At 38.7% G+C, this 143,651-nt stretch overlaps 8 protein-coding genes, 1 non-coding gene and 1 pseudogene across 35 annotated transcripts; 3 read left to right on the forward strand and 7 right to left on the reverse strand.

Annotated features, from left to right (window-relative positions):
* Positions 1-2,158: 2,158 nt before the first annotated feature.
* LOC103720790 (uncharacterized) lies at positions 2,159-8,019 on the reverse strand. 3 transcript variants are annotated; one of them, XM_008810682.6, is made up of 12 exons: positions 7,836-8,019; positions 7,661-7,707; positions 7,366-7,435; positions 6,910-6,993; positions 5,934-6,050; positions 5,030-5,473; positions 4,509-4,915; positions 4,068-4,167; positions 3,903-3,962; positions 3,699-3,785; positions 3,058-3,186; positions 2,159-2,710 (listed from the first exon to the last, which is right to left on the reverse strand). In XM_008810682.6, the coding sequence occupies exons 2-12, from the start codon at positions 7,702-7,704 to the stop codon at positions 2,396-2,398; spliced, it is 1,857 nt and encodes a 618-aa protein (XP_008808904.2). In that variant the 5' UTR covers positions 7,705-7,707; positions 7,836-8,019; the 3' UTR covers positions 2,159-2,395. The 3 variants fall into 3 exon arrangements, with proteins under 3 accessions (XP_008808904.2, XP_038970264.1, XP_088575599.1); XM_039114336.2 differs by having other exon boundaries at positions 2,299-2,710; positions 3,903-3,980; positions 7,836-7,975; XM_088719473.1 differs by lacking the exon at positions 7,836-8,019 and having other exon boundaries at positions 2,299-2,710; positions 3,903-3,980; positions 7,661-7,822.
* A 4,398-nt stretch (positions 8,020-12,417) lies between these two features.
* On the reverse strand, positions 12,418-17,597 carry LOC103720789 (putative hexosyltransferase MUCI70). Its single transcript, XM_008810680.4, has 6 exons — positions 17,013-17,597; positions 15,633-15,850; positions 15,215-15,391; positions 14,984-15,139; positions 13,168-13,444; positions 12,418-12,736 (listed from the first exon to the last, which is right to left on the reverse strand). Exons 1-6 carry the CDS (start codon positions 17,341-17,343, stop codon positions 12,501-12,503), a joined length of 1,395 nt encoding a protein of 464 aa, XP_008808902.1. The 5' UTR covers positions 17,344-17,597; the 3' UTR covers positions 12,418-12,500.
* Positions 17,598-20,787: 3,190 nt separating this feature from the next.
* LOC103720788 (putative E3 ubiquitin-protein ligase ARI1) lies at positions 20,788-41,097 on the reverse strand. Of its 2 annotated transcripts, none has more exons than XM_008810679.5 (7): positions 40,720-41,097; positions 39,982-40,014; positions 29,863-30,142; positions 27,772-28,252; positions 21,790-22,338; positions 21,521-21,714; positions 20,788-21,304 (listed from the first exon to the last, which is right to left on the reverse strand). In XM_008810679.5, exons 1-7 carry the CDS (start codon positions 40,840-40,842, stop codon positions 21,159-21,161), a joined length of 1,806 nt encoding a protein of 601 aa, XP_008808901.1. In that variant the 5' UTR covers positions 40,843-41,097; the 3' UTR covers positions 20,788-21,158. The 2 variants fall into 2 exon arrangements, with proteins under 2 accessions (XP_008808901.1, XP_026665674.1); XM_026809873.3 differs by having other exon boundaries at positions 39,951-40,014; positions 40,720-41,016.
* A 6,118-nt stretch (positions 41,098-47,215) lies between these two features.
* LOC103720794 (putative E3 ubiquitin-protein ligase ARI2) lies at positions 47,216-54,816 on the reverse strand. Of its 2 annotated transcripts, XM_039114335.3 has the most exons (8): positions 54,407-54,816; positions 52,260-54,184; positions 51,951-51,983; positions 51,550-51,829; positions 50,361-50,841; positions 48,410-48,497; positions 47,955-48,328; positions 47,216-47,881 (listed from the first exon to the last, which is right to left on the reverse strand). In XM_039114335.3, the coding sequence occupies exons 2-8, from the start codon at positions 52,395-52,397 to the stop codon at positions 47,713-47,715; spliced, it is 1,563 nt and encodes a 520-aa protein (XP_038970263.1). In that variant the 5' UTR covers positions 52,398-54,184; positions 54,407-54,816; the 3' UTR covers positions 47,216-47,712. The 2 variants fall into 2 exon arrangements, with proteins under 2 accessions (XP_038970263.1, XP_038970262.1); XM_039114334.3 differs by having other exon boundaries at positions 47,955-48,497; positions 54,407-54,809.
* Positions 54,817-55,536: 720 nt separating this feature from the next.
* LOC103720786 (uncharacterized) lies at positions 55,537-63,371 on the forward strand. Of its 3 annotated transcripts, none has more exons than XR_016400076.1 (3): positions 55,537-55,969; positions 57,270-57,339; positions 62,334-63,371. XR_016400076.1 is itself a non-coding variant. In XM_088719517.1 (2 exons), the coding sequence occupies exons 1-2, from the start codon at positions 55,818-55,820 to the stop codon at positions 62,398-62,400; spliced, it is 219 nt and encodes a 72-aa protein (XP_088575643.1). In that variant the 5' UTR covers positions 55,543-55,817; the 3' UTR covers positions 62,401-63,371. The 3 variants fall into 3 exon arrangements, 1 of the variants encoding a protein (XP_088575643.1); XR_016400075.1 differs by having other exon boundaries at positions 55,539-55,969; positions 57,270-57,404; XM_088719517.1 differs by lacking the exon at positions 57,270-57,339 and having other exon boundaries at positions 55,543-55,969.
* Positions 63,317-63,390, reverse strand: TRNAE-UUC (transfer RNA glutamic acid (anticodon UUC)). Its single transcript has one exon. It is a non-coding gene; the product is annotated as a tRNA-Glu (tRNA).
* Positions 63,391-75,439: 12,049 nt separating this feature from the next.
* On the forward strand, positions 75,440-80,701 carry LOC103720785 (BTB/POZ domain-containing protein At3g50780-like). Of its 3 annotated transcripts, none has more exons than XM_008810677.4 (3): positions 75,440-75,917; positions 76,932-77,713; positions 79,370-80,701. In XM_008810677.4, the coding sequence occupies exons 2-3, from the start codon at positions 77,078-77,080 to the stop codon at positions 80,318-80,320; spliced, it is 1,587 nt and encodes a 528-aa protein (XP_008808899.1). In that variant the 5' UTR covers positions 75,440-75,917; positions 76,932-77,077; the 3' UTR covers positions 80,321-80,701. The 3 variants fall into 3 exon arrangements, with proteins under 3 accessions (XP_008808899.1, XP_008808898.1, XP_008808900.1); XM_008810676.5 differs by having other exon boundaries at positions 75,744-76,153; XM_008810678.5 differs by lacking the exon at positions 75,440-75,917 and adding an exon at positions 76,135-76,285.
* Positions 80,702-91,408: 10,707 nt separating this feature from the next.
* Positions 91,409-96,410, reverse strand: LOC103720784 (uncharacterized). The gene is made up of 4 exons (XM_008810675.5): positions 94,942-96,410; positions 93,696-94,081; positions 93,056-93,116; positions 91,409-92,047 (listed from the first exon to the last, which is right to left on the reverse strand). Exons 1-4 carry the CDS (start codon positions 95,758-95,760, stop codon positions 91,613-91,615), a joined length of 1,701 nt encoding a protein of 566 aa, XP_008808897.1. The 5' UTR covers positions 95,761-96,410; the 3' UTR covers positions 91,409-91,612.
* An 8,127-nt stretch (positions 96,411-104,537) lies between these two features.
* Positions 104,538-138,800, forward strand: LOC103720783 (protein DA1-related 1-like). 18 transcript variants are annotated; one of them, XM_088719539.1, is made up of 13 exons: positions 104,538-104,917; positions 107,108-107,309; positions 108,765-108,917; positions 110,296-110,386; positions 116,027-116,159; positions 117,954-118,074; positions 118,148-118,231; positions 119,354-119,473; positions 135,614-135,826; positions 135,936-135,998; positions 136,114-136,232; positions 136,528-136,586; positions 138,389-138,800. In XM_088719539.1, the coding sequence occupies exons 3-13, from the start codon at positions 108,807-108,809 to the stop codon at positions 138,706-138,708; spliced, it is 1,434 nt and encodes a 477-aa protein (XP_088575665.1). In that variant the 5' UTR covers positions 104,538-104,917; positions 107,108-107,309; positions 108,765-108,806; the 3' UTR covers positions 138,709-138,800. The 18 variants fall into 18 exon arrangements, with proteins under 18 accessions (XP_088575665.1, XP_008808889.2, XP_008808894.2 ...); XM_008810667.4 differs by having other exon boundaries at positions 104,623-104,917; positions 108,760-108,917; XM_008810672.4 differs by having other exon boundaries at positions 104,623-104,917; positions 107,108-107,215; positions 108,760-108,917.
* A 2,927-nt stretch (positions 138,801-141,727) lies between these two features.
* Positions 141,728-142,687, reverse strand: LOC103720782 (putative calcium-binding protein CML41 pseudogene; annotated as a pseudogene). The gene has a single exon (XR_015976970.2). The product of XR_015976970.2 is annotated as a putative calcium-binding protein CML41 pseudogene (transcript).
* Between the last annotated feature and the right edge of the window lie 964 nt (positions 142,688-143,651).

A 143,651-nucleotide genomic window follows, 5' to 3' on the forward strand; every position in this document is an offset into this window, starting at 1 on the left:
AAAAAAAATCAAGCGCATATAAGAAAAGTTTCAAAATATTATTTCTAAAAAAATAACTGCTAATTGTTCTTGGGCCTATGCAAATTTTTATAGACTTGTTTGGTTCGTGGAAGGAATTTTTTTTAAATATTTTTTCTGAAAAGTTGATGCCTCGAATATGATACATAAAAAAGTAGTTTTTGCATATTTGATCGACCATAAAAAAGCAGCATATTTCAATATAGCTTAAGTTTGGTTGGGCATATACTTTTCTGAAAAGGTTGGCTAAAATATCTGTTATATCCATAATGAACGGAAAAATCTTACCCTATTCAATTTAAAAGCTTAAGAGCATTTGGATAAAAAAATTATTCCAATTTCCAACCAATAAAAAAATAATACTTGGATCTGAGCAAATCGGTTTGGATTTAGCCCCTAAACTGGTTGGCCACATGAGATGAATCAAATGGGTCAAAAGCCAATATATTTGATAGTTCTCTGAGTTTTCTATTTCATTCGGTTCAGTCTACTTTGTTAACCCAAAATCAACTTAATTATAAGTGGTAGGCTTAGAACTAGCCCCTAAATCTAGTTGGTCAACATGAATGATCTTATCAGAATATAGGTAGACTAGGATTTGGTGTATTGGTTCGCCGCATAGATTCAGTTAGGAACTAGATTGGACAAGAGACGTCCTACATCGATAATTCGAACTATTAGATGTGAGTTACTACCTCTAAACTATTTGCACGCCAAAAATTATATGATATGTAGATCCATAGTCCATGCATTAAGTAGTAAAGAATTGAACAATTACATAACATGAAACAATGCATGCTACTACTTGATGCACAGGTTAGGAGTCTGTAAATCATATAACTTTTGATATATAAATAGTTTAGAGATAATAGATTGTATATAACGACTTGGATCATTAATATGAGATTTTCATCTTCTAATCAAGACTTAACTGGATCCAAGTGGAGATCTCCTTGATCAGATCCTAAGTATATCCCTTTTCTCTCTCTCTCTCTCTCTCTCTATATATATATATATATATATAAAGAGAGAGAGAGAGAGAGAGAGAGAGAGAGAGAGAGAGAGAGAGAGAGAGAGAGAGAGATAGATAGATAGATATATTCATGTGTGTGTGTGTGTATATATACTGGGACAGAACGTGATGGATATGATGGATCACAGGATTTCAAGATGTACGGTTGCATTTTAACTAGTTTTATTTTTAATTAATTGATGAGTATTATGTATCCTACACTATTGAGTTTATTGTGATTATGATGCTAAATTTCAAGTTAAATTTGACTTTATTCTTTGCCTATTGACCTATTGAAAATGAGGAAGTGAGACACTTCAATTTTCAATTATTTATATGTGAGGTAAACTTTGCTCTACTTGAGTGGCTCTTCACCCAGTTCGATTAGATCAAGATTGAATGATGGAGGCTCCATGTTGATGTTCGAGCCATTAGATATGATCTACTATCTTTAAACTATTTTTACATAAAAAATTATATGATTTAGAAACTCCTAACCTATGCATCAAGTAATCAAAACATGAACAATTTAAGTAAAATGAAACAAATACAAGTTTCTTTAACTTCTTGATGCATAGACTAGAGATCATATCATAAAATTATATTAATTTTGATGTATACGCAATTTATAAGTAGTAGATCACGATTAACTGTTTGGATTATCTATGTGCAATCTCCGTTGTTCAATCTAAACCTGATGAGATCGGAGCGGAGATCTATCCGGGTGTTGGCAAGTTTACCACTCTCTCTATATATATATACTTAATTAATGAGTGAAAATTTAAATATTTTGGTAGGTAAATATGAGTTTATATAAAATAAATTGGCAGGATATAGGGTTTATATTTTCCAACCCCTTTATACATGAAGTATGTATGGGCTGAGAGTTTTGTTTTAATGTAAACCCAGCTTGGCCAAACCCTTTGCCACCCCTACTTGTGCAATTGTTTTTTCTAGATATATTCTAAATATGCATACTAAAATTTCATATATGTGCTCCCAATCTGGCGTCGCAATTCCTATTGCAATAATTGGTTGCAGCCTTCATGGAATTTAAGATATAGATGATTCCATCAGCTAAAATAATATGGACAAGCTATCCATTTTAGCACAAGAAAACCAATAATATCCTACCTTAGCATCATCGCTTGCATCAAAGTTTCATGAAGTTTAATTGATTTACAAATAATACAGTTTAGTGAGGCTTTATGTACACATGTATCGACCCTAGTTGTACCCCCCCCCCCCCCCCCCCCCCCCACCAAAACAAAAAAAAAGAGAAGAAAATAAACAATCAACTCATACCATTCTAATACACAAACTCCCAGCCCTTTTGTTTTCTCCCTCTCTTAATGATGTATTTGGTCAGTTAATCTGAGGAAAAGCTAACTCTCTTGATAGCAGATACCGAAATGTGAAATTGTAGGGTATCCACTCGATGACCTTGTTTGCTCTTCCTTGTAGGCATCTCTGCATGGCCATCCTAAGAGTCTCAGGAAGATAGCATTGAATCATGTCTACCAAACCCTGTGAACTTAATCTTGTGTCTTTTGCATATGCATCAATAACCTTTGGCAGAAGGATCTTCTGCTCCTTCCAAATAGCAACAGATGCACGAATGAATTCTTCTTTTGCAGCTTCTAGCTGTTGGAACAATCTCTTGGATGTATATATCCGGACCTGAAGATGCAACACCAGTTTCAGAAGAGACTAATTCTAGCACCAGTATTACAAGTTTGTAACTTTAATCAATACTGGCTTATTGTAGTAATTCTAATGATATCAGGTGGCCTATTCAAAATATAACTAGAATGTCGAGTGAATCCAGAAGTAAATAAAATACATGGAAAGGTTTATACGATATAATAAGAGATGGCAAGAGGAATTGCAATCCACATCGAGACCATTCTGGCTCAGGCTATGAAAAAAGAACATGCAACGATACAAAACCTTTTAGCTTAATCCTTTGCCAGCCATTTCATCCAGTGTAAATTTAAAATATAGCGAGATTACATGAAAAAGCTTACCGCAGGATCAGAATGACTTCCTGAACAAAGTGCAAAGCGTAGGAGAGGTTCTGGTTGCTCGATTGCATAGGCTCGCCACTCATCTCCAACTTTATACTTCATCCTTGGATTAAAAAATGTCCAAAGCCACTACAAATGAAAAATAGCCATTAGGTTTGTTTGGAATTGTTTGCCGAAGTATGGGTAAGCAGTTCAGTTGGTGTTATGGAAAATGAGAGAGCTTTAACTTCGCGAAAGCTGATTTTCCAGTGGATAATAACCAAATGGTTATCTTCTGCTGTGGTAGTACTATTAGATAATCATCATGTCTCTTAGAATCCGGGAGTCCTGAATTGTTTTTTGATGTCAAACCTTTTTTTTTGAAATGATTTAGATTTTTTTTTTTTCTTTTGATAAGAAAGGGAGGGAAGTCCTATCCAACTAAAATGGTTAAGAATTTTCACTTACTTTTAGTTACGATAGGAATAGCATGTCAGTATGCAAACTTCTCTTAAGATGCTAGATGCATAATTAGGGAAACTGAAACAATTACCATTGCTGAAGTTTGATATTCCAGAAAGCATGAAAATGAGCATCATTTGTGCTAAAAGGTACAAATTCTCAAAAATATAAGTAGATATTGAAAAGGATATGAGACAAACCTGTCCGGGACAATTTGTACGGCATCCTAGAATTGAACCCTGTATTGTTGCTGCACTTACAGAGCGACCACCTACTACGCACGTAGCCTGCAGTAAAGAGAATCAAGAGATCATGTCGAGGAGATTTGTCACTCCCTAATCACTCAACCAAACACACTTCTGTTTTCGGAGGTTAAGACCTGTGCAAATTGCCATTGTGATTACCTTGATGAGCAGTGATGCCTTTTTTGCATTATTTTGTGGAATGCCATATTCTAAATACACCTGCAGAGGCAGCACAAACTAGTACTAATTACGTCACACAAAAAATATTGGACATCAAATAGAGAACAGCATGATGAAGGTTTTACAATGATGGAGAATCATTACATGCATCATTAAGGCATTATGTATGTTGATCCAGAAGGCAAGCTTTTCTTCATTCTTCATCTTCCTTGGATCAACTGTTTCCAACTGGCGAATGATAGACCTGAATAAGTGATAAACATATGGTCAGAAATTAGAATAACCAACATGTCATGAATAGTCTGATTAGGTGCTAGAGTTAATTACCGAATCAATTAAATAATGGTAATAATGGGATTATTCAAAGAAACTAGTTGCAACAACAATTTCAAGATCAATTCTGTTTTTTTTTTGGCAAACATGCTTGGCAAAGCTTAGCAGGCAATAACAATTCTAGAAGGTACAGAGAATGAATCAAACAGGATTAAATATAATAAATAGATCAACCAAACTACTAATTTATACAGTAGCTAATAATTTCATACACATGATACAAACTGATAATACCAAAGTCAGGAGACTCACTTATAATTTTGTAGCAAGTCTTCAATGTCTTTCAACCTCCGACGATCCCTACATATCAAGGGCACCTCCACCATTGCATTGTATGGTCCACTAAACTCTTTTAATCCTTCAACTCGGAAAGGATTTATTAAACGAGCATCAAGAGTAGATTCTCTTTGATAGCCAGGACTCCACATTTCCCCCAAATACTGAGGAGATAATGCACTCATCGATGAAAAGGATGAAGTAGGAGAAGATGGGAGTCCATGATGAACTAAAGGAGGGTCAGCGAGTTTGCAGTATATAGCACTCATGCATCTAACCATATCCTCAGAAAGTTTATTAGGAGTCTCGGGAACATGATCCGCGATATTGGTACCAAGATATTCTGCTAAGCTTATCACCCCTGAAGTAGCATTCTGTTCTTCCTGTGCAGTAACAATCAAAAACCTCAATCAGAAGAAATTTCAGATAGGCATTCAGTTGGTTGTAGGAAAAGTGATAGACCATCTAGTGATAAGCAAAGCTGGAAGTCTATCCACCTCTAGAAAAGATAAAGGTTGAGAGTGGCATGAGCGAAGAGCTCTAGCTAGACTTTCTTCTGAAGGTGATATCCTAGCTGAACAAACTGCACGTTGTGAAAGCGAGGAATGACTCCGGTGAACACCAGGACCAGCTAGTTTTTCGTGGCATTTGACTTCATAAGCTTCATTCTCTGCGTTGGTAGCCCATTTCCGAGGGAGCTGTATCCGACTAGATTGAACTGCTGGAATTCTTCTACCATATGACATGTCATGCTTTGCAGCTTCTTGAGATGGACCTGGTTGGGTGCTCGATAGCTTTTCTGCTCTCTCTCCAACAGCAGGGGGAGATACCATGGATATTTGTTGATCAAAAGCTTTTCGATAGAGTGATAGCAGATACTGCTCTAAATGTGTAACTTCCAACTCTAACACGGCAATCTCCCTTATCAGTTCCTTGGCAGACTGAAGCAGATAAAAGTAGTATTAAATAACTTACCAAGAATAAGATAAATTAGTTAAGAAAGATATTAAATGAAGTCAGAATACACAAAATTCAAGTTCATAAATGAAAATCCTAATACAGCAATAGAATCGTTAACCCATAATTTTTAGGTATAAGGCTTAGTGAGAGCTTACCTGGATGTTATGTCACATATGAAAAAAACCCAAAGAAAGGAAAAATAGAAATGATCTCACATTGTTGTTTTATTCCATCAAATAATATAGAGAGTCAAGTGGGCCGACATAAGCACTCGGGCATATTCTTATGAAAATAATAAAAAGCAATTAATAGTTATAACAGCATCTACAACCCTAAACTCAAGATATTTTTGTGCAAATGAAACCTTCATGACATTGGTTCCTGAAGGGAAGTTATAAAAGAAAACTAAGCATCTACAGATAGCAAACAGAAAGGTGCTACCTTTGGCATCAAACTATCATTCGAAGAATCAAGAGCTGAACACCTAAATCCCAATGCTTTTTCTAGAGCACCATGCACCATCAACTGATCCTGCAGCCGTTTTTCAAGTAGCAGAATCTGCAGAGTAGGGACGGAATACGGCAAAATAATCAGTATGCAATGATAACATGAATTACCTTCTCTGAATCAACCGTGATTATCAAGAAATTTTCATTATCGGAAGAAATTTCGAGTTCCTCTCTAGTGCTCAAAGTGTGTGACGCTCTCTATCAAAGATTCTCCTCATTTACACGACAACCAAACGAGAAGCTGCAGTTTCTCATATGAGCTCAAACAGTTCAATTTAAAGAACCTGCTCCCAAGAAGAATGGCTAAGAGCATCACACGGTTTTCAGCCAAAACTAGGTCATGACCATTGCAGCATAAGGGTAATTGCAATAAATCATTCTTCACATACTGATAGACTTCTTTGCACTTAAAATACAGAGAATGGTTCCTGAGAGGAGAAAGGTCCAGTCACTTCTTGATATTTTGTATCAAAATAAGAAAACTCTCAGATCAAGGAACATTGCTTAATGTAGGCTTTGTCCATATATGTTTAAATATTGTTTAAATCAAGTAGAGATTTTACGATACTGATAAAATGCTATCAAATTCACTAAGAAATAGAAAAGGAACCTAAAATTTAAAGCCATCCACACCGAAGGATCATTGTGTTTGGTAAATGACAAAGTTGTCCAATGGCTTTGTCTTTTGAACATCCAGTGCTTGATGTTCAAAGGATCACAGGCTCGTTAGAGTCATAATTGGAGAGAAAAAGATAAAATGACTGAGTCAGCAATCAGCCAATCGAAGCTGATATTTGAGAGGAATTAACAACAAACCAAAAACTGACAGATGAAGATGTTGATAACTTGGTGAGCAAGACAAATTCCCATTATTCTTATTTCAGAGAGGTACAGGTTCCATTGCATACCTCTTGTTTCAAAGAGTGCTGGATCTCAGCATCAGGCAGTGGTTTCTTTTTCATGTTGAAATCTCCCTTGCCATTTCCCTTCTCCTAAAAACCAAATCAAATAAATAAATGTCTAGTATTACTTCTACGGGACAAAACTGGATTGACCATGGAGAAACAAATTCACTCCTGATCTAATCAAATAAAATCTTGCTGCTGCTAAGGCACCATCTTCAGAACATCATCTTTTCCCCTTAAGATGACTTAAAGGTTCCTTAGAAACCAAAAGCCACAAACATGGAAAAAAATAAGCTAAATTTTAATCTAAAGGCTAAGATCACCAAAGCTTAACACCATTACAATCAGAGTCATTGACCATAAGTTTTATTTTCCTCAGCATAAACAAACTTTGAAAACTTAGGATTCTAGATACAGGAGATGCTAAAATTGAGGGAAAGAAAATAAGATTTTTTTTACCTGCTTAACCTTTTGGAAGGCCTTAGGTGAAGAATCCAATTTATCTTCCCTAGCTCTCCTTTCAGAATCACTGTCATTGCAAAGCAACAGTTATCAACAAGGATGCATTTATTCAGAAATTAATGCCAAATCTTTCATAAACACACTAGATGCGCATCTATAAAATACCATATATTTTACAGCTAAAGTAACCTAACTTCAACTTTCCCAAAAATCTTTGGAGTACTCTAAGAACCAGTAACAGAGAAAAGAGAGAAAAATAAGTATAAACATATCTCCCTAAGAGATCAGCTACCTCTTGGAGCGCTTATGCCTTGAAGACATTTTGCTGGAGTTCATTGCCTGCAAAAAAAAGGCTTGCCTTAACGACACAGGTATACTTTATCAAAAGTAAATAAGTAATAGCATTGAAACAGTATGAAGACATCTAAGTCTTGAGAGAGAGAGAGAGAGAGAAGGAAGGTACTCACCAAAATGGGTTGGTCAGCACTAAGCAGCCAGAGAACCAAAGCCAGCGATCCAGGGGCCAGATTCGTTTTTAGATATCCCTACTTCCCATCAAAATCCAACATTCTTTCCTATGTGCAAAGCCACCACCCAAAGCATTCCCACCAATCAAACAATGACTCGGAAAAGGTCCGAGCTTAGCACGGTAAAGAGAACAACAGCTCCCCTCGCGAGTTTTTATAGCCCATAAATACTCCTGAAAGAAGCTATTTTGACCTTGACGTATTCTAAAATACGTTAACTTTTAATTTCCTTTCGGAGATATAAAAAAATAAAGGTGTCCCTTTTGTTGAAAGACGCATAGCATCGTAGTTGCAACAAATATCAACCATTCAGCCCTCCTTTGTCGACAAAAGTTTCAAGGGGTTTGAGAACATAAACAAAGTCTGGCTATCTGTGGGAACTGACGTTTGTCTAACTAGAATTTTAAATAAAACTATCAGCCAAAATCCAGTTACTGCTAAGTAAATGAAATGGTGGTACTGAATTCTAATGTCTGAAGTAATAAAGAAAAAAATCCAATTTTGGACCGCAATCCCAGTTTCAGTGCCATAAAAATCACTAAAATTTACTTTGTTTATCCACGTTTCAAGGTCCAGACCCTTAAGCTAGATTACTCCACATTAAAGACAAAAAGGGTTTTGTCCAGAGAATGTTAAAAAGCTTTTTAAAGGTGAAAAGTAAAGATAAACAGACCTCAAAAGGGACGAAAGTGAGGGATAAAGAGGCATTGGGTACTTCGAGTGGAACCGTCTCTGTTGGGTTTTTCCTTTTGTTTTGGACTAATAATCTTGAAAGAAAGCTCAAGATACCTAAGTTGTCTTCTGCTACAGAGAGCTTATTGTTTGTCAAAAGAATCAGTTTCTTAAATGATTTTGGTAGGCTTGGCCTTTTGCAATACCAAGGCAAGAGACAATTGGGGCAAGGTGGTCAGCACCACACATCCTTTTCCCCTCCAGTGACAGGAAAAAAGCTCAGCTTTTCAAAGTCCCACTGGAGTGCACAGAAGAAAATAACCCAAAGTCTCCCTGTCACCACTTGGCTTCGTAGCTTTGCATGTTGAGAGTATTCTATGCGAGCTTGGGTAGACCATGAGAATAGAATAAGAACTGACATGATGCACCTTGGAAAATTGGGTTTCTTTACTGCTTATTTTTTCTTATGGATCTTGACTGCTGCTGCTTCTAATACTACTCGGTCCTGCCGTCCTTGTTGAAGAAAATGCTATTCAATAAAATGTTTAATTATCTTCTCTTGTCTTTCGCCAGTCATCACATTAGTATTCTTATGAGGCTTAGCACTATAGTTTCACTTGTATCGGTTTCTTTTGGTACATTATTGAGATTCTAAACAATTTCTTGCCATGTTATCAGATTGCAATGTAGTCCTACTGTTGGTTCTTGAGAGGGCAAGTGTACTCCTTCTTCAGGACATAGTATATTATAGACTTATAGACGCTATCAAGCATTACATACATATAGACATGTCATATTATAGATTCACCTTTTGCTTTCTCACTTCTTTCTACTGTTGCAATTGCTACTTCTTTTGTGGGATGAAGTCTCCTGCATCTTTTTCATCGTGCTAATTACGATGCATGCAAGAGCTAGATGAGAATACCATCTTAACAATGCTACAGTTTAGTCAACTTGTACTTCAGAATTCCATTAAATATTATTACAAATCTAAGACCAATAAACATATTTAATCTTTTGCATCTAGATTTTGAAGCTGGGTACCCAAGTCATAGAAATTAATTGCCTTCTCAATAAATTATATTTTCACAGCCCAACAACTACATGATAGAGGATGATTAGAATACAAAAGAGTGACAGACATACTCGTAGTTTCATGTAATAATGGAGCTGTTAATGCAAAGTTTTTAATTCAGATGTCACATGGATAACAAAACCCTTTTAAGCTTTATAGATTGAGATCCAGAAAGATGCTCTTGTGCGATGTAGTCATGCACTAGAATAAATTCCATCCAAGGTCTGCCTAGGCAGGCTTTGTAGCTCTGCTGTTCTTTACTTGAAGGTCAAAGGCAACAGAATCTCAACTCCACTCTCTCCAAAATCTGACATAAGCCTAGTTTTGTTGTTACCGATCTTCTGATTGATATTGTCATTTGTCATACAAATAGTACTCTTTGGAAGGAGAAACGATTCCCTTGCTTTTACTGTATGTCTGTATCACCTCTTCAATCCTTCTGTCACGATTCCAAGATTAAGTTCTTCAAGAGAGAAATAATGGCAATTTAGATTGCTCAAAACGAGAGTTTTACCAAAACAATTAAATGATAGAAGCTATAAGAATCTATTTGAAAAGGCGTCTAGTTAAGAGAGGAAACATATAAAGTAATTCATGCAAATTACTAAAGTTTAAAAGGTCATTCGTCACTGCTACCAATAAAACTAAAGGGAGATAAAAGAAAAAAGAGAAGGCCATGGAGAAAGAGCCAGATACGCTGCTGTTGTAGAGAGAAAAACAACATCAGCGGGAATCAGGGTCGCTTCTCCCGGGGTGTCATAAAGCTCGCAGGGGGATGTGTGCTTGATTGATAAGCAGCGAGAGAAGAGAAGTGAAAGCGAGAGCGTTTAGATTCGAGGCCAAAACAGCCGGCAAAAGCATGTATTTTCGCCACTTTTTAATCCAAAGTTGAAATATTTTACAAGGCCACCAGTTGGATTTTCGTTGGGCGTAGACGACAAGAGAACTTTCCGAAAGGAATTAGACAAGGAGTCAAATGGTGGGCAGCTTTTAGTTGCAGAGCCGGTGGACAGGTGATGGCCAAAGAGAGGCCAATACCAGCTCTTACCACTAAACCATCTACCACTTTCTTGGATCCTCTTCACCCTATTGAGCAACAGCCTAAGGTCCTAGTGTGAAAGCGGCCATGCATAAAGATAGTCTTGGTGCATGATAAATTATAAGAAATGCTAAAAAGTGCTGCTTTACAGTATTGAACTGAGGATCTAGTCTGAATTAGTATCTTGCTACATAGTTTTTTTTTAACTTGATTAAGTTGCAGGAAATATTTCTATTGCTGTATATGGACCAAAGAATGCCGCCCAAAGACCAGGAAACCGTGCATGTAATGCAAGATGATGACTGCAATCACAATGGATGAAATTTTGTAAAAAACTATGTGGAATTAATTATCGTAGTTCTCTTGGTTATAAGAAAGAGGTGGTGAGGACTGAAGGAGGAGGACTGTATTAATCAGAGAACAAAAGAAGTGCAATTTTAGAGGGAAGAGAAGTATGAAGGTGGAGCAAGGTCGCACGAGCGACGAACTAAGATTTTGCATTGAAATAATAATAAAGATTATAATTGCTGTAATGCTCGTATCAGAAGTATGCTAATGATAAGAATAAAAGATCTAGCTGCTGGAAATCAACCTACATGGTTTGTTCGTTCATTATTTCATGGCAGAGATGAGACTCCACCGTACATGTCATGATCATTCACAAACAAGCTCACACTATGGACAAAGCCAAAGAATGTTAGCAAACTCTGCTCCAATGAGATTGCCATAATGATAGAACAACAAAGTGGTTGCCCGACATCCACTGAAAATTGCACCTCACCCTACCATTCAGATCTACACAAATTCAGGCAGTTTTTTTGTTAAAAAAAATAATAAAACAGCTCAGGAACCCGGAAAACCTGGTTTAATCACCTGGCCTGGTTTGGTTTAAAAATTGAATTGTCCACTCTGCAAATGTAGTAGCTAGCCAGTCACCTATTATAATAAAGCATCATGAATCATTGTAGTAACCCACATGCTTCCTTGCAAGAATGCTCAGCGAAGTCTTGTAAACACATGCCTATGGGTGAAAATCTCATTTCAAGACACTGGAAGGAAAGAGAACACCTGATGATATCAGAATTGACACCTTATCATATCAGAATTGGTGTTAGCCAAGAACCCTAGACCACCGTAGGCTAGGGTCCAACCGATAAACATATCATGCTTCAGAAGATTCAGGTTAACTCTTCTTAAGATATACCCCAAATTACATCAAGCAGATCCTAAGCCAGAAACAAGGTTCAGAAGCCACCATCTGCTGGTTTGGTTAGGCCATGAAAAACAAAATGAATGAACAGTATCAAGCACTCAAACAATCATACAAGTCATTTAATTAAAAATAGGTACTATGCACTGTACCAGCTGAATTGCTCTCAATTTGCCCCAAAAACAAACGGAATTGTACAGGCTCAAGTCCTGAGACAGCCACTTTGTACGACAAAATACCAAATTTTAGATCTGTCCCAAATTTGCCCCTCCCAGACCATGGATTGCTGGGATTCTAACTGCGTATGGCCCTTTTAAGCTGAGAGCAATTTAGTCTACAAAGACAATTTGGTCTAAAACAAGTATGAGGTGGTATTCTTTTACATGGAAAGGAGGTTTAAAAACCACTCCTTGTTTCTGCATTGGGTAAGAAAGGCAAGAATTCTTCTGGATGGTAGGTCATTCTGAAGATGGGCTACATAAATAACTTAAACCTTACACCAAGCAACCATGCACCAAATAAAGGATGAAAAAGAAGACATTATTAATTAATGCAGCTACCTGCAAATGAATAAGATACATGCATTGCAGAACAGTCTCGAATCCTCAGCTAGTTAGTCCTTACAAGAGGCTTCACCTTGCGCTTGTGGCCCATACTGTTCACAAGATCTTTGCGGGCGCATACAGGAAACATATAAAGGCCTGGCACCTTTAATCTTCTGAGAACATAGGGAAAACTTAGCTGATCACGTGATGTAAACCGGACCACCTCATTGAACCAAAGACACATGAAGAGATTCGTCATTGGTGTGTGCTCCCTCACAATCACAGAAGCTTCAGCTAAAGCTGCACACAGCAACACATTACTAATGCATCAGTTTTCCTTTCTGGAAATCAGATATAACATAAAACATTACATACAGACAAATGGTTTCTAGAATAGGTGCATTTCTGAATATGGCTCACTCTAGAGAGAAGAACAATTAACCCCATAATGGGATGAGCTGAGTTGTATTCAATCTGACCTGAGTATTCGCTCATCCTCAACTGAAAAGCATATTTCAACCTGGCAGCATATCAGAGGCTGCCACACATCCATCCAAGGTTACCCTAAATCTAGTTCAAATGAAACTCTAGCTAACCATCAAACTTTATAGTGACTAGCATCAAGATCTTGGCCTGTATGACCTACTCTTCTCACAATGCTCTCCAAGACACAGACACAATGATCCATATTTCAGTATATGTAAACTTAAAAGGTATGATTAGAAGCAAACCTTTCTTCCCATTGAATCTTTTATCATCACGAATACCATCTTGCCGGTACTGATTTAACTGCACCTCCACTTCTTCTGGGGTTGCTTTGTGTTTTTTAACAATGGCCTTTCCCTCATCATACAGACTACTGCGTGCTCCATGCTCAGATATGGCAAGGACGGAATTTGTACGCCAAAGTAGTGCTTCCAGAACACCTAATGGATCTCTTCGAAATTGAGACTTTGAGTCTACCCAAATCGAATACCTTGCTTCAGGAAAAAGACGATGGCTCAACATCTGTAGAAGTAAATAAGAATGTCATCTAATGCACTAACAAAATCTGAAGCAAACTGTTCCTACAAGGAGAGTATTCAATACGCAGAAAACTGAACAACTAGCTGAGCCTATTTTAAATATTGCAGTGTACTGTCAAGATGAAGGGTGACAAGTTCCATTTTCTAGCCAACTGGATAGATGGAAAATAGACATCCATCACTTTCAGGAAAACCATACATAAACAAGATAATAACAGAGTTTCCATCAATTATTTTCACTATGGAAACAAAAACTATCACAAATGGCTTTTTACTTTCTTCTAGGAAAAAAGATATCCAGATTTTTGAGAGATACAGGTGTATCGAGGATTGGTTTTGTTAATTGTAAATCTCACCAACCAACAGAAAATAGACATCCATCACTTTCAGGAAAACCATACATAAACAAGATAATAACAGAGTTTCCATCAATTATTTTCACTATGGAAACAAAAACTATCACAAATAGCTTTTTACTTTCTTCTAGGAAAAAAAGATATCCAGATTTTTGAGAGATACAGGTGTATCGAGGATTGGTTTTGTTAATTGTAAATCTCAACAACCAACAGAATTGTGTGAAACCTCTATTAAACAGTTTCTAACCATAAACCACTGCCACAATTAATGGCTTTCATACCTAGGAAAATAAAATATATGAAACAAATTCAACTTTTCCTTTGTCAATAAAGCACAAGTAGTGAACTGTTCTCAACTTAACACCATATCATGCTCTATAGTAAAATGATTTGGCATAAGTAAAATAAATTTTCCTCCTTATCATTTTAGTAAATTATGCATCAAATATTGAAGAGATAAATGGAAGATACATGTAACACAATTAGAACTTGCTAGAGTAAATGGAGAAGTGCCTCTAGGGTATCCTGTGATTGATGCATACCTTAAAGACTTACGAAAAGATTATATAGGACTATAATAAAGGCCTCAAGTGTTGTATGACTTGGAATGTTGGGCAATAAAGAGGGTTCAGAAAGAATGTTGAGTATGGTAGAAATGAGAATATTAAGATGAATGTGTAATAAAACTAGAAAGAATAAGTTGAGAGATGAATATATTAGAGCATCTGAAGGAGTTGCAGAAGTTAAGGACAAAGTGATGGAAAATCGACTGACATGCTATGGATATGTGCAAGAAAGAATTTAGGGGCCATCAATAAAAAGAGGTATTTTAATATGTATTGAAAGATGTAGGACGAGTGGAAGATCTAAGGTAACATAGATGGAAATTTTGAGCGAAGGTTTGGGAAAGCTTGAAATAAGCCAGTATAGGTGGCATTAATATAGAGATTCTTGGTGAATGCAGACCCATAAAACCAAACTTAGTAGTTGGGGTATGGCTTGGTGGTTATGGTTATGTATTAAAAAAAATGAAAAAAGCATTAAAGAAACGATGAAGATACTGCCTGAAAATACCGAAAGTCAGTGAACATCTCAAAATATTTGCAAGAAGATCATCATAAACATTGAGCAATTAGTATGATTTACATTCACAACTTTTTCTTTACCTTTGGGATTTTTCCATTCAACCGTTGATCAGCAAAAGGAAGATCCCTAACAACCACAATACGCCATTTACCAATCACATGATCATCACCAATTACTTTTCCTTCTGCTTCCTGAGCTGAGTGAGTGATTTCATCCCAAAATGCCACATAGCAAACCTGTGTTAAAACAAGATCTATACATAAGCAGGCAGAATGTCAAAACTAATGAAATAGAACTTCGCAAAATAAAACCTTTTCAAGTGATGCCTCCGTCATCCCAATAGGTTGGTAGAGATCATCCCCGCCACCAAATGCACATGTAGATACAACAGCTTTGCAGGTTCGCATGTAACTTTTGTCATCATCAGAGATCTTAAACCCTCCATTTTCACTGTAGAAACCACAATGCACTACAGTAGTTTCATTCACCTGAAAACGATCATAAGTGCATGTAACCTATATGCTAAAGTAAACCAAAATATAAAAAAGCACAGCCAGGGAGGAAGGTCCATCACAATTTGCAAGGCAGTAATTTAGGCAGAACTTAGCCTTTACATTATAATATGGTAAGTATCATTGCAATAAGATACTCTGGGCACCAAATTTCAAAAGGAATTTTGTGCAAAATGTACTCTTAAACACTAAATATTCATTAGGATCAGAATAGAACCTTGAAACTTTGTTCTCTCTCATTGAGTGTTTGATTTCCAGTGAATAAATTAAATCTTGTGGCTCCAGCATATTGGGGCAAAAGCATGGCATTGCCTGCAATGTGGTGTTCTCCTGAATCTGATTTATATACAACTCTCTTAATGGGAACATTGTCTTCTGCACTAGCAGGGAACTCCAGTGTCCGAATTTTTTCAGGACTGAGGATCTTCAGGCAAGCTGTCAAATCCAGAAAATAATTCTATAAGAAAAGAAGCTCTAAACTTGGATTGAGCACCTGAAGGTACAAAGAGCAGACTAACATAATAAAGTGGGGAAAATTCTTCTATAATGGGGAAACAGGCAGATTGAGCCTGTTAGGGATGCTTCTGAAAGTGAAGATAAACAGAAAGACTACACAGTACACATTCAGTAATCCAGGAACAAACATTTTGAACCACTACTTATCATTCTACCGCCTCACGTGTCTGATATCCATCATACATGGGTCCATGCACATGGCTAACTGATCAAGATCAACATCCATATCCACAAATGTCAGCTCATGAGATTGAGACCAGCTCAAAAGCAAAAGCTGGGTATAGGTAAGGCTGGCATGTTTCAACAAAAAATAACAGTTGGATGAACATGTAAATATAATATAATGTTCAACAGTCATAAGCATATAATTTGAAGGTAGCACCACGGATCTACCTCTACAACTTGTAGCTTTTTCACTTCAAAATCATCTTCAAAAATAGGAAGGTGAATCTCTCCCTCTATTCCCTCTAAAATTCTTGCAACTCATACACTTCCCCTCTGAAACAATCCTAGTAGCATCTCTTGTCTATGGGAGTTAGGCCTATGAACAGTTCTTCAAATATAGTCACTAATATCACCACATATTCTTCTTAAGAATATCTTATAATATACAAAAGTTTTACTCCATGGTGGAAACAAGACATACCTTTTCTTCTTTTCCTTAATTTTGACCCATAATTTGGGGATAAAACAATAACATCTAAAGCGTCCTTTTACCTCATTGATCATGTTGCTTGGATTATGTGCATAAATAAATAAATGACATATAACACTGCATTGCCACAAGTTTACAATTTCCTAATGCAATTATCAGTTTGAAACCATATTTTGAAACATGAAACTCCTTCCAAGGTTGGATCCCCAAAATTTTTGCAAGACAAGCAAATTGCCTAGAGGATATGACATATCCTAAATCCACACAATTATAATTCGTTCCTACTAAATTACCAAAAGTTAGGGCTTTTTAGACCAAAAAACACAAAGATGAAATCTTTCGTCCTTTCAAGTAATTTATAAGTGCAAAAACACGAAAAAATCCAGAAAAGAAAAGAACAAACCAGCGATTCGAAAATCATCTTACGCTCTCTAATGCCATTGACGAGTCTGGTGGTGGGGTTGAGGCGGGTTAGTTTCCGAGTCGACTCCTTTATTGAGACGGGTTCCGATTTGGGCTCCGCCTGGGGTTTCCTCGCCAGTTTCGAGCTCTCGACGAGGAGCAGCGCTATTGCCGGGAGGAAGAGGAGCACCGTCCACCACCGTATCGCCTTCCTCACGATTCTCTGGCAGAGCTCGCGCCGCCCACGGAAGCGGGGCTTCTTGCGCTTCTGGCGGGCCCGGACCCGCATTCGGCCGGCGACCTCGTCGTCGTCGGAGACGGATATGGAGATGCTGTTGAGCATCGAGGAGGACATGGGCGGTGAGAGGGCAATCGAGAAGAGGTATTGGGGAACGTAGAATTAGGGCTTGAGGGCCTTCTTTCTCTCTTCGAGAGGAAAGCTTTCTGTCGCCTCGAACACGGAGGTCCAACTTCCGAGCGGTAGGATAACTGGGATAAGAGGAGCCGGAATAACTCGGTCCGGATGACGGTTGGGAACTTGGAATTTATCCCCCCGAATTAAGTCGACTCACAAAAGGAGAAGAAAACATTCCCCGGTACGCACACCAAACAAATCGGATAGTGCGATTTTTATTGTTCGCGTCCATTTTTTAAGTGACTTCCCATCCTAACGAAGTCCATTCATCTCGTGATTTAAAAAACAAAAAAAAATATATAAAACATCATCCATGAAGCCATCTGTCTATAGCCTCTCTTCTTTCTTTCTTTTTCTTTTTTTTTTTTTTTTTTTTTTGCCGAGTTATCCTTCCCTCTCCATTCGTCTATAAGACATTCTACTCCTTTAAATCTTCTTCCCCATAAAGATGTATGGTCCAATGATGTATCACATGGTCATGAAATATATACTGGTGAACACCATATTCTAGATACTATGTATCGATTTACTTTGATATATGTATTTGATCGCTGCTATATCAAATAAATTTAAAGTATGTAACAAAATTCGTTCAGTATATATCACTTGGACATGTACTATGTACTGATAAACATAATATTCTAGGAATTGTGTACCAATTTGTCTGTATGTGTATATTGCTCATTGGATGACTAATTTGTTAGATATGTATTATGACTATTATCTGATCACCTGTTATATACTGAAGAACACAGTCCATAGCTACGTGGAGGAAGAGATGCAATATATGGAAGGGGAAGAAAGAGACTCAGGGAGAAGAAGGAAAGCCTCACGGATGGTGGAGAGGAAAGGATGACTTACAAGAAAGAAAAGAGGGATACAGGCAGATAACTTCACGAATGATGCTTCCCATTTTTTTTTTCAAAATTAAGTTTCGGGATGGGTGGACTCCATTGGTAGAAGGAATTTCATACCACATGATAGAATACATGGTAAAAAAGAAAGACTGCTTCATACAATCCCTTCTAATGTGCATATCAAGGGATATTGGTTTGAGGTGCAGTGGTTATAAAGATGCAAAAGGATATGATGCTGTTTCACTATGACTACCTCCCAGAATCACTCATTTCCCCGTTCTCAGCACCAGTCTTTCAAGACGATCTGCAATTGGTAGGGTATGCCGGCAGCGGGGATTACATGGATGATAGAAAGCCTGTGTACAAGCACACACACACTAGTGTTGTGAGCTAGGAGTGGAGTGGAACTGCCAGAGCCGGCTCAACCCTTAAGCGTCTTAGGCGGTCGCTCAAGACTCCGGCCCAAAGAAGATCCACTGTAGAAAAGACCTCAAAGACAAAATAGCCTTAGGCTCCTAAATACATCAGGCCGCTCCTGGGTATTGTTTAGCATTTTTCAATTCAAAAGTATAAATAAATGCGAAAGGCTTGAAAACCACAAGCTTATATATTTTAAAAAGTGAAGAACTCGGGCAAACTCCATTACTATTTGCGTCTATATTAAGCATGCCCCAGCCTGCTCGAGTTTTGTTTTTTTTTTCCCAAAACACTCAGCTAATACTCGATCCAAGAGTCTATGTTAATCTTGCTTGAAACCACGCTCACACCATCTCAAAGGAGACCAACTCTATGAAGCCTGTTTTAGCTAAAACAGGCCGACTGATTTTTGTTCAGCCAAATCACAGTAGAGCACAGTTCCTGAGATATTTGTCGAAATTCAAGTGTAGCACCTGCTCGACTCCAAGGAGGGGAGTTAACCATAACACTATGGCTCCATTTGCAACTAGATGTCATTCTTTTGTTCCTTTATAAGTGAAGATCCAAGGGCTTTCTATTGAACAGTTCTTGGCATGCTTGCTTCCATGTGGTACCATGGTCTGATGGCAGTTTTCTCACCTGCTGTCTCATGGAGGTATTTTCTCCGCTTTTGAAGTGGTTTGATGATGGTTAAATAATGGATAAACATGATTTAATGAGAGAGAATAAATACTGCACAAGACCTTACCAAAGTTTGGGGTTAGAACGGAGAGGGTCCTGTACAATCACAGATGCAACACAATAGTAAAATGGATCGAATACTATCTGTTCGGATCCATTTTTATATCCAAATTTATCCGAATATGGATATAAATTTGAGCATCCGACTAATATATGTATCCATATCTATATCCGTAAAAAATAGATATGGATATCTATAGACAATTATCCAATCCGTATCCGAATAATTGATTCCAATTGTAATCTTATTTAATTTTATACAACACTCATAAACTTGCAAAGAAAATGTATAACCATATTAACATGCTATTAACTTAATATACTATCTATTTTGTTATATCTTTAATTCTGTGGTCATAAAGTTTAATTAGTTTAAAATAAATATGGACATTCAACTAATATCTATATCTGTATTCATTAAACAAAACAAATATATATATATATATATATATATATATATATATATATATATATATATATATATATATATATATATATATATGAATACACCAATATCCGACTCGATTTCAGCCCTAGTGCAATGCCATTACTAAGCAAGCCTCATCCAATATGGTATCCATGTGCACAAGATCGACTCAATCACAGCCATCATGCCATGCATGGACATCTGTAACTAAAATAGTGACCATATTTGCAATTAAATACTGTATATCTATGGCACACAGAATGCTGCTTAAAAGCTTACAAAGTTGGCTCCCACCACCCCCACACCCCACCAATCCCTGATGCCAAATAATTTAAGAATACAAACATCCAATAGCGTCAGAATTATTACAATGGTGGTTTTTGCCTTGAGGTAACTCACACATGTTTTTTGCAATCAAAATCAGAAAAACAAAAGGAAAATTCAAGAGCAGCCTATAGAAACCAAGGTGAGCTCAGAAATTTGTAGCTTCGGTGGAAAAGGCTTAGGTCACTGGGTCAGATGAAAGAATTAGCAATCAAACAGCTGCTTCTAAATACCTGTAATCAGTTCGAAACCAAATTCATCACTCCATGTGCGCAAGAAAAAGACCTTTTCAACAAAACATCAAGATCAAAATATTATCAAGATTGCTAATTCTTATACTAAATATAAGATTTTTATGAATTTATCAAGTTTAGTCACTGAGATTAGTCAAATTCTACACTTGGTTTCAACTGAACTGAGAAAACCATTGTTCTGCCATCATTTCTATTGAAACATCTGTTTGGGATTAACTACTGAGTGAAACTACTACAGTGTTTGGTTGGTGTTTCCAACCAAAAGACAGCACTTATACCACCATCTTCTGAGGGTAGTGACAGTGGTACCACAATTAGTCGTCACAATGCTTTCCATGTACAATGACAATGCAAAGAAGCAAAGTGGAGGCAAAGCATTTCATAATCTGATTTCGTAATTATCATATCATTAGCTCCATATTGATCACACAACCACAGTACACTGGTTCAAAGATGCTGCTCCAGTACGCATGGGATCATTTTAAAGTTCCCATAGTTCAAAAGAGACCTCATAAACTTTGCAGGGATGAGTCAACTGTACAAGGGCTGAGATGAAGCTATGTATGAAAAAAACAAAAAGACAATGGTAGAGAGAGCATAAATACACCATTTGGAAGCTAATCAGTATCAGGAGAGGCAAAAAGGATAATTGGAAATTGTATGAAGTATAGCTACTTCAGTAAGAGCTGTGCACATGCAAATAATGAAATGGAAGCTGGATTCAACTCCTCTCAATCATATTGCAGGCATGTTGAGATCAAAGAGAGCAACACCTCCAGGATCATCTTTCCTGGCACGTTTTCTTGAAGAGAATACACCCTCCACTGCACTCGAAGATCCATGCAACTGGAAGACAAAATGCCTGCCCAGTCCCGTTGCACCTATATTCCAGGTCAATAATATTTTTGTCAGTGAAAAAGCCTCAAACTTTATAATTTTTTTTCCAACATGTCTTTAGAGAACATCAGCTTACTGAAATAAATAGTTGATCCAGATGGAAAGAAAGATTATAAAGAAAATAAAACGGACATGACAGCAGATATTGATGTCATGACTGATTTGTTGGTTAAAATAACTATCATGTGAAAACCTTTTACCGGTTCCATTAATAGTTGAATTCTGTTGCATACAGCTGCCACAATTGCTGGTTTTCATGTTCCTCAAACTTTCATCAGAATCCCAACATTCAGAAAGTTCCGATGCCCTCTCAAGGCCCCTAGATTTGTATGGAGCGATGTGGTGAACTGAATGTTTGAGGGGATACAATAAATCATTCTCTATGCATTGGTACCTGCAAGAACTATCACTTCAGTATCATAAAGCAAATTAACCAATTCATAAAAAAACTTATTGAGGGCAAACTCACATTTCTTTGCAAGAATTATCAACAATCCTGGATAGATTGATGACTTGCATACGTGTCTCAATAATCTCTTCAACAGTCAAGTGTTGAAATTCCTTCTCAAGAAACAGAGACAGCTTCTCTACATTGGATTCTAGCTGTTGTTGTTGGTCTTCAAATAGATTTTGTTTCGTTTGTCTTTCCCCTGGTGTCATCTCATCCTTGAAGAGCTCATCCCCGAACATGAAGAAGGCAAATGGATATGTATATGAAAGAACACGCCTTGATCTGAAGAGTCTATGTAATCCATTCAATACCCAGCTGTAATCTTTAATTTTGGACTCCTTATTTTCAGATAATGAAATTCTTTCCTGGATAGTTTTCATGAGATTGCTTTCCTGCCTAAAAGAATCTGTATGAGCCTTGTATCGGTTATAGTAGTGCATGTATCTATGTAGTCTTCGTCTTGCAGTCTCTACGTTTTTTCGTTCTTCTTCTTTAAAACGGTTACAACTGTGGCCACCGATACTACTCCATGTATGATCTCTCCCAGTAGCACCACCACATTTGTAACTGTTAAAAAAGACGATAAAATTGGTCAGGTCCGGTTCTAATCACATCAACTTGCGAGCATTATTAACCGAAACAAAAAGTTGTTTTTCAAAACATTAAGAAAAAATGCATTTAGTATGGAGTTTTATAAAGGATCAAACTTTAAGTGTTGTGGTCCTATGGAGTATCAAGCATTCTGGTCAAGCTATGCATAATGCAGTCATAATTTCGATTAATTGCATACAGATCTTCAGACAGCTATAAGGAAAATATACAACTAGAATTCCTACAGTAGCTGTTCAAATGTAATGGAGTTTTTTTTTGGGCACACCGGCGCCTCATATGACACTCACGTGAGAGCAGCCAACAAAGTTAGAAAAAAGAAGCTGACGAAAAGGAACATCTGCTTGGTTCATTCAGAGGAACCTACCAGAGTGATGCGCCGCATAGGAGGCCACCCAGTCAGCTGCACTGTTTGCCTCCCGATAAATATGGATAGCCCGGAAGGACCCATAGCTCCCTGCGAGCCTCCGGATGTCGTGGAGCAAAAGTTGCCCGCTCGACGCAGAATGCCGACCTCGAACCCACTCGATCACCGAAGCCGAATCCATTTCGAGGTGGATGCAATCCGCTCCCGAGGTATGCCTCGCATAGGAGATGCCCATTCACGTCGCTTTTAGCTTAGCTCTAATGACAGAGATGTCATAGATCCACCGTCCACCGGTGCCACAAGTCTGAAGTGATGGTCTCTGATAACAAAGCCCACACCCCTATATTCTTCTCTCTTGGCAACACTGCTGTCGAAATTCACCTTAACAAAGCTAGGAGGTGGGGGCTCCCAGAAAACAAAGACAAACCTGGTCGCTGACTCAGCTGAATGGGAGACTTAGATGTCCCTAGCCATCTCAGGCGAACAAGAAGATGCAGCATTGGTGATCTCGAACGCGTAAACAGAGCTCTATCCGCCACAGCCCTCGGGTGGACCCATCTATCCTCGAAGATCCGGGCGTTCCTTCCAGCCATGTATGATAGGCCAGATAGGCACATCTGACCCCCCACTCTACCATGCCAGGCCTCCTCGAAGATGCCCTCAAACAAGCTAGGAAGTGCTCCGACGGGGTCGTGTCGTGCCCAAAGCCCGGAACAATCCCCGCGTAGTGCCAGATTTGGGCCGCTCGCGGGCAACAAAAGAGGATATGGCAAATAGACTCCTCCACCTCTAGACAAACCTCCCAAGTTGGGAAGACCCTCACCCTTCTACTAGTCAATACACTCCTGGTCGCCAAACACCCTCAAGCTACCTTGCAGATGAACATGGCCCCCCGGAGGTGGATGCACAACCTCCAGATCCGACCCCTCTAATTGATGGGTCAGGGCCCTAGTCACTCGGCCGTAGAGGTCCCAAGAGTTTACTCTCGACCTCCCAAAGCCACTCCAGACCCTCCTATCCGCTCTCACCTCTATAGGTATCGGCAGAGCCAGGACTTTCAGCTAGGACCTCCCCAAAGGCTTGCCGAATGAGGCCCTCATCCCACCTCCGCTCTTTTGGAACAAAGAGATCACAGACTCTGCGTCCTGCCAGACACCTCGGATCAAGAAATGAGGGCCACCCACTTAGCAGCATCTCAGCCAACCATCTGTCCTCGAGATATCAATCGCCTACCCGTCTCCAATCTCCCACCTAATCGCAGCAAGGATCGAAGGGCCTCGAGTACAAATCTCTCTCCAAATAGAGCTGCAGCGCCCGATGCGGAAAACAGCCGCCCCGGCCGGAGCCCTGCACTTAGACCTCACCAGAGCCCTGTACCTCACCAGAGAACCCCAAAGGCTGTCAGGCTCGAGGAGGAACCCGGCCGCATGTCTGGTAGCAAGAACCTCCTGGTGCTCTAATAAGGAGTGAACCCCCAAACCACCGCCACTGGTCGGCTAACAGATCACGTCCCAGGCTAGCAGATGAACACCTCTTCCTGCCCCTGATGGCTCTAGATGAAGCTCCTGAATACCCTCAGCGGTGCAAGGGGCACAATGATGTTGGAGAAGAGATATATCGGGATTGAACTGAAGATCGACCGCACCTAGAGAACTCTGCCCATCATGGAAAAAGAGCTCGCCTGCCATCCCTCCAACTTGTGCCTAATGCCCTACTCCTAGGAGGCACACTCTTCCCTGCGTAGTCGACGCCCAGTAATTGGCACCCCAAGATACACCAAGGTGCCCTCCTGCTCTCCTACCCGCAGGATCTCCATGATGGAAGACTTCACCATCAGCTTGATTTTTGGGCTGAAACGGATGACTGACTTGGCCAGGTTGACCTGCTGCCAAGATGCCACACAATACGCCACAAGAACTCTTTGGAACACCTGCGCAGTGCGTCTCGTCGCAATGGGCCAGCAGCATGCGGTCATTGGCAAAGAGCAAGTGTGAAATCTGAGTCGATCTTGGTGTTGGGCTATACGCCTCCATCACCTGAGCCTCCATGGCATGCCGAAGCACTCTCAACAGTGCATCCGCACAGGTGATAAATAGTAGCGGCGAGAGCAGGCACCCCTGTCTCAACCCCACCGAGGAGCCGAAGTAGCATGTGGGGGAGCCATTCACCAAGATGGCGAAAGACGAGGACTGGATGCAGCCCAAGATCCATCTGACCCACACCGGATAAAAACCGAAGGACTCTAGAGTGTGGACCACAAAGCTCCATCGCATTTTGTCGTAAGCTCTCTCTGTGTCCAGCTTGACTCCCATCATACTCCTCCCTCCGAGGCCCGCTGGAGGTTGACCATGAACTCATGGACAATCATCACATTGTCGGAGATGCAGCACCCCTAACAAAGGCCCCCTGCTCAGGGCTAATGATTCTGGGCAAGATACTCAGTCTGTGCACTAGGATCTTCTCAATGGCTTTATACAAAGTATTACAGAGACTGATCGGTCGAATATGGCTCGGCTCCGTAGGACCCTATCTCTTCGGGATCAGAGTGATGAAAGTCTGCCTTCAATCCTGAGGCAACCTGGAGGTGGTAAAGAATTGCAGAACTGCCACCGTCACATCCTGCCTGATTATGTGTCAGTACCTTCTGAAGAAGATAGAAAAAAAACCATCCAGCCCCGGGCCTTGTCCTCACCTAGGGACCAGAGAGCCACCTGGACTTCCAATGTTAATATCGAGCTGACCAAGGCTTCATTCTCCTCCCCCGAAACTCCCACCATAAGTATCGGCTCGCTACTCCATTACCCCCCTGCTCCGTCCATCTAGATCTAAAGAACTGCTCTAATATCCTCTTGATGGTGTTTGATCCTCTGTCATCTGTCCACTAGCGTCCCTAATGCTGCTGATTCTGTTTTTTTGTCTCCAGATGATGGTTGACTAATGGAAGAACCTAATATTCTGATCCCCCTCCGCAATCCACTGTATCCTAAACTTCTGCCTCCACAGTACCTCCTGCAACCGGAGAAGAGAGTGGTGTCTGGCCAGCTGCATCCTGAGTTCCCCCAACGTTCTTCAAGATCCTGGAGATATGCAATGGAAGATTCTATCTTCTCTACCCTCCTGAAGATATTACCCACCTCCTCCTGGTTCCACCTACGCAGCCTGCATCTGGTCATTCCTAACTTGCGGGTCACCCTGTACATAGGATCACCCCACACAGGTAGCTTCTAAACCTCCCGAACGACATCTCACAACCAAGGATAGGAGAGCCAAATCTTTTCAAAACGAAAAGGACTATGATGCAGAGTAGGGGTCGAGGTACTCACCAAGATTGGACAGTGGTCCGACGCAATCCGAGGTAGGTGACTCACCCGAAAGTTTGGGTAGCTTTGAACCTAACTATGTAATGGAGTATCAACGTTGAACATTCTGAAATTATTGAGCTCCAATGGAGTATCAATTTTAAAGATATAATGCGTCATAATAGATCATTCTCAATCATTAGTGTGTGGCTTATCCACTTCAAAACCATCACGCTACGAGATTTAGTGATCAATATCTAGAGAAGCTGAACACTTGGAAATGGAAGAATAGTTAGGAACATAAATTTCTCCATTAACAAACCCCATAATTAAACTAGAAGCTTGCAGACTCAATAAGGAACTATTCACACCCTGCCTCTTAAAGGATAGCTTGATAGAGTCATATTGATAGTGAAAAAGATTGTAATAAATGTAATGAAACGCAAAGTTATCATTAAGACAAAATATCCTTAAGTTGTGCAGGCTTTTAGACCAAATGCCACTTATCCTGTTTTACAAGTTTCCCATTCTTTTGCTTATCCTTAAAGGAGACCTATAATATATAAGTTCAATCCAGGTCAACAAAACCTATGTAGCAAAGATACCCGAAAGCATCCTTAAGTTCGTCCAAGCTTTTAGACCACAAAACCACAGTGGCAAAGTTAACAAAAAGCATCCTTAAGACGTGCATGCTTTTAGACCAAATGTCGCTGCTTCTGTCTTGGCTTATCCATAACGTCCTTCAGTATATAGTTCAATCCCGGTCAACCAAAATCAGTGGTCCTGATCGTATTTGACTTTGTTTAGCTGTAACTTTGTGGAAGCCTAAAATTATTCTTTTATTTAAGAGGTAGAATCTGGCATTTATTAGCATGAAAGAGTAAATGTAAAAACATAGATTGGTTACTGTAATTCTCAACACACTCCATAAACCTCAGAAACTCAATGACATTATAATCATTATAATGAACATTCGATGCCAGAAGTGCCTTACAGGGGACAAAGAAACCTTACAAGGGATAAAGAAACTCAAGGATGATTGATAGAGGAATGCCTATGCCTTCTTTATTCTCCAATATATTTCTTCCAAAGTTGAGATTTCAAGACATTTAAATTAATAAAAATTAAGTAAAAATTTATTCTAAAATATTTGAGATTAAAACACCAGAAATATCTCAGGCATGTTTGGGCATCAGAGTATTTTGATAATGTTTGATGCTTAGATATTTACATGAAAAAGCAAGGATGTCTATATGTTATACAAGTAGTTTATGATATGAGCACTAAAATTATGTTTAGCATCCCAGGAAATTGAACTAGAAATTGAAATATGAAATGCAGCCCATAACTGTTAAGGTACGAGTTTTTAACTTTTTCAGTATTTTATGCAAACATCATTCTCATATAATCAAGGATATAGGTTTTAGTACAGCACACAGACAACAAATTAAGTTTAAACATGAATTTAGTGTTCTAATCAGTGCTGCAATAATGAACACTGTGTGAGAGAGAAAAAGAATAAGATCTTTTCTGAGGGAAATAGAATAAGCTTTTAGTTAACTAATTAGAATGCCTATCAATCAGGATCAAATTATTAAACTAGGAAATATATGATATCAATGTGAGATAACATGTCATTTATAGAAACAGAAGAGGCTAACTGGAAAATAGTCTACTAAAAAGTCTTCGAGGTTGGATTAAAAAATCCTTACTAAGAATTCTCACCAGAAATATTGTCCGCAGACACATCTAACTAGGTTGCAGCCACCATTCTTTTCCACAGGTTTGTGACATTTGGGGCAGTGTTTTGTGTGAGCCATGATCCAATTCACATTTTCTGATTCGCTATGGCATTTTTTGACCCAAAGATCCCATATCAAGCATGAACAAGGTGAATGCGGTTCTAACAAGCAATTGAAACAAAACTGGAGACCACATGTGCACTCGAGCTCGCAATATATATCACCCTCAACACGTATTGCATTTCCACAATGCGGTATGCTAGGACACCATTTAACCATATTATTATCTTCAATGTAAGACTCAAGAAGAAAACGGTCAAAGCGATCTGCAATATCTGGGTGCCTTTCACTGACTAGACTTCTAACAACAGCTTCATCACAAATAGCATTGCACTTCGGGGCCATGCACCTAATGCACCGACTTTTCCCATCATTTATCTGGACGATAAAATGTTGTGTCCAACCTAAGCAAGAAGAAAATGCAATCACATGTTTAAGTCATTATAAAAAGAAAAATTAAATTGATATAAGCAAGTTTTTAAAAGTCAGTTTCAGCTTCAGTTTTGGATCTCCAGGTAGAGTTTCAGTTTCGGCAGTTTGGCATCCAGTTTCAAAGTTTTGGTAAAAAAAATCAAGAAAATCCCATAAAAATAGAAAAATAAGAAAAATAAAATAAATCAAGACAAGCTATTTCACATCATCTTATTATGTTTTGAGTTATTTGCAACCATAATTTATGCAGCTTCGATAGTTGTAAACCAAAAATTCTTATACCCATGCATAATTTACTCTCAAAACTCTTATTTTCCCTCTTTTGAAGTTTGAACGTTGGATATACCTTCAAAGTGGAATGATATATTTGTACACTCCCACCCCCCAAAAAGAAAAACATAAAAAAAAAGATATTTCAGTAAAAACTATTTAAACAATAACTATCTATTTGGTTAGAATAAAATACAAACGCTACAGCTAAGATAGTTAATAAGGATCACAGGTTCCTTTTTTTAAGAACCACATCCTATCAGCAAAAATAAATATAGCTAGAGATAGAAATGCGAAAAAGAAAAAAAAAAAAGATAATGTATTCCCAATTACTGAACCTCAACATGGACCACCCTCATGCCTTATTTTTCCCCCTTTTCTCTAGCGCTTCTAAGCTGCTTTGCAAGATTTCAAGTCTGCCATCATGCAAATGTGCTGATGATTGATGCCTAATGAATAAATATGCAAATGAATGAACATATTAATGAATGCAATTAATGATTAAGTGATACTAATATTTTTTATAAAATAGTAAGCATTTATATTTTAATGAAAAAATATGAAAATGAAGCGAAAACCGATCGAACCTGCAGCCAAAACTGACCCAAACCAAAAATTACAGTCAGTTTCCGACTAGTCTCAGCCAAAACCATTTTGTTTTGGCCAAAACATGAAAATTTTGATATAAGGCTTCTGAAGAGGAACATGGTTTCCTAAATAAGAAATATAAACCCCAATAATCACTAACTCAAGATACAAAATCACTTGGGAGAACCAAATACATAATACAACAATAATTCATGCTAAGTTATGAGAAACAGGAAAAGAACAGAGAACATAAACAGTGAACAGGGGAAAAGGCTCAGGTATTGTCAAATTTTTTAGAAAAGAGAAGTTCCTAATTGACTCATGAACCTTTTGCTTATAAAACATTTGTATGTTTAACAATAATCCAAGAAAAGGAAAATTATTTTTTTAATGCTGTGTTTTGATAATATCATAAGAATAATGGGAAAAAATTCAGAATGAGTTGAAATCTTCTAATAGCCTAGTAAAAAAAAATGCAACCAGGGTGCTGATAATGTTCCTTGAAAATCATACATAACAAAAACACAGAGATATACAGACATATGTGCATATATCTGCATCTATCAATACAAGAGTAGGTTTAAAGTTCTATAATTGACCGGAATAAAAAAAAATAACAGAAAGAAGTTAATCATATTTGCTCTTAAGAAGAAAAGAAGAAGAAAGATTATTGGTAATGCAAGATGACAAGTCATTTAACTTTAAAATACATGAGAATACTTACAATCATTACAATAGCAGTGTCCACAATCCATTGCTGTGGCTTTACTAGGAGCAACATCTTCAAAGCATATACTGCACGTAATGGGGGATGAAGACTTCAATAAGTCAAGGCCTTTGTTCACAGTGATAGGAACCCCTGCATCACAACACAACTGTTCTCTCCCCTTTCGTTCGAGCAACTCATATACCCTCTCCACATTCCATTGGTAATAGATAAGCAGGGTTCGTGCATGCTGCTCTTTTATAGCTAACACATCCATTACCTTTCGCAAATCTTCCTTCTACAATAGAATTCAAAAAATATATAATGCTACAGAATAAGAACCAAGGTTCAAGATTTTAAATAACACATCATAACATTACAATGATTCCCCACCAAAACTATTATTAATCATTATAACAATTATAACAACCATTATTTGCTGTTACAATTGCATTATAATATAAAATAATAGAAAATAAACTTGGAAATTTAGGGTATATAATAGTCATAAACTAATTAAATATAAAACTAGCTGAAATGCAATCCACGTCCCAAAATACTATGGCCCACCAAGTTCATCATCTTAACCATTTTTTAACATATAGCAAACCAAACCACATTAAAAAAAATTAGAGAACTATCAGATATTGGGTTTGGGAGCCAATTGTTTCTTGACTGAACTGCTCGAGAGGTGCTGGTTTCGAACCGGCCACCCTCCTCTCCTTTTGTTAAAAAGATTCATTGGGAAAGCCTGAGAAGGCCTTCCCAATGTTCATTTTATTTCTCACTCCCCCCCGGGCGAAAATAACACCGATTTAGCACGATTGAAGGAAGATCCAAATCTAAATAACGTGTGCTTCTTCTCCCCTATCTCATTTCCTCTTTTTTTTGGCTCCAAAAAATAGCTCGAAATTTGCAAAATAAGAAAAGATCATGCCATTTTTTTTGATTTTGGCTTGGTTTTATGATATATTGTAGATCTATGGATGATCTGTACGATGACATAAAAATTTTTAATTTTTGAATATATATAATTTTTTAAAAAATAAAATTCAAAAAAAATAAAATCAAAAGCATATTTAGGGGCATGCAAGCTACTGTCCAACAAAATTTGGTGTCCATTTATTTAAGTTTTGATGTGATCATGTGCACAATAGCCTAGCCTAAATTTAAAAAAAAATGAGAAATAAGTAGCCTTTTGATGCATGCTTACAGGTCTAAAAAAATATATATGTAGCATCCATTGTTCGGTTCTACATAGATTTTAGCTAAAGTTAATTTTTTAACATATCTATATTTAAAAATTATTTTTAGATTTCAAAATAATTAAAAATATATAATTAATACCAAAAACTATAAAAAATGAGTAGTATGTAATACATATTATAGAAGTATTTTTTAAAGTAAAAAAATATTTTTCTAAATTTATGATATGCAAACATATTTTTTAATTTAAAATTATTAAAAATAAATAAATAGTATTATGTATTAGATAAATGAAATTTTGCTATTTTTAAATAATTGATAAATTGACATATTCGATAAACCTGCAGGAATAGAACCATTAAAAAAAAGAAGCCAGAGCGTGACATTGGTTAGGATCATGGACAAATACTCTCGGGTCGGCACTATTAGAAGTGCAACTGATGCAACATAGAGTTCAAAAAAGGAAGGATAACCAAGTTGAAGCAACACTTAGTTGGTGGTTACCCTGACGTACCTATGTATCAGAAATGCCCATAGGAGGTTCGACAGCTAATGAAGGAGAGGGTTTCCAAGAAGAAAGCCAAGATGGACTGTCGACTGGCAAAGCCACCTTTCTATACTCTCAAGCAAAAGCAGTCCCTCGCTACTGCATCAAGAATCGTGCGATGGGAACACCTGGTGGGCTGCGCTGATGGCAGCTCAAAGCACTAGTGTTTCGGGAGGGCCGGAGACTAGCGAGGGGCGGCGGGCGGCCCCGACCAAAGGAGATGGGATGGAGCCTCCTCTGGGGGTGGCCGGGCCTACCCCCTATGGTCAGCAGTGGCGCAGGGCGCCTCACGGCCGGTGTAGTCCAACCACCTCATCACAACGGCGAAATTGGCGGAGCTCCATCACCACTTCACCGAGGTGGTGGAGCTGTCGTCTGAGTGGGTAACGAAGGCAAGGAGGGCCTGGGAGGAGACGGTGGTGGTCGCCTGAAGCCCTGGTCGGCGCATCTCAGTAGAATGGGTAGCGCAAGAGCTCCGAAACCGTACGATAACGTCGAGGTGTTTCCAATGGTGGAAGATCACACGACACTCTGGTTTAAGTCCGGCGAGGACCGAGTAGCGGCACCGGCAAGCAGTTCGGGGCTGGTGGCGAGCAGCTGTTGTCCATGAAAGAATGGAAGCCCGACTTCATTCCGGGCGTCAATATTGTGAGTCGGACGGTGCTCTAGCTCCGGATGCCATACCTTCCCCTTGAGTACTGGGAGAGGGACTTAATACTCAAGATAGCGACGATGGCGGGCCGACCACTGGAGCTTGACAGAGTTTCCAACCAGCTCCAGCGGGTGGGATATGCTAGGGTGAAGATCGTGGTCGACACTCAGGAGCCGTTGAAACCTGGAACCTTTGTTTGGGGGGAAGATGCAGTTCTGGCAGGCCTTCGTCTACGAAGACCTGCCGGTCCTCTGCTATTCGTGTGCCAAGATCGGGCACCAGTCAAGTGAGTGCCGGTACCTCGATCCTGAGTTGAAGCTTGAGAAGGAAAAGGCCCTGTTTTGGTGACTACCTCACACGCCACTCTTTCATAGTCCGTTTCATTTTGAGAAGATATGGCTCTCCTATCCACGGTCGTGGAATATGGTGCGGAAGGTGTGGCGGACACCAGTTCGGAAGGATGTGATATACAAGAGTGACCTGCACGTTAGAGCTGACCAGGCATCGGTTGCTCAGATGGAACCGGAAAGAGGTGGAAAACATGTTCAAGAGGGTGGAGGAAACTGAAGCCTTCATAGCCAGACTCCAGTCTCTAGAGGATCACGGGGATGGCCTTTCAGATGAAGACTAGGGGGAACTCAGGAGTTTACTAGCCCAGCATCACTCGCTCCTCAGGCAGCAGGAGGTTTTCTAGAGACAAAAGTCCAGAGTTCAGTAGATCAAGAAGGGTGACCGGAACACGAGATTCTTCCACCAGTCGACCATCATTCAGAGCCAGGGAAGCCAAGTTGGCGGGATCAAAGATAGCAGTGGACATGTGCTAGAGGATCTGGACACTATTAGATAAATCCTGGAGCAGTTCTTCCGAGCTAGGTGGACCGATCCAGTGGGTGTGGCTGGTGGGGCCTATGAGCCAGGACTAGGGATGAGGATCTTCGGGGACGAGAACGCAGCTTTGATCAGCCCGGTGTCAGAAGCGGAAATCCAAAAAGCCCTCTGGTCCTTGGGCGAGGATAAAGCCCCGGGTCCGGATGATTTTCTCACAATTTTCTTCGGGAGGTATTGGCATATTATCAGGTAGGAGGTGACGGCGGCTGTCTAGCAGTTCTTCTCATCTGTGGCGGTGCTTGATGAATGGAAGCGGACTTTCATTACCTTGATTCTGAAGAGACAGGATCCATCTCCGACAATGTCCTCATTGCTAATGAGTTCATGTCTGACCTCCGGAAAGCATCGGAGGGCAAGTGCCTGATGGGCGTCAAGCTCAACATGGAGAGCGCCTACAACAGAATAAGGTAGGACTTTGTGACTCACTCCTTGGAGGGATTTGGCTTTCACACGCACTGGATCAGGTGGATTCAGGGGTGCATTTTGACACCGTTTTTTGCCTTATTAGTGAACGGTTCCCCTTACAGTTCTCTGAGTCATCGGTGGGGTTGAGGCAGGGATGCCCTCTATCACCGCTTTTGTTTATCATTTGCACGGATTCCCTATCTAGAGCACTTTGACATGCCTTAGCGAGGCAGGAGATGAAGGCATATAGACCGGCTGCGGGGTCGACTCAGATCTCGCACCTGCTATTCGCTGACGACTATTTGCTACTGGCTCGTGCGACGAGATGATTGACTTTGGCGATCTGAAAGATTCTAGGGGTGTATTGTGCAGCATATGGACAGTAGGTGAACTTAGCAAAGTCAGCCACTTGCTTCAGCCCGAAGATCAACCCAGATGTGAAGGCTTCTATCATGGGAGTCTTGAAGATTGGGGAGCAGGAGGGCACCCTGAGTTATCTTAGGGTCCCGATCACAGGCCGGCATCTCCGTAGGGGAGTGTTCTTCTACGAAGCAGGGCATCAGGCGTAGAATGGAGGGATGGCAGGTGGGCACTCTGTCTATGATGGGTAGAGTCACTCTGGTACGGTCAGTTTTGTGCTCGATTCCTATCTATTTGTTATCAAATACCTTGGTGCCCCTAGCTGCGCTGCGGGGCATGGAGCGACTACTCAGAAGCTTCATTTGGGGGCGGCGTGGGGACAAATCCGAGGTCCACCTACTAGCCTGGTAGACTATATGTCAGCCGATTAGCAGAGATGGGCTAGGAGTTCATTCGTTGATTGAGCGTCGGAAGATCCTTGCGATCAGATTGGCAGCCAGATTTCTTCTGGAGCCGGAGAGTCTCTGGGGTTCTCTACTGAGGGTGAAGTATGGGGACTCGGCCAATCCGTCAGCTATCCGCACTCGGCGAGGTTGTTCCTTCATCTGGAGAGATCTGCACCCGCGCCTCGATGGTGATTCCGGTGATTAGATAGGAGATCGGAGATGGACAGGCTATCGACGTCCTAGAGAACAGGTGGCTATCTGAGGTGCCACCGCGGGGTTGGCCCACCCTGATCGACCACGGTTGGCTGGAGGAATGCAGAGTCTGCGATCTGTTCGTTCCGAGAGAGCGACGGTGGGATGAGGACCTTGTTAGGCGAATTTTTGGGAAGCAGCTGGCTGAGTGGGTCCTGTCATTGCCGATTCCTGTAGGGGAGGCAATGGACAGGAGAGTCTGGAGCACGACTGGGAGGTCTGTGGTGAGAGCCTGGAACCTATATGGGGTGATCAGGAGGTTGTCCGCTCGACAGATTGACGGAAGCTAGATCTGGAGGATGTGCATCCAGCCCCATGTGGCCTTGTTCATTTGGAAGGTGGCATGGGGTTGCTTGCCTACCAAAAGCGTGCTAGCTCGGCAAGGAGTGAGAATCCCCTCGGTCTGTGCGGTCTGCCCGAAGGTGGAGTCTATCTTCCATGTCCTCATTGAGTGTCTGCGAGCCGCTCAGATTTGGGGGGCGCCTCGACCTCTCTTGATCCGCGGCGGGGGTGGACGTCGATCGAGGATTTCTTATATTTCCTAGAGGCTTTTTCGCAAGGGCCCGGTCTAGAGGAGAGAACTTGTGCTGCCTATCTGGCCTAACACTGCTGGCTAGATAAGAATGTCCAGATCTTCGAGGATGGCAGTGCGCAACCGAGGGTGGTGGCGAACAGAGCTCTACTACATGCGGCGAAGATCTTGGCACTACTGAGGCGTCACCATCAGGGATGGCTAGAAAAATCTGAAGCTCTCATTCTGCTCTTGTAGCGGCCAGGACCATGCTTGTTTTCTGAGAGCCCCCATCCTCTAGTTTTCTCAAGGTGAACTTTGAAGGTAGTGTTGGCAAGGAAGGGAGCAATGGCGGTGCCGAATTTATTATCAGAGACTACTACGCTAGACTAGTGACAGCAAGGGGTCGGCGGATCTTTGACACATCTATCATCAGCGCCGAGCTCAGAGCTGCATGAGAGGGCATCGCCTATGCGAGGCGTGTGCTGCGTGTAGATCGCATCCTCCTCGAGGAGGATTCGGCTACGGTGATCGAGTGAATTCAGGTTCTGGGGGAAGGCCGCTACTCCACGACATCCGCAGGATCTTGGGAGAGTGTGACTCCTATAAGGCCACGCAAGTCTATAGAAAGGCAAACAGTGCCGCTGACTACACTGCTTCCTTTTCAGCCCACCACTCCGGAGGTTTTATTTGGGCAAACCACGTTTCCATGCCTAAGCCCTTGTGTGATCTTCTATTTTCTGATTTTGTTGGCCGCATTTACATCCGTCGCGAGTGAGCCACCGTTGTACCAAAAACAAGCCACCTTTTTGTCACTTCAGGAAGTCAAAGGAGGCATCCGCTCCAGATGACGAGGAAACACAGATCTAGGTTGCCATTCAGGTGAGTCTGAATGATCAATTACAACATGATGAGGTGGCCAGACATAAGGCTCGATTTGGGCCCTCATACTATGAGTCGGGCTTCAGTTCTACAAGCAGCAGGATAGATCCAGAGTTCAGGAAGACCTCCTTAGTTAGAGAGACCGTCAACAGAGGCGGTGACCGTATTGCATTTATGCTAGAGATTTTTGGTAGCAAAAGAAGTCCTCCAGAGAGATTCCACCATGCGCCACCATCTATAATTGAGATTCACATGCCTTCTTCAGTAAGAATTCGAAGCAACAGAGGGTTGACACTTGACACAATGCTAAAGAAGGATAAGAAGAAGGATATATGGCAAGCTATTAGATCCTGATTCCACTTCAGCCACATCTCATCGAATGTGAGAGACAATACGTACTATATATCTACCCATTTTTTCATACAGGCCGTCGGTCTCAGTGTAGATCCTCTAGGACCAAAGGACATGTATTGTGAGCTTCTTGACAATAATAAGAAGAAGCTAGAGAAGTGGATTGCCTCGTACAAGAGGAAGTGGCTTACATATGGATTGATGGTGATGTGTGATGGTTGGACCGATCTTACCATGCGAAGCATTATCAACTTCTTGTCATATTGTGATACGAAAACTTTCTTCCATAAGTTAGTTGATGCTTCCAATTAGATACACGACGCTATGTACATTCTTAGATTGATGAAGGAGGTGATTGATCAGGTAGGAGAGGATAATGGCATGCAGATCATCACTGATAATAGGCCACAATATCAAGTCGCCAAGGAGATTTTGATAGAGCAGCAGCCATATATTTTCTGGACCCCACATGTTGCACATTGTATCGACCTTGTATTAATAGACATTGTGAATATTTATAGGATGCAACAGACAGTGAAAGCTCAAACCATCACCAGATATATTTATAATCATACATGGGTCCTATGACTATTGAGGAGATATGCAGAGGGAGAAATTTTGAGACCAAGAGTGATATGATTTACCACCAACTACATTGTATTTGATAGCCTTCTTGAGAGAAAACCAGCCATACATCAGATGTTTGTCAGTCTCGAGTGGTAGAAAAGTAGATTTGCGAGGGTCGGCACTGAAGGGAGCACTATCGAGGATTTGGTGATGAGGCAAACATTCAGCGAGCCGAGAAGATAGTGAAGGCTATCAAACCATTCTACGAAGTGTTTTCGAGCCATGGACAGCAAGAGGTACCCCCAGATAGGCTTCTTGTATCATATGATGGAGAGGGCAAAGATTCAGATTAAAGAGACACGTCCGACGTATGCCCAGAAGTATATCGACATTATTGAGCGGCGGTGAGATTACCAGACGGGTAGCAACTTGTATCTAGCAGGTAAGCAAAATCATTAAAAATTAGACTGCTCATGTACTTGTATCTGAACTTGAAGTTTCAGTACACCATATCTAGAATCGATATGGATGACGAATTTCTGGCTACTCTGCATAATATGATTTACAAGATGAAGCCCGATCCAGAAGTTGCGGCCTTATGTCTAAAACAAGTAAGCTAACTTAATGACATGTGTAAGTTAATTGGTTTCTTCAATTATTAACATATTACAACATGGTTCTTTTCCACATACCAAAATATTTAGAGAGGGCATTGACAACTTTGGAGTCTCAGCAGTTGTAACTCGTAAGAAAAGTATGAATTCAGATATATTACACATCAGAAGGATATTTATCTGGCGTTAGATGGTTACTAATATGATACTATCTTATATGTAATTTTTTTCAATATTTTTTAGCTGAATGGTGGATTCTTTTGGTTTCTTACGAGAAATCTTAAGTGGCTAACTATCTGGATCCTTTTTTAAATGGTCTTCTCGAGTAGTTGTAAGCGCAATTGGTCCACCTTCGTCCTCATCCATAGCAAATAGAAGAACCGTCTGATACAGAAGCGCCTTGAAGACCTTATATATGTTCACTACAATCTAAGGTTGAGGCTGAAGTGCATTTAGTGGAAAGTGGAGCTAAAGTACACAGATTCGATCTATAGTACTTTTGTTGACGATGAGGATGATCCTACAATCGGATGGCTTGTGGGCCAGTAGCAGGAGCCAGAGCTTGATGAGCGAGGATCGCCTCCATGACCAAACAATTTCGCAAGCAGCAAGACTAGGATCAATGCAGAGCAATGGGCAGATCGCAATATTCCATGCATTCTTCCAACTGATCAGCCACAACCACAAGGATCACTGGAAAGCCGGTCATCACATGACTCCTTGTCCGAGACATCATCTCAGAGATATGATCAAGAGATGCTTAGATAAGACCACTGCACTATCTGATCGACTCGGTCAGGAGGGCGACATCCATTCTCCTAACATAGCCAGACAGAGAGAGGCATGAAGAGTAAGCAGACAGAGAGGGACATGACGGATAAGCAAACAGAGAAGAGCATGAAGGATAAGTACGCAGCTGCTCAGCACACCAAAAAAAACAAAAGGCACCTGCAACCTTCATGAAGAGTATAAAGGAGAAGCCAGTTCACTTAAATTTAGAGATCAAGTGCAACAGTTCTTGTAGTTATAGATCTCCTAGTCAGAGAGAGTGGAGAAATGAGACCACCATTTATGAGAAGCACAGGTGGTTTTCGATTCACCGGTAAGTCACAGTTTATGCATGCTACACAGGATAAGTACCACAGTGCATGATCCGATAGAGCCTGTGAGAAGAGGATTGCATATAAAAGATGAATTCTTCGAACTCATTTAGGAGGATACGATGCAGTTGCAGATGATCTCGTACGTAGAGTAGGATCTATAGACGTATTAGGTTTTGAGTCGTATACTGGATCATATTACCGCAACCACAGGCAGCCTATGATCCATACGGATACAGATGCGGATATATGTCTGAGGCATCGTCTTTCGGTGGCTACTACTCTACGCAGTCCGAAGCATCTTACGAGTCGGATTTTGCTGCCGCCTTATTCGGATGGGCCCCCTCACAGTCGTATTATCCGCCAGACGACACCTCTCAGAGACAGTTTCAGTGAGAGATCCGAAAGTGCTTCTAATTCATAGCGCGTTTCTTATGGGATGAACATATAAGACTACAACGCCGCTTGGTTAGAGGGATAGGCTGATGTGCCTCCAAACTATGTTGATAGTCCGGATATTTACGATAGGCATCATCACTCAACGAGATTTTAGATATTGGTATGTATATTATACTTTAAATATATGTAATTGATTGTATTATTTTATATTTTTTATCTTACTAGTTAATTTTAGGATATTTTATACTGCTTCTTATAGCATGCAACATCTCACTAATTATTTTATTTTTTGTATCACTTTAAAACAACAAAATACATTATTTAGGTTAAACTAAAATCATAAAATATAAAAAAAAATCAAATTATACTTAAAATCATTGAAAAAGTTGAAAAAGATTGATTACCAATTACTTAAACTTGAAAAACTTAAAAAAAAAAAATTGGGTGTGCCAGTTCTGAACCAGCATGCCCAAGCGTACTGTGACGGTACGGTACCATACTGACCCACCTACCGACCGGTATGGATCTTAGTACCGGTTCGAAGGACCTTGGTTATCTATATGTTACTAACTTGAATATAAATAACCGCTGTTATTATGGAAACAACAGTTGTCAGTTGACAAATCCACTGTTCATCAGGAAAAACATTATTTTTCAAATTCAAATATCTTAGCTAGCTGTTTTCTTTCAGTTGGTGAAAATTGACTTAGCACAGTAGCTGGTTTTTTCACATTACTGTATGCTATTTACTGTTATAACAGCAGTTAACTACAGTTCTAACAAGCATATATTTGTCAGCTAAAGCTAAACGGGTAAATAACAGCCGTGATTGACAACAACAGAATGGTAGATTACATGGGGACGTCAGCATTATTAGGAAATATTAATATCATTATTCCTATATATGCGTCTGTATAGAGACCAACTTATGTCATCATGTGAAGCAAAATGGCTTGCCTGTGCCGCCAAGAGAGACTCTTTTGTGATGACCTGCAGATCACCAGACAACAGAAAACTCAGTTAAACAAGTGAAGATATAGTGAAAAGCACAAAATACATTGTTATTTCACTGTTAATCTTACCCAGTAATCACGGATTTTTAAAGGTTATCTACCAAAAGAACAATCCGGCCAAAAGGATGATCACCAATTCTAATAAAGATCAGAACTTCTCCATATTGGAGTTAAAGATAAAGGGAAAAAATAGCATATCGACAAAGAATATCAAGTAACAACAACAATACATCTCGTACATTATTAACCCAATGTTTTCTTATTCAATTATCACAGAATTTCCAGAAAAAACAACATGGCAAAGATACGATTACTAATTTTACTAAAGATTGAAACTTTTTTGGAACAGGATGAAGGGGAAAAATTATTAAAATAACATCAAGTAACAACTGTCACATATCTCCTCCATCATCAATTCAATGCTAGTCTCAATCAACAAATAAATCACTGTAAAAGCTAGCCGCCAGAAGAACAATCCGGATAACAAGATGATCAAAAGTAAAAGAAAAATCGAACCTTTTCCATATTGAATTGAAAAGACATATCAAATTAACATCAGGCAGCAACTCTTACATATCTCCCATCACGGAAAAAACAAGTAACCAAAGAATCTACATAGAGTAAACCCTGGTTCGCCCAAAGAAAAGATAAGAATAGGAAAGAAGAAGGAACGATCCCATACCGAAGAGATGGACCAACTGACGGCATCGTGGGGCTTATCAGCGGACTCTTCGATAAACACGTCCTCATCGTTGTAGTCCTCTCCCGCATCGCTCGAAGACGGGTAGTAATCGTCATCCGCCATTAGAAAAACCGAAAAGAGTGCAGAAAAAGCAAGCTCGGTTCGATCGAATTCGAGGCGCTCCGATTCTACTACGCAATCAAAGGCAAGAAGACGCCTCTGGAGAAGGAAGGGAAGGCGAATCGAATCGGAGACGGAGAAGTCGTCTTTCTTCTCTCTCTCAGCTACAAGGGGTGTGAAAGCGTGAAAAGGATTTCGAAAGACTTTGGTAGTTTCGTTCAGGGATTTACTCCGATTAGGAGCTACCTAAAAGCAAACATAAAATTATGATGGATTCCCAAGTTCTAATATTGTTCCACCGGACGTCAACATAAAATTATGTATGCGGAATACAGATCTGTCGTTATTTTTTCCGAGCAAACATATCTGATCCGTTCGTCTACGGTGACGGGTGCTCCTTTTTGTAGAGAAAGATGATACTTTTTAAGAGTGCACCGATTATTACCGCCCGACCTGGCCACTGATGACTGCTCGGCTCCAGCGGTCACATTTAAGTGCACCAAAGTTGTCCTACCACGTCAGACTGTAAACATTGTGCTAACTGTGCTAATAGTAACGGGCTAATGGCTAATAAAAGGACATCACCGGCAGGATTTTTTTGTCAAGTTTGGACGCTTATATGATTTTTTTTGCCAGCTGTGAAATTGGATTTTTTTTTTATTCTCCTCCTGGTGAGAGCACGGCCGGGTCGGATATATTTTACATATATTTCCGAACTTGATTTGACAACAAAAAAAAAAAAGTTCAGATTAGAATTCGGATCCGACTGAACTTCGAACTCACAACCAAATTTGATTAGATAATAATTAAAAATTAAAAATTTACTTTTTTAATATTTGATGTAATATTTTTTTTTGAGAGAATAAGTTTTTTTTTAGCCTCCACTTTTGATGAGAGTGTTGCTGTTGAATCCGGACCGAGGCGGAAGAGCAGCTCGGTCGATATTGAGGTAGGTTGGAGACAAACTAAGAAGGCCGATGGACACATTGTTGAGATCGACTGGAGGCGAGCTAAGCAAACCGCTCGATGCATCGGGTGTTGGGCTCTTCTAAAGATGGTCTGTAAGAAATCCGTTTGCTGAAAGTTTGCGAGGACCTCCGATGTCTAAGTCAGAATATCAAGGCAATAGTATGAAAGGGAGAAAGTTTCGGCAAAAGGTGATTTTATGAGTAATATTGTATGTATTATATGTTGCGTACTTGAGGTCCTCCTGGCTATCCTTTTATATAGAGAACCTTACTATGTTGTTAACTGACCTAATATGGTGTGCAATGATGATCAAGTGACGGCCAGTAGTACGACCGCAGCATGGGAGTCAGTTCACATGGGCGGCGAACAGTGCTGGTAAGGTGTCGGCCGTGGTACTACAATGACTACAGGTTCTAGAATTGTCAGTCTTTGTCGATACGTGATAATTGTTCTTCTAGGCTGATGGCTCCTCCTCTGTCAAAATCGAAGTCACTTATCTCGGTCGGTCGGTCGGTTGCTCGACTAGGGCCGAAGGCCCGAAGTTGTCCTACTTGATTTACATCCGAGGTCAATATAGTAAACTTGACCCCCCTCAGGTTCAAGAATTGGTTTAACCAGTTTCGTTTTGGAAAATCTAGCCGGGCTAATTTGGTCTAGAGTCAAGTTTCTTTTTTTTAAATTGTCAATTACGATTTCAATTACATAATCTACAATCATAACCCTGGCCTGGCCCGTCTTGTTTATCAAATAAATTATGCTATATGTTTAATAAATATCAGATTTTATTTTGATTTTCTAAGCTATTTAATAAATAAATTATATTTACGGTAACAAGTAGTTTGCAGTAACTATGTCTCAACCTGTCGTCAATATATATATATATATATATATATATATATATACACACACACACACACACACATATATATATATATATATATATATATATATATATATATATATACACACACACACATATATATATATATATATATATATATATATATATACACACACACATATATATATATATATATATATATACACATATATATATATACACACACATATATATATATATATGTATGCATATACATATACATATACATATACATATACATATATATATACATATACATATACATATACATATACATATACATATACATATACATATACATATATATATATATGTATATGTATATATATATATATATATATATATATATATATATATATATATATATATATATATATATCAACCTGATCTAAATTCAACTCGATCCGACCTCCTATTTTTTTTGTTTTTTTTTTTTTTTTTTTGATGAGGACCCACCATCTTTTTAACTTAGCAAGGCAAAACAAGTAACTATTTTAGAGAGTTGGAAAGATGGATTTGTGTTGCAACTGATCACTAATTTACTGTGAGCAATAGTGACAAATCACAAACTTCCACAATCACAATTCAAGGGAGTTGAATTGGCAGGCCAGGTGTGGAAATGTGGTGCCAAAAGTGAAAGCAAGCAATAGTGACACATCTGGCTGATTATACATGGAGATACACGGAAGTAGGAAAAGTCTGATACATCCAATGCTAAACAAAAACAAAAAATAAAAAAGAATCATATATGTAGGTGGAGTTTTCAAGGATTATATACAAAGACTATACAAATACTGGGAAAAGTCTGAGATACAAGTCATCGATAAAAGGTTAGCATAACAATTTAGAACAACGGTCATTCCTGATGTCTGATCGAACCTTAGCAGATAAATGCAACATAATTCAATGCGTCGAGATTTAGGCTTAGACCAGAAGCTGCTTGTTCTGATTCAAACTAAAAGATGTTGGCCCAATCAATGATGTGTGCGAAACGCTTCCTCAATCGTTACATGTAGTGAACGAGTAGCACATTATCTCAAAATGATGATCATTACCTTGAGTTGGGCAAGGGGTATCAAGATAGGATGACTGAGAACTTTTCGAGCTATCTGCATGGAAAAAATAAAATAAATTGATTGCTCAAAAGTTTGCTTTCGATTTTAGTTTCAGATGAATCAAATTAATGTAGGTTTTTGCAACTTAATTTTATTTATAGTTTTCTGCAATTTTGTTAGAAAAGCAATAAATAATTTATAAAAAATATACAAGAAATAGAAAAAAAAAACTAGGGAAAAGAAAAAGATAAAGAAGGTAAAGAAACAAATTGGATATCATTTCAAAATATGTTTGTATTGTTTAGGACCATTGAGTAGTTTTTGGTGGTTGTGTATTGAAATGAAATATAAGCACACGTATTTATATATGAGATGCATGCTCAAATGCATGCATTTGGTTCTTTGAAAAAATAAGAGTTAACAATCACATCATTGCTTATGCTATCTAGCTTCGAACTAATTTCTTGGTTAAAGATCAGCTTTAGTAAAAGTTTGTTAGCATTCTTGGAGAACGTTCCAAGTGTAGATAATATCTGGCTAATATGCTACATTGCAAGTGCAACAATCCAGGACTTCACTCAAAAAAATTAGTTGGAAAGTATTATTTGGATTTCTTGACTTATATAAGTACTTAAAATTTTCCCAGCAAATAACCGATATGGAACTAAACACACGTCTATATGGATCATCATATACTTTCCCGGCTTGTTTATGCCCTGACGTCCTCGCCAGGCTAAGCATCTATATTCATTCAAATCTAATTAGAAAAACTACGATTAGCTTGTGGTCGGCTCAAATATACATATGCTACAGTGTCATCTAGTCCATATAGATCATAGGCCAGGTCTACTATGATACCATTTATAGTAATCCAGAACTTTATCCAAATAGGTTAGCCGAAAGGTTCTACATGCACCCTAAGAATTATTCATAGCCATTTATTAAATTCTTGCAATAAATAGTTTTGAGAGTCATTCAGTCAAGAAGTATAATTTAAACAATATGTTAAATAATTTGGAGAATATCATGAATTGCTTTCGCAATCCTCTATCGAGTGTAACCTTTTACGTATAATACTAAGAAATTCGATCTTTTTTTTTGAAGAAAATAAAGAGTTTTTTTTTCTTTTCTCTCACAAAGAAAAGAAAAAGAAATAGAAGGCATTTTTATTTTTCTTTAAAGAAGAAAGAGTTTCTTTTCTTTCCTGTCACAAAAAAAGAAAAAGAAAAAGAAGATTGTTGTGGAAATAAGGGGCTTCCGAACTTAGTCCCACATCGACTAGATAGCGGAGAGGTCTGTTCCTTAAGTGGAGGGAAGCTACCTCATTCTCTTAGGAGGTGCCTTTTGTGGGATAAAGCCGTACGTTGGGAAGCGACTATGAAATTCCCTTCAAAGCAGACAATACCTTCTGAGAAAAGCGGTCACCTCTGCTGTCTAGACCGGTGGGGATTGAGCTCGGTGAGGTCGGGGGATGCACCTCGGCCTCATCAAAGATAATTTTCACATTTTAAGGCCAATAAATCTTCATTCTCCACCCTTCATCCTTGATCACGCCCCATGTAGTTTCTTAAACTTGGTGTGTTGAGATTTAGTTTCTTAATGGTTATTTCTTTGTACAAGTTATTATTTTATGAGGCTAAACATGGATGAAAGGCACCCACTTATTTGATGACCCATGCATCCGTATCCAGGTTTAATTTGTAATCTAGCTAGTGTTCTCCACCCAAGGGTTCTTGATGCATGAAGAACTCTGAGGCTAATACACGACCTCAAGCCTCACCATGCACAAGTCTACCGGTACCTTGCAGGCAATATAGTTGGAGATCATAGGATAAATGCCTTAAACCATGCATCTAATATGTCTCAAGAAGCCAAAAATACAATTATGTTTGCTACCACCCAATGCACATCCGAACTAATTGTGACTTTTAGTTTCAAATGCAAACAAATATTAGCTTAACATATGAGAGAGAAAGCTCGATGGCGTTCTTGCACGAATTTATAACCTATACAGAGCAAGCACGACACCGAATGACAAGTAAAATTTCAACGCTTTTACAAAGCGACAGCAAGTAAAATTTCGATGCTTATATTGCTGACGCTTTAGAAAGCGCATGCAATAAAAATACAGACACTTATAAGCATCAGTATATGCATTAAAAAGTGCCAAGAATTATTCTTTTTTTCTATAGTGCTTGTGAACCCCTAAAGGTTTGATGAAGTTCTCCTAGAACAAAGATCTAAAATAACAGCTATTTTAATGCTTACCATCCTCCATTATATATATATATATAACATGTAGCGAGTTATTCTTTTCAAAATTCAATTTTTGTATCTTTTCCTCCATTTTTTCCAAACTGCCTGTTATTTTCTACTGTAGCACCATTAAAACAGCTGTTATAATGGCCAATATTCTAACACAAAGCTTTGAGGTCATACATAATAGGGAAATAAGAACCATTGTAACCATTATAAAATTCAATAATAGTTCCGGTTGGGTCAGTTATAATGGAATAGTGCTGTTATTGAAACCATGATGACAAGTGTCCAAGAGTTTTTCTGATCTTGCTTTTTATTATTTTGTATTTGCACTCTATATTGAACTGCGAGATTGCCAGAAACATGCACATAATTGTGCATGCACAAACAAACACAGATGGCATTTGGAGAGTCTTAAATTGTTGAGAAATAAACCCTCTACCTGTGATTATTTTTTTGGCATACTACATAGATTAAAATTACAGTTAATATAAAAATATCAAAATATGCTTGAAGTTGAAACCCTGTGCTCTCACTTAATATAGATTAGAAATTGATTTATCTTCACAGTCAAGTGACCAAAGGTATAAGAGAGCAGGGGAGATCAGGTCCTCCACAGCAACAAGAAGAAACTTGAAGAAATTTGTTGAGCAAGTTGTTTGCTATTACCTAAAATCAATTTTTCTTCTCTTGCACCACACAATATTAGAAAAGAAAGGAAACAGAAATAGGTTTGGTTTTCCACGCATCCTAGGTTTTAAGTTTTAAATAGAACTTGTCACCAAACTTTTAAATCTCTGAAAACTAAGTTATGTTTTTCCAACTAGAAACCAGATATGGGACCAGTACCTCCAATTTTTTCAGAGGCTCTGAGAGCAAGAGCACATTGTGGAACTTAAAAATGATTACCATTTCTATAGTAAGGAACAGCAAAGTAGTAAAACAGACGCAAAGCCTTTACTGTTACAGAAGCTTGCCTGGGATATCAAACATAGAGTATAGGAGAAAAGGTTATCAATTTTGTTTTTCCCTTTTCCCTCTCGAGAGGAGGAGAAAACATAAAATTCTTCATTAAGATAATGAAATCTTGCAGAGTATTTTAGTAATTCAATAGCATGCTCCAAATTTACCACAAAACTACAATCCAATGGTCAGAAAGTGCTCCTCCAACAAGAATGGTTTCAAATTCAGGCACTCATTACAAAGTAAAAGCTTCGCAACATATAAAAGAGACCTCGTTAATTTTACTTAGCAAGAGCAAACTGTACAAAGTCTGAAATGAAGCCATGTGCAGTAGGAAGCGATAACTTTATTTTAAGAATGTTGTCTCCTATATGTTCATTTCCCAGGTCATCAGTATAAGACTCGCAAAAAAAAAGTGTGGGCATGCACAGGACTATGAAGTGAAACTGTAGCAGTTACAACTGTATGTTAAAAAAATGATAAATATGATTTGGATCCAATTCTCGAGAATCATGCCAAGAGGCACATTGAGATCCAAAAGAACAGCATCTCCATTTCCTGACACTCTTCTACAAGAACATCCATCATGGTCACAAGATCCTTAAATTTCACTTCCACGCTAGAGAACAGAAGGCAGAATCAAGGTAGATATTTTGAACCAAAATTCCAAATGGAATTAAAGAACACAAAAGGAGAAGGGCCAAAGGATGACTGAACAAAGTAGGGCAACTTCACATGATTAAATTGTTAACGAATATATGAGCTATTAGTGGAAGATCTTTTATCACTAGCTCCATCAATAGTTGAATCCTGTTTGCTGAGTTCTGATGCCCCCTTAAGCCCCGCAGAATTGTATGGAGCAATCGAGACTGGACATTTGAGGGGATACAATAACTTATTCTCGATGCATTTATACCTGCAAGTATTATAGCTTCAGTGCAGGTTAAAAATTTAACCAATTCATAAAAATACTCAAAGTGCCAACTTACATTTCTTTGCAAAGATTATCGACAATCTGAGACAGGTTGATGATTCGCGCCCTTGTGTTGATAAGCTCTTCATCAGTGAGTTTATGAAATTCGTTGTCTAGAAAAATAGACAGAATATCTACATAGGATTCTAGTTGTTGTTGCTGGTCTTCAAATAGATCTTGTTTGATTTCCCTTTCCTGTAATGATATCTCATCCTTGAAGAGTTCATCTCCAAACATGTAGAAGGCAAATGGATATGAATGTGAAAGAAAACGCCTTGACCCAAGGAGTATATGCAATCCATTCAGCACCCAGCTGAAATTTTTGATACCAGACTGCTTATTTTCTAATAAACGCATGCTTTCCTTAATAGTTTCCATAAGTCTGTTTTCCTGCACAATAGAATCTGTGTGGTATTTATATCTATTGTAATAGTGCATATATTGACAAATGTTTCGCCTTGCAGTCCCTACATTCTTCTCTTCTTTGAAGCCATCACAGCTGTGGTCAGCTATCCTGTTCCATGAATGACGAAACCCAGTAGCACCACCACATAACCAACTGTATGACAGCAATGAAATTATAGTTAGTATAGTTCTATATATTAGCAATTGTTAAATAGGAAAATTGAAGACTTCTCATTCTATGTATAGAAGGAAGAACAAATGCACTTCTAAGGAATATTAGCATATAATTTCATAAGAGAAACCATCTTTAAACGTCTTTTGAAGTTTCAGGCATTTTTTAAACATTAGACATAGCTCGGTCACCATTTCTTCTAAATGCAAGCATCCTTCAGATGGCCGTATATCATCTCCAACTTTCTCTTATATAATATCATTATTCTGAGATCTTAAGGCTATTCTTCTTTGCAATTAAAAGAAATCTAATTGAGTATCAAATCAATCAACAGGGAATCTGGTCAACCTATTACTCCCTTATCTTAATTAGTTGTGCAGCCTGTGCCGGCAACCATATTTTAAAAATCAAAATCCATGGGTTACATCAAGAAGAATCTGACTAGAGCAGCAATATGCTGGGAGAAGGTGATTGTCGTATTACACTATAATCTAAAGATTCGGTGTTCTCTGGAACATATTGATTGTTAAACAAATAAAAAAAAAAACAAGCAGCAAAATTTTAACTTTGATGTGATACTAATATGAGGTTTTATAAAGCAATGAAAGAGTTGTTTCTAGATAACCCAATCCGAGTTGACAATCAAACAAAAAAATTTTGGTAATACCAATTAGTCGCAGCAACCTCACAGGCTCCTACTTTCAGAACAAAGGCCAATCTGTATTGCTGCCTTTTCTAGCAGGGTGCATTTGAGCTTTGGAGGTTTAATTCCAATATAATGATTTTAGTTCCTTGAAGTTTTGAGTTTTGATTTAAGAGATGAAACTTTAGAACATATTTGATCATTAAGAGGAGAAGCATGAAGTATCAAAAATGAAAGATATTTAAGATGGTAGAGATTGACAAATGTCGACTTGTTCTACTCAAAATGGAAAATATCAATTTCATGATTTAAGGCTTGTCTGAAGTTGCACAACTAAATTTTTGAGCTCTTTTTTATCAAGGTTGACAGCTTATGCTACAACCCAGCAAGCCACATATAGCAACAATGTATCGGACAATGTCATGGTATATGCAAGAATATGCCAAATTCTCTCTCTCTCTCTCTCTCCCATTCCCCCACCCCCCACCCTCCTACCAGCATTCCTATGTTCAGTATATATCTAAGTAAAATCTGTAAGTGTTTTCTAACAACAAGATTTCTCACTATGCCCACAGCTACCTGAGGACTGGAATTACAATGTGAATTACCATGATAACTGATTTGAATTTTAACCCAAGAGAAGCTAACACTCTGATTTTGGACTTGCACTGAAGCACATAATCTTACAGAACTTCACTCCAGTCACTCAAAGATGTGGAACTCTGCCTCCACGGAAGTGTTAAGAAAACAAAATTTGACATACATCTCAATAGACATAAAATCAGTCAAAAAATCTATTATAATTTTCTGTCCAGATCTCCTAATTAATTATAGAATAAGTAATTGTTAGCCAGATAAAATAATAATACCATTTGTTTTCTCAATAAGGACTTGTCAGAATTGTAAGGCTTAAGCCAGTGAATACTCATCAATCTATCAGTTACATAATGAAGAGAGTGATTAGCCACTACCATTCCAAGACATCATCAGAATGGGTAGTCTTGGAATAAAGCAGGCCACATCCTTTAGTAGGTTGTTGTTTCTGATCCATCAGGGAAAAGTTTTAAAACTACAAATATACAACAACAATAGAAGCTAGAATGTCAATTATAAAAATGGAACAGGCTAACTGGCGAATAATCCACTGAAAACATCTACAGGAAATATTTCTTAAAAAAAAAAATCACAGTAATGGTTCTCACCAGAAATGTTGTCCACAGACACATGTCACAAGATTGCAACCACCATCCTTTTCCACAGGCTTGTAACATTTTGGGCAGTGCTTTGTATTAGCTCTGAACCAATTTATATTCTCCAAATCATCATTGCATTTCTTGATCCAAAGCTCCCACATCAAGCATGAACAAGGCGAGTGTGCTTCTAATAAGCAATTGAAACAGAAGTTGAGCCCACATGAACACTCAACCTCGCAATAAATATCACCCTCAACACGTATTGCATTTCCACAATGTGGTATGCTTGGGCACCATTTAATCATATCATTATCTTCAATGTAAGATTCAAGAAGAAAACAATTAAAGCGGTCTGCAATATCTGGGTACTTTTCACTGACTAGATTCCTAATGATGGCTTCGTCACAAATAGCTTTGCACTTTGGGGCCATGCACCTAATGCGCCGGCTTTGTCCATCATTTATCTTGACAATAAAATGTTCAGTCCAACCTAAGCAAGAAGTGAATGTGATCAGCTATTTGATTAATTGCAAACAGAAGATAAAATGGTATAACGGTTCTGAAAAGAAACAAAGAGCTGGGTATCGTGTCATGATCATATATGGCTAACTACAATGGATATATACACACACATATCGATTAATGGGGACCCCAGAAAGGAGCTATTAATACCCATGATTACCATCTCAGGATTTTTTTTTAAAGGAAAAAATTTGGTAATCAAGCAAAATATCACAAGGAGCTCAAGAAAAGCTAAATGTTAAAAGCTATGGAAAAAGGAATAGAATGAAGAACATGACAGGAGGAGAAAAAAAGAATAGGGACTGACTATATTATCGGGGAAAAGAATCAGGAACAACTTGTGGACTCTTCGTGGCAACTTGTAAAATATATGGAGGTTCGTTGGTAACCAAACAATAAATATTAGCTTTTGATTGCATAATAATGGATAGTGTAAGGAAGAATTCGAGAAAGATCTGAAATCATCTCAATAATTTGGAAACGTTGCGACAAGGCTTCCAGTGACATTATCTTATAGCTGAAATAGCAATTCAAGAAGTCACTAAAATATTCTAGTTTTCTTCGTATATGAGAGCTGAAACAAGTCTGTAACTATAGGCGCAGAAACAAGAGCAAGAAAGACAAGCTATTTCTCACTAAATTACATAATGATGCTCGAGATGTTAAGAAGACTTACAATCATTGCAATAACAGTGTCCGCAGCCCATTGCAGTGGCTGCATTAGGAGCAACATCCTCAAAGCAGATATTACATGTAATGGCGCTCGAGGACTTCCACAAGTCAAGACCTTCGTTCTCCGCGATGAGAACCCCTGCTTCGCAAAGCAGCCTTTCTCTTTCCTTTCTTTCGAGCAACTCAAATACTCTCTCCACATTCCATCGGTTATGGATTAGCAGAGTCCTTGCATGTTGCTCACTTACGGCCAAAAAATCCATCACCTTCTGCAAATCCTCCTTCTACACACACAACAACAACAAACAAACAAAAAAAATTAAAATAACAACAACAATTGCATCATTTTTTTCATAGATTTCGTCAAGAACCATCAGTATCAGTATATGGAGCAAAGCGAGCTACCTGTGCTGCCAAAAGTGACTCTCTTGTGATGATCTGCAAATCGCCGACAAGCAATAATGCAAAATTCAGTTCACCAAACGAAGACATATCCAAGAAAATAAAACCGGAAGAAAAGGAAATACCAGACTATTAGAGATGATGACCGATTCGTTAATGATCGAAATTTGTTCATATCAGAATCAAAATTGAGGAAGAAGAACATTTTTTTTCATGACTAAAGCATCATGAAACTAAGGAATCCACAAAGATAAAACCCTAGTTCAGCCAAACAGAGTACGAGAGTTGACACAGAAGAAAACGATCTCATACCGAAGAGAAGGACCGCTTCTCGTCCTCCTGGGGCTTTTCTTCAAGTCTATCGAGGATGCTCTCCTCCACAGCGTCGTCCTCTTCACTAGAGTACTCCTCGACATCGCTTGAAGACTTACCATAGTCATCATCCGCCATTAGAGCAAAAACTGCGAAGAGATTAGAGAAGTCTAGCGAAGTTCGATGGAATTTGTTTGGTGACGATTCGAGGAGAACGAATTCTATTGAAAGTTGACCGCGAATGGAATCCGGGGGAAAACGACGTGACCGACTTCGTCTGCTTCGACGACCCTGATTTAAGGCTAAGGAATCGGGGTTCGAGATTTACTCGTAGGAGTGGAAGGGATTATAGGAATACTGGTTTTTCGTACTGACCGTAGATTCGGTTTGCCAATAAATCTCGTCCGTCGATGTGTGTTATTTACTTAGTTTGGTGGAAACCAAAATAAGTAAATAATAAAAAAACCGTTTCGGCGCTTTCTTTTTCCTTATTTTTCGGCGCTCGTTCGGGAACGTTTACTCAAAACAGTGCTCTTTTAGTATCAAGATCGCGAGTAACAATCAATCTTTATATATTTCCATACATATAATTTTAGTATGAATACATCCAAAAAGATCAAAATACAACATATCCGGAAGCTCTTAAAGGACGTTTTCAGAATGGATGGCCATCTACTAAGCTATACAGTCTATAGTCCTGTTGGCCTCTCTGTAGACGTGCTTAGCGTGAAGACCATCCCGCCGAAAAATTATGTCTTTGGTGTTGGATGGTTGTAACTCTCGTTTCCAACCTCACATTGATCCTTCATCAAGTGCAGATGGAGACAAGGCTCAAATGCTATCTCGGATTTATATCAAAAGCTGACCATATTTGAAAAAGAATTAGTGCGGACACCAGTACCGGACCGTCTGTTACGCAGGGCCACAGTGGTCGCAGGAGGACGGTCCATCCAGTTTCGTTGTAGCTGGATTGATTTATCTTAGTTGGTTTTATTTTATGTTGATTGGGCTTGTTTGCATTTTGTCATTTTAGGGCTTTTATAGGATTATTTTCTTTATAGGGATCTTTTTGCTAATTTGTGGCCTCTATATATGGTTTCATGCACTTATGTTATGATGAATAAAGATTTATGATTCTCTTCTTTAGTATTGGCATGAAGCCTAGAGCTAGAACTAGGTGTGAACCCTAGTTCTCTCCCTCCAATCTTTCTCTCCTCTTCTTTCTTTTTTTTTTTTCAATCCCTCTCTTTTTTTTTTCGCTGTTCTGCATCAATTTTGGTATAGAGCATGGCAATAGAATTTTCCGGGCTTCCGTGGACACTGCTCTAAATGTGGGGGCGCAGGTTGAAAAGGTTTGGGACGGCTCATCCCCGACTGAGGAGCGATTCCCCGTTCTCTCTTCCAAACAAAAACCCAAACCCCAGGGTCTTCCTCTCCTCCGGCGGTACACGAAAAGGAAAATCTTGCCCCCCCCCCCCCTCCCCTCGAGACAACCAGCGATCGTACGCAGGAGAGGAGGAAAGGACGCGCGCTCCTCCGCGAAGCCTGCTTTCTTCCGGCGGCTCCCGAGGAAAAGAAGGAGAAAACCCACCTCGTCGCCGGCCATTTCTTTCATCCTGTCGACATTTCCTTCGCGATGCCTGCTTTCTTCCGATGGCTCCCGAGGAAAAGAAGGGGAAAACCCACCCCATCCCCGCCGCTGCCTTCTCCTCCTCGTCATTCCTGGATTCCTCACCGCGATCGTCCACCGGTGCCACTCCGTCGCCTCCCTTGGCAGCAGCCATCTCATTGCCACCCGCGGCTCTTCGCCGGACGATTCTGCGCTCCACGCATCGTCGCCGCTCCATCGCCACGCTCCACGCTCCATCACCTTCAACTGCCGCCGCACCCTATGCGCCGATCGCCGCGGAAGCCGGCGCAACAACCTACAAAACCCATGAAGATGGACCATAACAGGCACGTGACGGGTTTTCGGGTCGGGTCGAGCCCGTTAACCCGAATCCTTTTGGTTTTGATTAAAAAATCCGTATCGGGCGCGAAATGGGTTAACGAAGCCGGTCATGCCGTTAACCCGAACCCTATCGGATCCGAGTTCAAAAAGAGAGAGAGAGAGAGAGAGAGAGAGAGAGAGAGAGAAAACTGGTCACCTTCCTTCCCGAGCCTCCACCGCAGCGCCGCCTCCGCCTTGCTGCCTTAGCCACTGCACCTTCTCCGCGTCGCCGGCCGAAGCTCCGCTTTTGTCGCCGCTCCGCCCTCGCCGCTCCACACATCGCCGCCTTCGCCTTTACTGCTGCCCGTCGTCGTCTCCCGTGAGCGGCGCCGAGGCCATCGCCTCCGCCTTCTTCCCCTCGCTCGCCACCCTTAACTCTTCCCCCCTCCCCCTCAAAATCTCTCTCCCACCCACTTCACCTCCCACCACCGCACCACAGAACCGCCCCATCACTTCTTCTCCCTACTTCGACCTACCTCCCACGAGCGCCGCGACCCCTCTCTCTCTCTCTTTTGGCTCCCCAAGGGTTTCGGCGTCGAAACCCTCATCTCCAGATTGTGATCCCAACCGCCCCTCTTTGCTTTCCCCTTTAACCATTCCCCTTTACCTTCCGCCCCCCCCCCCCCCCCCCCCTCATGGGCCAACTCCACCGTGGGTACCCGTCAGACCCCGCACCCATGCGCCTCGCCCGCCCTCCTTTCTTTCTAGTTGTCGCCCCAGCCTAGTGATGGAGGCAATATTTATTAATATATGGCTTAATTACTAATTTTAAAATATTTATTAACCCATGTAAATATATTTTAATATTTGTAATAGCTACTATTGGCAATATTTATGTAAGCGAGTCATATATGGCCAACCAATAGGTTAAGAAAAAAATATTATTATTTAAATTGCTTAATCAAAAATATTATTAGAAATTTAGTAATATTCTCTTATAAGATTACTCTAAGTCTAATATAATAATTTTCTTTCAATGCTAGTTTTTAGAATAATTTTTACACCAACTAAAAATGATAAAATTTATTTTCTTCTATAATTATACAAATAATTCTTAGGAATCATCCGATTATCCTAATGAAACGAACCCAAAGTCCTTTTAATTTATTTTTTATTTTTATTTCATTCACTTGAGCGATGGGAGGATTCGTGCCTATCCACCATTTGATTATCCATGGCTCGCTTTGCGAGCTGTGCACCAGGATATGCTGTTCGGAGCGCGTTGAGATCTGTGCGATGTGTGATCCAACCGCTGATGGGCGCGAAGGAAGATGAATCCATCTTTCGCATGAAGGATACAACCACAAACCCATCTGGCAACTTGTAGGTGCGTGCCACGGTGTGACGTGCCTCCGGTCTGGACTTCGGGTACGGGTCGGGTCCGAATCGGGTCGGTCGAGGATCCGATCTGGTCTGCCCGACGCCCTCCCAGCTCTGCACCAGGCTCCGACCTCCGTTCTCGTTTCATTTCTCGTCTTTTAGATCCTCTTCGCTCCACAAGAAGAGACGGCTTCGAGAGCGCCAACTCGCTAGGTTTTTTTCTAGGGATTTTTTTTGGCCCCGAGAAGATGGCAATGACCAACTTCATCCTGACGGTGGTCGGTGGGAGCGCCGCCGTCCTCCTCTTCCGCAGCGACGTCAAGCAGTCCGCCGCCATCTTCCGCCGCAACGTCCGTCAAATCCGCCAGTGGCTCGAAGAGGACTCCACCTTCGCCGCCAAGTAAAACCCTTCTTTCTCTTTTCTGAATTCAAATCCTAGCTGAGAATGTTTGGATTTCGCTCTGAGATTTTAGCTAAGCAAATGAATCAAAACTTAAATTTGATTCAATATAAATTGATTGCGACAATTTCTTATGTCATTTAGATGGATTTTGACTGGTTTCGCGATATTTACTACAGTAATCTGTTTTAGTTATTGTCACAAATGTTTTATGGGTCAGCTAAAATTTATTTATTTTTAGAATATCTGTGGAATTGGTTTAGTCTTTAGCTTTCTGGAGGTAAGTAATTCAGTCTTCTCAAACTGCGAGTGCTGCGCTATCTTGAGCAACTGAAATGCTGATTATCTTTGGTTGGTGAGTAATAATTTATACGAAATTATGGGCATATAAGAATTATGTTAGGCCCATTTGGCATTGCTTTTGCTTCAGAAATATACTAGACTGGACATCCTGTACCGCCTTATGACGAAAATCTTCTTGTTTTGTCGAATTGTTGGAGTGAAAAATCTTTGGAAGCTTTGGAAGCAAAAATTGTTTGTTTTCAAGAAAGAGCCAAAATAAATGGTAGAAATAGTAGAATTTCCTGCGAATGTCTCCTACGTCAATCTCATCTGGGATTTCACTAATTCATGGAGAAACCAAAATACAAAACCAGCAATGGTGTCAAACAGGCCCTTAGGCTTTTTTCTTATCCATCTTTGTTTTTCATAGAGTTAAAAGTGAGTAGATTTCTGATTATGTGTTATAATGGAACTATAATTGACAAATGTTTTCATCAATTTGGTTTGGTTTTGTACGTCCTTGTTTACTATCAAGGGCTATGCATTAAGGCCATTGCTTATTTTATTTTATTGATCACAGCCAGATCTTACACTCCTGATTACCGTTGTTCCATCTTGTTTTGTATGTAAAAAAGATTAAATATCATGGAAGTTGACCTGACAAAATGACATTTAAATAATTTTGAAGTTTTTGTTTTGTTGAAAATTTGATACATGAAAGGACCATGAATCTTTGGGATAGCTAGTTTGTTATATTTTTTAGTTTCCTATCCTGATTGCTCTTATGGTTATGGTTGTTTTCTCTTTTCAAAAGTCTGTCGATGTAGTTGTTTGATTTACCATCTTTCATTTATCTTTAACTTTGTTATAGTTAATTAGAATAAAGAATGAAAGTTATGATTTGTGGATGTATAGTATTGTTTTTTCTGGTGTGGTATTCTTCTGGGCTCTTCATTTTCATTTTATTTTTCCTTTCTTTGAAGAGATTGAGAGAAGTGGTTTACCTTGCTGTTTGCAGGTAAAGTGATACATGCCACATGAGAAGTGGAGTATCAACAAACAGTCTTTATGAATCACAATGCCCAGAAGTAAACCACTTCCCTTATTTGCTGGTATATCAGGTCATGGTGATTCACTGAGGGAGGGGTTTCAGGTTATGCTCCACATCTCATGCAGCATTAATCATCCCTACTTATGAACACAGTGCCAACAAAATTACTACACTTGCAATAGAATTTTAACATAGACAAAATCTCCTTGTATTTGTGTCCTGTCTGAACATATTGAAAATAAGAGAATGGTTTTGCTTGCAAGCAGATTTTACGCCTTCATGGGCAAACTATAATATTGGGCCTTCATCACAATCCTCTCCTTCATAGGTCAAACAGTTGGTCAAGAGTGGCCCAATGAAAACCAAACTGCTTATTTAAGGCATATCCAAGGCACCCAACCCTATCACTGCGGCCCACAGTAAATCCTAGGGGTGCAAATGGGTCGGGTCGGGTCGGGTCCTAGGTGACCCCGATCCGACCCGGTTTTTTGTTCGGGTCCCAATTTTGGACCCGGACCCGACCCGGTTGAAGATCGGGTTGGGTCGGGTCGGGTCCGAGTCGGGTTCGGGTCGGGTCCGGGTCTGATTCGGGTCGGGTCCGGGTCCGATCGGGTCCAATTTTTTTGTGCTTTTGGGAAAAAATTTGGGCAAATCTAATTTGGTCATATCATAATTATGAGGTGCTGGGCGACCCATGACTTGAAAGACTTTGCAATTGAGCTCTAGTCAGAACAGATGACCCATGACACACTATTTTTTATCTATATGACTGATTGGACGGAACTCGGTGTCTCCCAGCTCCCCTCTCACGAGGACAAAAAAAAACCCAGACCTTCTTCCAAAATCCAATTCCATTACAGAAAACTAGCACATGACCCATATTCAGTTGCAGTGTTCCCTCACTTTCTCCCTTCAAAAGTTAAAAGAAACAAAAACCAAAAAACAGAAGGAAAAAAAAAAAGGCAGCTACCGAGACACCAGAGGTCTCAACAGTGTAATAGATCGAGAGAGAATCCTGATGGGCCGACGTTCCTTTGGATTCTGTGAACCTATGCTTGTTGCTAACTTGCTATCCTCCCACACTGACCAACAGTACCACAACCCACGCTAAAAAAAAAAGAAAAAGAAAAAGAAAAGACTTTCTTTTGCTTTTCCTCTCTCTCTCTTTTCGGGTCCATTCGGGTCGGGTCGGGTCCGTTGGGTAAACCCAGACCCGACCCAGAAAATGATTCGGGTCCAATTTTAGGACCCGACCCGGACCCGCGGGTCCTAAAATTCGGGTCGGGTCGGGTCTACGCGGGTCGGGTCGGGTCGGGTCACGGGTCGACCCGACCCATTTGCAGCCTTAATCCCAAGCTGCCTCAACTATTTGTCAAGAGTAAGAAAGAAAAGAGTGACTTAAATGCCATACTCAGGCACTAACATATGCTAGTTGATGTGCTTACGTGCCTCCATGTTGATTAAGTTCTGATAGTGACATAAAATATAATATAATTTTTCTATCTCAAAACATCAATTAGTATATACTTGGTAGGAGAGTTAAGTTACAATAAAAAGAGAATAACCATATGGTCATCATCTCATCATTGTTCTTTCTTATTATTTCTTTGAAAACCTGCAAACTCATCATAACAAAGTTCTGTACAGCAGCAGTAACTCCTTGGCACTGAAATTCTGACTTATTTCCTCTTTGAGTGTGCCTCTAATTCAATCATTATTAGTTTTTGACACAAACCCTACCAAGCTCCTTTATTTATCTGTGCATCCACTATTTATATTGGAACTTAGTTTGTTGATATTAAAGCTTAGTTTGAATATTCAAGCTGTCATTACACAGTTGCACAGACTTCTTTAAAAAACATATGGCACAAAATGATGTGAGATGCTCATATAAGTTTTGCGAAATAGAGCTGTTTGAATGATTAAATCATAGAATTAAAAATTGGGCCACTGCTTTGAAGATTGAAAACTATCAAATTACCCAATGCCAAATAGTCAAGCTACATGTGAGTACAGTGAAGATAAGGTCAACAAAGGAATAATGGGTAGTCATAGAGAAAAGGTGAAAGTGATTTTATTCACACTGCCACTGGAAAGACTAAATTAAGGGCACAATGTGTCATTGAGTCACCAAGCAGTAAAGGCCCATTCTTGGCAACACCTATCACATTTGTAAGAATGAAGGGACAAGGAGCATAGTCATATAGTTGTCATCACAAAGAATCTAAGAATTGATTTTCTAGCTTTACTCCAAAATAAGAATTACATTCCATTCCAGACAGAGTTAGAAGTATCGGTTTACAATCTTTGGAAATAATTACAAGTTGTATGCCATGATGGCTAGAAAATGGATATACTTTGCCTAGATGTCAATTTTGTGTGTGATGATGTGGGGAAAATTTGATATATAGATTCGAAGTACTGTTGAATTAAGATGGCATTGAATAGAACTAGATTAGGAGAAGTTTCTACCATTGGATTGAGGGCATTGCTGAAGCAGTTGATTGTTCCTTGACACAATGACATTATACTTTGGTTGTGCATGGAATAGCTGAGCGAGCCCTATCAATTCATATATCAAATTAATAAGGATTATAATCAAGTTCTAATCTTTTCACGAAATCTTAGATCCAATGTACATTGTGCTATGGCTTGATGTCTTCCATGCCCTTGAGACTCTGTAGTTTGTTCAGTGGTTTCAAGAAAGTGACGGCTTAGGTAATATGTTCCTCCATGATCTTCTTGTTACTAGTCTGTACCAAGAGTTCCACTTCAAGCTAAAGACTTGAACATTTATAAATCCTCTATGCTAGCTAGCAAGATGATTTAGACAGCATATGATATCTTACATGCTGGAACGACACATAATTTCGTAAGAAAACAGCATCCAGTGCGTACTTTGATAACAATTTGAATGCTAGAGAATGGTAGCCAAAAGTTGGAATGTTACGCAATGATTGGCAATATTGCTTGACATCATCTTATTGGAAAAGTCACATGGCTGTATGAATTCTCAAATAAACATGGATTGACAACTCTGTCAAGTGGGGTTCCTTTCTGTTCTCATTTTTTTAACCGTTCTTGGTATAGGTAATTGGTCTTTTCTTGCTGAAACGAAATTATGTAGGTAATAGATTCCAATTAGATATGTATATCGAGATTCTATGAAAGGATAGGTAATATAATGTTGTGTAAGATGACTTTATTTGTTCCAGGAAAGACCTATAACTTTGCCTATTACTCTTCCATGAGAGTATGTTATTTGGTCATTCTGGTTGGCATCTGGGCACACGAGGTTGGTCCGCTAGTTAGCTGCTTCTTGTCTTTTCGCCCTGTAAAATATTTCATTTTGCCAACTAAAAGTAAACAAAAACATCAAGCCTGCCTAGGGAGCCTTCTCAAGTAATCAGTTATGTGTTCAATAGATATTTCTGGTGCTTCCAATCCACTCCAGGGCATACTTGCTGATAACTTTTTTGGGAAATTGAAATGCATGTCAACATAAGTACTTGTGTTTTTGGGGCTTCTATAAAAACATATTTTATGGCCCTAACTAATATACCAAAAATGCCTAGGTGTTAGTAATGCATTAGGTTTATATTTTTAACCAGGTACTCAACAAATCACCACACTTCACAACCAACATCCTTGACAGCCCGTTCTTTGGTGGCTGTCGCTCTGATCTAGTTAACCTATCCATGTGGTGGCTTTCACTCTAGGACAATCAAATAGCCCTTTCTCTATAGCGGCTACACTCTGGTCAGTAGGTAGTCCTTTCTGCAGGCAGCACTCAACCAATACACCAAAAATGCCTAGGTGTTAGGGGTGTATTTGGCTTGGGCCTTAGCCAGGTACATAACATTTTCACAAGATTCTAGTGGATGCAAGGGAAAATATGGAAGACATGTACTAGAAAAGGATGTAACCCGTTGATTGAAGGAATGGTGAAGTAGGATGTATACAGCCTCCCTCAAATTGTTGGGAGAAGGCTTCTTGTTTATGGTATTGGTCATTTTAAGCATTTCACATTCTTGCTTCTCTGTTCAGATGCTTAGACATGTTAGAACATGCTTAGGTGGTTGAAGAGCCTAAAAGTGGTCTATGTTCTTAGGTAACATCAGTAGCTTCTGCAGGAGAAACTCTTATTATAAAATGACATTTGACATCTGTCAGCATGTTTGATATTTGCTTTATTCATTATATGGGGACCAGCATAAAGTTAATATACGAGACAGATCATTTAGTTGCACCGACTTGTTAAGGCTTATTATTGAATCACTCTCAAGGTGTTAGAATGGTTATTTACACACTTCGCTGTCCTTTCTAAATTCAAAACAGAAATCATGTTTGTGTCAAAGTTCCAAATACATTATTGGAGCCACAACTGATAGGATTTTAAAACTTTTGCCTGTGTACTTTGTTACACTTGGGGAGCTCTACGATATATGACACCGTTCTCATGGCTGAGTGTCTGAAATTTCTGGCGACTTTTTCTTCATTTGGGAAATCAGGTTTTTAGTTGCATGCTTTTGATGCGGGGAATGATGATGTTGAAGCCACACACTGTCTTATCAGTTTTAGCCAGCAGAACTTTAAACTGCAGAATTTGTAGGAACCCGCCATTGCATGTAGTATAGCTTAGTGTTATGGCTTTTTTGTTGTCTGATATTGGATGATATGGTTAGGATGGAAAGTTAGCAGTAGTTACCTTCCTTCAATCAAGTTCAGATGATACGCTGAGGTATGTGGTGAATATCTTCTACAATTGAAGGTAAATGCATTTCCTATTTCTATTGTTCTCTTGATGTGGTCTTGTTCTCAGAAGAACCTAGCATAGTTCCCGGGGAAGTACCTTTATCTTTGTTTCAAGTCTGATAATGTCTTTTGTGCTTTTGGATTTCAATGTTCATTTGTGAGGGCACAGTTTTCTTGCACTTCTAGACAAGTTAGAACATATCATATATGTAATGTAGGTGCTAAGTTTTAACAGATATTTATTACGTTGTCTTAAACTGCCCTTCTTTTTCACAGGTCAGCACCAAAAGAATTGGATTCACAGGTTCTGAAGAAAGATGTTCCCAAGGAAGAGAAGCATTAGACCACCGTGTAATTCCTTCAATTTTGTAGAAGGTGCTCGAACAAATAATATCTAACATTGTATGTGTATTGTGATAATAATAGTTGTAGGTTTCTGATCAAAAATATCCATATCCAAAATGTAGAATCACCTTGTTTTCTGAGGGTTTTGCCAAGCATGCTTCATTGAGTTCATTCACACCATCATTTTGTGAAATTTTCATGAGATGCTGGTTTGGTAATGTTCTGTGGGGCTGTGCATGGAGCTGTTAATGCCCATCTTTTAATATTTAGATGGATACAACATTGAAAACCAAATGAAAAAAGAGTGCCAAAAACTGAAATACAGTCTAAAATTGCAGACTTTTTGATAATGAATTTTGGTCCCAGGCGTTTGGATATTTCAAACTTAGATATATCTTATTTCAAGCCCTTATAATATTCTGGATAAGATATTCTGGATAAGCTTGATTATCTGAAATGATCCTTAATGATATGCTTCCTATTCTTCATCTGCTGAATTGTTGAAAATTAATAAATTAAGGGATCAACCAAGGAGAATCAAATCCTGTTAAAAAAATGAATACATGGTAATTTGTTCATCTGAGAATATTGGTGAATATTGGTGATACTTATTTTCCCCCTTTTCTTGGTAAAGAGTTATGTATGTTTTTCTTTTAATGGAGAATTTGAAATTGAAGCTACAACACAAAGGCTATTGCTGACTTCCTTAATTACAGAAATTTTAGCAGCATCAGCATGTGTTCTTTGAGTCGAATCAAACGAGCAATTTCAGTAGACATTTTTACAGGTGTTCGTTTTGCCCTTTTTCCACGCTCATCAGGCAAAACAGAGACCTACGCTCGACGTTACAAGTTGGAGAAGCCACGACCCAGGAAACAACATGAAAGCAAGAAAAAAAAAGTGCACGAACAAAATTCCATTGCCGGGATTTGAACCCGGGTCGCCTGGGTGAAAGCCAGGTATCCTAACCGGACTAGACGACAATGGATTTCTGTTGATCGGTGCCATATAAATTACATGACACAATATAGTCTAGTATGGCATATGCTAGGTTAATTATTCTTTAGTTTGTATTACGAAGTTCCAGAACAATATTTGAATCCCAACTTTATACTGTTAGCTTCTGCATACCATTGGAGTTTTAAATTTATAAAAAGATTTATTTTTTAAAAAAATAACCAACCTTATCTTCTAAATTTTACTTGGTTTCAATAGTTTAAAATATTTTTTTTTAAGACACTCATTGCATAAATATCCAATTGATTTGTACTATACGTGTGATAAATTTGAGATAACTGACTTAGTTTAAGGTCTAATCCAGTATGATTACTTTAGATAGATAGTATCAACACTAAGTGAGGTTCAAGTTCACAGGACATCTCACCTATTGCACAGTATAAGTTGCTTATATATTATTTTTTACTTATTTTTTTCTAAATTTAAATCTTTTGTAGAGAATTGTTGGATTTTTAAATTTATAAAAAGATTTAATTTTTAAAAATAATCCAACTTTATCTCCTAAAGTTTAGTTGTTTTCAATAGTTTAAAATACTTGGTTTTTTAGAGGCTTTTTTCAGAAGAGTTGCGACTCTTCAGAAAAGAACGTTGGTTTCCGAATAGGATAGCATACCTCGGAAACGTAACATCCTATCGGTTACTAAATAGAGTCCATAAAATAAACTTTGGATGCAGCATCCGAGATCAATCAAACACAATTCTCGATCTCTCTCTCATTTACTAGTGCTTTATATCCGCTCAAAAGTTTCTTCTACTTACAAAGTTCTTCATTTTCAATTTTCTGCTTTCTATCATTTTCTTTTTTGGGCATCTAAAGAAGTCATTTAGGCCAAATCTCCCCAGTAATCATGCTTACTTAAAGGAGAATTGGGTTGAGCTGAGTTGTTGTACCATAAAGACAAGATTATCGCATGCCTGCACGTAGGAGGTGAATGTAGGCTGTGTGCATCACACGCCTCAATCTAGACAAGTTTACTACCAAATGGTTTTACAAAAAAGATTTTATATTAAGTTTTTAATTTTGAGTTATTATTTGATATCACAAATAGCAATTTCTAGGTGCACCATACTTTGATTTTCTATGCATACCATACAGTCCAGCATACAACTTCAAGTTTTTTTTTTCTTTTTCCTTTTTTTATGGGTAAAATCAACTTCAACTTCATTTTCATGTCTAGAATAGCAAAATTTGGATTAGGTTTTCCTATTTCTCACTTTTTTCATGAAGAAAACCTAAGATAAGTTGGAATTCTATTTTGTGAGAGTAATAACTTTGTTCCATTTCTTTGCATAGAACATTCGGAAAAGCCTGGTTAAGCCCATGTTGACCCGAATAAGTGGATTCAACTAGCCCTGGCACTACACCAGATCAAATTCCATATATTGGTCCGTAGCCCTAAGATCTTTGAGAATTCGATGCAATTTGCACCCGGACTCCATTTTCTCACCTCCAATCTTCGGCCACAGCCTATCTTATGGGCGGCTGTAGTGGAGCAAATCTTCTTTAGAGTGACAGAACTTTAAATAAGAGCAACTGTGGACGTGAGAAATGGAACTGGCGAAAATATCGCAAAGCTGTTGCTGTCAAGGGCTATAAGAGTTCCCTTCACTTTGATAGGTGCCTGATATAAAGCTTGAAGGCTAAAGAACTCGTACAATAGTTCAGAAAAGATATGCCAATGTGACAAACTGATGAGATATGGAAATAGTCACTGTAAAACTAGGATTAACTTTTATAACAATTAGGAAGTAAAAAATATAGTTAAAGCTAGATCGAAGACGTAACACTTTAAACGAATCCAGCTAATAAGAGAAGATATTTTTTAAGTATATTGTATAGGTAAGTGCTTGATAGCCGACAATTGTTAGCTTGGTCGGTTGGCATCCACTCCCAAAGGCTCACTCTTGGAGAAGACCAAGGATTGAAAGCATATGGATGACACATTATTATTGTATTGCTAAAATTAAAAAAAAAGCTTAGACTCCATGTTGATGTCATGAGGTTCATCTTTGGGAGCTCGGCGGATACTCTTGGAGAGCAATTCGGCTACAATGGTTGATTAGATCAGGAGTGAATATACTAGGTCAGATCTACATCCATTAGTTTGGGATGTATGTCACCTTTTGAAGGGTTTCGACTCATTTTGAGTCACACATGTATTTCGAAAGGTAAACAGTGCGGCTGACTGGGTCACTTCCTTTGCAGCACATCACACCGGGGCCTTTTTATGGAATGACACTATCCCTATTCTGCAGGGCTTAGCTTGTGTTTTGTATTTTGATTTTTCAGGGCATACTCGCACTGTACAGTGAGATGTCGGTTTACCAAAAAAAAAAAAAAGAAGCAAGCCGTTGTAATTCCTATACAAACAAGAAAGAAGAATATGTACATGTTTGGTCTCATATATATATATATATATATATATATATATATATAGCTCCATATGCTACCGCAAGGTATAACATGTATAAGAGAAATCAGCATTCATTGATTTATCCTTTCCTTTCCCTCTTCGGGTCCACGAACAATTATTATGAGGACAAACCCATGTCCCAGGCATAGAAATGGACATTCACAGTGGGGAACAGACATACTCATACAAGCACGAAAGTTGCACACTGCGAAGTCTAATAAATCCCCTCCAGACTCCAAGAAGAAATAAGAGGGAAAGATCCAAAGGTTGCAACCCCAAGCATCATTGCCGTCCCTCGTGGTGCCCATGAGAACGGGCGCCACGCGCGCGTGGCACGAGATGCAGCGACGGTCGAGGCTAAAACAGCGCGGCGCGGCACGGCACGGGCGTGCCGTGGATGGGCCCGTGAACCGAGGGGTCACGGAGCGCCAGCGTCGGTCGGCTGCTGCCAACCGAGGGCTGGTACAACGGGCCAATCATGCGCCCTCTTGCTAACAACTGTTCGACGAATTTCCCTCCGCTAATCTGGGACTATCCGGGACCATCGGTCCTTCTCAGTTTGCTACATAAATATTGGCATGCCATGGAGTTGTACCAGTCCGGCTCCAGTAATACTCTTCTCATCCTCATCTTTCAGAAACATTTCTATTTTGAAATGGTCACATGAATGCCATCAGACCAAAGTTTCAAAATTGCCGAGTCCCTAGAGTGCTTGTTGAGTGCAGTACAGAGGGAAGCATTTACTGCGTGAGATGTATACCTAAAAAAGGGTGAGGTTTTGGTGCATCTAGAATAGCAACGGGCCACTCATAACTATTTCTATGATAGTTTATGTCGGAGGCATGATAACTATTTCTATGGTCGTTTGCATATGAGACATAGGTTCCTCGAATATAATGAAAGAAGGATAAAGTTTGAGGGACATGTTGCTCATCAAGGCTAATGAATGAATAGATAAACTTGCGGGAGCCTACATCGACTGAGGCTACAGAGAGGTCGAGTTGACTTGTGACTTGTGCTGACCCGATTCATTTAGACTTGACTTAACCCATTCTTGAAGGCCTATAAGTTCAGATTAGGTACAAATATTAGACCAATTCCATATTTCGGATCGGACGTGGATTTTATAGATTTTGATCCAACCTGACCCAACTTGGTTTCTCTCTCTCTCTTTTTTTTTTGTTAAGATAAAGATGTTATTTTAGATAAAATGACCGCTCACGTTAATCTGGCGTGAGTACAATCAACTGAGTCGAGATACAATATGTGGCCTAAAAAAGGGATACAACATCAGCCCATGTCCATGAGACCTCTTCAGAGTGATGGGCAGCAAAGGAGGCCACCCAATCAGCCGCCCTGTTCGTCTCCTGGTATACATGAGTAGCTTGAAAGGAGTCACAATCTCGCACCATCCACTGTATATCGCTAAGTCGAGGATGACCATCGACCTGTCGCACATCCCGGATCCAGTTGATCGCCATAGCAGAGTCTCCTTCCAGGGTGATCTCACTAGCCCCTAGAACAGTCCTCGCATAGGTGATGCCTTTCCATGCCGTCTTGAGCTCCGCTCCTATGACTGTCGTGCCACAGATGCGCCGCCCTCCCGCAGCAATTAGGCGAGAATTGTGATCTTAGATCACGAACTCCGTCCCTCTTTTATCTCCTCCTGCTTGTACACTACCATCGAAGTTCACCTTGAGATGACCAGGGGGTGGAGGTTCCCAAGTGACAAGAGTGACTTTGGGTGCTGTGATAGCGATATGGGAACCTCAGGTGTCCCTAATCCCCCCAGGTAAAGTCGCCCTGGTAGTATCGATGATGTCGACCGTAGACGGATAGGTCTATCCAGCACAGCTCGTAGAGGTGACCTCCTCCTCTTGAAGATTTTGGCATGCCTGTCTAACCAAATATGATAAGCCAAGTAAGCACAGGTGGCACCCCACTCCACTGTCCCCGGTCTCCGCATGGATGCCTGCAGATGATGTAGTAAATCCTCCGCCGATCCCCGACCTTGCGGTAGAGATATTGCCGTGCTCCTCCACACCTGTGTCGCCCGAAGGCAGCAAAGAAGAGCATGACTAATGGTTTTCTCCTCGTCAGGGCAATCCTCACACATTGGAGTCGTCCTAACACCCCTCCTAGCCAGTACACTGCGGGTCGAAAGGCATCTCCAAGCCACCTTCTAGATGAATAAAGCCACTCAAGGATGGATGCACTGCTGTCAGATCCACCTGCCCTCTATTTGTTGAGTAGTCTCCCTTTCCATCACTGCCTGTAGATCCCTAGCATGCACCCTCATCCTCCTTGTCGGAGTCCATACCAGCATGTCCACCCCCTCCCCAGTCAGGATCGGAAGCTCTAGGACCCTTTTAGCTAGCTACTCCTCGAAGACGTCCCGGATCAGTGCCTCATTCCAACTGCTCATACTAGGAGTAATCATCTCACTAACCCTACACCCTGACAATCTTGCCGAGTCCACCATCGTCAGCATCCGCCTCAATGGATGCTCAGTCACCTAGGCATCCTCCATCATATCAATGGATCGTCCGTCACCAATCGTCCATCTGATCGCGAGTAACACCGTCGGTGCATAGGCACAAATCTCCTTCCAGATGAAGGAGTTATGACGTCCAACCTGAAAATCAGTCACCGCCGAGTGCGAGCCATACTTACTTCTTATGAGGGCACTCCACAAGCTGTCCGGCTCCAAAATATACCTAGCGGCATGTCTCACCGCATGACCTCTTGCCTTGCCAGTAGTGAATGTACTCCCAAGCCACTTGATTTGACTGGTTGGCATACCGTCTCCAACGCCACCAAGTGAATGCCACCTCCTCCTCCCCTCGTACTCCAGATGAACCTCCTGAACAACTGCTCCATGGACCTCAATGGTGCTATCGGCACAATGGTGTTTGATAGTAGGTATATCGGCATCGAATTGAGGACTGTCCGCACCAAGGTCACCCTGCCCATCATAGAGAGAGCATCCATCTGCCAGCTTTCTAACCTCTGTCTGATGCTGTGCACCATGTCATAACAATCCCCACGCTGGAGGCACCACCCGCCCCCAGGACCTGCTTGATAGATATCTTCACTTGTGCTTGATCTTCCGACTGAAGTTGATTGCTGACTTGGCCAGGTTGATCCGTTGGCCTGAAGCAGCATAATACTTCTCTAGGATCCTCCAGATGATCATCGTCGTTTGTCTTGTAGCCCAACCGAGGAGCAAGCAATCATCTGCAAATTAAAGATGTGATACCTGGATGGACCCTAGCCCCAATTTATAGGCCTCCAGAACCTGGGTTTCAATGGCATGAGGGAGGACTCTAGACAGGGCATTTGCACACATGATGAAGAGTAGGGGAGACAAAGGGCACCCCTGCTAAAGTCTGATAAAAGAGGCGAAAAAGCTCGAGGGTGTGCTATTCACCAAAATGGCGAAGGTGGAGGATCTGACACACCCCATGACTCAGCTGATCCACCTCTCATGGAATCCAAAGCTCACCAACAAGTCCTCTTGGAAGCTCCAGCTCATCCTGTCATATGCCTTCTCCATATCTAGCTTGATCCCCATTAAGCTTTTCCGACTTGAGGCCCTCCTGAGATCAAACATGTACTCCTGTGTAATGAGCACATTGTCGGTGATACTCTGTCTCCCCACAAATGCTTTCTACGCTGGGCTGATAATCCTTGGCAGAATGCTCCTCAGTGTAGCAACCAGAACCTTCATCGTAATTTTGTATAGAGTAGTGCATAAACTAATCGAGCGATAGTGACCAGCCTCCGTAGCCTCCGCTCTCTTCGGGATCAAGGTGACAAAGGTCCTCTTCCAGTCCTCCGACATTACTGCTATGCTGAAAAACTGCTGGATAGCCTGTACTACATGCTATCTCACTATTGCCCAATATCTTCTAAAGAAAACTAGGGAAAAGCCGTCTGGTCCCAAGGTCTTATTCTTTGCTAGGGTCCATAAAGCCTCCTAAATCTCCTCGGCGGTAACTGGCCTGATTAGGGCTTCATTTTCCTCCACGGACACCGTTTTCGATGGCATTGGCATGGTAGGTGTCCTCTCACTGTCTAACTGCTCTGTCCACCTCAATCTGAAGAATTGCTCCAATACCCCTCTGATAGTATCCGGGTTCTTCGTCAGCTGCCCCATCTACCCTCCTAATGGCTATGATCCTGTTCCTCTACCATCGGATGATCGCTGACTGATCAACAAATCTGGTGTTCCGATCTTTCTCTATAATTCATTGTACCTGCAATTTCTGTCTCCAAAGAGTTTTTTGTTGCTGGAGAAGCGAATCATATAGAGATAGCTGAGATTTGAGCTCCCCCATCCTCTTTGCCGACAAGCCTCCATCCTGAAACTCTTGGACTGTAAACCCGCAATAGCAGCCTCGGCCTCCTCCAATCTCTTGAATATATTCCCCACCTCTTTCTGGTTCCAATGCCTTAGTCGTAGCTTTGTCAGCTCCAATTTATGGGACACCCTGTACATCACATCTCCCTTGACTGGCACCTACCATGCCTCCTGCACAATCTCTCTCGGCCGGGGGTAAGCAAGCCAAAATTCCTCAAATCTAAAGGGACACCGATAATGGAGAGAGTTGGAGGTACTAACTAGAATCGGACAATGGTTTGAGACAATCCGTGGCAGATGACTCACACCGTAGTCCAGATGACACTGCACCCATGAGGCTGTGGCAAAGGCTTTGTCCAGCCTCTCCGAACTCTGGCGCGACCCTGTCTGTTGTTGCACCATGTGAATCTGAGGCCTGTGAACCCAAGATCTACCATGCCATTGTCCATAATGAAATTCTGAAACTCTCTGACCTTCTTATTGTTGGTGATTGTCTTTTCCTCCCATCTTCTCTTGCGGGTGATCTATGCAATTGAAGTCTCCTGCTATGACCGTGGGGTGTCCCTATTGGATCAATTTAGCTGCTTCATTCCACAACGTCCTTCTTTCCTTGAAGTCAGTACTTGCATACATTGCAGCTAGAATCCATGACTCCTCGGTTCCTTCAGTGATAATCATTATAACCTACTAGTTACAAACATTAAATACTCGTTGCATATAGAAAGGCTAGTTGTTGAGGTTATTAACCTCTTGAAGTATATTGCAGTTCTAGATAAATATTAATGCATGGAGTTTTAATCATTATAACCTGCTAGTTACAAACATTAAATATGTCAATATTGCAAACTTCTTGCCTCTAAGTTGCAATGATGACGCTGAACATGTTCAAACTAATCTCGTTGCATAAAGAAAGGCCAGTTTTTGAGGTTATTAACCTTTTGAAGCATATTGTAGTTCTAGATAAATATTATTGCGTGGAGTTTTGACCATGTTGACAAATAATTTTGTGGCAATCAAAATTAAATTTGATTTAGAAGTAAGAATAAATTTTTTCATGAAATTTCATTAGTAAATAAATGTAGAGGTGGGCTCAAAGTGAATCTGACCTGGACCTGAATAATTTAGATTGGGTCCAGGTCATACATAGCCATAATCCGATCTGAATGATCTGCCGGGTCTAAAAATATTTTCATGAACCTGACCCAATCCGACTCGACCATCTACTGTATTGGATCGAGATCCAATATCAAGATCCATATATAAAACCGAGCATGTTTCAAGCATATTTCATTGCAACAATCTGTTTGCAACCTAAACTTCTAGGAATTCAGCATTACTTCAGACCTGAATTGTATATTCGCTTAACGATCCCCAATCATGTGGTTGAAATAAAACAAACTTTCCCTAGGAGTAAATCTTGTCACGTTCCTCACTTTAAAGAGCATAGATCCTCAGCAACCTAAATTACAAGAATTTCTGCCATAGTCTCTTAATGTTTATTTTCTCTCTCAGAAAACAAAATATTCCACTCCAGTATGTTGTATGTATAACTCGGCCATCAACAAATTTAGCTACCGCAATCATCACGAATTGGGGCTCGTCTTGGTAATCACACTCTTCTACTTGGCAATCAAAGGGAACAACTTGAATTTAGATGATTAAAGTACGGATAGGTATCCTTTCTTATTTCAAAAGCTACCACAAAACAACCCTTTTGGAATGTTTGCATGGCATTTCCTCGTATGATTCAGGTATAAAGAGCAGCCAACTTGTTATCACGTTGTGATGGTGCAAGGCTACCGGACCTCTACTCCCTTGCATCCTTCTCGTACGAACGAGTCCAATACGGTAACCAGCTTCCATCCAAGTATTTCCAAGTACACCGTACGTCACCACCTTAATGGGTCCACTTCAATATTGGTGCATGCATGGAAGAATCATAGCCCCAAACACGACAACAAAGCTCCAAAATAATTCAAAAAAAAAGTCTGGAAGGCACTGTTTGGTACCATTCGATCGATAACAGTGCCGTGTCGTCGTTTTCTTTAATTGCTTTCCCTTCTCTATTCATGTCGCATCAAAGTGGTTATATATATATATATATTGGAATCAACTACGACTCGTACGATGGGCCGGTCAACTAAAGGGAATCTGCTATGTAGCATGCTTAGAAGTATTTCGAATTTCGAAAACTCTGTATAACCAGTCATTGTTCGGCCAAAATCTCAAACGATTTTTGAAATCGTGCCGGCCAAACAAGTAGGGCATGGCCTGCATGTAACATGCCCACACCTAATTCTCCGGACGTATGGAGGCCTACCGATTATAGTCGATTCACGTGGCCAGATTTTAGGGCGACAGGCTCTCATCTTCACCTATACAATCTATTCTTTGAGGTACCTTTCAGGTAAGTGCTCAGTTGCCCTGACAAGCTATTAAGAATCTCATCTGTTCTCTGCATATCATCTTGATTTAGGTATCGGAGGGTTCTCCGTTAGACACACTCCAGCAAGAAAACTTATCTGTCTTTGTTGTTTCAGATGGGATTGAAACATCAACTTCAACCGTCAACCCTGAATTGCAACACTGCATGGCTCGAACATCCGATCGCCATATCCACTAGCATCTAGCATCTCTCCTAGTTGGTGTGCAGGGCAAACCAGTTCTTAACGGCAACAATACGCGCATATATATATATATATATATATATATATATATATATATATATATATATATATATATATATATATATATATATATATATATATATATATATATATATATATATATATATATATATATATATATATATATATATATATATATATATATATATATATATAATTTAGAAAACCCAACAGTACGCACCACCGATGATAACTAGCATCCTCTTACTTCGAAACACTAAATTTATCACTTGCATCAATAAAGGTTTGCACATTTGCATATTATGTTGTTAAGTTCTAAATTTTGGGAGAGTGCGGTGGAGATGCAACAACCTCGAGCAACCAGAAGCAAACTTCTTCTTAGTTTTAATGACATGACACCTTAAAACCTGTCAATGATGCAATAAATCAATGGCGGAACAGTTTGTTAGAAGCTTTAGGAGTTTACATCGTCAGATGTGGTTATTTACATGGCAATGACTGTGATTGCAACGGGAGCTTGCTTTTAGCTTGTATTGCTGTGCAAACGCATAGCATTGATGTGTGTATGTGTGTATAAGCTAATTATCAACACGTATATACATTTTCCATGTAGAAAGCACTGTAAATAATATGAGTTTTCATGAAAAAGTGGTTAAGACTGTGATTCTATATTATCAAAGAAAAACGTCAGGAAACAAGTACTCCTACACTTAATACTAATATTAAAGCATATATCTTTATCCTCAACAGAAGTATAGGAAATCTTCTTTAGATTTATTCAAATATGTACTCTTACCAACAATACTGCTTCTATCATTGTTGCATTTGTGAAGACTTGTGCGGGCGCTAAGCACTGGGTAGATCTTAGGTTCATATACAGAATTAAAAAATCTAAATATTTTTTTTAATAAATTTGTTTCTCTCTCCAATATCTTTTTTATTATTGTTGGTTGATTCAATTGGTGTTTGCTCTGGATCTTAGGTTGATGTGTTCGATCTATATCGAGCAGTGCACTGTTCAATAGAATAACAAGAAAAAAGAAATGAAGGATGCTAGTTGATTCTAAAATATATGAAAAAGCCTTTATTCTGACCAAGCTGGTATCCAAATTTGACAATCTACAAAGATTTTATCTCTTACACCAATTATCTAGAGGCCTGCTTTTATAAATTTTGGGCTGATACCATGAAATAGGCAAATCTATCAATTGGTTAAACAGAAATTCTTAGACCCCAAAAACTAGAGGCCTCCTTTTACAAATTTTGTGCTGATACCATGCAATAGGCAAATCTATCAATTGGTCAAGTAGAAATTCTTAGACACATTAATAGCATAAGTAATGGTGCAAAGTACATTAATATCATAAGTAATTTTCTGGATTAAATTCCATGGTGAAAGTGGTCAGAGATTCAAAGAAAATAAAATATAGGAGCAGCTTTCCCAACTCCTGAAATCTCTTATGTTATAACCAGTCTAAATTCACCTCAGATAATCTCTATCTTTGAGGTATAATCTGTGAATCACTCTGCAATATGCTTCATAGTAAAGAAGAAAATATTTTTTTTTTAAAAAAGTAGATAGCTAGATTTAGATTTAGGTCTAGCAAATTATAGGGTATTTTAAATTGATCTGACTTTTTTTTTCATTAATTATTTGATTATTCAAAAAGCACTACACCTTGGTCCACACAATGCAAAAGAAAGAAGACATTGGATGAAGATAGGATTCCTTAATGCCAAAGATATCTTGGTCTTTAGAATGCATCCAAACATCCCACAATCTCAGGCTCTGAGCCCATCCATCCTACTTCACATTCTCTCCAAGGCATCATCTCCTCCTCGCCTTCCTTCCACTACCATGTGCATCCAACCTATCCCACTAAGTTATGCTTAACAAAATTACACCTACTCACCTTTTTAATTCCAACTCCTTGTCCTCCTCCCCCCCTCTTGCTGCTGGAATTGCCACCTTTCGGGCCTCAAAACAGGCTCCAAAACACACTCAAAACAACCAAAAGGGTGAGTGGTTTCTTCCAGAGCTTTCAGAAAACCAGCACCCAGAACAGCCAGCTTGGTGTCCATCTCTTGGTCTTGTTTGGTCCCCCATAAGAAGCAATTACCAAATGCAATGCTGCCCACTTCCAGACAGATGTTTGGATCTTATGCTGTCCTTTTTTTTGTTGTTGCTGGGGCTTCAAACTGGGATATCACTGAACAGCGAGAACATCTCAAGAGAGCCCATAACTAGGGTTCCATTTATTTATTTATTTTTGGTACATCAGTAGCAGCTCACACTAGTTTCATGCGAGCATTACCATCAAAGTCAAGAAACAAAATACTCCGCAAATATGGAGAAATAGATATAAAGAGGGTTCATAAATTTTTTTCAGAATGATAAGAGGCGACCCAAATAATTCCATTTATCTTTCAAAGCCTCTGGACAAAACTCTCTAATCCTCTCCCTGCAGGCTACAGTCCATTTCTTTATTCAAAGCAGGGGCGTTTGTGGAATAATGTCGAGTGCCTTTTAAGTTTGCCCCCACCCAGAACCCTCCAGTTCTCCTATATTTTTATTTTGAGAAGAGGCATTTTGGTAATACAACAGAGAGTTTGTTTGTTTTTTTTTTTTGGGCATGGTTGGCATAATCTAGAGTAGTTTTCAAACCTTTAATCCCCTGCATTTTATTTCTAAACAGGGGCATTTTGGTACTACAATGGAGAGTTTGTTTTTTTTTGGGGGATTTTTGGCATAATCTAGAGTACTTTTCAGACCTTTAATCACATGCATTTTATTTCTGAACAGGGGCATTTTAGGACTATAGTGTTCATGACGGGGGCATTTCGGCATAATGACAAGTGCTTATTCGCTTTTTAAAAGTTCAAACCCAACTGAAACCCTAAGATCCTCCTCAAATTTTATTCAAAGTAGGGGCATTTTTGGAAGACTCTGCCACCTGAAACAGGGGAGTGGGACTGGCTGTGAGAGAGAGGAGAAGTGAAGGAGACTTGAAGACAGAGAGGCGATGATGGGTTGGAATATGTTGGATGGAAAAAGCGACGACACTCTTATCTGGTAAAGCTAAAGGCTTTTTCTTCTTCTCGTTCTTTTCTCTTTTTCCGCTTTTAAATCGGAGGGAAATCATTGAAGACCACATCGATCATTCCCCTCTGCGGTTCCACCCATCGAGCGGTTCCCTCATGCTTGGCATCGGAGCTTGGTTTCATCATTAGCATCCGAGGAGAGAGAGGAGGGAGGGATGGGAAGAAAAAGTGGAGTGAGGTGGTCGAAGGGGCTGAGGAGGGCTTAAGGTGAGTCGGTTTCTGTAGGGAAGTGATCCCAAGTTGGAACTTTGATGCTTCGTGTTTTTGGCTTCTGGATTCTTAGGATTTGGATAAACTTTAGCGTTCATTCATGGTCTAATTGATGTTGAGGATGTAAAGGTGGAGTTTTGAGGGTTTCCTTCTTGTGTTTGTGGCTTCTGGGTTCTTTGGATTTGGATAAGTTTTACTGTTGATTGCTCTTTCATGCTCTAATGTACGATGATATAAAGGTTGAATCTTGGGGTTTTCTTCTAGTGTTTTCGGCTTCTGGATTCTTTGGATTCGGGTGCTTCTTTGGTTTTCCACACTTTTCCTTCGCCACTTGATGTTTTCTCGAGGTCATGGTTCATGGTTGGGGTGATAGATGTACATTTAAGAAAAAAGTTTATTTATTGTTTCAGAGATAGTGGTGATCTGTGTTCTCGATCCTTTCATTACTGATATTAGAATCCGCTGGTTTTAATTCGATAAAATCAAAGTATATCTATGCTGAGTCCTGAATTTGAATGCTTGCCCTTTGATTTTTTAAGATGAACATGTGTTTCTTTGCAAAATATTTTGTATATCAAGTTGAAGTTTAAAGGAAATAACGATTTTAAGTTTGTACTCTTTTGTAGCATGCATTTGGATCTGCTGTAATTTGATGTGACATATGATTTTGTTCTTCGGATTTCTTTGTGGGTAAAATTTTATGAAAGATCCAACTGTGCTGTCGTTGTGTTTGGATTTAGGTCTCCTGATATATAATTTTTGTCCGTATATGCAGGTCTATATTTTTGTGCAATCTGTCTAGGATCACAATTTGCAGTTCCGTAGGAAATCGAGCTTTTGGAGATATTGGATTTACAGTCTTGGTGGCCTTTGACTGAATGATTTTAGTTTCTGAAATTTTAAGTAAAGAAAAGCTTTAGAATGGCAGATTTTAGAGTTAGAAGGCTTGAAACGGGTCAGACAAAGATCAGAAACGTTCCTATTGCCGTGACTCCAGAAGGGTTCTGGTGTTGCCCTTCCCCTGCTGTACTTCAGAAGACCCTCAAAAATCATAATCAGCAAAACAAACAAAAAGGGTCACCACCACCATCAAAGGCTCCTTCGGTTCAGAAGGCAGCAATTCTCCCAACAGAAAAGAGGCAACTTCCTAACCAACTAAGATCTAGGGTTGTTTCTGATGAGCAGAGATGTGTGACAGCAGATGCTTCTGCTGCAAGTCCAACAAAGGCTCCTGAGAGGCCACCAAAACCGAATGGTGAGAACCAACAACGAAAGATATGTGTTGGCTTCGGCCAGCCTGAGACCAGTGATTTGAAAGTCCTTTTGTTCGGAAAGGAAGGGATTGCTGTGAAGATGAGTGTTCACAGGAACATTATTGCAGAACATAGCAGGTTCTTTGCAGATAAGCTCTCTAGGCAGTCTCCAGTACCATATATTGAAATAATGAACTGTGAGGATGTGGAGATTTATGTCGAGACTGTGGGACTGATGTATTGTAAAGAAATGAAGCACAGACTGATCAAGCAAAGTGTTCCACGTGTACTCCGCATTCTAAGGGTTTGTTCAGATATGATGCTGTTTATTTTCTTTACTTATAACAAAAGAATTGGTCTCTTGATCCTTCTAATTATCAACTTACGTTCTTTATCCATACCTGTGTACTAAGTTACCTGCTAGTACATTTTTTTGTGTCAATTATTTGATCCTTAAAGGTGATTCCTGAGTTTGCAGCAGCAAAGGCATATAGTCAAGATTATTGAAAAAAATGATAAATTTTGATAATTTTGGTTTCAACTGATGTTTTTTTATTTGGTATCTAGTGTCAAATTTTTTGACATTACAGTATCATAGTTTTGTTTAGATTATCTAAACATGATCTATTTAATCTTAGTAGCATTTGAAAAATGTTACATTTTAGGAGGCAAAGGTTTCTTCTGTTGCTTTTCACTTGTAAAAGTATAGCAATCTCTAGGTGTCTTTTATGATGGATGACTAAGAGGTTATGATTTTTCTAAAACTGAAGGGAGTAAATTTATTATAGTTTCTGTACCACCATTTAATGTTGTTGAAGAAACCTAATGGACATGATGGCCATATGATTCTTTAAGTTCACATTCTCTTATCGTGGTGCTACTGCATAAAAGAAGTAAAGATATATGATGTACATTACTCATGTAGAGGAAATACATCTCATTTGTCATTTTTGGATTGCCTCATGCTTATGAGAATGTAAAATTAATTATATGACCATAATTTAGGTGGGGATATTTTATAGCTCTAAATGATAAGAAGGATATGTGAACCCAAAATTGAGATCAGCAGGGATTAGCATTTGAATGAAGCTTAAAGTTGTACTTTTACAACTTTTACACAATCAAGTCATTGGGAGTGCTCATTGTTGTCCTATGGCCATGTGGGATGGAAAGTAATAGACAGCCACGTAACAGATAAGACTTGGGGATGTTTTATAGCTTTAAATGCTAAAAACTAAGGAGGATATGTCTGCTCAATGCTGAGGTCATCAGTGCTTAGCACGCCAAAGTGGCTTTGGTGTATATATATATAAAGGGCATCTGGATGTAACTGGAAGTCACATTTTTCAAGATCAAGTCTTGGAGTGCTTGTTGTTATCCTATGGTCATATGTGATGGAAAATAATAGACTGACTCTTAAAGGATAAGACTTGAATATAGGTGCAAACGTGAAAAAGGGAAATTTATGAGATAGGATTTCAGAGTGTTTTAGCTGACAGGCTACATATCCTTACTAAAAACTTAAAGCAAAGTAAATCAGATTAGGCTCCTTATTTGTGATCATGGTGATATAGAGAAGTGACTATTAAATATAGAGAAGTGACTATTAAATATCGAACAAAATAGAACAAACAACTTGCAAGAGAAACTGCAGAAACATGTTTACTTAAAATGGTTTGTAGCTTTGACGACTTTGTAAGGCGGTAATTGGATTTTAAGCTTGCATCCATTTGTTTCTTTGCACCATTCATGTACTTTATCTTTTAGGCAACTTTATTTTTATTTTTATTTTTTTGAATCTGATATTTTGGCTATTCTTATGATTGTTTCTTTTTGCATCCTTTTAGGCACCGCACTGAAATGCTCCTTTTTGAAACTTTTTACTGCTTCGTATTATCTCACAAGGGCTTGGTTAGAGGTTCATTTGTTTCTCTTCATAATTAGAGGTGATATTTTGCAGGTTGCAGAATCACTTGGCTACCGTTCATGCGTCAAGTCATGCTTAGATTACCTGGAAGCAGTCCCTTGGGTCGGAGAAGAAGAAGAAAATGTGGTGAAATCTATCAGACATCTTCTGAATGATAATTATGGAATCAGTCCTATACTAAAACGAGTAGCATCTGATATCACCAATCCTCCTAATGATACACTTGCTCATATATTGGAGCTGGTCCTCAAAAGCAATGAGGATCGTGGTCGGCGAGAGATGAAATCCTTAGTGCTGAAGCTTTTGAAGGAAAATAATCTTTGGACAAATGGATCTACAGACATATGCATTGAAACTTTATACAGTTCATGCCGGAACTGCTTAGACTCGCTATTAGCTGTGTTCAGACAAGCATCTGAACCTGGTTTTGCAGAAAGATCTTTAGAAATCAAAGATCCTGTCGTCCGGCAGATAGCTCTGGAGGCAGATAATCTTGTTTGGTTAGTTGAGATTTTGGCTGACAGACATATAGCGGATGAGTTTGCAGTGATATGGGCTAGCCAGAATGAGTTAGCTGAATTACACTCAAAGCTACCAATCATGTCACGCCACCTCATTAGCTGCATTACAGCTAGGCTTTTTGTTGCGATTGGGAAAGGAGAGATGCTTCCATCAAAGGACACTCGCCAGCTGCTGTTACATGTTTGGTTGCAGCCACTTATTGATGACTACAGTTGGTTACAGCATGGATGTAGATCATTTGATCGAAAGGTTGTGGAGGAAGGAATTGGCCGAACGATTCTGACACTTCCTTTGGAAGATCAGCAGAATATTTTGCTCTCATGGTTAGGAAGTTTCTTAAAGGTTGGCGATAACTGCCCGAATCTTCAGAGAGCCTTTGAGGTTTGGTGGAGGAGGACTTTTATAAGGCCATATGTTGAACAGCAGGGAAACCTTGCACAGTCAGATAGTAAGTTAACCTAGAATTGCACTAAAAAGTTAAAAATGAGTGCATTTTATCTGTAGAGTGTCTGAAGTAATGGATGACATGAGAATGAAAAGAAACTTTCTATGGAGATTTGAAGATTGGAGAGGGAAATGCTTTTTTAGATTTAAATGCATGGTACACTGTTTGGCGGTGGACAGTGACAGGTATGTGTTCTGTTGCATTGCACAGAATTTTCGTTGATTGGTGCTTTTGACTTTGTAAGGAATGTGTTAAGTTCATCTTTATTCCTATGCTCTATAAAAATATCTCTGAATTCCTGAGTACCAAAACTGAACTTTTGCTTTAATTTATTTTAAGCTGATGTACCATAATTACTATGTGGCTGCAATAGATATATATTTTGCTTGTTGAGTTCATTTAAGTTCCTCTGCACTTTGTTGCATTTCTTTCATGCACATGCAAAATCGAGTTAGATTAATACACTGGCCACATCAATGTTCATGATGTTGTACAGGAATTTTTTATTCATATAGTCAAGGATTAGATAAGCAATATTATGGTGCATTGTGTATCAGTACTTCAAATATGTAAGGGATACAAAGATGCTTCATGATAACATGATAAATAATTGAGACAACTTTTCCTTGGTTGTAACTCTTATATAATTGAGTTAAGATATATTTTTTAACCTGAACTTTATTCTTGTACATCAATAACTTGCAAGTCAAGATGCTGAGCTATTCTAAAATCAGTAAAGGAGCGTATATTTAATAGTATTGAATAGGGAAGATCTGGTTGGTGTTATAGAATTGCTATGGCTTCGTGCTTGTAAGTTTAATGTCTAAGCTTCCTTCTTATAGAGCTGATGTTGAAATTCTAAAGAAAAGACAGAAACTGATTTTCTTTTCAAGACACTGCATTTCATATAAAAATTGACCATATATAAAGGATAGTTCTCTTGGCAAAACTCAGGACTTGTGAGGGAGCAATGACAATTGTAGAGATTAGTCACATTGCTGTGTAGGCGAATCTTGGTTAAAAAGAAAGTATCGAATCATTAGAATTTGTTGTTTACCAGACAATGAGGATATTCAGTGCCTTTGTTTACCAGAAAAGGATCATAAGAGCAGATTTCTTGAGAGCTAAAACTGTGATTACTCATCAATCATTTAATTTTGATTTATGAAGCCAATGAGGCTAACAATTACGAAGTCCTGAAAATAAATAGCAAACAAAGTCACAAGACAGGAGTTAAGAACAGGAACATGTCAAAATGGTGATTATAGGATGTCTTTTGCAACCAGCAATCATTTAATTTGTTTTGATGGGTTCCTTTTTATTTTTCCTCTTTTCTTTGAATGGTTTCCCCGCTACCCACTTTATCAAGCATTCTTCCGGTGCTTTTGCTGCTGGTGTTATAGAAGACCTACCTCATGAGATTAATAGACGGGCACTGATAACATCCAATGTCTATGCTATCTCTGCATCTCACCTTGTCACAACATCTGCTAAGAAAATAATCAGTTGGAAGCATCACATTGCCTCTGGAAAGTATTTGATTGAGGTGATCTCTTTAATAGCTCTCTATGTATGGGAGAGGTATGCTGAATTCCCTTTGCATTGAATCACCAGCTGTTGAACCAAGAACATTCGAAATCAGCAGGAAATTTTTGTTATGGCAACAACCTGCCTTTAGATAGCCTGGTTGCATGCATGAGTGATGAATAAAGGTTGTTCTCGCTGCCGATAATTTATTCATCTGTAGTTTTATATGATTACTTTGTACTTGTGGTCCAAATATATTGAAATTCACTCTAGCTTTATTAGTGACTAGATGTCAAAGGGGATACTTAAAAGAGGTGAAGATGTTAGCTTGCTTCAGGCGAGGACACCCCTCCTTCGGCTCAGTTTCCTTTTCTTGGTGGCATGCAAGCATAAGAAAGGGCTGGGAGGGTTGGGACATTGGACCTTGGATGATCATCCCAATGTTTGACTGATCTATCTACTAGGTTTTCATGTGGGGCTACATTTTTTTTTTCTTTTTTTTTTGAACTCCAAACCTCAGGGTGGCAAAAGAAATTTGCACTAATAATTTTCCTAGAGATGATGGTTCTGTGCATCTTGCCAGGTCTGAAGCAATATGTTGGACCAACTAACTTTTCTAAAGGACTGTTACAAGCCATTCCTCTTCCAATAACAAGATGGACAGAGGTCGAACCGATACACGAACTAGCCTAGATCAGCTGAAGGCTACGCTCGATTCGCATTTTATAAGATTGTGGTGATTTAGCCATTTAAGATTCTGTGGAAAAGCTTCTTCTTCCTAAAATTCCTGCTCTTTGGCGTTGGCTTTTGGCATGGTTTGCATGTTAAGAAGTTAACAGTAAGCAAAATAGGGACACACACATATGAATGTGTGAAGGGGTGAAGAGCCCCACCTAGGCAATAGACATGACTTTTACCTTGTGGTCCTGAAACTTCTTTAGTAGTTGATGTCTATCCACCGGCACTGTCCTAGAGTTTCTACCTGCGCTTGCTATGAATCAAAAGCTGCCATTCTGTTTCTAAATGATCAAAGCCTTGTGAGAATTTCATGAAGTTAAATTTTGATAAGATTATATCATTCACTTGAATTCAAACATTCATATGTTCAAAATGATTACTTCCAAATTTAGTGTATTGATCATTTACAATTGAGCGTTTGGTAGAGGAACTATAGAAGTTGTATAAATTAATGATAAAATAGTGGAGAAGTGGTTGACATGGTATAAGCTTATATAATTAAAAAAACAAGAGAGAATAGGGTAAAGAAATTTATTTTAATTTGTTTGAAAAATAAGGAAAAGGAGGGGAGTACTGAAACAAAAAATTAAAATAACCTTACAGCTGGTCTTGAATAAACAAGTGGGAAATATAAAGCTGACTTCAAGTACCAAATAATTAGGAGAAAGCTGGATAATATGGTTATGGCATGGCTATTAAAATAACATCTTGCACCACAATGAATACCTTAAACAGCTAGCAATGGCTATTATATTTCTTTTGTTGGTTTTTTATCTTTTGAGTGGAGGGGAAGGCACGGCCCACTCTCAATTTATTAAAAGAAGATGATTACAAGATTACAGGAAAGAGAAGAGAAAACGAAGAGAATAGTAAGAAAGAAGAGTTGGCTATGGCATCAGAGGATTCGAACAAATCCACAACCTATCATGGGCTTCTAGAGCTCGGGCGTCTCCTTGGCATTTACAATCCTTCAAGAGGCGTGAGTTTGAAAGAACTGCCTCATTGGGTGTCTTTTTTGGCCAAAAATGCATTGTTGTTTCTCTATTTCCATGGTGTCCAACAAATGACCAAAGCTGCTTGATCCCACGCCATTCCTGAGAGGTTCAGGTTGTATATCTTTTGCATGAAGGAATGATTCATCTTCGTTTGTGACCTCAGCATTTGGATCGTTCAATAGCCACTTCGTGATCTGTGCAGGTTGATGAAAGAAAAGTTTGGAGTGCTTTTTGATCTGTGCGAGGAATAATCCAGTGGTTGATGCCGCAAAAAAACATCAATTGTTGTTTTGCATGAAAGATACCACCTGAACCCATTCCCAAGACATAATAACAATCGTAACAACCTAAGATCTCACTCAAAAAGACTAACAAAAATATATTATTTAGATTTTTTGGTCTATATAAGTAGTATCCAAAATCTACCAATGCAGAGCCGACACTCACATGGGTCCTTATATGTTACTTTCATTTAAGTCTAGACATCCTCGTCAGGTTAAGGGTCTAAATCTATTTAAATCTAATCACAATTATCATAAATTTAATCACAAACACTACTGTCAGTCCGTAGTCAATTTAAATAAATCCATGCATAATAGTCCAGAGTCCACATGGACCATAGGCCGGATATGCTTTGATACCATTTGCAACAACTCAATACTACACCGAAAAGGCTAGCTGGAAAACGTTATTTAGATTTCTTGGTCTGTACAAATATCTAAGATCTATCCACTAGGTTATCGATATAGAACTAAATGCACCCTCGCATGCTAATCACAACGATGCTGGAAAGGCTTTCGTTCATCTTGATTCTTCTCCATATCTATTTAGCAAAAGAACAGTGATGAAATAGATAGTGAACACTTTTAGCCAGATTATTACAAAGGCTGCATCCAAAACTCACATTCTAGCCCTAACACTTCCCTAGTATATAGTTTGTTCTGAACAACCAGCCATATGGAAATTTTGACCTTTTCCTGAGAGTCGCTGTTTTCCACATGGATTCATAAAGACGAGACTTGACGCTACCCGTGTTCTCGGAGGGAAAAGGATTTAACAGTAAAAGCTTTGCTCTTACTAAACTTCTAGATCGTTACATCAGGTCCATCTCTCGAGCAAAGAAGATTGTTGAAGTCTTCTCATTCGGAGTCCTCCCCTCTTACAAAGAGACTTCTGAATGCAATGCTTCAGATATTACTCCTGAGAATCTTTGGCTGTAGGATTCTTCCTGATGGATGCTTTATATAAGTTAGGGAATAGAACTTCCAAAGAACGGTTAGCAATCCATGGGTCCTACCAAAAGCGTAGATCTTTTCCTTGTCCCAATATATCAAGATAGCTTAAGGTAGGAGGGTGTCCAATAGTCCAGTTGGTAGGGTCTTTTGGGGGCACCCAAGACCTGTGTTCGAGTCATAGTCATGCTCTTACATTGATTCCAGACAGCCTAGATCTTAAAAAGAAAAACTTGCTACCAATTGGTCTTTAATTTGCTGCTTTATCATAGTAAACCAGTTCGACTAATTGAATGGATATATTTGGAAATCCAACTTAGAAAAAATATAATAATAATGGTCCAAAATCTTTCATCAATTAAATAAGAACCAAGTTGTTGGTACAGAGCTTTTAAACCCAAAAATCCCATATATTCATAAACCAACCCCTCAAAAATCCATAAAACTATTAACTATAAGCCCATAATCAACTAATAAACTAAAATTTCTTAGCGATCTTATTCGTCTGAAAAAAAAATAATAAAGAAAGACATAGGGTATATAGCTCAATAAGTAAACGTTACACTACCTCACTAGAATGAGCATAAGTTTTTTTTATGAATTGCTGCATCATTTAATGAAAATAGCTACCATTGCAAAATAGCATATTTAAATATAATAGTATCATAAAACAAGTTATAAATCAACCGTACTTTTACATTTGCGTGAATCATGCAAATTTCATAAATAAGGTCATAAATTTTTTGTCATTTTGCGACATCATAATTCATAATAGTTCTTTCAAATTAAATACTAAGGTCATGTTATACTTATAATAGGACCCTAATTAATGTTATGCTAATTGCTATAATCTGCTAGCAGGGCCGTATGCCAAGCTACTATAACTTGCTAGCGAGGGCTGTATGTCAAGCCACTATATCCTGTTGGCAAGGGTTGTATGCCAAGCTACTGTAACCCATTGGTGAAGGTTGTATGCCAAGCTACTGTAGCTCGCTGGCAAGGGCTATATGTCAACTTACTGTAACTCCCTGGTAGAGTCATATGTAGCTATCTGACAACTTGTAGTCATATTTTCTAAAAATATATATTTTTATATTATAAATAAATAAATAATTTGAAAGATATTAAATGGATTTATAGAGTTCCTAGATCATTAATAGTAGAACAATCATGCAATTCGTCTTTTCAGAGTAAAAATGTAGATTTCATAAATATAAAGTTCGTAGTTAATAAATAAGCCATTAATATTAAAATATCCATGAAATTATACTTTTTATGATAATACGTGACTTGTATAATATCATATGCTTAATCCTTAATTAAAAAAAATATAGAATCATTAATGTCAAAAATTATTTTTATATTTTATAAAGTTTTAAGCATTGAAGGGGCGATTGGCCAATTGATGGCATTTGGTGGCTCCAATGGCTCATATTTGTGCGACTCAATAAGAAAATCACGAAACAAAACTCGATCAAGGCTAAGATTATTTGGTAGGGCATATCATTAAGGGCTAAGGTAATTGATCTGACATGCTGCTTGGGTACCAAGATGGTTCGGAGCCTCTTTTTTAGGGTTAACTTGGATCCATAGGAAAAGGGAGATGGAACACTTCATTAGGGATCCATGGGTCTACTATAAAGAGAAAGAGGGTGAAGAGAGAGAAATAAGAGAGATAAGAAGAAAGAGGAAAAGAAAAAAAGCTGGGGAAAGAGAGGGTCATCACATCCTTCTAGGAAAGGGGAGAGGGGAGGCCAAAGGTCGTGGTCCAAAGGGTGGCAACATGCGGTAATGGCGGGTGACAGAGAGTAGCCAACAATAACAACCGACCGATAAGGAAACAAAAGAGAAAGGGCCGAAAAATAAGACTTTTGCTTGTAGCTTCATTTTTGGCATTAGCTGCTCACTAGTGGCTATGATTTCTATCGTGGAGGGTCATAGGAGCCTAAGGAGCTCGTTCAAGAGTCCCATGTCAAGGGGTGGCAGCGCCAATAGCTAAAGAAAGGAAAATAAGATTTGGAAAAATAGGGAAAGTGGGTAGAGAGCTTTTCTGATCAATTTCCAGACAATTTATTAGCAAAATCCTGCCAAGAGAGTTTCTATCAATGAAAAAAAGGAAGAGAAAGGAGAATCGAGGTTTATTTTAGGCTCTAATGGTATCTACAGCCTAATTTTTTAGCGGGCACAACAATAGGAAATGACAAACTTAAGAAGGAAGAAGAGAAAAAAAGAAGAGGGAATGCTTGTAGTCGAGGGTCATGGAGGGGAGGGGATTTTTATTTATAGAGGAGACATATGGTTCCGATGGCCCTAGATCTTCGTTTCTTCTTAGGGTTGCCAGCTTTGGATAGAAAACAGACTCCTATCAGGAATCTACCACTGCCTATTATGTACGAAGCATGCGTGGGGGCGACCATTTGGGCCAAGCCTAGGTCAGGCCGGCCAAATGGATCGGGCCCTGACCAAGCCTTGACATGTAGTTAGGACCACTGGTAATCCTCAACAATTGAGGAATGTTCTGCTACCTAGATCTTCCTCTGCACTATTACAACCTAGAACCTCATCTAAAATGATTAGTTAAAAGATATTGTTTGGATTTCCTGGTCCTGTAAAAGTACATAAGATCTACCTAGTATATAACTGATGTAGGACTAAACACATGCTTGCACAGATCCTCACATATTCCCTCTGTCTTAAGCTCTACCATCCTCGCCATGCTAAGTATCCAAATCCATTCAAATCTAATCACAAGTACTACGACCGGCATATGGTCAAGTTTCATGAACCTATATTGTAGTGTCTCCTAGTCTATATAGAACAAGACTGGGTCCACTTTGATACCATTGTCATAACTCAGTGCATAACTAATATAGAACTAAATACATGCCAGTATAAGTCCTCACATGTACAAGAATGGAATGCGAGGCTCCAAAAAATACACTACATATTCAACACCTACTCTTGATAACAATAGTCATTTAGCTAGGATGGGCTCCCATAAACTTATTGGTATACAAACATTGTATTAAAATCGTAGACAACTTCTAGTATCTAAATTGTGCCTTGCAGTCAGATGGTGCTGGAGACTTGTTAACAATCACCAAAATCTACAATCTTGGGAACATTTAATCTTGTCAAAATACTATGCCAACAAAGGTTTCTTCTTGGACAGTGCTAATTTGCATTCCCTAGCATCGCGGTTTTGGAAATGAGTCCTATCCTCGACCGATAGCTTTCCTTGCATATCACCTTTGTTCTGGGTGAGGATCAAAGATACGCTTATGTAAAGATCAACAGGCAAGCACAAACATTCATTCTTACCAATTTCTGAAATTATTCTCCATTGGAAAGAGGATAGTCACAAAAAGATATAAGATCCATAATTTTGTAAAATCTACTACATCTTGTTGTCCACTCTTTTCAAAAAGATATTTAATTTATTCTTTACTGCATCTCTGTCAGCCTTTTTGTGATCACCCTCAAAAAACTAGGAGATGAGGTCAGACTTAACCCTCCCCCTCCCTTTGCAGTTCGACTTCATCACCCGTGGTCCTCAAACCAAGGATGAGTGCAAAATCGGTCCCTACAAAAGGCACTAACATCTTACCAAACTAAAAACTTTTCTCGCCATCATACCAGAAGGAGAGCAATGTATTTAGGACTGGCCATCTTTGCTTGATATATGAAAGAGCTAGCATATATCCAAATGAAGTGCCCGTCACACTTTCCTTCTGCTTTTGAGATATGGACTTGACAAGGATGACGGTGAGATGCACAAAGTGGCTGAAGTAGCACTTTCCATTGTCCATATTTTTCGGATTAATAGAAGGTGCTTTGCCTCTCCTCAAAATTGGAGCATTCTTCGTTTTTTCAAATTTGATATTGCCCTTTTTAGTCTTCTCACCTTAGATCTCTGCATCACAAATGATATTCAAACAATACATTTCAGTAATATCATTTTAAAATTAGAAATGCATATTTGAGTAAATCACCATCCATTAATAAATGATCTTCATAACTGATTAGAGGCCTAGTTGACGACCTGCTTGTTGATGGAGAGGAACTAGCTTCTAGTGAATTCACAGATGTACTAGCAGGCTTGGCATCGTAAGCAGAGAAAATCAACCTAATTTGGGCGGAAGGCTGCTTGCGGGCTTGCTTAATACACTACTTCTGCTTTATTCTGGTACAGGTATCTCATAGTTTTGTCCTCGTCTCATTGGTTGTTGGGCTCGGGAGGATCCGCCCTTTTGATGTTGGCTGCTTTGTTGCTGTCCGACCACCGCCTTCGTTGATAGGTCTGTGTCACCTCCCTAAGTGGGCTTTTCCTCTGTGTCAACGGAATATCTAAATCCCTTCTATTCTCTGTGGGATCCTGTTCCATTTGTTGAGTCTCAACAATCCTTTTTCTGGAGTGGCCGATCAATCCTCTGCTGATCAGGTTCACGTCTTGGTGTTTGCCGGAATTCCGACTTGGGGCAGATGCTCTTGTTCACTACCCTTATTCGAACCGGCAACAGAGCTTGCAGCATACCTTCTGTTCCAAGCCATTGATCCAGCCGATGATTTTTTTCTCATTTCGAATATCCATACCTCGGTAACGAGATCCTGATTCCGATGAGTGAGATCCATCGCCTGCAGAGGTCGGATAAAAAATCTAATAAAAAACTGAAATAGCACTGAATAATTATAAATGAAAGATTATAATAATTTTTCTATGACAAATTTATCCAATGTACTATCTCAAACTCGATCTATTATTTTTTCAAATTTTGACTATTTTTATTATAAGAAAACTAATGTCCTTATACTATATAACAATTTGGTGTTTATCTAAATTGAGGTTATTTATGCTTTATCGATTAACCTACCTGGAGATAGGCTGCAGAGATGACTCATGCCGGAGACAAAATGGGAAACACCCACGCACACAGAAGGGAAAAATATGGAGGAGGGTAGAAGTTGGGAAGCCAGAAATTAGTACCTCGAAGCCATATAGATAGGGTTTTCAAGGATTTTGGCTAGATGGAGGAGTGGGCAAGACAGCAGAATTTGGGAAGAAGATTTTCAAATGGCCAAAAGAAAGTGAGTCAAAATCGTGAAAATTGGATGACAGAGTCATAGGTTGAACGAGCGAGGAGGCAGAGTGAGAGGGAGTCGGAAAATCATGAAGGAAGCTTCAACTAAATAGGAGTTGGCCAAAGTCGTGAGGATTTCAGAATAACAGTTATGACCAACCGACTGTAGGAAAGTAAGTCGAAATTGAAAAAAATCGAATAAAAGAATCACAAGTCGAAAAATAGACAAGGAGGCCAATTGAGAGGGAGTCCAAAAATCGGTAAGGAGGCCGTCGGAAAATCGGGAAGAGCTTTTGATAGAATACGGGTCGGAAACTAGAGAAAGACTATTTGGGGATGACGGAAAATGAAGGGCATTCTTGTCCGGAGGGATGAATCATTAAGTTTCAAATTGCCATGGAAAATTGTTATAAAACCGGTCCCCAGGGACCAATAGTTAGGGCACGGTCTACCCCCCCCCCCCCCCCCCCCCCAAAAAAAAAAGATGGATAGCTCCTTCCAATTGCCCACCGTGCCAACGTAATCAAGAAACCGTCCACCATCTGCTTCTTGAGTGCCCCTTTGAGATACAAGTATAGGGTTAATTTCTTCTATCTCCAGACTCTTCCCACATATGACTCTCTGTTGCATTTGGCACATCTAGAAAGAAAGAAATGAAAGGACTTTCAACAGCAGATGCTCGACATTTACTCAGATTATTATTACCACTTGCTCTCTCTTCAAGTGGACCTTAAAACTCTCTAATAAACAAGCTAGCAAGATTCAACCTGTTCATCTTCAATCGAAAAAAAAAATTCAATCAAAAAAAAAAAGATTCAAGCCGTTCGTCCACTACTCACATCTACCAAAAACTCCTAACCTCTATCCACAAAGCTACTTCACTAACCTGTTGTTACGGGCCAGGGCATTCCTACAACTGGTACTCTCCCTTCTTCCTTCCTCCATCAGCTACTTTGTTTTTATCTAGTTGGTGTTCTTTTATGAGGACTGGTTCAAGTATGCGCTTAGCCGCATAGTAATTGCATGATGGAAAAAAGTTGGATGCCTATACAAAGTTAAAAATCAAAATAATATCTTGCAACTAGTTTTTTTTTTTTTTTTGGATAAGATGTTCGGTCGTTATAAATAGCATTAGATCTGGCCCAATCATGACAAGGGCCGGCTATTTGGGATTGAGTATAGGTCAACCATGATGAGTGGTGATTAGATTTACAATTGAATTTGATTTTTCCTTGCATAGATTATCCGGCAGGCAGGAGGGCGATTCTTCTATGTTAACGTGCCGTCTTACTACTGCTTTTTCAGGTCCAGTGCAAAACTCACCTGGCCCCTGGTAAGAGGAACATAGCTGTCTGACGTGTGATTGAACCCAAGATCCCATCATCCATTTTTTAAGTGTAATTTTCCAGCAACCACCAGCAACTACTGATAGCATCAATAAACCAATCAAACCCAGTTACAGGTTGGCGTCTTCCTTCATTGCTTGAAATGAGAGAATGGTCAAAGAGAAGGATGAACAAATAAATGAATGGAGATGAAAAAGAAAGAGTGGCATGCAATTCCCTTCTCTTCCGGACAACCTGCAATAGTACGTACATAATATCTATGCGTTTTAAAATCAAATGTCTATCTTTTCCTCGTTGTCTGAAAAAGAGCATATACAACAGTAATAAGAAGGCTAATCTGCTACATCTTTTTCTTCTATTTGCTTTTCTGACAACCCTCCTTCTGAAACTCTCTTAACCATAAAACCAGTTCCTTTCAGGAAGGTTCCCGGCATGCCGTAAGCCGAGAGTGAGCGACACATCTCCGGTTGCACCAAGACGCATGCCGGACCCCAACGCGGCGTTTGCAGCAGCCCCGCACAAATCATCCATGGGTTCCATGTCAGTCCCACACACATCCATGGCCGAGGTGGGTGCGTCGATACCCATGAGGATGGTGTCGTCATTAGATTGGTGGACTCCGGCGCCCGCCCCTGGGCCTTCAGTTGCATTGGCTTCTGGTCCCTGGCCTTGCGGTGAGTTGTTGTGGGATGGTGAAAGGGGCCTTCGGTGGTTTGCTTCCTCTCTCTCATTGACATCTTCCTCATCTTCTTTTACCTCTTGTTGATACATCTCTTCCACCATGGGCTTCCACAGCCGGACCCTCGCATTTATGAACCAGTTGGAGACCTGCCAAGATTGTCTGTTTTGTTTAGAAGCACGGAAATGGGAGTATATCTGTGAGGTTCTATGTGGTAAGCCACCTAATGCTCCAAAAAAGAAGTGTATAAAATCTATGAGAAAACTCACAACCTATGTCCATTTAACTCAGACTAATTAAAATAAGAGCATAATCCAAAATTAAGAAGAAATTATAACTGATGCAGTACAATGGGCACGATCAGGGATTCTAATTACAGTCATGGCTGGTGCATCTCAAAGTACTTCAATTTAGATAAATATAATACCTTGTACTTGGTCTCCTTTTTTTTATTCAAAAGAAAGAAAGCACTCGTATTGTAACTGTAGCAAATGCTTAATACGGTGTTGCATCAGCCATGCAACATTTTTGCTTTTTTGCAAGAAGGCAGCAAATACTTTATCTCCATTTGCATTATCTTACCCCCTATTGGACACTGCTAATTATTAACATGCCCATTAAGAAGTATCCAAGAAAAATAAACGAATGTAAAATTGTCATTGAACTGTTGCAACTACTAGAAGCATTCCTTATGATCGGCAGGAAATGCTAAACAGTCATATATGTGATACAGATGTACAAAAATTTATTAAAAAGGGAAAAAAAAATTCAAATCCTCCTGAAATACCAGGAAGTTCATTATTCAACTAACAAGTATGTCCCTTTCTTTCCGGAAATGGTAGGCCTTCTGTCCATTTCTCTATGAACGGGTAGTCTTCTCTTGCTATGGTTTAATTTCAAACGAGATGAAACAAAGGAGTTCTAAAGAACAAAGAATACCAAGAAAATTAAAACTAATATAAACCACAAGCACATACCCAGGAAGTATACAACAAGACCAAAGGATTATTCAAGTCATGTACTTCAACTAAAATGCAAATTTTACAACCAAGTAGCAATGTTATGGTGTTACCATTGGCTCGAAAATTGAGATTTTCTCAACTAAAACTCTCCATGAGACAATGGCACTGCTTCGTTTGTCGAGCAAGAAAACTAACCTGATTTCTGGATAAACCTGCCTGTCTTGCCAATTGTTGTTTATCTACATCACTTGGATACCTGAAAAGAAAGACAAAACAATGACATCAGGGTGCCCAAAATTCAATACACACAGTGACCCTGCCACTCGTGGGCCCCGTACATATCAACTGTCTCATGAAAAGAAATAACATAAGCCCTTAAATGCTGCCCTAACAGTTTTAGTTGTTATCATCAATAAATGAAACGAAGCAGCAAGCGTTTGGTCAGCTTTTTATCGTAAAGCTATTACCTGAGGACAGTTCTCAGCCGGTCTTTTTTCAGCTTCTTATCAGAGAGAGGGAGAGGGAGAGAGTACTATCACTACATTGCTAATGAAAACTAAAGTTACTGCAAGAAATCTATATAAATTTAAAAGAGGAATGAGAGAGTACCAATGCTCCTCAAGCGTCAACATGGATATTAGCAATAATATGCTATGAAGAAGATGAACTTTTACAGTGCAAGCAGTTTTTGATGATTGCGTTATTAATTCATGTCCCAAATCGAGGAAAATAAATGCACAGTGCGATTAAAACATGCAAGAATTAATTTTCTCTCGAAAAAAAAGATAACATGCAAGGGGATGGGTGTTGTGGAGAGATGGAAGACTACACATACGGGTGAAGGAAGTGCTCAAAAAGCCATGCTCTCAAAATATTAACCGAACGTTCGGGTAAGCCTCGCTGAGGCCTCCAAGCTTCAGAATCCATGATTCCAATCTGTTGAAACGGTCGCCGCTGCCTTAGGTTTTGTTCAAGCAACCTAAGCCTTGGGGTCTCCCCTTTGGAGATCCCTGAAGTGGCACCCACTTCCTTCTCTCCAAGGAGTTCACACACCTGCTTCAGTTGCTTATTGATCGCATCCTTGAGGCACCGGAAGTGCCGCGACATGGCCCTGTGAGCAAGGACTGTGTATGGTGCTGCAGCTCCAAAGCCCATCACCGAATCAAAGGAGTTTGCTACCATCTGCATCTGGTTACAGTAGTGATTGTATCTCTTATCCACCTGTGAGAAAGGAAAGAAAAAAGAGGACACCAGCTCATCTATCTCGCTAACTATTTCATTGAAGCAAATGGAAGAAAGGAGAGTAGATCAGAGCAACCACAGAACCAAACGAAGTAACTTGTACTAATCCAATTCATCAATCGTTTTGGTTTCAGTTGTATTGTGAGATTGCTTCATTTGTGGAAATTTAAAAGAGAGAACAAGAGAAGAAGAACCCACAAATTAATCAAGGCAACTCTTCACTTTAAGTATTGAGTTCATGAGATCCAAATAAACTGAACGAAATAATAATTGTGCTGTCGAGTGACTATGTAATAGTTGCATAGAGTGTCATCGTATCTCTATATTTTTATCATACTTGGCTATTCTCTTCTCTTTGGGTCTCCATTAACAAAGGAAAAGGCAACAACCACAGATAAGTTAACTTGACAAAATCTAATTAATTGTCTACTCTTCAGATTTATTATGCAATGGGCAATGATATCTCTCAGCAGGAGCTAGCAGAACATGCAACAAAACCTTTCTCTTGTTCAGGAAAAACTGTAACATACCTTTCCATCTCGTGCTATGGTAAAGTTAGAAAAGGAAAGGCTATTACCCAAATCCAGAGGCTGTCTTTTTTCATTGCACATTCTTTTAATAGTAACTTAACTACCACATGGAAGATGAAAAGTACAACAAACCTACATATAGACAAAAGAAAACATGATATCAAATAAACCATCATGAATGCATCACAAGAATCAAAAGCCTATTAGATTTGGAGAGATAAAAATAGGAATAGCTGCAAGTGTACGGGAAAAGGAGTCTAGATGCATGGAGGGAGAAAAGAGGGAGAGGAGGGTTTTTAATATGCATGCCTCATCAAGCATGGACAAGAGCTTGGCCTTCTTCCTTTGGTGTTCAAACTTATCAGCAGGAGACAAGGATGGCAGATTCCTGGGAGAGGAAGAAGAACCACCAACTCTACTAGAAGAGGCACCATTAGCACCTGAAAAGCTAGGGTTAGGATTAGGGTTTGAAGAGCTAAGTTGCCTTCTTGACCTTCTCTCCTTCAATTGCTCCCTCCACACACCGCAGACCTCCTCTAAAAGCTCCGTAGCAGCCCTCGCAAACCTTGTATTCCTCATCAAGCTCGTTCCACCCATCTCTAGTTGGTGAAGAGATGAGGAGAGTGATAGAGATAGCCCTTGGTTCTCCACCACTCCCCCACTAAATGAACCATTTCCGAAGCTGGTGGACCTCGGGTGTGGCTCCTGAGATGGCATGTTCATTAATAAAAGCTGCATGGTCGCAGAATCAGCCACAGTGTCACCCCAAGAACTAAAATTACCACCCATCACCACCCCTTTGTCCCCGTACCACTCGCTGGAGAATTCAGCTGCCGGCTTCGGCGGTAGGCGGTCGATGCCCGAGATCTGGTTGGCTAGTCCGGCTGCCGGAAAATTGAACATGTCGGATAATATGTTACCAGTCCTCGCATGCTCAAAGGTGCCAAGATCCAATCTTTTGTCCTCAATCTGGTCTAGTGGGTGCAGAGTGGTGGCTTCAAATCCCTGCACCCTTAGTTTGTCCCTCCGGCTCTGTTGAGCGATGTGGTGCTGCATCTGATGTTCTTGGCGCGTCGTTATGCCTTGGTGGAGACCATGGGACATAGATGCGCTAGAGGTTGGGGACATCGATCAGAGTCTCCCAGTGGGAGTACTGAAAGCTTCTTCTCTTCCTCTCCCTCCTCTCGTGTCTCTTTTCTTCTGTATCTCTTTCTTGTGCACTCGCTTTTGCAGTCACCTTCTGATAGAGATGAAGATTAAAAAAGAAAAGGAAAAGAAACAAAAAAAAAGGAAAAAGAATGGAAGCTGACACCACCGAAGTAAAAGAATTGGTAACTTGAGCAATATCTGTTACTGTAGTGAGAGGAGAAGATCTGGTGAAGAACTGGAGAAGAAATAAAAGGAGGAGACCTCTTTCCTGTTCACCAATTTGACTTCCAGTAGCAAGTGGCTTTGATACCCAAAGAAGTGGGCCATCTCTCTCCTTTTAATCTTTACTAAAACTCAGGTGGGTGGCCTCTTACTTTTCTTCTAAAGACCAACTACTGATTCTAATGAAACTACTTTAGCAAGCAAGAATGCTTTGATCATTCTGACAGCAGATCTCTTTCCCGGCCCCATCTTTTTCAATTAATTGCTTGACATGCTAAGGAGATCCATACACCAGTAGATGCCCAAACTACTGTTAGCCGGTGGGGTCTTGATGCCTCCATGGGCAGAAGGGCAGGCCTTTAGGTTTAGTACTTGGGTTGAATTATAACCAGGGGTTTGCAGAGTAGAACCACTCAACTTAATCGGAGAATTATTATAGGTTTGGAACCTAAAACGGAACCATATGGGCCCACATTTCAGGTCTAGTATCTAGTTCATGAACTTGGCTTCTTTTTTTTTTTTTGTTGGTGTTTTCAACATGAAAGAGGTGCAACTTAAATAAGAAGAAAAATGATTACTTGATGGTGTCAAACCCAAACAACCGCCCATAAAAAAGGCCTTTGGTTTTGGTGTGGTGATGACTTGAAACAAGATTTTTTTTTTTTTTTCCTCAATTGTATCAGACGGCTAGCAGCAGTCATCTATCATAGTGACGTTGCGGAGATCGTGAGATTTTGTCGGTAACAATCAAGTAGGGCCCATTCTTAATTGCGTCCTAATCAATCGTTGAACCGCTGTGATTTGGACTTCATACCCAACTGCAGACTATTAGGGCTACTTTAATGATTTCATTATCCGGTCCCACACCGGATTTCAGATGAATTTAATTCCATCAAAGCTAGAAGATGGAGAAGGGCCAATCTGGTTTGCTTGGGTAGAGCCGGGTTGGATTTGTTCTGATGTAGGTTGAGTCAAAAATATGTTATTTCGAGTCCAACCTATTTATTAAATAGATCAAATCCAGGCTGAATTGTCTTTTTTTTATTAGATATAATCCGATCTTACCCATATAATTTGTTCCATAAAATGGATCCAACCAGGTTAAACAATCTCATATGGTTGAAGGAATTTTAAACAAGTTAAGCAGATTTTAAATAGATTAAATACGTCGTATCATTCATTTAATAAACAAATAAAGATGGTTAACCATTTATGCCAAACTTAAGTTTGATTAAAATGGATCGATTGTGAGTTGGTTTGACAGGCCGGATCATAAATTTTGTGAACCATAACACAAGCTAGAGGGTAATTTTGTTAGTTCTAATATGCAAAAACCAATGGTGATATTAAGCTAATATTTTGAAATATATTGGTTTAATAATTTATTATTTTTTTTTTTGCTTTAGCGGGTTCCTCATACAATACGTATATGCATACACCAAATAAAATTAGAAAACAAAAAATCACGGAGTGTCCGAAACAACTCTCCCTCTTCAGCCCATAAGGTGCTCCCAAAATAGTTAGCCACATAAGTGGCCACTCAATCTGCAGCCCCGTTGGCCTCTCTAAAACCATACTTGGCCTGAAAAGCCCCACTATCCTTCGTCATCATCCCGATGTCCCGAAGCAAAAGATGGTCCGAGCTCACATCCCTTGGATCCCTTGGATCTAACTGATCACCGTGGCTGAATTACCTTCCAGGATAACCGAGCTAGCCTGTAGCACTCGCTGCGCATGTCGAAGACCCGCCCAAGCAGCCCTCAACTTTGCCCCGGGGATCGAAATGTCGAATAACTGGCAGCCATCTGCTGCCACCGCCCTAGAGTTCGGGTCTCGTATGACAAAACTCGCACCTCCCCTCGTGCCTCCGTCCCAAACATATCCGTTAAAGTTGATCTTGAGAAAGCTCGGGGGTGGAGGCTCCCAGGTGAAGAACATCATATAAGAGGCTGCTTGTGTTGAATTAAATTAAATATTTTAAAATTTTGAAAACTAAATTAGTCAACGGCCAAGTAGCTAGCATCCAGCGCAAGAGCAAATATGGAAAAATTCCTAAAGAAAGCAAATCATGACAAGTGTCATGCATCCAGCGCAAGAGCAAGCATGGAAAGCCCCCTCGAAGAAGGAAGGAAACGTGGACGGCCAAGATGCAATAAGCCGAAGGATCAAAGGAGCACAAAAAGACACGTCATCAATCCGCGGGAGAGGAATCTTCTTTTTTTGACGCACCTGAGCCTATATAAAGGGCTCTAGGGATCATTTCAAAGATTAATCAAAATTTTCTCTTCTCCCTATTCCAAGAGTCTAGATAAAAAGGGCTCTAGGGATCATTGGGAAGAAAAGAAATAAAGAAAATTTTTCTTCTCCTCCTAATTTTTCTAAGTTTCTTTTAAGGTATCTGCAAGCGTGAACGTGCTCTTCTTTCTTCCCTGGAGGCGCACTGACGGGGAAGACGTAGTTCTGTATTGGGTCGTCGTATCTCTAGGAGATTTGTGCCAGCAGACCCGTGCGTGGGGGGCAAAAATTTTCTGGGACAACGCATCAGCGTGCTTCGATCCACAGGCCATCTTCTCTCTCTTTCTTCATTTTATTATTATATTGTCAAACTAATTATTTACTAGTTTATTCTTCTTAATTATTGTTTTCGAATATTAAAAATATTTAATTTATCAATTATATTTATGCATCTAGGCTAACAGCTTGAGCAAAGTGGAAACTCAGATATCCCGAGCTATTAAAGGTCCATCAGAAGAGGAAGTGTGACTAACCTCCACCATCTGCGCTCGAGCGTGCTCCACCACAAATCTCGATGACATTTTACGCTTATCGAAAGTACGAGCATTTCTTGCCGGCTAAATCTGACATGTAATTTTGCTTTAACAAAATAAGTCTTGATGTTTTTGCTATATATTGTCTAAAGAAAAATAGGTTTGCTAATTGGCATCTCCTCGAGCCCATTCCTGCTCATAAGTTAGGAAGCCATTCAAGGTCAAACTCAAAAGGTGGGATTTCACTTTATTTCTTCCAAAAAATAATATATATATTATGTCAAGGAGTGTGCTAAATACCAATACACTGATATCCTGGCCAAAATTCTGATTTCCGTTGATGATGAGTTCTTCCTCATTGATACCAATGCATATCAAGCTTGGTCTGATCTTCGACCTACACTTTTATCGGCAACTATGTTATAAATAATTTAGAACTGCAAGAAGACTATAAATAGATTCTACAGTTGGTTATTGATAATATAATGACTGTTTGAATGAATTAATGTGGAGACAACCGAACATTGGACTTTGGTCTATCACGCCCTTAGGGACTTATTTGGTTCCGAAAAAAAAATCTCACTAGCATATTTTTTTTTTGAAAGTTGATATTTAAATATATGATATTTTGAAAAAATGATTTTTGCATTTTAGTTAACTATAGAAAAATGATATATATAAAATACCTATTATATCCTTAATTAAGAAAAAAAAATTTCTCATTTTATCTAAAAGCTCAAGGCACTTTTGTAAAAACAAAAATACCCTAATCTTCAGAGTTGGTAGGAATTGGACTTTTTTCTATCCCATATAAGTTTTTCTTTCTCATGAAATGTAGCAATCTTATTCCTATAGAAAAGCTACTTTTCCATTTTTCTTTTTTAAAATTTTTAACCAAATGTGAGATATTTTTTTTCTTGACCATACTTTCTATCTTTCTCTCTCTGCAAACCAAATAGCTTCCAAAAAAAAAAAAAATTATGGTGGTACGATCACTCTTATTTGAACCCACAACCTATTCCATACAGACAGGATGCCAATTGGTTGAGCCAAGTCCTGTAAGCCCCACCGGCCTAGTGTGAAATGACTCCCCTCTTAATTTCAATACTACACCCAAGACCATATCGGATGACGTCTCAATCCGTGCAAGTTGTGCCACGCGTCCTGACGGTTGTAGGGGCCACATGAGACTATGAGAGAGAGAGAGTATAAATGCCAATGCAATACTAACCACTCTTGTGATACCCTTTCTCACAATAGAGGAGGTAACAAAAAAGGAATCTAAATATGGGTGATGTGGAATTAATTAGCTTATCCATTTCAAGGTGATGAAAATATGCAAGTTAGGGTTTTGGCTCAATCAAGCACGTCCTATGGCATAGTTAATTTAGCAAGCAAATAGGTTACTTTGCTGCAAACAAAATTTGACACATTTTGACACCATCTGTTATGGTTTAAATATGGTTTGAGTACAATCTAGCTCGAGTTTGGAGCAAAACAAGTGCGACTAGTATGTACTATTGCAGTTCACCGTGTGCATGTTTTTGATGAAAATTATTGCGATATTCATCACGATAAAAAAAACAATAAATTAAGGTGATTTATAAGTTCGAATTTTCTATGGTACAACTTTTACATCGCAGAATTTTATACTATCATATGTTGGGGATGGGCGGCTCTCATGCATTTCTGAAATATGACAAAGCACCATCAGTAGAATTTATGATGCGTCAAAGGAATACCACAAAGAATCTCTCGATCACAAATCTTAACCTAAAAAAAGATGTGCTACAAATCTTTCATTATCTTAATATTTTTATAAAATTAGTGATCGAGTTCTAGATATGAAAAAATAAGCTAAGTCACACTTGGACGCGCTTGTCGGTCTAGGATTGCATCCTAATTTCAACATTAACAGCTAGCTTAGATGTGTTAATATTTTTTTATATACAACTAATGTTGCATCATGCATACAACAGTGAGCTCGATGGCTGTAAATAATATTGGATACAACTAAATATAGAGATAAAATCAAATAAGGATACCTTTAACCTTCTAATTTTTTTTCTTTTTTTTGAGTAAATTACAAATTTTTTTCGAAGATTAGGGGTAAATTATATTTACACCCACTTGTTTGAAAAACCTACGCTTACCCCTCTAAGATTTATTTTTATTCAATATTTTAACCCATATTTTAATAGAACGTTAGTCAAACTGTTAACTTTTAATAAGACTCAAATCTCACATTAAAAAAAGAAAAAATTAAAAATGGCAAAAATAACCCTATGTGACATTACAACCACTTAAGGATATATAAGTAAATTACAAAAATTCTCCTAAGATTTATATTTATTACACTTATACCTAATATTTTGTAAAATCTACACTAACACTCAGTTAAATTGACAACATTAGTAAAATTATTATTCGTTATAAAAAGTTAAAATTTTGTCTATAAGAAAATAAGGCTCCTCTTTCACTTTTTTGACTTCCAGATTTCTTCTAAGTCGAGTTTTCTTCTCTCCAAGATTGAGCGACTAGAATTTCTTTCTTGCTTTGCCACCCCACCATGAGCATCGCTTCCTGCCAAGCAATTGACAACAAGCTTCCTTCCCAGTTGGCATCCGGTGACGAGCAACCTTTCCGACCAACATCTGGCAACGAGTATTCCTTCTGATCAAATTTTGTTCTCGTTTTCCTACCCACCACGTCACAAAGATCGAAGATGTTGGTATATTATTTGCTGATTCTGAGTTCTACTTATCCAATATTGTCGATATAATTTTTCAATATTATCGCTGTGGATGAAACTTTTTATGTCTACATATAGAATTATAATAGCTCTAGCAGTCTGTCATAAAAATGATCCAAATCAGTACGTGCGTAAGAATTCTTCTTTTTGGAGGGTGCAGCAGTTGCAGTTCAATGGCTTGGTTTGGATCATGGACATGCTGGCTGAAGCGACAAAACTTTTGATGCTAGTTCCCTATAGTAGAAAATTTTAGAGGTATCAACTTGCCTAAGAGATCTAGATTGCTTTTCCATTGGCACATAAATCTTTTCTAATGATTCATCAAATTCAAACTCCAGACTCATGGCATCTCACGGTTGTTCTCTTCCTTGAGTGGATGTTATATCACTTAAGGCTAGTATGATCATTTTTAAATTTTTTTTGATGTGGCATTTAAGTCCATGTAAGTTAACGATTTGGCTAATATATTGTTAAGTTCTGAATTAAAGTGTTGCATAAAAATAAATTTCAGAAGGATAAGTATAGATTTTTCAAATTATTAGATGTAAGTATAATAAACATAAATCTGAAAAAAAAAAATTGTATCTTCAACGAGGTTTAATTGATACCATGCAAGACTAGCCTCAATCTTTTGCAGTTATATATTATAAAAATAAATATAGAACTTTAAAATCGTTCCGATCTATACTTGGTCAAGCTAAATTTATTCAGCATTCCAAGCAGAAATCAAAGAGCAGACTGAGTCACCACAAAAAAAAAAAAAAAAAAGAAGAACTCTATGTTTTCCATCCAAGTGTTGAACTCAGATCCAACCGTCCAAGTAAGTTTTTCTAAAGTGGGTCCCGATAAGATCTAGTTAGATTGCCATTTGGCAGCCAAGCTCGCCACTCATTCCCACGTGCCACATTCGATGCTGATCTCAGGCGAACGTCACCCTTCCTCTCACCTAAATGACCATGGGAGAAGGACCACCACACCAGTATCCCACTCCCGCACCGACAGTATTATTCGCATCAACATCACCTTTATCAAAACTAAGGTACGGTTGGGTGTATGAGAAGCTTCTTTTGTTTCTAGGCAAAATGTCAAGAACTCCTTCAAAGAAACATAGAGGCCAGAGAAATTTCACCTCATGGTGCACCACCAGTTGTAGGTGTGTTAAAGTCTGAATCCTTAAATGCATCCATCTACTAATAAAGCGTTTGGACATTGTTTACTTCCTCTCAACGTGAAGAGGAATGAGTGATATTCTGTGAAAAGCTCCCATTTAGTGGTCCATAGCTGAATCCATAGCAACAAAGTCGAAACTTAAAGGCAAGGCACATTCCCTTTGCTTTTGTTAGTGGGAGAGTGGGAACTTGGTAGGAGAAAGGGTGGACCTAGTTTTATTTTATGGCACTATAAGATTTTTTGGCCTTCATTCGGCCCAATCTACCATTAGGCTTGACATTATTTAGCCCAAGCTGGAGGAGGGGACATGTCATGAGGAATAGCCAAGGGTCTGATTTGGATAAAGATGTTGAGAGTTGCTACCAGTGATTTGAGTTTGAGTCCCACCTGTATTTATTTAAAAATTATTATCTTAGTAAATTGGTTGGGGAACAGAAACCCATCCCATAGTCTGTAAGAAACATTCAATTGAGTATTTTAGACCAAATTCAATGTAAGGGAGTGTGAAATCAATATGATTATTAAGTAATCTTTTCTTGATTCAATCTATGTATGCTGGCCTCTGCAATGTTTACTTATTGGAAAGTGCAATATTCTGCTGCTTGTCCTTCGCATTCGAGCCATCAAGTTTGAATTCGAGGTTCGCTAATTATAGCCCAGTGTGCAACCATACTAAATATAATATGATTTGACAGATATTTGAGATTATATATATATATATATATATATATATATATATATATATATATATATATATATATATATATATATATATAATGTAATATAATATCAGTTCGGTATCAAGTTATATTTGGTATAATTTTTATGGATTTATATCTTTTTCAAATTAGATAATAGAGACCCCGCATCGATGATCTAATCCATAGAATGTTATTTACTATTTCTAAATTACTTATACACTAAAAAAATCATTGGATTTGAGGACTCCTAGCCTAGGTATCAACTAGCCAAAAAAATGTATTTCTTCATGCTATTTGAACTCTTCAAATTTTAACAACTTGATATATAGATGTAACTTTTATAAGAGATAAACTAGGTATACCTCTGTAAAAGTTTCACTTGATGTAATATACATACATATATACATATATGTGTGTGTGTGTGTCTATATATATATACATATATATATATATATGTCAGACCGTACATTTTATTTTGAGCCATTGTCTTAATTGAGTACATTGGGTCAACTGTATGATCTCTAAAAAAACATAGATTCTAATATTATTAGGCACTGAGAATATTAATAATTCTAAATTAAATATTTTATTAACAAGTTTAGAATATGATGAAAGAAGGAATTCTGACACTTCTTGATTTTGATAACAAGAAGTAAGCAAAGTGTAGAGACAATATGTAAGGCATGGCCCATCTTATTAACTTACAAATTAATAGGCAGGATAATATGTAAGACATGCACAGACTCTTGAGAGAGTGTGACTCGTCGTGGAACAGCATCATTCCATCAGTGCCTGCCCGAATTTATTCAATTATCGTAGCTGAGTCTTTAAAAAAAAATACAGTCTGACCATAACAAGCCTGAGTTGCCCTTTCATCTCAACGAGTGATTTCTCTGCCCTCCTGGCACCCAGCGTAAAAAGGGAAGGAAAAATCGCTTGCCTTCCCTTCATGGGTTTATTCCCCCACAACACCTGCTGCTTCTATTCAAGAATAACCAGTAAGTAAGAATAACACCAAAACGCGATTCTTTTCTCCTTTCCACGCCTTCTAAAAGGCTTTCCAAGGGCCTGCGGTCGGAAAGTGCGGAGGACCGGCCCACTCGCCGCACCACTCCAAACTTCGCGACAGACGCCATACCCCACGAGCGTGATTCCAGTGTCAGCCAAATCTTTTTGTTAGTTTTCGCTGACGTTGGTGATGAAAGCCCGGAAGAAGAATAATTGGTGCAAGCCATTCCTCCATTTGACCTTGGTACCACCTTGAGAACATATCCGGGATTTCTTTTTTACAACGTTTTGTCTTCATATTCAGGATTGCCGTCCCATATGCCAAGAATAAATAATTCCAAGCTCATGTCGGCTTGATTTTTAAGCTTCCAGAGAGCCCAGCCTGAATAAAAAAGAGAGGAAAGAGAGTAGAACTGAGCTCTCTGAGTCTCTGGTCTGGGATTGCCTTTGGCGACCGCCATGTGATTTATCTGAATGGGGCCTTGATTTTATGACAAAATTTCACCCTGTTTGAGGTAAGAGACAAACTTAGTACTGGATAATCAAAATCTTTTAAGGATTGTCTTAAAGTTGCTACTTTGCTTATGGTAATTGACACTGGGATAGAGCCTATTACTTGGTTTTGTTGAGTTTGTTACATGAATGATTGAAGGGGCATGGTAAACATTTTGAAGCATGTAGTCTTGCTGATGTTTGGGTTCATCTTGACCATTAGATGGTATGTCTTTACCCCCCGTCCACTGCTTGGGAGGGAACCAATTGGATGGTTCATCCAGTTCAGACTTGCAGAGTGCAAACCATATTTACTCCGTATTCTTATATGGTTCAAATCCGTGTACTGTTGCCTATGTTTTTTTCTCCTGTTTATGCTCTCCTAATCTAGGATTGAGTTCTTCTCGTTCTGAAGTTTGTTAAGTGAAAATAAAAATCCAGTGTACTTTGGCACTTCAGTAGGATGTCAGAGTGCATTATCTTGGACACGTAAGATCTTTAGCAGGCTTCCTCTTTCTATTATCAGTGGCTGTAGATGGTGTTGATACTTCTTTCTGTTATCAAGTTCTTTTGATGCAATATAATCATCAACTACCATTGGTAGCGCTGTATTTTCATTGTTAAGTTGATCACAAAGAGCTGGCTAGTGGAATGGATTTGGAATCTTTGGTAACACTCAATTTTGTTTTTCTTTTTTCTATGGATAGAGCTCTTAGACTCTACTAATCCAAGGAATTGTGTTTACTTCTATTCCTCATGACATTCTGCTCTCATGTCGATCTTGCTCTCATGTCGATCTTAAGCAAAACCCATGTGTAAGGAAATCCCAGTCTGTTTGTTTATTGTTCATCCATACTGTAGATGAGTTTCCTTTGTCTTGAACTATTTCAGTATTCAAAGCTTTTTTTTTATTTTGGGTACTTAGCTTCTCTTAAGATGTGCCTTTAGATAGTTGTACGATCGTCACATGTATGCGATAGTTGGTTTAATGAGTGTTCCAAGGCTATCATTAAATTAGTTATGGTATAGTAATCATTATACATGGTCTTTGGAGAATGAATGCAGCAATCCGATGGGCTTTGAAATTTTGAGAGGGCAGATGGGAACTTGACATGAAAAATAGTCAAAGTTAAGGTAACCTTTGGAATTGAAGAAGTTGTAAATAAAGTGATGAAGAAGAATTCTAAGGATGATTTCAGAATTCACTTTTAGAGCCAAAAGCAACTTTTTTAAAAAGAGGGGCTTAGGCATGGATCAGATGGTCTGATGTGAGATGGGGCTACTAGGAGCTTGAGTGGGGATTTGTGCTTACAGTGCCTCCAGTATGGGATGAATCATATATCTGATTCTAGTATATAAGACAGTGGCTTATTTGATGATGTAAATCTTTTTTTTTTTATTATTTATCTTCTAACTTCCTGCATCATACTGGTGCCATGCTTTATTTGATGTTTTCTCAGTTTCTATAAGCAGTTTTAGCTTTGTCTAAAGAAATGTAAAGCGGAATATGGTGAGATTCCCAATGCAGATGTTGTAGCAAAGCACATGTAGCTTTCTGAAGTTATGATCTCCTTTTCTTTTCTTTCAATGTTCAGGCTTTTATCACAAGTTTCTCAAGTTGTTCCTGTTGCTGGTTTGAAGAGCATCATAAATGCTTTCTGCCTTTAAGCATTTAGACCTTATTTTATCGAGATGTTTCTTTGCTGCCTGAACATCCAATTCTTATAACATTGCTTTTACTAGGCTGATGATAGTCATTTGCATCTTTTGGTTTTTCTTGTGTGTGCATATGAGTTTCCCCTGAGTGCAAGAATATTTAGTATCAGAAAAAAAGCTGTTAGCATCCATATTTTGTCTTTTGTATTGCTAATATTTTAATGCCAGATAATCTGAATATTTTTGATTTAACGTCAATCTTTTAAATCTATTTTCTTTATTTTGACATTTTATTTATTACTATTTATGATTTATCACCAAAGTCTCCTCATCTTTGTCCTCCTCTTCTATGATTAAGAAACTGCAAGTCTTCAAATTGATGTATTATTTCTTCTATTTCAACCTTATTACTGTCAAGTTCAGTGGCCAACTTTGCTGAAATGTGAAGCTTTCAATACCACAAACTAATCACTTTGTGTAGTGATCTTTAATTTCCTTTGCTGATGCAGTTTCAGATGAAATCTGACTGATCTCATGGAATACACATTTTTTTTCAGGTGAAACCACATAACTGTATGTGACTATGTGTCATCACTTATGTGTTCCCAGATGAACATGGACCAGTTTATTTACAAGCCAATGATGAAACAAGACATATTTACCTGGTTGGTTCAATGTGTCAAAAGGCTGAAACATTTAGCTTCATACGAAGCTTTCAGCAATGCATGTCAAGCTACCAACTATTTCATATTTTAATATGTAATTTCTAACTCTTGCTTTAAGATCCTAAGTGACTGAAAATATGGTAGGATGGTTTGGCTATGTGTGGTTAGGGGCCAAGCTATCATCTAATAGACTACATATCTTTTTTGCTTAGGGTGTGATCTTCTTACCATGATATCGTAAGCAACAACTGAGGGCTATCTTGTTAATTCCGAGGCTCTGCACATGCATTCTTAAACTTTTTACTTTCCCAGGCACTAACGACTATGGGACAATAAAATGGCCCATGCTTTATCAAATGAAAATTCTATGAACTCATATCTACATGTGGCTTTATCTCACTGTGTTCTGTATGATTAATGGGATTAGCTGGTAGAACAGGTAATATTGCACCTGGGATCAAGTCAATAACATGTTGGATGTCTTTTGTAGGTGATTGTCATCTAGAATTTATTTTGACTATTCTAGTTTCTCAAGTACAAGTGAATAACTGAACTGCCAATGCCTGTTTATTTTCTTGCCATCTTTTCTCCAATAGCCAAACTTATCATTGGCTGTAGGCATAAATCTGAGAGTAGGTGGCATAGTGGCAAGGGTGTCAAAAAGAGCTCTCTGCTAACTGTAAACTGGTTCAGCTATGTCACAGTTGTCTACTTTGATGAGCGGACTGTCGAGCTAATTTTCTTAGAAAAAAGCTGGTTATCCTATTCTATTTTCTTCAAAACTATCTGATATACTACACCTAAGATTGATATTGATCATTTCCATGAATTTGAAATTCTTGATAAGCTTCTTTGCTGACCAACTACTTAGGTGAGTTTCTTCATGGTTTTCTTGCAAAAGCAGTTATCCTGGATATGCAATCTACCTTGGACACTCCACCAAATCTGTGCATGCACGTTAAATTATTATTTTGAATTTTTAGAGACCTATATTTTTTATATTATACAACTCAAAAGGATCTTATAGTGTTATTAGCCAGAAAAAAGAACATCTGCTTATCCGGCAACACACCTCTAATTTGTATTGGAGTCTAGAATTCTGATACTGGACTCATACTGGACTCTGTCATCCAAATTGCTTGCAATAAAATTGCAAGTTAATGACATGCCAAATGTGAAAAACATAGTAAAGTGAGCAAAGCTCAAACATCTAACTGCATGCAGTGGATGAAACACAAGCCTTTCCTACAACTAGACTTTGAGGTTTAGAAGAATGAAGTCTCAACAGCTATTAATAATGTCAATTGTATGTGAGATTTGCAAGCTGCCTTACACCCCACGCTCCTCTTTCTGCATGCTAAGTATGAAGTTCCTTATCATCTATAATCACTGAAAGCTTTTCAATATTTAACTCTTGAAACTAGTCAGTCAAAATTTTGCATATAGCCATGCAATCAGTTTTATATGTCTTGTATATGTTCTTGTTGTGACACCACCTCTCTTAATTGTTTATGTTTTAATTGTTGAAACATTTTTTTTTTCAGTGCAGGAAAATATTTTCTGGCCCTATTCAGCTAACAGCCCTAGCATTATGGGTTGGATGAATAAAATTTTAAAAGGACCCAGCCTTAAAATTTCAGGAGGCCAATACCATGGAAAATCTGCGGATGATAAGTTGTGGAATGAGACTTTTGGTTCCTGGGTAATCACATTTGCCTGAATTTTTTCCTTTCTTCTATACGACTTTTTAATCCCCTAAATAGTTATGTTATGCTGCAGTCAAATTATAATTCATATCCAAGACTGGGAAATATAAAGAGGCAAACTTTAAATAAAACATTAATAATTTTCATACCAAACTTCAATAATCAAGTGATCCTAGAATTGTTAAAGAAGCTATAACTTCTCTTTTATTCTCCCAATTTAAGGTGATATTCTTCATTTCATCCTTCTTATTCCTTCAATTCATCGTCATGTGTTGTTGAACTTCCACCATATTACTTTTTGTCTGAATTAATCTCTCATATTAATAGTGCAGTCTTGCTTAAATGGCATCTGAAGTAACATTATTGACAGTTTGATGTTCCTCAGACAATTTTTTATCAGTTGATAACAATGGTAATTACATTCTAATTATATCCACAAGAGCATTGGACAATTTACAACAAAGCAAGTTCTCCTTGACCATCTCTTTTCTATCATACCCTTTCAGTAATTACAATAATTACATGAAGAACAAGAATTGGTTGCTTTTTCATCTTTGGCACCAAGAAGACCTCAGATAACTATTCCAGTGTAAGATTTATCAACCTTTATAAGCTCACCGCTATATTCAATTGAAGATTTCTGAATGGAAGCTTGTCATACCATTGCTGATAAGAAGGCAATACATTATAGATGTTAGATCTTAATGAAAGTAGCTCCTTTTGTTGTTTGAATCTGGTAGTAATATGAATATATTAACTAAATTTGCTGGCAAGGCTGATTATTGCACTGCTATGATAGGCTTCCATTCAGGCCAAACACTTGCTAAGTTCCTCATATGTCACTGAATTCTGTTTTTCCCCTCATTTCCAAATGGTCATAATACATCAAAACAAGGTCCGCCGTACTGGTACCGGTCGGCGTACCGGTGGCGGCCCGGACCAGTACGTACCGGTCCCGTACCGGTCGGTACCGGTCCCGTACCGGTTCTCCAATGATAAGCTACCGGTACCGGATTCCACACTAATCCGGTACCGGTCTCAGGCCGGACCGGTACGTACGGACCAGTACGGATCGGTACTGCAGACCATGTATCAAAATATGGATCATAGAACAAGAAATAGGGTTCCATCTAAACCATCGAAATGCGCTGAATATTAGCATCAGCCAAAGGCATTAATTCTTTAGCATGTTAACAATCTCTGGTGTCAAAAATATTATCTTATGCAATTTCTATTCGATATAAAATTATACTTTTTGCATTTGACTCCTTCCTTTGAATCTCTATAATGTAGTATTTGTGGTCTATTACATGCAACACATTGTGCTGTGTCTTATTCTTGCAAATCTCATAGTATTGGGAACTATGGATGTAGGATATCCAGTCAGAGTCTGGAAATGAAGATATAGATCATGCTATTGCACTTTCTCTATCAGAAGAAGAACAGGAAAAGGGAAAGGTGATTGGTAAGAATTGTCTTTCAGCTTTTATTGTAACTTTTATTCAAAGTTCAAACTGTTTGATCTTACTTGACTGTGAAGCTATCATTCTTCTATCAATTCTTTCATTGTTTCTAGTAGTCTATGTCACGTCCCAAATCTAGAACATGAAATGGCCGTGCTTTCATGGGGTATCGCCCACAATAGCATGAAGCCCACAATAGAGGATTTGTATAAAATGCATCTTATAAAGTACATAATAAAAGTGATCCAATTTTTTTTCCCATTTATTAAGTAAAGAAAGTATTAGTACAGAGCTTCTAAATCTAAAGTTTAAATATACAAAAACTGCATAAATCCCTACTTCACCATGACCATAAACCAGATCTATTAATAACCAACCAATTAGATTCTACTATTGTGCTTCCCAGCTTATTGTCTCAACTATCAAACCTGAACTATCCCTCCCTGCTCCTAGCAATGGAAAAAGAGAACAAAGGGAAGAGTGAGCTTCATAACTCAGTAAGTAACCTTGCATTGCTTAATCGGATCAACATAAATTTTACATGATTTTAACGCACCATTTAGAGAATAACTTTCACTGCAAATTAAAGTATTTCATATACATAATAGTATAATAAACTGTGACATGAAAATCCAATCATGTATGCATAAGTCATGCAGATTCATAAATACGGTTGCAAGTGTATAACATAAATATAGTCCTAATTCATTAAGCCATTTAGCCATGTAAATAGATAATTTCATAATAATAGTATAATAAAACAACTCATCAAACCAATCATACTATTGCATATGCATAAATCATGCAAATTTAATAAATATGGTTTCAATTTCAAGTGTATAAATTTATTAAGCCATTTAGCCATGTAAATAGAGCATTTTGTAATAACAGTACAATACAAGAAGTCATACAACCAATCATATTGTTGTATATGCATAAATCATGCAAATTTTATATATTGTTGCATGTGCATAAATCATGCAAATTTTATAAGTAGCCATATCATAGTATAAAACAATACTCTCAAACTAAATGCTAAGGTCTTATACCCATGATGGGGTTGTAATAGACGGGATACCATATATATCATTTTTATAGAAAAATGCAACTTTTTATAGTTTAGAAATCATAATTCATAAATAAATCATTAATAGCAAAAGATTCATGAAACCATGCTATTTGACATAAAATATGAATTATTCATAATTCATATGCTTGATCCTAAATTTTCAAGAAAATATTGGATCAATCATGTCAAACATAATATCATAATTTCATAATTTTATAATTTCATAATTCATATAGTTAAATTTGATCGGTAATACAAAACATTGTAAAGAGTGTCAGGGTTGCTTATCTCTGTTCGTCCAAAAATCACAAGGTTCAATAAAAATTCTTAGGGGACTAAAATGGAATAGATTAGGCTTCATACCCAAACTAGGGGGGTAGTGGAAGGACTGGCCAGATGATCACAATGGAGTCGGTCTAGAGCCCTCTATAGTGGTCCACCCAGGGGTACACAAGGAAGGAGATAGGACCCTCAAAAGAGATCTAAAGATTAGGTAGAGAAAAAAAGGATTCAACATGGGGATGGAATCTCCTTTTTTGTGGCAAAATATGAAAGCATGTGCCCGTGTTGCTAGATAGAACAAAGGAAGAGGAGGCTTCACGGCTATAGCTGGCCGGTGGCAGTCCACCACGATTATAGAGGATGGCGGTGCAGTCGGAGGTTTGTAACAGGTGGCAAGGCACGGTCGGTAACGGTAATCAGCGCAAAGAGGTGCAAAATCACATTGGAAAATAAGGCCGACCAGGGGTTCTTTTGGCTTGATCATTTTTCAGGCCCTACCCTGCTCGTTGGTGGCTAGAGCTCCGGTATAGGCCAAGGTCGGCATGGGGGAGAGGCCGAGGGACTTGGTGATGAATGCTGGCGGCAGAGACAACTGGAAAGAGGGAAATCAAGGTCAAAATAGGGGACATGAATAGGGGGTTTTCTTCATTGATTTTTGGTGGATTTCTTGGCCAATGATGAACTCCAACCCAAGCCAAGATGAGAAGGATAAGGAAGAAGATAGGAGTCTTTCCTAGGCTCTGATGAGTGCAGAGGTCATGGATCTAGCGAAGATAGAGCACGGCAAGCTCGCAGTAGAGATAGGGAGAGACAAGAAAGATAGAGGGGGAAGAAGAGGAGAGAGGGAGAGGAGGAGATTCATGGTGGTCATGAAAGCCGAGGAAGAGAAAGAAATAGAGGGAGAAGACCGGCGATTTCGCGGTCTCCTGTTGCCCATCTTCCCAAAATGGTGAGAGAAAATTGACCCCATGGAGGAAATCCACCGAAAATGAAAAGAAGGGGGTGGGGCCCCAGCGAAATCATGCGGTCTTGCCCTCTCTTGCTCGACGATTTCGGCTAGCTAGGTCAGATCCTCCTAGCTAGCCCCAAGCTCACTAGGCTAGGTGACTTTTCCATCCCGACAGAGTTCGGCCGAGTCCAGAAAAACAATTTATGATGTGACTAGTTTATATGGGAATCTAGAATCACAATGTATGTGCTCATTTTTAAATTTTTTTTGGCACACTAGAATTTGTTTAGTTGTTGGATGCTACATATTTTATGCATTATTTATGAAATTATCTCGTTTTTGGATTGGTTGGTGGGATCTCAACATCTATAATGTTATCAATAAATAAAAGATGGAAAGATGGAAGAAACTAAGGCCGAACCAGACCAAACCGCTCAGTTCGGCCCATACCGAGCCGACCTGATGGAAAACTAGGTCGGTTCTCCTATTGGAGTCAGTTTCGGCTCCGTACCGTTCTGAATCGAACGAAACTGGTCGGAAAAGGCCAGAACCTGACCGAACCGAACGGAACCAGCCTATAACGGGATTGAACCGGCTTGGAACCGGTCGGTTCTGTTCGAACTCTGTGCGAATCGTCCGGTTCGCATCGAGTCGATTCGGTTTTGAATTAGGCCCCTTCCTTTTTCTTTGTTTGCTAATTAAAAGATGTTGGGAAGGCCCGAAAACGCCTTCCGAACATCGTTTCTAAGCTTTCCGGCTTTCTCCCTTCTCCTTACGGCAAAAATCACACTGATTCAGTACGATTGAAGGAAAATCCAAGCTTAAATAAGGTGTGCTTCCTCTTCCCTATCTCATTCCCACAATTGTTTTTGGGAGCTTGAAAAAATAGCTCGAAATTTGCAAAATAAGGAGAGATCATGACAAAATTTTTGATTTGGGCTTGATTTTATTATATATTGTAGATCTATGGATGATCTATATGATGACATAAAAATTTTTACTTTTCGGATTATATATTGTAGATTTATGAAAAATCTATGGATGATCCGGATATCTACAAGAGATTTCGCCACTCGACGAGATTTTAGATATCGATATGTATGTTGTACTTTAAATATATATAATCGATTGTATTATTTTATATTTTTTACCTCACTACTTGATTTGAGGATATTTCATATTGCTTCTTGTAGCATGCAACATCTCACTAATTATTTTATGATTTGTATCATAGAAACATCAAAAACCATAAAAAAATATAAAAAAAGTCAAATTAGACTTAAAATCATTGAAAAAGATAAAAAAGATTGATTACTAATTAAATCAATTTGAAAAACTTCAAAAAAAAAAATTGGGTGTGCCGGTGTGGAACCGGCACGCCCAAGTATACCGTGTGTTGGTACGATACCAAGCCGGTACCGTACCTACATGTCCGCCAATTGGTATGGGTCTCAGTACCTGTTCGGCGGACCTTGGAAGAAACCTTAACCTAACATCGAAAAGTCAGAGTCCATCTTCCTTAAAGGAAGAAAACTCGTTGTAGTAATCAGGTACTCAAACAGAGGGGAGAAAAAGATGACAACTTCAAGAAGATACTAGCCTGATGGTGTCCTATGAACAACACTGAGGGCAGGGGCATGAGTCAGTTGTTAATATGATCAAATACTGAAGCCTAGCTGTTAGCCAACTCTTGCAGCTTCTTCAAGAGTATGGCTTTAACAACAGCTTCTTCAAGAATATGGCTTTAACAACAGCTTCAAGCAGCAAATTTTCGCGATATCAGTAGAAGTGGCATAATTTTGATTCATCAAAAATATATATCTTTCAGAAATGCAGATGAAACTAAAGAAAGAGCTGCTCTGGTGCATTTGCATTAGCCCATTGCAATGATAGATCCACATTTCCATTTTCTAAATTCATCTCAACCCAATGCAACCCTCTGGAAATTCTAAGATTTTACTGGCTGACCAGCAAAAATATATATGTCATAGTTAAACAATGAGAAAGTTGCCTAGATCACCTTCCATAAATAGCTTCCTCGATCATTCTATGGGTACGTTCGATTTTCTTAGGGAACCTTAATATAATTTTTTCACTGATCAGTAACCTTTTTGAATTACAATATTACATTTTGTATGGCTTGGCAAAGAGATCTGCCAACTGGTCTCTATGATATTTGTTTAGGAATGGATTTTGCTATTTTTACAGTAATTATGACAGTGTTAGTTGCATATGTCCTTCAAAACAAAAAAAAAGTATGAGAAATCTTCATTAAAGGCATCTGCGCAAACCAGTGACACAGGTACTCTGGGTCGAACCCCATGTCAAGGGTGCAAAGTCTTTGTCAAACAATTAATCCATCTCCATCTTTGAAATCAATATATCAGAGCAGAAAATTTCTTACTATAGTTGATGTATCAATTCTGATATGTGAAATGGTTTTTCTGTATTGTTTATTTATTGTTTTCAAACAAAAGTACAGTTATGCGGGTATTTAGTGATTTGTTGTATGCTTCAACGGTTTAAAAGCAAATTGCTAAAGAAAATAAAAAGGCGATTAGATTACAAAAGAAATAAATATCAGAAAATAAACTAAATATGCCAATGCTTTATTTCGTATTCGTCTTTGCCCTGTGCTTCATTCTTAAATAAAAACTAAGAAATCTAGCCATTATTTCAAATGTTGAAAAAATGATATAGTAGATGGGATTTGAGATGAGATTTAGAATTTGGAAACTACTGGCCTTTACGTTTAACAAGTTTACACTTTATAGATTATAGAACATCTAGCTGCAAGTAGTGGAGCAAAGGCACACTCATACCTTTTTCGCTTGTATAGGCTTAAGCTCCTTTCCATCCTATATACTTTCAAAAAACAACCCTAATGTTGAATATTGAGAACAAGGTACGCCGTCTAGGTACCAGGCCCCATACTGGTGTCATACTATCATAATGTCAGTATAGTATTATACATGGCCGGTTCGCACCCCATACCGTGTACTGGTATTGAATCGGTACGGTACGCCTCGTACCGCCCGAACCTTGACTAAGGATGTGGTATTTCAGTATTTTTATTGTTGATACTGAGTAACATTCTTGTTTCATTTATTGAGTCATGTTTTCTTTCAGTGCTATCTGGCATAGAAAGGTGGATATTTGTTACAGTTTTCTCTTAGCTTTCATTGTGTTTTCCCCTTTCTGTTATTTTGGTTTTTTCCTTTGGTTCCAGAAATTGTTTGCAAATAACTATTAATCAAACTTTCCATTGAAGATTTACACTCGATGCATGTATTTTATGTGCCTCAATTGTTTTTCATTAACCAGTTTGTTACTTTTCTTTAGATAACAAATCTTATGCGGAGGAAGATGAACAGCTTGCTAGGGCTTTGCAAGAAAGTTTGAATGTTGACTCTCCTCCCCGCTCTAATGGCCAGACTGATCAACCACCGCAGGTTTTATTTCCCTCAGGCTTCAGGTACTTTTTTTCATGGAGTTGGTTGGCGCACTCTGTTTTATCATATGCTTAATACCTGCAATATCTACTTTCTGACGAGAAACCAAGATGCATTTGTGAGGTAGATATTCTTGGTTTGTTTCTTGTGTTTTTAGGAATGGATTTTCTTGTTCATACTAGTTAGTGTTGTAAGGAGGTATATGGTGCCTAATAAGTTGTATATGCAAGTAAATGAAAGATAAGGATCGACTGAGCTTTAAAACCTTCAAAAAATGTTGACTGCCAGAGCACAACAGTGGATGTCTAATTTTAATTCATAGTCCCCAATGCTGGTGTAAATATTCAAGCGCTACAATCGTGCTTTTGGTGGGAATCTTTGTATTTGGGTGCCGCTATAACAGAACACTTACCAACCTGTTACTAAAGTTTATGATCTATGGCAAGATTTACATGTATCAGAAAAGAATCATAAAACAATGCATTGGCCGTGATATTATTGTTGTCAAATATGATTTTGATTTTTTAGCCACGATGTTGCATTGCTGGAATCTCTGTTTTTTTTTTATTGGTTCACATAAATTGCCAAGTTGGATGAAATCTATAGAACAAATGCTAATAGCTATTTTGCTCAAAAGAACAAATGTTGATAACCATTGAATATCACCGTTGGATCTTATATTGACTCTATTTTAAAATTTAGTTGTGAGAAATTAAGTGAACATCATAAGTTTGACTCCCAAAGTTCAGGGAAATCAAAGTGGTATTGATTTTAGGAACCAAGATCCTATCCTGGTTATTCCTTATCAAGGTATAGGCCCCCAGATAGCAAATTTTACATTGCAGGATGTAATTTCATAACACGTCATCTATATCATCAAAAGGGAAAGGAAGGAAAACAAAAAAGCAGCATATTTGAATTATCAATGTTATGAATTTAACTAAGTGATTTTGCTCTAAGCCTTAAACTTCGCCAAGAAGACTACTGTTGTGTATATAGAGCTGGATTTATGGATCAAATCATGATTTGTTAAAATTTTAGACTGTTCTATGTCCTATGAAGTATGTCAAACCTTCATGAGTTATTGCCAAATTCATGGTCTAGACAAAAATGTACATTAGTGATGAGGTAGACTGATTATATCATTTATGAATTTGGAACTTGCGCAACTAGGAAGCAACCTGACCTTACAAGGTTTCCTGGGAGTTGCAAAGTCAGAATGAAGCAAGAAAAGGCAGGGATTGTAGTTAAAAACCACATTCATCTTTGAGATACAATATCTATACTATATATAAAAATGACAGTTTTGAATCAAGGAGTATTCCTTGTTGATTCTGTCTGTCACTTTTTATACCAAGAGTACCCTTCCTATTTATCTTAAAATTTATTTTTATCAACCCACTAGCTGTGCTCTCTTCCTTCTTTTCCAATCAAATTGAACCCCTTCATGAAACTCTCAAACATGTTGGACTCAATATCTTTCTCTAATTCAACCCCAAATAGATTGGACTTTTTGATTTGACTCCTAAAGAGGTTGTACTCTATCGCTTATACTCTTTTCTTGTTTCCCTCCGACATGCATTGCACATGCTCGGTTACTACCATGAGCTAAGTAGCTTTCCAATTCCCATACACTTTTGAGTGTCAGTGTCACATTGGAAAACTGGCATCCTGTTTTGGATGGAATCATATACACGTATAGCCCAACAAGAAAAAATTGATCTTTTGTCTCACCTCAGTGTTGTAATGTTTCTCGTTTTCTTGTAACGAATAAGAAGCATCAAATTGGATTTCACTGAAACAAAATCTTGGTGTAGGATATGTGCTGGATGCAAAAATGAAATTGGTCATGGGCGCTATCTCAGTTGTATGGGATCTCTTTGGCATCCAGACTGTTTTCGTTGCCATGCGTGCAATCAACCAATATCTGATTATGAGGTAAGGAAGCTAGTTCACAGTGATTATCATCCTTGAAAAGCTTCAAGCTTATTATTTTGTTTTTTGGGCACAGTTCTCTATGTATGAGAATTTCCCATATCACAAGTCTTGCTACAGGGAACTTTATTACCCAAAATGTGATGTCTGCAAGCACTATGTAAGTATTCTATCTTTCCAAATTTATATTCAGCTATGCCATTTGCTAAAATGCAGCACTTTCCATCTTTCTCTGTTATAGACCCTAAATATATACATCTATTTAGTGTTAAATATCAGTGCACCTGAATGGACTAATATTTCTTATTCTGAGCAATGTAGAATTCCTTTCAATGATTGTTATGTAAAGTACAATAATATGGAATTTGACCAAATGTAAATTATGTTTGGCAAAACATCCACACCTATTTTATACCCTTGGATAAGTACTGTGTCTCCCTGTGGTGTTCGCACCAACTTAGCATTTTTTTTTAAAATTCATGTGATCATGATATCTCAGCATCTTTCAGAAAGCGTGGCCCTAAACCGAGCGGAATGGCCGAAAAGGACTCATGCAGCTGACCCAAGCTAGTTTGGGATTAAGACTTGGTTGAGTTGAGCAGAGCTGTGATTTTGGATTCCTAAGGGTGAAACGGGAAGAAGAAAGACCTGAAGGTGGTAGTCAACATTGTTAATGAGCTACACCATTGGCATGGTCTATGTAAACCATTTGGACAATTGCTTCAGTATCATTTTTCTATAACTATAATAAGTAATTTCTCTGGTTTGTGTGGCTTATCTTTTTATCATATGATAGAAGTACTATGAATTGCAAAAGTCTTGCATCATCCATTAGACTTTTTTCCTAACTTTTGTCTGTCATTAAAATAAAATGAGTTGTACTCTAAATCTTTGAAGTAAAATATATGTACGTTTTCAATTTTAGAAGCCTGCCTAAGCAAGAAAAAGCTGCCCTGTGTCATCATTTGTATTTATCCCCAATGAGATAGAATTGTAATGCCACTGATTGCATTTCCAGAAGTTCTGTATTCCTCAACAGTCAACACTAGATAACATCATCTGTGATACTTATCTCTGTCTATGCTTTTAATCCCAGTTGTCATTGTAATCCGTGTATCACTTATATGCTCTGCGGAGTCTTTTGGATTTATGTGTGTGTTATTTGAATGTTTTAAGATTGCATGCTTCTAAAATTTGAGTGATATTACTTACATGCGTATAGTTTCTTTTTACTGCTTAAAATTTGTGTTTTATCAGTCTGTCATCATGATTTTTCTTGCAGATTCCAACAAATCGAAGTGGCCTTGTTGAATACCGGGCTCACCCTTTCTGGCTACAAAAGTATTGTCCCTCACATGAGCTTGATGGTACTCCTAGGTGTTGCAGTTGTGAACGAATGGAGGTTGGTACAGATACTAATTTCAAGACCACTTTTCCGGTCTTAGATAATCGATAACACTAATATCAAGTTATGTTGCCCAGTAGATACAACCCAAGAGGGGGGGTGAATTGGGTTTTATAAAACTTTTAAGCTACTTCTAACACTTTTCAATTAATTATGCTAAGTTGTATAGTTGCACAGTGGAATTTAAACTTAGCAATAGGTTGATTTATCGAATGAGACTTGATTAAGTAAATTTGATATGCTTGCAACTAAAGGATGCGCGGATAAGAGTTAAGCATGCAATTTATCTAGGTAAGTAAGTGAGCAAGATAGACAATGACAAAAAGCATCACAAACACAAAGGACATATAGTGGTTCGGTGCACCCCAGCACCTACATCCACTCCCCAAGACCTCTTGGGAATTTCACTATAATCCTACCAATTACAGCCGGTTGTTTTTTACAAGCTCACAACCCAACTTGTTGTTTTACGAGCGCACAACGAACTCGGTCGGTTTTCCCAGGCTCACCGACTAGAACCACTCCGATTGTTTTCCCGGGATCACAATCGAACCCTACTCGTTGGTTTTACCCTCGGCTCACCAACAAACCTAACACAGTTGGTTTTCCCTTTGGCTCACCAACAAACCTTACACAGTTGGTTTTCCCTTTGGCTCACCAACAAACCTTACACAGTTGGTTTTCCCTTTGGCTCACCAACAAACCTTAACCCCTTGATTCAATCCCTTGATTGAATCAAGTTACAAGATATTAAAACAAAGTATAAAACAAAACAAAGCTTCTTAAACAAGCAAATATGACAATATAAACAAATAGAGTAAAGAGAAGCCCTCAAACGAGTTTTGAAGATGAAGGAGCTCGGCTTCTTCTTTACTTGACCCTCTTCTGATTTGGCACGAAGTAGAGGATCACCGAGGCAGCACACGGATGGAGAGGAAGCTTTGGGATTCACTTGGATGCTCTTCTTCTCTCTATTTTACTTTGAATGGCCCTTTTGTGCTTATGGGAGATTTTCCTTGTAATCTCTTTGGAATCTCTTTCCTAAATGATCTCTCCCACTTCCATAAGTTCTCCCCTAGCTCACTTCTTGTTTTTATAGCTTTAGATGGCGTGGAAACAAGAATATAGCCGTTAGAGACAAAAATAGAGCCGTTGGACACAGTCTGCACTTCCTGACAATATTACCGTTGGGATCGGAGTCGACTCGCGCGATCAGGAGTCGACTCGCCTGTTGCAGGAGTCGGCTCGTGCTTTACTGGAGACGACTCGGCCACTGTTCCAAATTTGAATTAAAGTGCATGCCTTGACTGGAAGTCGACTCGTCTTAACCCGGAGTCGACTCGCCAACTTCTGGAGCTGACTTGGCAATTTCGGAGTCGGCTCATCCACTGAAGTCCGTGGATCCAATTTTGAATTTTGTCCTCTCGAGTCGACTCGACTGTCCTGGGAGTCGACTCGAATCTCAGAGCCCGAACTCCCGATCCTCTGTCTTTTGGCTCGTCCAGTCTTGGAGTCGACTCGAACTTCCTTGGAGTCGACTCGGCTCTCAGTTTGCGAAACTTGGTCTTCTGCCTTTTTGATGTGAAGCTGTCTTGGAGTCGACTCGAGCTGTCTGGGAGTCGACTCGAATCTTAGAGGCAGTAACTTGGTTTTCTGTCTGTTGATGGTCGCGGAGTCTCGGAGTCGACTCGTGCAATGCGGGAGTCGACTCGAATCTCAGAGTCCCAAAAACGCTCTCTGACTTTTTCCTTGTGTTCCGCTGAGAGTCGACTCTTGCTTTCTTTGGAGTCGACCTACCAACCATCGGAGTCGACTCGCGTTCCACTGGAGTCGACTCGAATCTCAGACCCGAAAACTGCTCTCTGACTTTTCTGCCTGTGACTCCTAGGAGTCGACTCAAACTTCTCCGGAGTCGACTCGGTAAACATTGGAGTCGACTCGAAATCCTCAGGAGTCGACTCGAAGACTATTCTTTTGAATTTTTCCTTTGATTTTACTCTTCCAAATTGAATCCTTTGAACTTTAAGCTTGGGCCAATAAATTGTAGCTTTCTTCCAACTTGAGAGCTTTGGAGGCCTTCTTGTGTTCTTCCAACTTGCTATGTTCCTTGCAAAATAAATATCTTTCTCCTTGCAACATAAACATTAGTATCTATACTTCAAGGTTTTGTGATCATCAAAATCAATCTATGAATCAATCTTTGGGTCATCAATCTCCCCCTTTTTGATGATGACAAAACTTGGAGTATATGCAATATAAAAGATATTGATTTCTAGAAGTAATACATAGCTAAGTTGCATGAGGTAGAAAACATATATATTTAAAAACATACTTCATGATAATGCTTTAGATTTAATCAGCTTAACACAATCAACATATTTAAATTTTAAGCTGATTTGTATTCAATTCAAAGTAATAAAGCATTCCGAGTATATAGCATATACTTAGATATTTCTCCCCCTTTTTGACATCATCAAAAAGATAGTGAAACATTAAGTACAAAGATCAGAGCAGAACACATCGAGTGTGAATTCAAGAGGTTTTTTAATTTGATACCACAGATAGTTTTCTAATCAAGTGTAGGTGGAATCTTCCTTAGGTTAATTCAAGAAGTACCACAAATGATATTCAAGGAAAAATATGAGTGGAAATCTAACCTCTCTTCACTAAGTATGAAAGCTTGTTCATTTAAGACCTTTTGCCCAATCTATTAAGTATTTTATCAACATGAGAGCAATTTAATTAATTTTCAGAGTAAAAGATCAAAACTTATATATTTGGAAAAACATATCATCATGTTGGATCATTAATTCTTAATGACTTCAAAGTTCTTTTATGATAATAAGAGCATTGGGGCACAAATACCAAAATATGAGTTTATGCAATTTTTGATACATCTTTGAGCTCTTTTAAAGACTTTCTTTTATTCCTTTAGAAAATAAGCACAATTTGATACATAAAATAATGAATTGGCACAAAATAGAAGTTCTAAAGAGCAAGCCAATTAAAACTCATTAGTGAGGTTCAAAATAGATTTTCTAAGAGATACTCAAGAAAATTTAATACATTGTTCTCCCCCTGTTTCATTAAATTAGAGGCTCTCAAGATTTGTAATTTGGTTCATGAGTGATGCATAAGATATACTAACCAAATAACACGCCTCAAGGTGTATCATAAAAATTTTCAGATTTAAGTTTCAGATGATACATATTGGAGAGTATTAGGATTACTTTTCATTTAGTATTCTTTCTCTCTCCTTTAGCTATAGATTTATGCAATTAAGTCCAATAAGACCTCTCCTTCTGAAATTTTCTTTCTCCCCCTCAATTGATCATTCCATTTAAGAGTTTAGAATCCTAAGATAATGTTCAATAAGATTGTCAATCTCAAAAATATATTTCAGCTTATTTTCATAAGACTCAAGGTTTGAGACAAGACAACCTTTATAGAACTCATCTCAAGGTATAAACTTATAATTAAAGCAAGTATTGTAACATAAGGAGGTTCATCAAAATCAATCCATAAAAATCAAGGTATGCATCAAAATAAAGTGTCTTTGGGATAGGATACTGAATATCTAAAGCTCCCCCTCAAAAGATGCATTCTTCTTTAATCATTTTAAATTGTTGAATTTCAGATTTTAGTGATAAACGTGAATAACACTGAAATTCTGTAATATCAAGAATGTAGAGTGATCTAGAATTATTCAGAATTTATAGTAATCACTCTTTCTAATCCTTTAAGAACAAGTTATGCTTTCTCCTAATCTTAGAGAAAATGTATAAAAGTATTAATCAGAAAATGATTCAATTAAAGCTCAATTTCTTTCAAAAGCATTTACATTTTCTTTCTTTTAGAGTCATTTGAGTGAACTGAAATATTTCTAGTTTTAAGATCATTCACTCTATTGATATTCTGATGGAAATCTTTAAGAATGTAGGAGAGAAAAACATATAGATGATCATTGAGTTATATATATTTATAGAACTCAATTTCTTAATCATAGTTTTTCACCAATGTATTCATGAAACACAATAAATCTTTTTAATATCAAAATAAAATCATATATTTAGAAATTTTTGTTTGCAATCAAGATCATCGAAAGACACATCATTTGGACCAATATTAGTACACTTTGAAGATAAGAAATGATATGTTTCGGATGCGTATCGGAGCAATCAACCAAAGGCATCAGAATTAATTCTGTTTTTCTTACATTAAGATTTTATTTAGAAATCATATTGAGTTTAAGCTTGTATACAAAATCAGATTCTGAATTACATAGGATTTTCAATTGAGGCTTTCAAAATCATAATTTGAGATATGTATCTTCCACATTATAGCTCATCTTAAATCATTACGATTGAAAATACATATTTCAAACATATAAGAGCATATTCAGAATCTTTGTATTAAATGTTGAGTTTTGGTACGAATTTGAACATTATATACCAAATTTAGGCAAGTTGAAGGATAGAACAGAATCAATTTATTTTCCCTAAATAGAGATATCCTTCTCTTCTCCTTTATTCAACTTTCAGGTTTTAATGATGATTGTTAACAACCAATCTGAAAATTTCTTTTCAATAATGCCAAACAAAAATTTTATGTAATATTCCAAACATTCATCAAGTTGTCCAAGCATGGAGCATTACAAAATATTGAGAACCCATAAATCAAGACATCATACCATATGCAAAATATATCATGTGTTGAGTCATGCATTAAAATACTAAGAACAAGCATGTCAAGAATCAAAATCTATTCCTTTTCAAATAAACTCCCCCTATTTATATATAATCTTGCACTGATTTCATCCTTAAAGTATGTTTTCAAGTGTTTAAAAAATTGACTTGATTCTTCTTATATACTTTTATTAACTTTGTCTTTCATTTTTACTTTCTTATGCTCTATACTCTATTTGCTCCCTATCCGGTGGAGTTGGGAAGGGGCACGAGGTACTACCACTAGCCTCCCTCTTGTGCCGTCCCTAATATGCCCTACACCGAATAGTTGGGTCAAATAGTGCCGGGTACTACCACTAGCCTCCCCATTGGCACCATCCCTATGATGAGCAATATAGAAAGGTTAAAATGTTCACTCCAAACTCTCCCTGTTTGAGTGTAATTAATTATAGATTTTATCCCTTCCAAATGTGCCGAATATATTATGCTTGTTTTGCTTTTCCTTAAGATTGAAGTACTTGCCTTTGCTCAGATTTTTCATCTCTTGAACAATGTCCATTTTCTTTTCTTTATCTCTCTCTCTTTTTGTCATTCTCAAGTAATTTACATGAAAGAGTAGAATAAAGAGATAATCTTATGTATCATATAGATGTATATTATGCAAACAACATTTTCATTGTGCTCAAGGATTCATAACTTCTCACAAGTTATTTTACATCAAAATTTTAAGCATATACTTGTGTATTTCATGGTTATGACATAGGCAAAGATATATTTTAGTTTGGGCAAACCATGAAATAATTTCTAAAAGTATAAGTCAGTCAATACACATATAGACATGATATCAAAAATTAATAATTAAAGAATTTAATCATGCCATAATAAGGTTTAAGTTACTGACTTTGCTCAACTAATTTGTGAGAAAGGTATCTAAATTACCTATTCATTATATGTTCTTCAAGCCAAACTAGATTTCTTATGTGTGAACTTTTGGCTGAAGAAAATCCTTTCTCTTGTTTGCATGTGAATCTTTAGTGTATCTTACATGAAGATATCCTTCAAGTTGAAATTTCTCATTTTTCTTTCTTGAAGGAAGGTCATTAGTTTCTTTAAGATACAAAGCATTCATCCAACATATATATTTTTAACTAGATGACTCAATATAAGATATGACAATAGTTGCATGTTGAGTCACTTTACTCAAGAGATTGCCTAAATATAAGCAAGCACATATCACTTGAACTAAAGAGATAGATTCATTAACCAAGATAGTTCAAGGACAAGCATGTGAGGCAATAGACAGATTTATCAAGGTCAACTCAATTTAGTTTAGATTCTATTTGCTTAAGATAATTATCAATAAGATGTGTTAACTAAGTTTTAATCAACTTATCTTAAACGTTTGTTTCTATCAAAATTCAGATTATGACGTATTTGTTATCAATAAAATATGATTAATTAAAGTTAGATTGAAGTCTTGCACAAGGTCACATAATGAGCATACAATCTGGTCTACTAGCTGTATAATAAAATAATTATTCTATCATGCTTTAATACACCTTTAAACAATAGATCTACTTTGCTCATCCTTTACAATTTCTACAAGATGGGGTCATAGATATACCTTCTTCACGCCAATCTTCCATAAGAGTTTTCTTGTGGACTAACGTTGGTCAATGAAGATCCCCTTTCCTGTTTGTCTTAATTTGGAGTTTGAGAGAAGATGTTAATTCATTCATCATATTTCAAACTCACCTTGCAATATAACTATTCATATAAATTTTCATTGGTAGAACAAAAATGATGCCATCAATGTGTGCTATGAGCAAGCAAGATATCATAGATTCTTCTTTTTGATGCATAGATTTATCACTATTACTTTCTATCAACAAGGTTACCTAAGCTTTTATATATCAAGCTTTTGATGCTTGTTTTAAATCACATATTGCTTTATCATATATGTAATGTGTAATTTTTAAATATGGTGGTTATTTGACATAGATCTACTTTTTAATGAAATAACCACATAGGAGTGAATTCTACACATTCATTTGACAGAATATAAAGCTCATGAGTCAAGCAAATGATAGTGGTGATCTTTACTTTTAATCATGCAAGAATCAAGATCTATTTCATCTTTTCTTGATTCAGTCTTTTAGTAGTTATCAATTTTTCTTCATTAAGTGCATTTCTGAAAAACTCAATTTTGTTATAATTATTAACAAGTTTTCAGATTGTTATATGTAAAAGATTAACCATATATAATTTGATCTTAGTATCTTGACAATAAGTCATTAGTCTCATAGAGAATAAGACGACTTGATATTTTTGCAACTAAAATCTTTTCATTGAATATTCTATATGCATTGCTTGATGAATGATATCCAAGGATAGACATATCTCTATCAGATTGGGCATTATTTATATCAAGCATAACATGTACGACTGAAAAATATGAAAGATATGCAATGGTTCATTTTCCATTTTTCAGAAGATCAAAAGGAGTTTTCATCAAAAATAGATCTAATAGAAATCATATGTATGACAAGCAGTGATGATAGCTTTTTTTTAAAAAATCATTTAAGTAGATGACTATCATACATAATTGTCTTTTTCATTTCTTCAAGAATTCTATTAATCCTATTTTACTTAAGGTGTCCTTGGTGCTGAAAATATTATTTTTCTGTGCACAACTTAACACAAAATTGGTTTTCAATTACTATGCCATGATTTCATAGTTTGCAAACCTTTATCATTTGATCGCTTTTTGTGAGTTTGTGCCAATGCAGAAAATATTTTAATTTGAGAGCCAAGAACAAGGCTAATGTAAGCTTTTGAAAAATTAGTGTTGGAAACAACATCTCTAGATTTAGAAATTATTTTTGTTTGTTTCCTTAGTTAGCATGCATAGTAAAACTTTGACCTTTAAGAGGATAATCTAAGTAAGCCTATGGCAAGGTCTTTTGAGATTAAGTACATACTAGCATGAGCTGATTTCATATGCCAAATATGGTTTCTTTAATCTTGGTATTCATAGTGCATATATTCAAAAGCATACCAAGTACACATTATCATATCTATGATCAATAAACAATAATGCCATAGATAAAAACTCTCAATCAAGCATATAGAGAATTCATAGAGTTATTCTTAATAAGTTGATTAATCATTTAGCACCTTATCCATTAGTGAGTAAAATGAAATGATTTGATTATATTTCCAAAAGTATTTTCTATATCACAAAATTGATCACTACTAGCAAATCATATCAAATACTAAAGCACAAATAATGATGAGATGCAAGAATTACTGATTTCATTATTATTTTTTGTTAATAACTTTTTAAGTTTCTTTATGTTCCATGGGTACCTTGGTACACCTATGTGTACATCCTCATTTTCTCATTTTGGGTACCCAAGCTTGCTTGAGTCCTTGAGAGTTAGGACATATGGTTCCTTTTGGAACCCATATCTGTTTAATAGTAATAACTTTACCATTTGATTTAATTATACTAGAACGATAGGTAAAGTTGTTATTCCCATCCTTTTCATTTTTGAAATAAGTTATCTTATTTAATGGTTTGCTTGGTAAATTGATAACCTTCTTCTCTAGAGATTTATGGCTAAGTGAAGGAGTCAAGCTAAATTTTGATTTATCAAAATCAGCATGTTGGCTTTCAAACATCATTTTTAATCTTTCTGAGCTTACGGTGAATTTGTTAATGCAAGATTTTAATTGATTAATTTCTTCGCTTAAGTTTTGATTTTCTTTAATTAAGCTATGATTTTTCTGAATCAATTCTTCTGAAAATGACCTTAAGCATTCATTTTCAGAATTTAGTTTCTCTTGTATTTCATCATTAGAATTTCTTTCTTTTAAAATTTTCAGATTTAGTTTCTTAAGATTTTTATTCTTTACAGCTAATTTTCTACATTCACCATACAAATCATGAAAAGCATTTAATAATTCATCATAAGAAAATTCTTCTTGAAAATTATTTGATGTAAGAGTAGATTCAGTTTTTATCTTGTCTTCTTGTGCCATAAAGCACAAGTCAGTTACCTCTTGTAGTTTCTTGGAGCTAATATTATCATTGTCGCTCCTAACTTTTATTTTCTGGCTTGACTCTTTCTTGGTCAAGGCTTTCTTCCTTTTTATCTCTTTCTTTCCTTTCTTCTTGCTTTCTTTTCTTCTTTGTCTTTAGGAAGCTGATTTGCCTCGGAGTCGACTCGGACCTTATTGGAGTCGACTCGGTGAACTTGAGAGTCGACTCTGAGATACTTGGAGTCGACTCGACTGAGGGAGATTCAACACCCTTTTCTGCAGTCTCATTGTTAGTATATATTTGAAGCACATGTGAGCTAGTCTGAGATTTATCATAAATATTTTCTAAAGTATCCCAGATCTCCTTAGCAGATAAGCATGCAGAAATTTCATTAAACTTCGTTTCTTGAATAGCACAATATAACATGTTCATAGCATTAGCGTTCAATTGTGCTAAGTCCTTTTCATTAATAGTTTGTGAGAGTGTGTGAAGGTCATTTGTTATGATTTTCCATAAATAATAGTTTTGTGATTGAATAAAAATGCGCATGCGTATTTTCCAATGTGTATAGTTTATGCCATTAAATAGTGGAGGTGTATCAATTGATTGTCCTTCTCCTAGAAAACTATCTATTTGACTTGTCATGATCTTTGGCTCTTGATCGTGAGATCAATAATTAAACTTAGAGCACCTGCTCTGATACCACTTGTTGCCCAGTAGATACAACCCAAGAGGGGGGGTGAATTGGGTTTTATAAAACTTTTAAGCTACTTCTAACACTTTTCAATTAATTATGCTAAGTTGTATAGTTGCACAGTGGAATTTAAACTTAGCAATAGGTTGATTTATCGAATGAGACTTGATTAAGTAAATTTGATATGCTTGCAACTAAAGGATGCGCGGATAAGAGTTAAGCATGCAATTTATCTAGGTAAGTAAGTGAGCAAGATAGACAATGACAAAAAGCATCACAAACACAAAGGACATATAGTGGTTCGGTGCACCCCAGCACCTACATCCACTCCCCAAGACCTCTTGGGTATTTCACTATAATCCTACCGATTACAGCCGGTTGTTTTACAAGCTCACAACCCAACTTGTTGTTTTACGAGCGCACAACGAACTCGGTCGGTTTTTCCAGGCTCACCGACTAGAACCACTCCGATTGTTTTTCCGGGATCACAATCGAACCCTACTCGTTGGTTTTACCCTCGGCTCACCAACAAACCTTACACAGTTGGTTTTCCCTTTGGCTCACCAACAAACCTTACACAGTTGGTTTTCCCTTTGGCTCACCAACAAACCTTAACCTCTTGATTCAATCCCTTGATTGAATCAAGTTACAAGATATTAAAACAAAGTATAAAACAAAACAAAGCTTCTTAAACAAGCAAATATGACAATATAAACAAATAGAGTAAAGAGAAGCCCTCAAACGAGTTTTGAAGATGAAGGAGCTCGGCTTCTTCTTTACTTGACCCTCTTCTGATTTGGCACGAAGTAGAGGATCACCGAGGCAGCACACGGATGGAGAGGAAGCTTTGGGATTCACTTGGATGCTCTTCTTCTCTCTATTTTACTTTGAATGGCCCTTTTGTGCTTATGGGAGATTTTCCTTGTAATCTCTTTGGAATCTCTTTCTGATGCAGCACCAGTGCGGGGGAAGAGAAGAAGAAGGAAGAACAAGAGAGGAAGAAGGAAGAAGAGGTTCTAGAGACACAGGAAGAAGAGAAGGGGAGGAGGAGGAGGAAGAATAAGATCTGGGGGAAAAGAAATTCTTAATTATTCATTAAACCCTAATCATGAAAATAGTTCCCTATATATAGGGCCCAAATACACAACTTGCATAAACCCCCCTTACACAGAAATAAATCCTAATGAACCCACAAATAACACAAATAAGCCCTAAAATGCAAATAAGCCCAGAAATAAAATAAACCACAAATAAACCCTAGAATGCAAATAAGCCCAAAAATAAAATAATAAAATAAATATGCAAATAAATGAGTCTGGCTCAATCCGGGGGCTCAGGATCATCTGGATGAAGGGCTCTGATGTCCCCATCAACTCCTCCCGGGTGAGAAAAACTCGACCCCGTCGAGTACAGGTCTGGCCGGCTGTCGTACTGCTCCAGAAGATCGGGGTCAATGCGCTGCAACTGTGCTTTAGAAATCCACGTCACATCAGACTTTGGTCGACCTTTCCACCGAACAAGATAACGTTGGTAACCACCGTTCCTGCTTGAAATAACCTGCTCATCCAATATATGTTCTATTTGTTCTCTGCGTGCATGAAATTTGGGAGGTGGTGGCTCAACAGCAGGTAATAGGGCAGGGTATCCAACATAGGCAGGTATATCAATAAAGGGGTCAGAAGGCAGGAATATTATCTTTTTGTATGAGACTAAATCTTCAATATTAAATGTCGCACTAATCCCATAGTCATCAGGAAGATCCACAACATATGCATTCGAACTGGTTTTCTTTAAGATTTTGAACTGTTCTGCACTACAAATTTGCAATTTCTTAAACGTTTCCGAAGAAAGTCGTGCAAACCTAATTCTTATCATGATGTAATCTCTTTCACTTAACTCATTATAACGTCTGTGTAAATCAGCAAAGGATTTATATTTTAAGTTATTAAAGTGACTACAATTGCTGATTTCTCGATGCAATGAATGTGGATGTGATACAATTGATTGTGCAGACTCAAAGACTCTATACTGATGAGACATGAAAAATAGGTCTATGGGTTGCCTAAGTTTGTAATCATGCACTACTTCGAATGGACTCATACCTATGGACTTGTTAACCGAACTATTACATGCAAACTCAACTGTCGGTAACATTAAATTCCAGGTCCTAGCATATGCATTCGGTCTGAGCCTATGATGTAGAAGGTTGGGCAGAGATGCTCCGGGAACTAGATCGATTGCGCGTTGGATATCATGCATTGGAGAAAGTGCATCCGGAAGATCATCAGGGAGTGCATCAGGAAACTCCTCTAGAAGGGAAACTACTACCGGGGAATGTTTAAGGTTGGACTCCGCATGGGTAACTTTAGCTACAAGTGCCAATTCAGATGATTGGCTCTCAATATCTGTCACTACCTCTTCCACAGTTGTGATGTGAAGTGGCTTGGTTGTACTTAGATCACTAGTCTCCCTTTGGGAATCATTTTGGACAAAGTCTAATTCTGTAGGTTCGTCTTCAAAGTCTTCTTCATAGTCTTCTATATTTGGTTCATAGACTTCTTCGACATATTCGGCCTCTTGGTTCCTAACTTCTGGTTCAGTAATCGGGTAGGTCTTAGTGGAACATTGGGGCGCTATATAGCCGAATTGTTGACACCTAGAGTATTGAGTTTGGTGCCTAGGAGAGTAGGGAAGGACTACAGGTGGTGCGACCAAACCGATTTTAGGTTGGGCTGTAACAGGGGTTGGCGATTTAGGGGTCCTAGAATGTTGCACGAGCTCACGGATCTCTTGTCTGAATTCTTTGTATCCAGCCCGTATGGCAACGATCTGTTCTAAGACAGACCTCAAAATGTCGGAATCCAAGGTAGCTACAGGGGTTTTAGGTTGATTGAAATAGTACTCCATATCACTACAGGTTGGCATGCAATGATGACACTGGGTGAAGATGTGAAATGCAGTGTCACTAATGAAACCCTAATAAATATGATGCAAGATCAAATTTGATGCAGGACAACCTACTAATGCAATCTATTATGATTTCAGAAATCAGCAAGTCTTCACAATAATAACTTAAAATTTAAATGTTGCTGATTTTTACTTTGGTTATTCAGAATTAAGGATTAAGATTATTCAATTTAAGAAATTAGATTGCAATCAAGTAGTACAGTTGTTCTGATCCTAAATCAATCTGATCGAAGAATGTTGAGAAGCATCCAGTTGTTAGGGTGTGCTAATTTAATATTTAGATTTTAACAAGGCAAATAGGATGGGTTTGAAAGTAGGGGTTCTATGTTCTGAATTTTGACAACAATATAAATTTTCAAGTATATGGCTATCATGCAAGAGAACTAGAACATAATTAAATGAACAAATCCAAGAAAAATGGAAACCTATCACCTGTGGCGGATGCAGTCAACCAGAATGGTGCGTTCGAGGTCTGGGGCGACTATCAGAAGCGAAGTGCAGCTGATGGGCTTGAAAAGGGAGGAGGGAGGGGTGGTGTGGCCCCCCTGGAGAAGAAAAGGCCCGTTGAAAGGGGCTCTGCAGTGGCCCGGCCTGCTGACTTGGGCTCGTGAGAGAGAGTCGGGGCAGGCTCCTGCTGCGTGGGCCTGGGTCGGCCCGTGTTGACTTTAGAAGGAGGGTGGGAGGCGCGTGGGATCCGCCAGATAGGAAGGGGTTTGAGGGGAAGAGGGGCGGCGGAAGTTGACAGGGGTTCGAGATGGGGACGGCCGGCGGCGGAGCAGAGGAGGCGGCAGGCAGGTGGCGGCGGTCTGGTGCAGCGGCAAACGGAGGGCAAGCCGGAGGCGGCGAGGGGCTTTGGTGGAGGGGACGGCGATGGGAGTTCGGAAGGTGGCGGCGAGGCGGAGGCAGCAGTGGGCGGCGTGCGATCGGAGAAGAAGCGGTGGGGGTGGCGAAGGCGGCCAGGCGGAGCGGCGTGGTGGAAGAAAAACTCGGATCGGCGGTTGCGAGGGTGGCAAGACGAAGGCGGCGCTGCGGTGGAACGGCGACGGCGGTCGCGGCAAGGACGGGCGGCGCTGTGGACGGCCGCGGTGACGAAGGCAGACGAAGGCGGTGGCAAGGCGGCGAGGCGGGCGGCGACGGCGGACGAAGGCGGTGGCGAGGGTGCTCACGGTGAGGAAGATGAACAGGTACCTTCTTTTTTTTTTTTTTCTTCTTCTTTTTTTTCTTTTCTTTTTTTTTCTTTTTCCTTTTCTCTTCTTTTTTTTTCTTTTTTTTTTTTTGCACGCACGTGCGGTCACGTGCGGAGCTGTTTTGGGGACCCGGGTTACCGGATTCGGGTTAACGGGTTTTGTGACTTACCCGTTAATCCTTTCTTCAACTTCCCGATGGTTTCGGGAGAGGGTTTTCCGACCCTTGCGGCGGCGGCTGCGGGGTGGGGCGGCAATCACGGGCGGCGGCCGGTCACGAGCTCCGGCTGGTGGCGGCTGCGGACTTTTGGCGACAGACAACGGCCGGCCACGGGTTGTTCCACGGCGGCAGTCTCTTTTGCGGACCCGGCGCAGGCGGCCGGTGGCAGACGCGGGCGGCTCGGGTGGGGTGCTCGTCGGCAAAGTTTGACGGTGGGGAGGCGGCGCAATGCGGGATGATGGTGGCCTCGGGCACGATGACGGGTGGAAAGAGGAGCAGCCGCAGGGGTTTCCCCCTTCTTTTTTTTTTTTTTTTTACTTTTGTGCGGGAGCCGAGAGAAGCTCGGTGAACCAGGGTTGTTCCCCTCTGTCCCCTTTTGTGCAAACTGAGAGGACAAGAAATCCTTTTTTTTTTTTTTTTTTTTTTGGTGAGCGGACTGACAGAGGGAAGGGGCCTGTTCTTGTTGTTGATGGTAACCGAGGGAAAGAAAAACTGTTGATGGATCGGGGCTTTGGCAATAGAAGCAAAACCGATTGCTCTGATACCAAGTTGATGCAGCACCAGTGCGGGGGAAGAGAAGAAGAAGGAAGAACAAGAGAGGAAGAAGGAAGAAGAGGTTCTAGAGACACAGGAAGAAGAGAAGGGGAGGAGGAGGAGGAAGAATAAGATCTGGGGGAAAAGAAATTCTTAATTATTCATTAAACCCTAATCATGAAAATAGTTCCCTATATATAGGGCCCAAATACACAACTTGCATAAACCCCCCTTACACAGAAATAAATCCTAATGAACCCACAAATAACACAAATAAGCCCTAAAATGCAAATAAGCCCAGAAATAAAATAAACCACAAATAAATCCTAGAATGCAAATAAGCCCAAAAATAAAATAATAAAATAAATATGCAAATAAACGAGTCTGGCTCAATCCGGGGGCTCAGGATCATCTGGATGAAGGGCTCTGATATCCCCATCACTTTCCTAAATGATCTCTCCCACTTCCATAAGTTCTCCCCTAGCTCACTTCTTGTTTTTATAGCTTTAGATGGCGTGGAAACAAGAATATAGCCGTTAGAGACAAAAATAGAGCCGTTGGACACAGTCTGCACTTCCTGACAATATTACCGTTGGGATCGGAGTCGACTCGCGCGATCAGGAGTCGACTCGCCTGTTGCAGGAGTCGGCTCGTGCTTTACTGGAGACGACTCGGCCACTGTTCCAAATTTGAATTAAAGTGCATGCCTTGACTGGGAGTCGACTCGTCTTAACCCGGAGTCGACTCGCCAACTTCTGGAGCTGACTTGGCAATTTCGGAGTCGGCTCATCCACTGAAGTCCGTGGATCCAATTTTGAATTTTGTCCTCTCGAGTCGACTCGACTGTCCTGGGAGTCGACTCGAATCTCAGAGCCCGAACTCCCGATCCTCTGTCTTTTGGCTCGTCCAGTCTTGGAGTCGACTCGAACTTCCTTGGAGTCGACTCGGCTCTCAGTTTGCGAAACTTGGTCTTCTGCCTTTTTGATGTGAAGCTGTCTTGGAGTCGACTCGAGCTGTCTGGGAGTCGACTCGAATCTTAGAGGCAGTAACTTGGTTTTCTGTCTGTTGATGGTCGCGGAGTCTCGGAGTCGACTCGTGCAATGCGGGAGTCGACTCGAATCTCAGAGTCCCAAAAACGCTCTCTGACTTTTTCCTTGTGTTCCGCTGAGAGTCGACTCTTGCTTTCTTTGGAGTCGACCTACCAACCATCGGAGTCGACTCGCGTTCCACTGGAGTCGACTCGAATCTCAGACCCGAAAACTGCTCTCTGACTTTTCTGCCTGTGACTCCTAGGAGTCGACTCAAACTTCTCCGGAGTCGACTCGGTAAACATTGGAGTCGACTCGAAATCCTCAGGAGTCGACTCGAAGACTATTCTTTTGAATTTTTCCTTTGATTTTACTCTTCCAAATTGAATCCTTTGAACTTTAAGCTTGGGCCAATAAATTGTAGCTTTCTTCCAACTTGAGAGCTTTGGAGGCCTTCTTGTGTTCTTCCAACTTGCTATGTTCCTTGCAAAATAAATATCTTTCTCCTTGCAACATAAACATTAATATCTATACTTCAAGGTTTTGTGATCATCAAAATCAATCTATGAATCAATCTTTGGGTCATCAAGTTAGTTATTGAATTTTTTAAATTGGTTTAGTATAAAATTACTATTCTGTAATTTTCTTGTGACTTATATTTGCCTTAACTGAATTAATGGTCACTGCTGAACTGGCTCTAATTGATAGTGCTTGTTGTATCATCTGTTTGATGCTGTTATAGTCTGCTCATTTTCTCCTCTCTATTTTTCAAAATTTCAGCCAAGAGACACAAAATATGTGACTTTGGATGATGGGCGAAAACTCTGCCTGGAGTGTCTGAATTCTGCAATAATGGATAACAACGAGTGCCAACCTCTTTACCTTGATATAAAAGAATTTTATGAAGGTCTGAATATGAAAGTGGAACAGCAGATTCCATTGCTTCTGGTTGAGAGACAAGCCCTAAATGAAGCCATGGAAGGAGAAAAGAATGTGAGACATTAAGTATTTAATTACGGAACTTGGTATATTCTTAGCTAAAATTTCCTTATTACATATTGACTATAATTGCTTCTTCATGTTTTTCTACCCTTGAGAACAGGGGCATCACCACATCCCTGAAACCAGAGGTCTCTGTCTTTCGGAAGAGCAGACTGTTAGCACTGTAAGATTATTTTAGCATTGTCAATTTAAAATGTGGTCATAGTCATTCTTGAAAGAAATAAGCTAGTTTTGTATTTGCATTATTCAGAATCACTGATGAGAAAAATCTCAATCAGATTTTACAAAGGCCAATAATTGGGCCTGGAAATAGAATTATAGATATGTTAACAGGGCCATACAGACTGATTCGACGGTGTGATGTAACTGCCATTCTTGTATTGTATGGTTTACCAAGGTATTGTTTACTAACTTCCACTTGTTCTATCCAATTTCATTATGACTCTGTTTCTATTTGTATTTTGTAAAATTTCATCTAACTTTTGCAAGGGGCTCTTGCATATTTAACTCTAAAGCCTATATTGTTTTTTAACTGAATGCTGGCTCGAGATCTTTGAGCAAGATGTTTGAGGGAGAGACTGTTATTTGGCATATGCTTTATAGTGCTAATTTCAATTATTTCAGCAAGATGAGTAGCCAAAATGCTCTTCTTTGTGCAAATAATTCTATACTACTTGACTTTCTGTATGCAGACTACTGACGGGGTCAATTCTGGCTCATGAGATGATGCATGCATGGCTTCGGCTTAAAGGTAACCTTATCTAGTGGCTATTGGTTTCTGTTACCATTTAATTTCCTTTTGCTTTGGTCAATACTTGGTGCATGACAACTCGGGATAGTTTTGTTTAGGTCACCGAGTGAAACCATTCATGCATGAGAATGGGATCATCCAGGTAGAAGATTTCTACTTTGTGTTCTATCCTCTTATCCTTGATATGAAACTCGACTTAGTTGGGGATTTTTGGGAAAATGGAAAAAAAAAAAGAAGTGCCCTAGCCTTTTCCAAAGCATTACAGCCACCTGACTCCGCTTCAAACCAAATGAGAAGGAAATTTTCCTAAGCAACTGGCTTTCTTGAACTGATTTTGCCAACCTACCGCATGGTTCTGAACATCTTTAGATAAGTGAGGGGATTTCAGATGTCATGAACTAACTCTTCTTACTAGAAATCCAACAGTAAAAGAGCACCAAAACAAGAAGAATTTATCCATCATCGGTAGCTGCTTATGCTAACTGAATCAAACATGCATCTATCCCTAATGTAAGGATTATCTATCTTTTCGCTTGATTTAGTAGAGATCCTACTTTGACACAAGTAATCAGCTGATCCACTACTGACTACTCTCTCTCTCTCTCTCTCTCTCTACTTTATTTTGTTGAGCAACGACAGATATTCTTTACATAAACTTTCCTTTCTTCCAACTAAGATGAGATATTTCTGTGGACAATCTCTCTTACTTTGAGAGTTTAGAGCTTCTACCATTTCACCTGCCTTTGGAAGCAAGATTGTAGGATCAGATCTCCAATTAATTGTAAGATAGTTCCATCTAATAGCTTAAAAATGAAAAATACATCTTTTAAACACATCGTGAAGAGAAGTGCTCGAGTCCTAGCATTTCTATGATGTCTATGAAATAGTCTTTTGCTGACTTGCTGTCAGATCAATGGCTTTTTTGTGCATTGAAGTCAATCAATCTAGAATGGCCATCAACCATTTTCTTAGTAACAAGATAATGATTGGTCTCCTTAGTTTTCATGAATACTCTTGGAGAGAAGTAGCTCATTTTTATTTCAGTATAAGAAGTGGATCATGTTATTGATATAAAGTTTGCCAAAGTGGATTTCTTTACCTGAGAAAAGAAAAAAATTCTATGCAAGGTTTCTTTAGTAGCTCATGTTATTGAGGATGTGAAGGATGATATAAGCCTATAAGCATAGATTTTTGACATTTTTATAAGTCAGAGGGTATAAATTCTAGTGAGATGGAAATATCTTCAATATCATTTTGCCCCTTATCTACTCTTGCTCCTCGTGTCTTGACCGCAGAAGATTGAAAATTGTCTATTGTGCTGATCATATAATTGACCGATGGTTTCTGAATGCACTAATAAGATTATTGAGAGCACTGCTGAACCATGTATACTGGTTGGCTGACCTACCACATGGCATATTAGAATAAGAGAGATAAAGTATTCTACTATACCAAGAATTTGTTCTTGAAATTCTTATTCCTTTTTGTTATTGTCTTTTATAACTTATGAAATATTTAAATCTCATTACTTTTTAAAATTGTAACAAAAACAATAACTAGGCATTGAAACTAGAAATGTGTTAGCAATTGCAATGACTGTGTTCCATATAAAGATGCTTTTTTTTTGCTGTAATGTATCTTGCTTCTTTTCTGTTGGTAACCTCGAACAATTCAACGAAGGCATGCCCAGCAAGTGGACTATTTAAGTTTCTAACTCAAAAATGCATGTATGTTTCCCAGTCTTTCATCATAGTAAACCCAGTAGGCATATAGTTCTTAGTTTCAATGTCTTATGCTTACAGGATATCGAGCCTTGAGTCCGCAAGTTGAAGAAGGCATCTGCCAGGTGCTGGCTCATATGTGGCTGGAGTCAGAAATCATCTCGGGAACTGGCAGTAACATTGCATCCAGCTCATCATCCTCTTCATCCTCAAATTCATACAAAAAGGGCCCAAGGTCTAAGTTTGAGAGAAAACTGGGAGAGTTCTTCAAACACCAGATTGAATCAGATTCTTCATCAGCATATGGTGATGGCTTCAGAGCTGGCAACCGGGCAGTTCTTCGCTATGGCCTCAGAAGCACCCTTGACCACATTGGATTTACAGGGATTTTCCCCTACTGATTGTGGACATGAGCATTTTGTTACTCAGATGACATTTATTTCTTTGCCTTCATACAGAAAGGATGCCAAAATTATTTATCATAAAAGAAAAAGGATGACATGCATGAGTTGCCATACCTGTCAAGTTGTAATTCCTTGATGTCAACAGTAAAAAAAAAAAAAAAAGAGTTATGTGCCTAGCCAAAATGTTTTGTTAAACTGTGAAACTGTAGTTTGTAAGGTTTATGTGCATATGATGGCATGATAATGACATTGCTTGCACAACTAATCTAGTTGACAGTGTCTTGAATGCTACTTTTTTCTTCTTAATCATCATCTTCTTCTTCTTAATGTCCTCATCCTCTTTAGAGCGCGGATGAATGAGTGGATTTGGAGTGCTTTGAGATCTATACAGTAGGTGATCTTTAACCAGGGGCCATATACTAAGGGCGCTTTGAGTACTGTACAAGTGGATGAATAAAGAGGTTGGGAATGCATTGAGATCTGTGCGATGGGCAATCTTTCACTATAGGATATATATTAAGGCTGCATTGAGATTTGTGTAGGCAGTTGAAGGTGTTTGGCGTACGAGTGTTCCATAACTATGAGCCATATATTAAGAATATTTTTAGATCTACGTAGGCAAATGAATGAAGGGGTCTGATGTGCCTTAAGATTTGAATGGTGGGTGATCCTTAGCTATGGATCATATACTAAAGGTGCTTTGAGATCTGTGCAGGCGGATGAAGGTGGGGGTTCATAGTGCTTTGAGATATTTTTGGTGGGTGATCCTAAACTATGAGTTATATACTAAGGTTGCTTTAAGATCTATGCAAACAACTTAATAAAGTTATTTGGCATGCTTTGAGATCTGTACGGTGGGTGATCTTTCATTATAGGCCATATACTAGAGATGCTTTGACATTTGTGCAAGTGATGAAGGGGTTTGGAGTGTTTTACGATCGGCATGGTGGGTGATCCTTAACTATAGAACATATATAAAGGATGCTTTAAGATCTATGCATGTGAATGAACGAAAAGGTTCAGAATGTTTTCAAATCTATACGGTGGGTGATCATTAACTATGGGCCATATACTAAGGATGCTTTGTGATCTACGCAAGTAGATGAATGAAGGTGTTCAAAGTGTTGTGAGATCTGTGCAGTGGGTGATCCTTAACTATGGGTCATATACTAAATTTTTTTTGAGATCTGTACTAGAACTTCACATCATAAATAACTGATACGAAGGGTACTGTGGTCATAATATAATTTTATGCAACTATGTGAGGGACATGAGACTCCATTCTATCAACGAAGATGAATGATAAGACCAATTTAGAATTGTATGGAAACTCGATGGATCCATTTGAAAATTTTTAAAAACTCGAGCAGGTGTCTCTAGGATAGGCCCTAAGTTGAGATAAAAAATCCTTTGGTACATGCACCAAAAAATATCATATAGAGTGGGCTTCTTATTTTGCTATATTTTCTCTAGTGCCTATCTTAAAGAGAAAATACAAAACTCAAATTGAGACAGAATTCCTCCTACCAAAAGAGTGTGTCTGTCCTATAACATTAAAAAAATAAAAAAGAAAAGAAAATTGCATGCATGAAGATAGGCCATTTGCTCACATCCTCTCTTCTTCCTCGTGAGGTTTTTCTTCTTGTCAGACGAGTCCTTTTCTCCCCATGCGAATCTTCTTCCTCGTGAAGACATCTAGAATATAGTGTTAACTAGTACACAGTACATGACCAAATAATATACACCTAATAAAATAGACATCTAATGTCCTAATATGTATCTCCAGGTAAATCGATACATAGTCTCTAGAATATGATATTCACCAATATACATTACATCAGTAGATGATATATATCTAGCCAAATAACCTTTCACACCTCAATACATATCTCTAGAGAAATCAATAAATAGTTTCCAAAATATGGTATTCATGAATCCACATTATTCAGATAGATGATACATACTTAGCAAAATAGTCATCTAGCATTCTAATATGCACCGCTAAGTAATCTAATATATAATTTCCAAAATATGGTGTTTACTAGTACGAATAATTATTTTGGATTTCAGATATATAGTCTCAGAGAGGATGCAGACAAATGACCTTTCACTTTTTTTCCGTTTTATTTTTTTTTAAAGTTGTGGGACCAACGGACTTTGTTAGTAGTTGAAGTCCCATCCAAATTTGACTGTTGGGATCCCTCTTTAAGATGGACGGCAGAGAAAATGTAGCAAAATAGAGAATTTTTGTTCTAAGTTAAGGGGGTTTCCCTATAATTTTCCTCTTTTTTTTACGTTTAAACCTTTGCAACTTTTCAGCTCAAATTGATCCGAGAATTTATATGCAAATTCCTTTATCATTCATCCTCAAAATTCAATCCTTTTTTTTGTACAAAGAATCGATCATCTTTGAAGTAATTAACCATCTATTATTATATTTCTTAGTCTATTTATGCGCAGAAATATACATAAATATATGGAGTATTGTTCAGGTTGAAATGAGTTGCTGGGCTTACGAAGATCCATAAGTCCGTGTGCCTTTATCTGACTCTGTAGCCCAATTCAATGGCTCCTGGACCTTGATGAAGAGAAGGAAGCTCCTTTACAAGGCATGGGCAACTGTAAGAATATTGGCAAGTCTCCATTGCTGTGCCTCTATTCATAATTAATCTCCTGTAACCTTTGTTTTCTTGTTTATTGCGGAAAAAAAATCATAGTTAAACATATATTGGCCATGACAGATCCAAAATCAATGCTGAATTGCACCCAGAGGACATCAAATCCCATTAGTAACTCATCCCAAAGCAGGAGAAGAAAAAAGAGGAGAAGAAAGAAAACTCAGCCACAAAATTCCTTAACTCTTTGCTCTTGATCTACAATTGATTTGCAAAATCTACACACACATGTGACCACCAGGAAGAGATCTAGGATTTGATTGCTGATAATGATATACCTACATAATTTCTCAAAAAAAAAAAAAACTCATTCCCATCTTTAACATGGGTCACTTAGAGCAAGAATGAATTTTAGAAGGCATGTATTAATTGCTGTAGCCAATACAGGAACAGTTGAGAGCAATTCACATGGTAGCAACCTTTATTGCACCTAAACCACTTACAATCCTCTAACTTTTAGATTGGGTTCGCGTTTACAGATGCGGCCCATTTACACCCAAAACATAAGCATCCAATACTCACAGATCACAAGATTCACAACACAAAACCAGATGGTATCCAATCTGATGCCATGAGCAAACCTTTTGTTGGGAGACAAAAAAAGAAAAGAGAGAACGCTTCTTTATGCACAAAAACCTAGCTCATCATCCGGTGGAACTCGTGGAAGTCGAGCTCACCATCGCCGTCGAGGTCATAAGCCCTTATCATGGCTTTGCACTCCTCGAACGACCGCTCGTCGCCGAGCAGGCGCAGCATTCTCTGCACTCCCCTCGGCGTTATCCTCCCCGACCCTTTCACTACCTCAAACATTTCAAACGCCTTCCTCAAGTCCTCATCCTCTTCCCCTCCCCCCTCCCTCTCCATCAACCCCACAAAGTCTCCGAAGTCCAAAAGTTGGTCACCATCCGAGTCAAGTTCCGCGATCACCGCCTCCGACTCCTCGACCGGAATCTCCTCCCCTATCGACACGAAGAAGGCCCTCAATTCTCTCCCTGATATCTTCCCGTCCCGGTCTTGATCGAAGTGTCGAAAGACGTCGCGAAGCTCGTCGATCCGATCCTTAGTTCTGGAGGAGGGAGGCGATGAGACGGTGGCGGGGGGCGCCGAGACATCGACTTGGTGGCAGAGGAAGGGGAGGTTGAGCTTGAAGCTCTTGCGAGAGAACCTTTTGGATGGTTTGGAGATAGCCACGTTGGCCATTTCGATTGCCTCTCTCTTCTTCAAGGCAATGGAAGAAGTGTAGTTGTTGCTATATATATATATATGAACTATGAAAAGAGACTAAGAGGAGATGGCGGTGACCTGGTGAGGGGATGAAACCGACGTTAAGCAATAAAAAGCTACGAAACAGAGTGAGAAGAGTTGCGTAGAAGTTGCGGCAGGGTGGCAGCTTACGTTGGGGTTTTGAATAAGGGAAGTTTCGCAGGAGCTTCGTAGTTTTGTAGTCATCATGACTTTTATCGTTTCGTAGTTTTGGAATGTGAACTTTTGGACTTGGCATAAGCTTTAATCTGCCAAAGTGTTAGGTCCGTGACCCGGGTTTCTCACGTAAAGTATAAGGAATTTGATGGTTTACTCGTGACTTTTTGAACAGTTCCAGTCACTTCTTTTAACTTATTCAAGTCGGTAAACCAAGTCTTCTCTGCAGTTACCTTGCAAAGTCTTAAATTACTTTGAGACTTCCCGTATTGGACCATTTGTCCGTGATGTTGATTCTACTTTTTAAAATCTGAAATTAGATTTTCCAGCATTTCGAAATAGGTCTTCTTGACTTTCTTCTGCACCAATTAGAAAGCATTTTTCAAATATATTATCAAACATTTACTTTTCGAAAGTCTTTGTTTTTGCTTTAAAGTTATAGATATTTTAAAAACGGTAATATCAAACGCGGTAAGTTGCTTTTGACGCTTTTTTTTAGTAGAGGTGCATTCTTACCTGTTTATCTCTTGCTTAAGAGAGAGACAAAAGGAGAGTATTGCAATCAGACAAAAATAAAGTTGTTTACTAGACTATCAATTTTCCCTCTCATGTGATCACATCTGTTCATACTTTCAGCTCAACATGTAAGCGTACACGTCCGACACTTTCAGCTCAATGGTGAGGACTTAATTCAGGAGAATATTGGAATCTATCTCTACATAGTAAGTGTAACAACCCAGAACCTCATCCAAAATGGCTAGCCGGAAAGTATTATTTGGGTTCCTTGATCCTGTATAGGTACCCAAGATCTACCCAGCGAATAACCGATGTAGGACTAAACACACG

The sequence above is a fragment of the Phoenix dactylifera genome, chromosome 1 (genome assembly GCF_051530095.1).
Source record: "Phoenix dactylifera cultivar Ajwa chromosome 1, Ajwa_hap1_PhDact_Kaust_v1.1, whole genome shotgun sequence".
NCBI lineage: Eukaryota > Viridiplantae > Streptophyta > Magnoliopsida > Arecales > Arecaceae > Phoenix > Phoenix dactylifera.

Coding starts and splice junctions, on each gene's coding strand:
- LOC103720789 (XM_008810680.4), bottom strand. CDS start 17,343: ATGTCCTCCTCGATGCTCAACAGCATCTCCATATCCGTCTCCGACGAC. Junction 15,851..17,012: donor CGTCAATGGCATTAGAGAGC/GTAAGATGATTT, acceptor TGGATTTGACAG/CTTGCCTGAAGATCCTCAGT. Junction 15,140..15,214: donor CGGAGGCATCACTTGAAAAG/GTTTTATTTTGC, acceptor GTTTTAACACAG/GTTTGCTATGTGGCATTTTG.
- LOC103720790 (XM_039114336.2), bottom strand. CDS start 7,704: ATGAACTCCAGCAAAATGTCTTCAAGGCATAAGCGCTCCAAGAG. Junction 6,051..6,909: donor AGCACTCTTTGAAACAAGAG/GTATGCAATGGA, acceptor CCTACTCTGCAG/ATTCTGCTACTTGAAAAACG. Junction 3,187..3,698: donor GTACAAATTGTCCCGGACAG/GTTTGTCTCATA, acceptor TTTCATTTGTAG/TGGCTTTGGACATTTTTTAA.
- LOC103720788 (XM_008810679.5), bottom strand. CDS start 40,842: ATGGCGGATGACGATTACTACCCGTCTTCGAGCGATGCGGGAGAGGAC. Junction 30,143..39,981: donor AGTCTCTCTTGGCGGCACAG/GCAAGCCATTTT, acceptor ATTCTATTGTAG/AAGGAAGATTTGCGAAAGGT. Junction 22,339..27,771: donor GTCTGCGGACAATATTTCTG/GTGAGAATTCTT, acceptor CTTTTTTAACAG/TTACAAATGTGGTGGTGCTA.
- LOC103720785 (XM_008810677.4), top strand. CDS start 77,078: ATGGCAGATTTTAGAGTTAGAAGGCTTGAAACGGGTCAGACAAAGATC. Junction 77,714..79,369: donor GTGTACTCCGCATTCTAAGG/GTTTGTTCAGAT, acceptor GATATTTTGCAG/GTTGCAGAATCACTTGGCTA.
- LOC103720783 (XM_008810667.4), top strand. CDS start 107,225: ATGTGTCAAAAGGCTGAAACATTTAGCTTCATACGAAGCTTTCAGCAA. Junction 119,474..135,613: donor GCAGTTGTGAACGAATGGAG/GTTGGTACAGAT, acceptor TCAAAATTTCAG/CCAAGAGACACAAAATATGT. Junction 136,233..136,527: donor GTATTGTATGGTTTACCAAG/GTATTGTTTACT, acceptor TTCTGTATGCAG/ACTACTGACGGGGTCAATTC.
- LOC103720784 (XM_008810675.5), bottom strand. CDS start 95,760: ATGTCCCCAACCTCTAGCGCATCTATGTCCCATGGTCTCCACCAAGGC. Junction 93,117..93,695: donor TTTGAGCACTTCCTTCACCC/GTATGTGTAGTC, acceptor CTTTCTTTTCAG/GTATCCAAGTGATGTAGATA. Junction 92,048..93,055: donor CAGGTTTATCCAGAAATCAG/GTTAGTTTTCTT, acceptor CAATCTTGGCAG/GTCTCCAACTGGTTCATAAA.
- LOC103720794 (XM_039114334.3), bottom strand. CDS start 52,397: ATGGCGGATGATGACTATGGTAAGTCTTCAAGCGATGTCGAGGAGTAC. Junction 50,842..51,549: donor ACACTGTTATTGCAATGATT/GTAAGTCTTCTT, acceptor CTTCTTGCTTAG/GTTGGACTGAACATTTTATT. Junction 48,498..50,360: donor GTCTGTGGACAACATTTCTG/GTGAGAACCATT, acceptor GCTGTCATACAG/TTGGTTATGTGGTGGTGCTA.
- LOC103720786 (XM_088719517.1), top strand. CDS start 55,818: ATGGCAATGACCAACTTCATCCTGACGGTGGTCGGTGGGAGCGCCGCC. Junction 55,970..62,333: donor GACTCCACCTTCGCCGCCAA/GTAAAACCCTTC, acceptor TCTTTTTCACAG/GTCAGCACCAAAAGAATTGG.